We start from the raw sequence: 144,179 nt of genomic DNA, 5'->3' as shown, positions 1-144,179 counted from the left end.
TGAGTTTCCACATTGATGTGTCAAACCATTTTGAGTTTTTGCTCCAGTTCGTTATTAGGAGCAAAGCTTCTTAGGCCCGCACCCTGCCGTGGCCGTTGAAGCTACCCTTCTCGTAAGCATCGCTTTGGGTTGCAGTGGCCGGTGATTTAAGAGGAAATGTCTAGAGGCATTGGTCTCCTGAGTGTTTGCAAGCTCTATATAAGCAAAAATACAACTTTCCATAGTTTTAACTTACAGCACACGAGTACAGCTAGTTGCAGAAATTATGGGACACAGAATTAGTGGAAGAATGTTAGATCTCGAAAAGTTGCTGTTTAAGGTGGTAGTTGTGACCTAGAGTGATCCATTTAGATAGAAGTGCAGTGCTTTTATTGAAGCAGAAAGTTCATTTTTTTTTTATTAAAAAACCATGTCCCATAGATGTTCAGTGTAGAAATGTATGTAATGCAGACTCATTTTCTAGACTTTTTTTTTATCATCTCGGATAAAAAGCGATGTTGTTAGCTTCTGCTGCATTGCATTTTATTGTGTCAAATGGAGAACATGCTGTTAATCTAACCCAACCTAACATAATCTGTCTGCTCAGTATGTGACTCATTGAATTTGGGGGGGTGGTCATGAAAAACTGAGCCTTATAAAGCACCTCTTTGCAGCGCTCTGCAAAGTTCTAATGTGCAAGTTCTTTTCTCTGCATTGCACATTTTCCCACACGTGATTGCTCGACGAGTCATTGTGCAACTGAATATAAGAACGCTGGCTTCGCACACTTCCTTTAAGCGATCAACATGAGTGTTTTTCGTGTGGTATGAAAAGCAAGATGCCCTCATTTATGCCGACTGCACAAGTTGCTACACTGGCATTAGCTTGGCAAACTCTCACAGGAATGCTATTTAGAGGGTGTGTTACAGTGACGTTTAGTACTGTACAATCTGAATCACACTTGTACAACCTGAATCACACTTACCTAGAGCGGCTGGCCCATTAGCCACTTCAGCCATGATTTCTTTTTGCAGAAATATGCAGAGACTGGTGCCGTAATGATACAAATAATAGTCATACCACTCGCTAGGTCTTTGCGCTATAATTCAAGCATGTAGCTAAAGCGAGTTATCTGTTGTGGAGGGCACCAGCGTCCACAGCCACACTGTCGGTCGCTCTAGACAAGTGTGTTACAGACTGTACTAATATTAGATTGCCATTTCCAAATGTGGAAGTTAAATCTTTTCCTTTCTTCTCACTTCGCTTTTCAGACTGCCATCTCCGAAAACTACCAGGCAATGTCGGACACGACGTTCAAGGCGCTACGCCGACAACTGCCGCTGACGCGAACCAAAATCGACTGGACCAAGATCCTCAACTACAAAATTGCCTCCGAGCTGAAACACCACTGACTGTCTCCTCCTCTCTGTGCCGCCCGTGCTAGCACTTTTTTTTTTTCTAGGACTCCTCAAGCCCGACTTTTTCTATCCATGCTTCTGAACTGCTGTAGTTGATGATTTGTGTTGTTCTCGGTTTCTCCGTTAATTTTCTGTGGAGCCACCATGTTGTAGCTTGTCTCTTTGCCTTGTTGAAAATGAACTTCATACCATGTGCGGACGGCCCTCCTGTGTTTGGACTTGTGTGGCTATCCTGCCTATTCAAATGCGAATTAGTCCTAAATGCTTTTTCTTTTTTTTTGTAAAGGGATCAACTGAGTGGGTTTAAACTGAGAGTCTTATTCGTAACACGGTACTGCCGATTGTCATGCAGTTGGAGGTGGCTGACTATTGTCAACTTTAAAGGTTTTTTTTTTTTTTTTTCGTGCAATTTGTGAACAAGGTCTAAAGGCTCATTTGCAACAGCAACTTGGAGGAGTTGCATGACCGTACGCAACTGGGGATCGCGGAGTAACCGAGGACTGCCGATGTTCACACTGGCATGTGCAACAAGCCAGTCACCGCACTGAAATGCCTCGCGATCGGTGCCATTCACATCTGCTCACATATACTCTTAATGTAAGTAGATGTCCCGTTCTTGCACATCTGATTGGCTCACAAGCTTTGTGGCTGCAGTCACATGACCGAGAAATCGAGCAGTAAGCGACTTGACTCGAAACAGTCATTTTTCAACCAAAGTCCAAAGTCACAGTTCGAAATCGGTCAGTTTGCGAACAACTTCACCCAGAACGGTCACTTTTCGACCGTTTGCGACTGCACTGTTCGTGCAATTTCTGCGTGTCGCTAGTGCGAATGAGCCTTAAAAGACTGGAACAGCCCGTTTGAAGGCTCTCGTTTAAGTATCTTTTTTCCACAGTCACTTTCTTGAACAAGAATTTTCTAAACTATGTGAAACTGATCGTTTACTCTGGTTATTACAATTCTGCAACCATTTTCTCTTTTGGCAACTATTGTGAAAACGTAGTTAACGCAGAGCTTGCTAAATTTGCACTCACTTAAGATGCGAATGGGCACAGCTTAGCTGCTCTTCATTGTTTTTTCCCCCTTTTACACAAATTAATCGTCCATTTCTAATCGAGCACTGGACATGTGCCACCCTTGACTGAGCAGGATCAGTCTTGAGAAAGCTGCATTGTTGCCAGCCTTTTATGCTTTCAAGTCCATGCCCATCGGGGGCATGCCAGCATTGTTCTTTTTAAGACACATGTTTGGACTGTATTTACTTTGCACTTTCCTCTGCAGTGGAAGACTTGTTGGTCCAGTAAATTTTAGCAGAGCTAGGTCGCTGCAGTAGGAGGCGGTAACCGTGGAAGTTCGAAATGTGAAAGACACTTTGAAGAGCTCTTTATGCCGACCCACATCTTGCTTCCCGGTAGACATTTCACTACCAAGCTTTTCTTTCGAACCGATGGACAATTGCACGATGTTAGAATTCAGTACAGAAGAGTCGAAAAACTAGCAGTGCCTAAGCTGTGAAAGTATGGTCTGTGAAGACAAGTTAGGATGCATTTCATTTCATAGTAGTTTTTTTTGCTTGCACCTGTTCTTTCGTGCAAATTAGCACTGTTTTCGAGTTCCGACTGCAAGAACATTGGGTCTGTAGGCTTTCTAGTGAAAGAGGGTTTAGCTTCTTGCGTGATATTGTTTCGCTCGGGGCATCTTATGATGTGTTCATAAGAGTGCTTTTAATGTTACTCGATCGACGAGACTTTGGAACATTGAAATTTGAACATTGAAATGGAACATTTAAATCTTGCGGAGCATTCTTACATCACAGAGCATCTCTTCTCCAGAAAAATTGGTGTTCCTCGTTAGCAAACAAAACCAGAGACAGTCCAGAATTTGTGTTAACATGGGTTGCAACAACACTCTCCAGTATTAGCAAAGCTATGCATTAAGTGTGCCACTTAATTGGATTGTGAGGACCTCATGTTTTTTTTAACAACTCGTGAAAGACGTTGAAACGCTGTTAGCTTTCATAATGTAATGGGATTTCCGTTCCACACTTTGCACTCCCTTTTTTTTACGTCGGGACCTCTTTTGTTGCAAAGACTTCGTCGCCTCAGTTGGCCCGCACCGAGCCCCAAAGGCCACTGCTAGGTGCTCTACAGTGCCTCATTTGGAAGACCCTCTCACACTCGCTGCACTGATGCAGTGAGTGTAAGCACGGCACACGATTAGATTGCATTGCACCCCCTTCTGTGATCAGGGCTTGTGCTTTCGCTCTATAAATTATTATTCTATGAAGCGCAGAGGCTGTGTGACAATCCTTTTGTGTTGCAGATTGTTCCTGCTCATTCTCTATTTTTTCTATTTGTCGAGAAATGTAAGTGGGCTGAGAACCCCCTTTTTTTTTTTCGTTTAAGGGTTGTGTATTCACATGCCGCTTGTATTGTCTATAAGCAAGCTTGGAAGGAGGACGCCGTTTATTTATCTGCTGATCTTGTTTCACTGTGTTATTTTTTTTTTTTTGGCTGCGTGTTTGTTAGCCCCCCCCCCCCTCCCCCGAAACTAATCATCCCTGCGTTTATTAGGTGGTTGGTGAAGCGATGAGCCAGAGATTGTTCTGTGAATCAAAGGGCAGGGAAAAAAAGTGTGCGTGCGTGTGTGTGTTACCATTTCTTCTGGCACATTCGCTTCTCTTCACGAAGACAGTGTAGAAATGTTTCTTTTTCGGCACAGAGAGCGAAGAGAGTCTAAAGTTGTGACGCAAGTCGAGACAAATGCATGAATTAACTTTTTTTTTTTGTTTTCCTGCCACGCGTGTGCGATATTTCTCGAGCTGTGGTTGTAACTTTTTTTTTTTCCTAGATGAACAATGCTGTTGTTCTGCCCTCCTGTGGCTGGGTTGGCGCTTGTTTTTGAACTAGCGCCAGGCCTAAGAGATGGGTTTTTTTTCTTGTTGACCCTTTGGGGATAAGAAATGTTGAATAAAAGGGGGTTGCGAGAAATTATGCTGTGCTTTTTCTTTTTTCTTTTTTCAGATAAGGCATCGTGCTGGCCTCTGCACGAGGCTTTTACAGTTCTGCCGGCGTGAGTTCCCTATATATAAAAGCATATGCTACATAGCCACACACTGTATATACAGTGTATGGCTACGTAGCATGTGGTTCTGTACATGCTGTATATGCTTTTTTTTTGCGTTTGCAGATAAAGCATCGTGCTAGCCTCTGCATTAGGCCTTTGCAGTTCTGCTGGTGTAAGTTCTGCATATACAAAGCCATATGCTTCATAGCCATACACTGCATATGGTTACATAGCATGTGGTTCTGTATATGCAACAGAACATATGTAACATATGGCATATGTAGCACATGGCATAGAGATACTGGACATGGCTCCTAAAGGAGCCATATTCCATTCCGGCATCGCAGCGCTGTTGTGCCAAGCCTGTTAAGCATACTTAAAACAAGTAATGGACTCTTAAAAACGTTTATCTAGGGACCTTGGAACCTGTCGATGGAACGATTGGCATTGGGGGTGTGTGGAAAAACCACAGATGAGGCAGTGCATGGTGCGGTGTATGTGGGTCATGCTTCGTTTGAAATGAGAGAAGTGTAGAGCGAAATTGGCTCTGAAGATGCGGATAAAAAGAAGTGGATGGCTAGGGTGCACAAATTCCTGCATCTGAAAGCGTGTAAGCATGGATTCAAGGAAAATATCAATAAAATTAAGTACAGGGTAAATAGATAACCAGGTTCCAGAGTGCCACATAAAAGTTAAGTTTAAGAGGAAATCTGATTTGAAATTTGAAACAAGGACCACGTATATCTGCAAATGTGCGGCAAAAAGGAAGAAATAGATCAGAATGGAAAATCTACAAGATTCAGCAGTGTCTGGGAACTACACGGCGCATTGTAGTAGATTGCCAGAATATATTTGCCCTGGAAAGCTTATGGAAGGGGTACACGTCAGAAGTTTTTGCTTTCAAAGTGGGTAGAAATATTCGCTGGTCAGCAGATGTTAGAAAGAGACAAGTATTGATGGGAAAAGAGCAGGGAAGACATTGATTGAATCCGGAGTCGTTGCAGGCAAATGCAAGAGCAATGGAAACGAAAAACGAATCGAATGCATGGTTAGGATGCTGGGCTGCAATAGACAAAATAAAGGAAAAAATCGCAGGGTTCAAAGCAAACTCGTCTGACGTGGCTATTTTATCTTCGTCACAGCTTCAGAGGTCACGTGAGTAGCTGCACACTTTGCTGATGCTGTGGCTGTTAGTATGTAGTCAGACCCACATATAACGAATTATTGTGTATATCGAACAGTTGTAATATCCCCTCAGGCTCCCTGAGAAGCCAGCTTACGAAGACCAAGCTAACACCTATCCCCTAAAGTTGGCTTCACTTCTGAACACAAATGCATTGCAGTGATGACATTTTTCCAGGGGTAATATAAGCCGTCTAATATCAAAATGTGGCGGCCCTAGGTCACTTTTTCATTTTATCGTTGCCTCGAGGCGTGCGCGCGTCCTGGCAGAGCGCGGACACCGTAAGTGCCGATATGAAGGAAGAATAAACTTTATTGATGTCAGAGTGTGAATGGGGGAGACCCCAGATGGCGGTAGCCATCCACGCTGGGTGTCATTACACCCGCTCGGGGAGCCTGAGGAAACTAGACTTTTTGCTCACGGACGTCACCAAATCCCCGGATACGCATCCCGGATCTTAGCCATATAGGGCTTCGCTGTGAAAGCCAGGACACAGGCCCAGAAAAGTTGAACATATTGAGCCCCCTGGTATCCCCTAGTTCAATATGTTTAGCCAACTAGCCGTCAAATTCACCTTACTAGCTAGACCCTATGTCAGCTTTACATGTCCTAGAGATGGCTTTTATTTCACCGTTACGAAATATTTCAACAACGCCTACTTTCTATCAGCGAAGTTGTAAACGGATCCAGGAGATCGCGCGACTGCGTCGACAAACAATTTTCCCCGTGGCGTGCACCCGCCACCAGGCAAAAATGATTGACCGAGATCGGGCCAACGAGAGCACATTTTCTGCTTCACGACATTGAGGATCCTGGCGGGCAATACGCTTGCGCTTAGCACCGTTGGCCCGATGCTAAGTTGACGCAGTCGCACGATCTCCTGGACACTAGCTACAAACCAGACCAGAAGAGCACTTCCTGAGATCTTGAGAACCTTTTAGCGCAAACTAATATAGGGACACAGAGGGAGGGTGCAGAGCGCTGGTGTTGTTCCCTCTCTCTGTGTCCTTGTCTTAGTTTGCGCTAAAAGCGTCTCAAGATGAATATGTACCAACTAGCTCGACTTTCGGTCTCACTTCCTGAGAGCCTCGGCAAGATTTCATTGGGCGAGTTGGTGACGAGTTGGTGGCGAGTTGGGAGGCAAAACAGCGCAAAAGAACCAATTGGGTACTCTTCCTTGGTCCCTCTTCTTTTGCGCTGTTTTGCCTCTACCGGCTATGAATGATTATTGATTCATAATCCGTTTCGGTGCCCGTGCGGAGCCTGTGATGATCTGTAGTTCGCCGGACACTTTTCCACCATCTCCGGCGTGCGTGACAAACTTCGGCGTGACTGTACGGCGGCTAAAAGATCCGGCAGCGTGCGTCATCGGAGTGCCCCGAGCAAGTGCCGATGGGCGGTACGTAAGGGAGTTGTGCCCCTGTTCGCCATCACGTCAACGGCGTGGTACCCCTCCGCACCAGCTAGAGCAGCTCCGAGAAATAAAATGTTGTCGAGGAAAGGCTGGTGTCGCCACGCCTTCCGTTTATGTGCATAAGTCGTTTGATCCACGGCAGTGGCCACTGTCGTATCAAAGGGCAACTGATGACGTTGCTACGGGAATGGCTGTGCACAAACAAACAAAAAACACCTTTGTCTGTCTTCCATTTCCACAGTGTAAGGGCTCTGAATTTCTTTTTGTATCGTTGCGCATTACTAGGGAATCCAGATATATTTCCTGTTTGCAAGAGTGGGCTTGTAGCCAATTCGTTAAGACACTTGCATTCATAGCGCGGGGGCGTGGGTTCGAAACCCAAAGCCGCCGAAACGTGTGACCTTTTCTTGCATATTTTCTTTAAACGATTTGTCTTGCATGACAGAGCGACGGACAGACACGTAGTTTTTTCGTTACACGAAATGATCTATGCCGGCTTGACACGTATCGGCTTTAATCCACTATCACGAAATATTTCAACAAAGCCTTCACAGACGGTGTTCTCTTCACATATTTTTTTTTAATCGCTGGTACAACGCATTCATATATAGTTCAGATACATTCGCTACTGCACGCTTCCATGTATAGCATAGTGCATAGGACAGTCTCTTTCGGAGCGGAAGGCCATAGGTTCGAAACCCAACGCTGTCAATAAAGCTTTTTTTTTTTAAGTTTCCAACAGCAACTCGTATATTATTACGTGACAGTGGGATGGACGGACACACGGTATTGGCCGCGAGGAGTTACGAAGTCGCCCTCTATCGGACGCGCCTCGATTGCGTGCTAGGTAGGATACCGCCGGCGCGCTCCCCATAGGTTTGGCTGTCGGCGCTGTACAAAAACACCTCGCGGAAGCCCTCCAGGGCATCTCTGTAAGTACTTTCGAAAGGAACTGTGTTCTTTACTGTCAAAATAATCTTTTTCGACGAACTGAAAGCACAAGATAGTCTACAGTCGCTGTCTCTTTGCAGAAAACCGAGCACCCGCTTCACGCGGTCACCGCGTTGGAGATCCCTGAACCGGCCTCTTGCGCGAAAGGTAGTCACTCGCTGAGTGCAAACTATGTGAAATATCTCGTTAGAGCAGACTGCCTGTATAACCAAACGGAGCATAACAGAAAGAAGCCTCAAGCCAGCGATCGCACGGGTTCGCGACGACTGACGGTGCCTCTGCATGTATGAGCGTCTGCATGTATGTTCGTACTGATGGTTTCGCTTTTGCTACGAGCGCGTTTTGGCACACGGCTGTGAACTTTAGGCCGCAAAATATGAGAATTTGTGAGTACACAAACAACTACTGTTGCGCGGACGCTATCAGAGCAGTTCAAAAACAATTTCGTTACAACTACGGCTTCGGTGCGCATGGCAACTTTGTGATGTGCCGTCCCGACGATTCAGTGTTTTTTTCTTTCGGTCTAAATTCGTGTACGTTTCAATGTCATTTGACAAGTTGTCTCGCACTGTGTATTGATCGGTGTTCTCAGCGGGCAAATGCCGCTGCTTCTGTTTCTTTATTCAGTGCATGCGTTTCGTTTGGTGCTCACACAAAACGTGAGCAAATGCGACGCCTTTTTTAATGCTCCTTAATTATCGATCCCTTTGCATTCCAGTGAACTTCACGCTCTCTGTCATCAACAAATTCATAGACCAAAGCTTCACCACTTCGAGATTGCTGGTGGAGGGAGAAGCAGTCTACGAGACCCAGCATGTAGTAGCATGCAACGCCAATGAAAAGAGAGAAAATACAGTAACGTTTGCCGGACTTGTTCTGAAAACGTCGCTGTGAGCTAGGACTCACATGAACTTGAAATAGCGGTGGACAAAATAGAAGTTATTATAGCAACCACCAGCCGCAAAACAGGATAGTGATTATTTCGTGAGTACCCCAGCAATTTTGGCAGCATTGTCGTGTCTAACGCCAACAGGGTGGCATCTTTCTCACGTAAATAAATGAGGCTCCAAGAAAATACATGGGGTTGGAGAGGCCCAACGTCAGTTTGAGAGTGGCACAAATAAATTTGGGCTTTTTAGCACATTGCGTTTGCGTCAGCGGAACGCAAGCTCGACTGAAAAGATGTTATTGCCAACATAAATGCAGCAGACAGCCGCCGCATTTGACTCTCGCTAGTCCACCAGCAAACGTCGCGTAGCTTATGAAGGCGAAAGCCGTGATGCCTCTTCAAACGGGAAGATTGACCGTCGGCGGCGTCAAGACGAACGACGCCGCCGTGATGACGTCATCACGACGTCACAGATCTCCTAAATTTGTAACTTCATTATTATGTCACCATGACGGGCCACAGCATGATGTCACATGATGACGTATTCACACGGCTTGGTCCCTTTGCATTGCCTCCGTGATTGGTGGGCCGATCACGGAGGCAATGCAAAACTTATGCAGCTTATGAAGCAATGCAAAACTTGTGTAGCCTATGAAGGCGAAAGCCCTAGATGCCTCATCAAATGGGAAGATTGCCCGTCGGCGTCCCGCGTCGGCGGCGTCAACACGAGTGATGCAACAACAATCGTCACGTGATGGTGTCGCCATATGACGTCATCGTAACGTCACAGATCGCCAAAATATGTAGCGTCATTATGACGTCACATGATGACGTATTCACACGTCATGGTCGCTTTGCATTGCCTCCGTGATCGGTCACGGAGGCGGTGCAAAACGGTGTTAGGTGCACAACGCTTTTGGAGGGGGGCACGGGAGAATCAGTACAGCTACTGAAAAGAAGAAGAAGATGGCTTTCGCCTTCTAGTCATCTTTAGCGAATGCATAAGGGACCCTGTGTGTTTTTTAATTCAACGTCTCTAAGCAATTTTGTGGACGCTGAGCACGGGGCCGACGATCAAGAGGTCGCACGGGAGGGTTCTGAGATGGTATCGCACGTGGTAAACGGTAGCGATTTTACCATCCTGTGCCAGATAAGCATCATTTGCCGGCGGGAAGCGCGCGCGAGCCATCGTCTCAGTGCGAGCTGTCTGCTACTCACCGAACATCGCAGGCCCGACGCAGTAACGAAAGTCTTCGTCGCGGAACTGCTTGTTGCACACAAGACTCGTAGCCGGTGGGTACTTGCCGGTTCTTAGCTTTAGAACCCATGCTTCATGCAGTTCCTTGTCCCGCGGTTACCGATGAAGGCTGACACTGGGCTCCGTTGCGTAAGCGCGGCACTGCGGCACCGAGTGGTAGAGCCCCATGTTCGTCGCCATCGGAGGCAACCACTTTATTACAATGGTTTCAATTGAGTAGAAAATGAGAGAAAACTTTCGAATTAGGACAGACCGCAGCGCATGTGGGACTTGAAACTCGATTTCGAAGCACGCGGCAGTGCTCCACAAGCAGCCGGCGCGGCCGCTGAGATCACGTGATCCTGCCAAGCACGTCACGCCGACGGTGGCGCTGGCGTTTCCAGTGGTGGGCCTCGAGGCCAATATTCTCGTGGAGTCGGACTTGGAAATGTAAGGTCTCCAACCCCATAGTACTCGATTCTGTTTCTATGTGGCCGCATAGAAACTACTTACCTACTTGGTGTGCTAGTTACTCACGCTATAAACATAACTGCGCAGTAAAACGACAAACTTCACCTTAATGTACGCGATAATGAGCACAATTCCTTTAATCAAGTAAGCCTCTCGATACCGCCTTTCCTGATATTTTTGGTTTGGTGCGCCAGCTTCCCTGATGCATTTGCTCCACCGCAATGAACGAAAAGCAGTCGGGAAAAGCCCATCGCTGCAAGGTGTGACGTCAGACAAAAGTTGAGCCTTATCATAGGTGATAAGGGCCTCAACTTTTTCGACTGGTTTTCGACATCTATTGCGGTGAAACAGACGTCTCAGGCAAGCTTGAGCTCGGAAGGCACTTTTATGTCGATCGCTGCAAGGTGTGACGTCAGACAAAAGTTGAGCCTTATCATGGGTGATAAGGGCCTCAACTTTTTCGACTGGTTTTCGACATCTATTGCGGTGAAACAGACGTCTCAGTGAAGCTTGAGCTCGGAAGGCACTTAGTTATGTCGATCGCTGCAAGGTGTGACGTCAGACAAAAGTTGAGCCTTATCATGGGTGATAAGGGCCTCAACTTTTTCGACTGGTTTTCGACATCTATTGCGGTGAAACAGACGTCTCAGTGAAGCTTGAGCTCGGAAGGCACTTAGTTACGTCGATCGCTGCAAGGTGTGACGTCAGACAAAAGTTGAGCCTTATCATGGGTGATAAGGGCCTCAACTTTTTCGACTGGTTTTCGACGTCTATTGCGGTGAAACAGACGTTTCAGGCAAGCTTGAGCTCCGAAGACATTTAGTTATGTCGATCGCTGCAAGGTGTGACGTATCAGACAAAAGTTGAGCCTTATCATAGGTGATAAGGGCCTCAACTTTTTCGACTGCTTTTCGGCACCTATTGCCCTTTGGAATCTTCAGTTTTTTTCGGTTTTCAAAAGCTTCGTCGGATTTCGATAAAACTCATATCTTGGGCGTTTTTTTAACGTGAAAATCACCGCAGAGATGGTGAAATGCATGAGTGTCTGCTTCCTGATCGGCAGGTCCCAGGTTCGATTCCTAGGGCCGGCCGGAAGCTCACCGGTTTTCTTTAATGAGTGAAGCCTTTTTTTTTTGAATTGCTTTTATCTAAAAAAAAATATCTGATGGCCTGGGTGGTCATGTAAATTCTTTGCCACGCTAGTTTTAGGCAGGTGGCAGCTTTTCAAAAAGTGCGTCACACAGTAGCGCCGCCGAATGGCAACCATTTCATCCCCCAGAGGCCCTCCAAGATTCTTAGGGGGCAACCTTTCGGGATTAGTACACACAAACGACCGACCAGAAGGCCTGTCCGCCCCTCAGAAAAACCAGGAGTGTCACCGGACACCGCTGGGATTCGAACCCGGTACTTTCAGCACTGGGGGCTGATGCTCAACCATTGCGCCACTGCCGCGGATGCTCCTTCATACACTTATTTTTTAGGAGCTTGCTCGCCAAGCTTCTTATGCTCGCGCTTTGTCCATCGCGCCGAAGCCGCTAATTCTCATTGCTCCCGCTAGAGGCGCAGCTGTGCTCTCTCCGGTGATTCAAACGCGCTCACTAGATGGCGCGCCGCCGCTCAGGCGGCGCACTCCGCTGCACACTCGGCGCGTGCTCTCGTTAGATAGGTGACCGCTAGAGGGCCGCGCCCATATCAGTCCATATACAGCGCTTGCTCTCGGCGCGCTTCCTTTCTCTTCGCCAGGAGCTCACTCAGTGATTCGCGGGTTACCCGATCATCTCCGAGCAAGTTCCTCTATTATCATTCACTTCGTGGATATGACATGACTTTTTTTTTTCTATCGAAAGCTCCATCGTATTTCGACAGAACTGATATTGGGTGCATTTCTGACTATTTCTGACATTTCTGACTATATATCTTTTTTTCGAAGCTACGTCGCATTCCGACAGAATTGATATTGTGTGCATTTCTGATTAAAACGGTAAATCTAAAGCCTTTGGAAATCTCGAATTTTTCTATTTTTCGAAGCTCCGTCGAATTTCGACAGAACTGATTTTGGGTGCATTTCTGACTAAAACAGTAAGCCTTTGGAAATCCCGAATGTTTCTATTTTTCGAAGCTCCGTCGCATTTCGACAGAATTGATTTTGGGTGCATTTCTGACAAAAACTGTAAGTCTATATATAGCCTTTGGAAATCTCGAATTTTTCTATTTTTCGAAGCTCCGTCGCATTTCGACACAATTGATTTTTGGTGCATTTCTGACAAAAACGGTAAGCCTTTGGAAATCTCGAATTTTTCTATTTTTCGAAGGTCAAACACATTTCGACAGAACTGATTTTGTGTGCATTTCTGACTAAAACGGTAAGTATAGCCTTTGGAAATCTCGAATTTTTCTATTTTTCGAAGCTCAATCGCATTTCGACAGAACTGATTTTGGGTGCCTTTCTGACTAAAGCGGTAAGCCTTTGGAAATCTCGAATTTTTCGATTTTTCGAAGCTCCGTCGCATTTCGACAGAATTGATTTTGTGTGCAGCTCTGATTAAAACGGTAAGTCCAAAGCCTTTGGAAATCTCGAATTTTTCTATTTTTCGAAGCTCGATCGCATTTCGACAGAACTGTTTTTGGGTGCATTTTTGACTAAAACGGTAAGCCTTTGGAAATCTCGAATTTTTCGATTTTTCGAAGCTCCGTCGCATTTCGACAGAATTGATTTTGTGTGCAGTTCTGACTAAAGCGGTAAGTCTAAAGCCTTTGGAAACCTCGAATTTTTCTATTTTTCGAAGCTCGTCGCATTTCGACAGAATTGATTTTGTGTGCAGTTCTGACTAAAGCGGTAAGCCTTTGGAAATCTCGAATTCTTCTATTTTTCGAAGCTCAATCGCATTTCGACAGAATTGATATTGGGTGAATTTCTTACCAAAACGGAAATCTCGAATTTTTCTATTTTTCGAAGCTCCGTCGCATTTCGACAGAATTGATGTTGGGTGCATTTCTGACTAAAACGCTGAGCCTATAGCCTTTGAAAATCTTGCATTTTTCTTTTTTTTTTTTCGATGTTTTGTCGCATCTCGACAAATTGATTTTGGGCGAATTTCTGGCAAAAAAAGAAGGTGCTAATAAACCTTTGTAAAACTCGTATGTTAGGGGCGAAGCACCTTAGGGTCTCGGCCAGTCGGCGGGCATCGTCGTCTGCTGTCGCGGCGTGGATCGTCGACTCCTGTTCATTTGCTTGAGCGCAACAAAGGGCGCCACCGCCTCAGCGCTCGCCATGTGGCGAGAGAGAGCGAACGGCGCGCGTTCACTATGGAAACGCTCTTTCTGCTATGAACGCTGAACTACCAGCTCGCAAGGAATGAGTACGCGCCCTCGCCTGCGAGGCAACGCCGACGCAGGCAGCGTCTGCTAGCGAGTTTTCTGATTGAAAAAAAAAAAAAAAAAACGACTGCTCGCGTTGCACAACCATTCACCGGCCACCGCGTATATATATATACGCTTATATATAAGCACTGGATCTTGACGTGCAATGTAGTGCCGCTGGCAGATTTCTCTTGTGCGTAGTTGAACAAAAAAGATTTGCAGCGTGCACGTTAACTGAAAGCGGACTGCGGGTCTCTGTGTCTAATCTTTATCTTGTCTCTAATTGCCCATTAGTAGGGGTGTGCGAATAGTGAATTTTAGAACCGAATCGAATGCAAATCGAGTAGTGATGACGCCGAATCGAATAGGAATACAAATCGAATACTGTTCGAATAGTTTTCGAATAGTAAGGCAACCATTTTCAAAGCAGCTCTAGTCTGGTATGGTAGCAATTTTCACAACAGCCCAAGAATTCCACATTTATTTGAAAAAAATATGTACATGCTTCAAGAAAGGAACATTACGATTAAATATTACCGACCAAAAATACCGCAATTATTTAAGCCAGTGTACAGCAGCAACAAGAGCCTTCGAAATATTTTGTAACTGCGGGCTTAAATATATATCAGCAACTACAGCATTCAATGTGGTACATTGAAAAAAGCGTTTAAATACAAAAATATTAAGCAATTTTCATGAGTTAACATCATCGTGAACGTCATGGCGAAGATAGTGGATTGATGAGACTATCGCTTCGGCAACACTAGAGTTTTAAGCAAAAACGCCTTCATCCTGTGGTCAATATTGCGTCGATAGTACCGTATGTACATGGGCTGCATGCACCTGGGCAATTATATGACGAAAAGAAGAAAAGTTACGCCTCACTGATCCAGCGTCTCATTCTTTCGAGCCTTTTTCGCCGTTGTTTATTATTAAAAAAAAATATTTGAAAAATATTCGGTACTTCGAATATGCACTACTCGATTCGAGTACCGAATCGAATAGAACGCTATTCGTTTCGTTATTCGAAATTTTCGAATATGCACAAACCGTTACCCATTAACAGGGATTTTGCTGTAGGAAACATCGGCGCACACTGCATGCTTCGCCCCTCCACAGGTTTCACGTTAGTGGAGCTGAAATACCCTTCCCTACATGCTTCGCCCCTCCCCAGATTTTTCGATTTCGGAGTATTTGGTAAAATTTTTATAAATTGGTTCTGGGTGAATTTCTGTCAGAAAGGTAAGCATATGCGAATCTCGTAATTTTCGATTTTGGAATGTTGTTGCATTGTAATAAAATTGGTTCTGAGTAAATTTCTGGCCAGAAAAGGTAAGCCCATAACTTTTCCAAATCTTGGATGTTTTGATTTCGGTACGTTTCATCGTATTTTAACAAAAGTTGGTTCTGGGTGAATTTCTTGCCAGAAGGTAAGCGTATAGCCTTTGTAAATCTTGCATTTTTCGATTTCGAGATGCTTCGTCGTGTTTCAATGTGTTGTTGTTTGTATGTGCCGTTATTTGTATAACGCGAAAGTTAGTGTACCATTAGCTAACTACCTGCCAATTAGCATGATTCTAAGATTTATTTGCTAAAGATTAACAGGAACCACATACGTATCATGCGTACGTGCGTCCGTGACAACGCGTTGCGCCAACGGCTCCACGTGCTTTGTAAAGACGGCGGCACCATGTTAGGAGCCAGAGGTCTTTAATCATACGAGTTGCGACACTCCCCATAGGCCCCATGTATCCACAGGCGCGCACAGGGTTCCTCTTCAGGATGGGTGGGGGGAGGCAATGGCCGTGAACTTTGGATTTATGGCGCGGTAATTTTGGTTCATGGCATCATTTGTCCAGAGAAGAGGGAGCGATTTTTAGCTGACTGAGAACTAACGGTAAATTCCAGGCCACGTACTACGCTATAATATTTGGCTTGCGTGTAAGGAGCCTCGACTACCGATCGGCAGTGTTTTCTGAGCGCACTGAAAAAGTGTCGCAGGGCCCCTTTAACATAGTTACTGCACCATACAAACTGTGACCATGCGCTGGAGGGGAGGGCGGTGTTATAACGTAGGAACACCTTGCGCACCAGCTCGTAGTTGCGCAGTGCTTCGTTGCTAGTGTCCATGTCCTCTATGAAGCCTCGCGCTTCGTTGTTGCTGGAGGTGTTGGTCTCTTTATTTGGGTAAGGCGTGAGCAGGTGAGGCCGAGGAATGGAACGGAAAAACTTTATTCAGGCCTGTCGGGGCGTGAATTAGCACATAGCGGTATGCTAGCTCTGTAGGGACCCCCCGTCTCACAAGAAAGGGGGTCCCTACAGAGCGGTCGCATATTTTTCGGGACGAGAACTGCCATAAAAGACATGGTTATGACTTGGTCTTGGAACCAAAAGTGATTGGTTACCAGTAATCAATTACAAGAAAATGTAATTGATTACAAGTAAGCGATTACTTGTAACGCGTTACGTACAACTCTGATTTGAACGCATGTAACCCCCCCTGAAGAGGTGGTCTCACTGCAGCGCGGGGTTGCTATGCAGTGAAACTACCCATTCAGAAAAAAATCCGCACCGTCGTGAACCCACACTTCGGCTTTGAAATGTAGATATTACCTGCATCTCGATTAATTATTTTTGTTTGAAATTGATTAATTAGTTTGTAAGCGTGTTATGAGAGCTTACATGAACTATTATAGCAAATTTTAAAACGTAACATATTTCACCGCTTATAAAGTTTGTTCTATTACTATTCAAATCCTGCCACTGTTCGAATTTGCTCCCACGTCACTTCGAACCAAAAAAGTGACATTCGCACACACCTAGTTCCAATACTTGAAAATATTGCGCAAATTAGTTGGGTCATGACAAACGTGCTCATTTAAGGGGCGAAGCACCTTAGGGTCTCGGCTTGTCAGCGTGCCATGTCGTCGTCACGGTAAATCAAGTTGCCACACCATGGTCAAAAACAAGTGTATAATTAGTCGAAATCGGTTCAGTATAAACTAACATGATTTAAGCCAATTTAAAATAGAGGAATAATAAGGATTTAATTGCATTAATTAACAGAAGTTTGCCAAGTTCCGTCTCAAAATCGGTTTCAAATTCCGAGTTTTCTCCTGTAAAGCATACTTCGTAGCATGTTGCGGTGTGTAACATGAAGACAACTTACGGCAAGTCTGCCTCTCATTCAAATGATTAAAACCGGTTCAACGTAAGAGAGGGCGCCACAACCTCAGCAAAGGCGCCATTGCTGCTCCCACCGGCGCTTCTCCGGCGTCCAATCAGCGCGCGCCGTGTGGCGAGATAGAGCGAACGGCGCGCGTTGGTTCTGGATACGCCCATTTGCAGATGCTGCGCCGTGCTCCCAATTAGGTTGATGATGATGATTGCCTTTATGAATGGCTCACACCCACTCTGAGGGATTGGCCAAGAAACGAATAAAAATGGGTTGCCGGAATAAGCGTCTTTTTATTCCGACAGTCACTACCACCTCCACCATTCGCAGCGATTTTTCTGTGGGAATTCACACCGGCGCACACTGCATGCTTCGCCCCTCCCCAGGTTTCACGTTAGTGGAGCTGTATGCTGTGCTCTTGGCTAGACCACATTTTACTGTTTCTTAATAACATGTCATATAGACTGTTCTAACCATTCGATTCGAAATTGATGAATGAAATCACCATTCGCTTCGAATTCACTTCGAACCTCAAATTCACTGTTCACCCATTCCTATTATTTTTGTATATCGCGACGTGAACTGATAAGGTCCGGAAACATCGAATGCAGCAACCCAACCGTTTTCATGTGTCCCAATATGACGGCACCGTGATGTGATCCAGGGTCTGCCCAGATGACCGGAGCCAGCCAGAGTCCCGGGGAGATGTCGAGGAGAGGAGCCCGGAGCTGTTAACAGTAACGTTTATTTACAGGTAGCGTGTTGCTACATGATGGGGTTAGCATCATGGAAGCTCTCGGAGCTCGTGAGAGCTTGAGAGAACTTGTGAGAGCTCGACGGGAGCGCATCGGCGCTCGCATTTTATGTCCTGGCCTTCCCAGGGTTCCCTGTAGAAAAAAACAATGGAGGCCAAGACAGTCCAATGAAAATTTCCATCTTCACCTCCGCCCCCAAAAGGGGAAGGTGAAACGCCGCCTCCTTCCCAACCCACGAAAGGAGAAAGAGGCACATCCAGTTCGTCCCATGGCGAGGGAAAAACACTGCCCACCGCGCACACACGGCACAGCACGAAGACGTTGAGTCTTACGTGGAAGTCTGTTGCAATGATGGTTATGCGCGAGGCAGACCACGAATTGTGGAAACAGCGGCAACAAGGCGCCACGGAGAACGTGGGAAATGCATCCGCAGACGGTTCCCAGACGCTGGGTCCTTTGTCCGGGGCACCTTGACGACAAAGCAAGCCGCCTCGACGGCCAACAACTCTTCCTAAACTGTCAGTCGGTCAGGCGTGCCCAAAGGGTTTTACGAGGGGCGCAGACAACCTGAGAATATTAGACGAACGACCTTCGTGTTGTCGCCGCTCTTGGGGAATCTCTGGAACCGCTGACCCGGAAGAAATCAGGGTAGTCTTAGCCGCAACGTCTCATGCGTCAAAGCGGCGCCAAGCCAGGCAGGCCGATCATAACAGCCCGTCCACCGTCACAGGAGGTCTCGAAGGGGTTGCAGCACCAAAGCACTCCGCAGAGACCGTAGATCTGCTCCCTTGTAGACGTTGACGCAGGCTGCACCAATCTCTGGACCTGAGCCATGGCCAGCAAAAGCCAGAAACGAACCACGCAAGACCCGAGGCACAACAAACATAGAGCACTCAACTGACCTCGAGAAATGCCAGGTTACAGATTTGGTAAAACTCCCTAGAAATTTACAATTGGTGCGCTCACTCGTGAAAATCAAGAATCAGATAACGAAGCCATAGCAAACTCAGACCTACTACGTGCGAAGCAAATCAACAGCCTAAAGTTTTGTATCATTTCCCAGAGAAATTCACAGCGTTCAAGGCACGCAGGTGCTAAGGGCGAAACAAAACGAAAGGAGGTAGTTAATGAATTACGCCTCTCACAGTATAAGTAAAACTCAAAATCAAACTTGCGCGTATGAAAATAAAACAAACGGAGAAACAAAAAACCTACACTACACTGATGCGCATACTAACAAGTGTGCTGCAATTTACACAAGGTTTATACAGAGGCTTTTACCCTCAGCCTACTTCTCTGTTAAAATCAACTTGCGCAAAACCCTCTACTCGGGTGTTAGGTTTCGCTAAATGTAAGCAAACACTCAGTTCAATAAGTATCTTAATGGCTGCAGTTATCATGAGGAAGAAAATAAAAGTTACAAAAATCGACATATTCCTTGCTCATCTGCAGACACGCGAACATTAAAAGCAAAAGAATTCAAAACTGGATACAAGAGAAATTCTTGGTAGCCTTACACTGTCCGAACATTATGCGGATAAAATAAAATCAACAAAAGCAAAAACCTACACTACACTGCAAAAACATAAGGTTTAAACAGAGGCTTTTTACCTTCAGCCTACTTCTCTGTTAAAATCAGCGCAAAACCCTCTACTCGGGTGCTAGCTTTTGCAAAATGTAAGCAAACAAGCAGTTTAGCAAATATCTCAATGTCTGCAGTTAAGATGAGGAGGAAAATAAAACTCAAAAATCGACACAGTCCTTGCTCATCGGCAGACATGCAAACGTTAGACAGCTAAACAAAACAATAATAAAACTGGATACAAGACAAATTCTTAGTATCCTTCGTGACACCGCGTAATTTAATGCGGCACCCTTTCAGACGTGCTCTGGGGGGACGCGCATACCACAGTTGTCGATGGGCCAGATCGCGACGGAGGGACAAAAAGCCAACCTGTCCGAAGCACACAGTGGCGGTGACCTTTGTTCCGCGGGCCCCGAACTCCGACAAAGAAGCACCCGGACGCTTAAGCTTCCTCATTGTGGGCCTCCCAGAGCAGCGGTCACCTTCTCGCAAACTTGGGGGAGGACCTCTGTCGTTACAGTCGCGTACGCACCACATCGCTTTGCTCCACCGTTTAGCCTTCACAAAAGAAACCAGCCGACCACTTCGGCGTCTCTTTTTCCTGGCCCTCGCGACACGCTTCATGCATAATCTCGATTTGTGCGAGACCCGCAACTTTTGGCTTTTAGAGAACTTATTAGGGGTTTCCAGCCTCCGCTCAAGGCAACTTGGACCTTTCCCCTTTTTCCGAAGTTTTCGCTGGCGCCTTTTTCTTTCAGGGCGGCACGGAACGCTCCCCGACTCGGCAATAATACTCGGAAGTACATTGCTCAAAACTCCAGGCGGCTCAACTGGCTTATCCTCGGCGTTATTTCTAGCTGTCTGCTCTTCAGAAACAACGCTACAATCGACACTTGCTAAACCAGCCGGCTCGCCATCAGATGTCTCTCCTTGATGAGAGTCATCACCTCGCGCTAATCTAAGCGCTTCATCACCTCGCGCTATGTTGAGCGCCTCTCCCTCTCGTGGTAAGCTAAGCGCCTCATCATCTGAACTTTTAAAGTCTGCTTCATTAGCGCTTTCTGCTTTCGGAACCTCATGAGCAGACTCACAGGCCATCGGATCCGTCATAGCTGCCGCCGATTCGTCACCAAAACAAAGGCCTTTCGAAAGCATATCCACATCATTCTGAGAGGGATAATGCTCGGGCAGGTTTTGGGACACCAAAGTTTCCGGGGCGAGCAGTCTGAACGGTCCCTCACTTTCAACGCGGGCTAATGGCAAACACACACTTTCATTTTCAACTACTTGCCATGCACACGGGCGTTCCCCTGTGGTCACCTCATTTGTCAAAGAGTACGGATGTACACTATCAAACGTTGCGGCAGAGTACCGCGGTACGTTTTCCTCAACTAATTCCTGAATGGGGGGTTTCAATGGTTCCAGATCATTGTCGCTGCTGTCCCGAAAACAGAGAGCATTCCTAGGCTTGCGGCAGCCGATTGCGATGTGACCTAGCTCTTGGCAGCGGTGGCATACAACCGGCTTCCTAGCCTTAAACGCCTTTTCTTTCTTTCGATCTTTTGAGTGGCTCACTGTAGACGTGGACTTAGCAGGACTGCCTTTCTTTTTCTTATCTGAGGGTGCTATCCCGTTATTCGGGTTACTTGATGCCTGATAAAGTGCTAAAGCCAATCGCCTTTTCTCATTTATCCTGTCTTCTTCAGCCCATCTTTTGTTCTTCTCAACTTCCTCCCAGCACTCCTCAATTTCATCATCCTCCGCCCCGCATTCCTGAATAGCCTTAATCAGCTGTGACTCTCTCTCTTCTCTCCCAACCTTAATTCCCAGCTCTTCACACAGTAGTAAGAGGTCTGGTCTCTCTAGCTTCTTTACCAACTCCATGGTCTTCACGAGTGAGGACTTTCTACCCGCCGTGACGTTAGGTAGCGAACAAGCGAAGCCTAGACGCACGGTAAAACACTGCCAGTTTTAGAACATGAAAGCTAAAATGGTGAATAGCTGTGACGTATGGTAGCGGTACAACGAAGCCTATACGCACAGAAGATTACACACAGATTTAGAAAACTTCAAAAGCTAAAACCTGGCAAAACTCAAAGAAAGTCAAGCACTCACCATATCGTTGAGGCCCGAGTCAAGCATGGGTCATCCCGTTGCTGCTAACCAGTCGATGTGTTCCAGTTGTCAGCAGCATCCCACCGCTGCCATCCAGTTGATGTAAACAGGGGTCCTGCCCAGAGGACCGGAGCCAGCCAGAGTCTTGGGGAGATGTCGAGGAGAGGAGTCCGGAGCTGTTAACAGTAACGTTTATTTACAGGTAGCGTGTTGCTACATGATGGGGTTAGCATCATGGAAGCTCTCGGAGCTCGTGAGAGCTTGAGAGAACTTGTCGGGAGCTCGACGGGAGCGCATCGGCGCTCGCATTTTATGTCCTGGCCTTCCCAGGGTTCCCTGTAGAAAAAAACAATGGAGGCCAAGACAGTCCAATGAAAATTTCCATCTTCACCTCCGCCCCCAAAAGGGGAAGGTGAAACGCCGCCTCCTTCCCAACCCACGAAAGGAGAAAGAGGCACATCCAGTTCGTCCCATGGCGAGGGAAAAACACTGCCCACCGCGCACACACGGCACAGCACGAAGACGTTGAGTCTTACGTGGAAGTCTGTTGCAATGATGGTTATGCGCGAGGCAGACCACGAATTGTGGAAACAGCGGCAACAAGGCGCCACGGAGAACGTGGGAAATGCATCCGCAGACGGTTCCCAGACGCTGGGTCCTTTGTCCGGGGCACCTTGACGACAAAGCAAGCCGCCTCGACGGCCAACAACTCTTCCTAAACTGTCAGTCGGTCAGGCGTGCCCAAAGGGTTTTACGAGGGGCGCAGACAACCTGAGAATATTAGACGAACGACCTTCGTGTTGTCGCCGCTCTTGGGGAATCTCTGGAACCGCTGACCCGGAAGAAATCAGGGTAGTCTTAGCCGCAACGTCTCATGCGTCAAAGCGGCGCCAAGCCAGGCAGGCCGATCATAACAACCGAAACCCAGCGATTTATGTAATGCATAATGAAACCACCTACTAACTCTGTTACAAATAGGTGAAAATATAGAAAAGCTATTCGGACGGCTACATTTCAACTTGGGGATTGCATTATATAGATTCTCGATGCTTTAAACATTACACCACAGGGGCACTCTTTTTATTTAATGCTCCGCCTCGGGAGCATGTCGTAATCAATGCGCCACTGGCAAATACAGTAAAAGCTCGTTAATTAAGGTTTCACGAGACCGGAAAAAAATGTCCGAATTAACCGAATGCCGAATTATCGAAGGTATCAAGAAAACAATAAACAAGTGTCTATTACATCAATGCATGTTCGTTTTCTTGGTGAATTCGTAAATCTTGTACTCATTTTGCATACTGAAGAATAGTGTAAACGCCGCAATGTTCGTCATTCGCGAATTCGTTCATAGTGTGACCGCGGCTCAAGACCCCTTATCTCAAGCCATAACGTGCTCCGAACAATCTCTTATTACGTATGCCGCCATGGACCGCCAACACCGCCACGCGCACGAGACAATAATTTTTTGCCGAAAAAAAAAAAAAAAGGGTCGGCAAATGATCGTTCGTCCACACTTCGCTCGTCACAATGTATACCAAGCGAGTTTTTAGGCCAGCATGCGGACCGCGGCTGAAGCTCTTCATCTTCAACAGCCTCCAACATGAATGCGTTTTGTAACATTGCACGCGCATTGCCCGAAGTCAAAACGAAGGTATACTGGCCCGCTGCCGTTTCGGTTGTTCGCGAACGCCGTTTTCGCTTCTTTGAGTCGCACATTTTCGGCGTTTCGTGCATGCCGCGCTCCGAGGATCGTCCGAATTAACCTGGTTGCGGCCAAATATGACCGTATTAACGAGAGTTTGATGCCATTAAACAACACATATATGCTTGCCGGGAGTATAGAGAACACGTCCGAATTATCCGATTTTCCGAGTTAACGCGTTGATAAGCTTCGCATAAACACATAGGCGTGCGCAGGGTTCCCCATCAGGGGGTGGGGGGTGGGGCAAAGGTTTATCGCAGCGCCCCCCACCATACTAAGTCAATGTATGGGACAGATTGCGCGCCTCCCCCCTCTTAGGTGACTAGAAGGGTCAATGTACGGGGCAGATATTGCGTCCCCCCTATTAGGTGATTAGGGGGCGGCCGCCCCCCCCCCCCCTGTGCGCACGCCTATGCATACACATATCTGTATTTACAACTCGCACATGAGACAGCGCATATAATGAGTCTACCCTGTGATGTCGACGTCGTAGTAGTATAGTAGAGGCGTCACGCAGATCACATGACCAGAGTGCGGAGTGAATAACTAAAACGAAATAAATTTCCTTGGGCGGGATTCGAACCAGGGCCCACGCGGTCCCAAGGCAGCGTTTGCAGAATCACGTGTATGTAATCTAGCGGCGTACTTGACACCACACAGTCTTGCAAGACAGTCACACACACGCTCACCCGCTTACAGCTTCTCTCTACGACGGTTTTCACGGCGTGGAACCGGCTGAATTGACTCGTAGGTAGACATTCCATATGTATACGTAGTGATGTGCGGCGACGGATGCGAGCACGGTGCTTATACGCATTATTGGAGAATTACCGCTCGGAGTTTACGTACAGTTTTAAAGGAGCCCTGCAACACGTTTTGAGAATGATCAGAAAACGCTGCCGATAGGGCTGACGCGCTGGAGTTTTGAGTACTGTGGCGGAGCCTGGTGGCGTGCGCCGAAGTTGCTTGGGTAGTCAAAAATGGACGCCGACCGGCGAGTTACGCAGTTCTCAGTTGCTTTGAGCGTTTTACTTAATTTTGCGCCTAGTTTTCAGGCTCAAAAAGTGCTTAAAACGTACGCAGGAACTTGTCCGCTATGCCTGCAGAGTCTGACATGTTTGACGAGCGATCCCTGCTTCAACAAACCGTGCCGAAAGCAGGTGGTCCGGGCGACGGCTCTGAGCAGCGCGCGGTCCCGAAGCGCGGTCGCCGCCGTTATTGTTGCGTGGTTAATTGCCTCGAAAGTGGGGGTAAGGATCCTAATGTGCGGTTTTACTGGTTCCCCTGAAAGCCGTACGAAGTGGAGCGACGGAACCGCTGAATACGTGCCGTCCGACGCGTGAAGTGAGTACGCGAGCAAAACGTGGTTTGCAACGCAACGTGCTGGTTACTTTTCGTACGCGCGTGCACGCGTTTATATATGTATATATTCCCTGTGTGCAGTCCAGACGGCACGCCGTGGCTGCCGACGACGATCACGAGGATATGCAGCCGGCATTTCGTGGGAAACGAGAAAAACTATGCCATGAGTCACCCTGTGTATGTGCGTACGATTTTTCCGGCAGCTTACAGCCGGCTGCTTCCAGCGGCCGGATCTAAACATTGCGCGCCGTCGCTTCTCGACCGCCGCCGCACGCTGACAGAATTTGACGAATTCCCTAAAAGCAAATGTTGAAAATTACGACCGTGCATGGGGAAAAAGTGTTTGCGACTGAATGCGGCAGAAAACGGCACACGGCGCGAATGCGCTCATTCGGGCCGCCGACGGCTAGCCTTCGTCACTGGACCTTTCTTGATTACGTTTCGTCGTGTAATGCAAATCATTTCAGCTTTCTTAACAGCAATCTTTTCGTTTATGCAGTGTCGTTAATCGCGCGAGCATGCCTCGTAAAACTTAACTCGAGTTCAACGTCGTATGCGATTCGCTGCACTTGCGAGTTGCAGCGCGCCGAAATGGTTCCTTCAATCTCCTGCACGTCGTAAACATACTTGACGTTGACGAGCTTCTTGCGTTTACGCAGATTGCTTGGCCTGAAGAACTCAGCCACGCCAGAAATTGGCCGAGATCCAAAGCGCAGCACAACTACAGTAGCACAACCGACAGCGGCGGCTCCATTGCTCATCTGAGCTTAGTGCTGCATGCGGCCGCCAGTCTGACTACTCGAAACCGAAGAACTTGTCGTAGGGGGCGCTTTTTAGCACCGTTTTCGCAGCGCCGCCTGGGCAGCCAGTCAGGCCTATCGGTAGTCGAGACTCCTGAGAATATGTGAGCCAGACATTATATGCGCAGCACGCGGCCCGGAATTTTCAATTGATTCTCAAAGTCAGCTGGAAATCGCTCCCTCTTCTTTCGACAAATGATGCCATAAACCCAAAATGGTCGCGCCATAAACCCAAAGTACAAGGCCATTGGCTGATTTGAGCATCGTGAGCTGCATAGTTACAGCGGCCGCCGCGAGATGCCACCACATGCCAGCGAGCGCGCCGCATGCTCAAAGTCGCATGCTCAAAGAAGAAAAGAAAAAGTGCTCAAGGTCATGGCGCTCGGCGCGTAGCACTTTAACGGCCCGGCTTGTCGTCCAGTGTCTCATGTCGCATGGTCACGCTCAATATTAAGGGGTCAATACAGGCCTAAAACAAGGTTAACAATGTTCAAAACCGGGTTAAAATAAACGAACAAGGTATAAAATAATATAATTAAAAGAAATAACCACGAAGTAATCGCAATAATTAACTTAAAATTGCTAAAAACACTTCGGAAACATTCGGCTGACACCCGCGCCGCTCAAGAGAGGGTGCCACCGCCTCGCCGAGCGCGCGATTGCTCCTCCCACCGGCGCTTCGCCGTCGCCTTCGTCGCTACATCGGAAGGGAGAAACAATCAGACCGAACTCGCTGCAGACGACACGTATCTCAACTGCCGTGACAAGCAGGCAGTCGATAAAGCGCAGCAAAAAGTAGCGCGCATGTCGCACACACAGTTTGCGAATTTCCCTAACAAGATTCTACTCGTGCCGGGGAAACCCTAGATCCTTACCTCAAACATTGGCCTCATCGCGCGGTCTGGTAAAACAGAGCAGTGGGAGCTCTACGAACGGGAATCGCTGGGTGCCCGTGCTTGGTGTGTATGGTCACAGCATCATGCGATGACGTACGGTAGATTCACCATGAAGGAAAACGAAATAGGAGGAAGCGTGCCTAGTGGCCAATCCCCCGTAGTGGGTAAGAGCCAAGAATTAAGGGTCAAGCAAGCAAGCAAGCAAGCAAGCATCCCTGAACTAAGGGCTCCACCCAACGAGGACAATCCTTGAGGCCTGCATAAATAAAAGTTTTTTCTCTCTTTCCACAAGCCAACCTCCTCCGAAGCCGCTCCTCCTCGTGCTCGATGCTTCTTTTTCGGTAGCTCATGGTAGAATTCTGTCTCGTGTCGCACGGTCACGCAGCGGCCAATACAGGCCTAAAACAAGGCTAACAGTAATGCTCAAAACATCTGCAGAATAAATTAACAAGGTTTTAAAATAATATAAACTACAGAAATAACCAAGAGTTAATTGCGATAATTAGCCTGAAATCACTTCTGTAAGATCCGGCTAATACCCGCACCACGCAAGAGAGGGCGCCACCGCCTCGGCAAGCACGCGATTGCTGAGGGAATCGCTGGGTTGCCTGTGCTACGCACTTCCTCAGGTTTCACGGTAGTTGAGCTGGATTTAGAACTACACCAAGACCAACACAAGAACGACATTAGCGCTACATTAACCGCAGAATTTTTTTGGCTGGACTTCAAGATTGGCACATGACGCTTCCCCCTACATTTTTTTCCCCTCCACGTGCAACACGTTAATTGCGTTATCGCGTTAACAGCAAACGTGACGGCCAAAAAATTGAGCGCTTAGCAGACTCCCGCAGTTACACGGCGCGAAGACAGCCCATGATTTATAAAGTTTGTAAATGTGAACTCAACCATAGGGGCTCAACCATACTTTATGCGTGTTCGTGTGTGCGTATGTATGTGAGCATGAATATATACACATGCAAAAGTAAAAAAATTCCGGGGGGGGGTTCAACCCCCCCCCCCCAGGGGGGACCCAGTGGGGAGAGCCAAGTTGCTCTGCTCTATCAGGCCTCCACAGGGCACAGGCCAGTGGGGGCCTGTGCCCTGTGGGGCTCTGAACTAAGGGACCTACCCATCCGCACGGCGCTTTTGCCGATGAAGGTCGACGTGCGGACGCCCGCTCCGCAAGGTGTTTCAAAGCCTTCTGTACCTCCTCTCACCCTTCTATACCTCCTTTTTCCTTGTACACACACACACTCTCTCTCTTCCAGTAATTTTTTAAGGAGGTACCGCTTCCCCAACGCACGTTATGTCCCATTAAACACATTAGTTTCCCCAAAAGGGATACAGCCACAAACAATGGCGTAAATCCAAAAATATCGCAAGGGGTGGGGGGGGGGGGGTGCGTGGCGGCGATTTCGTTTTTAAAAAACATGGGTTTTATTTTTATTTATATAAAAATTAAAATCATGCTTTGAGTAAAATAAAAAAAAAACTAGCAAGGGGGCCCAGCTCTCGTAATTGGAACCGGTCGAGTGGAAGTCGCGATTTCAATAGTCTCACACGGCTGTCGGGTATTGAACACCGGTACACCCAACAAAATAAACACCCATTAAAAAAAAAAGCTGGATGCGCTATACTTTTCTGCCAAGCAATTAAGATATATATGATGTTTGAAAGACAAATCTCAAGGGGGGACACTTGCAAGGGGTGTCCCCCCCAGCCTGAACACAAGGCGGGTTAGCCCCCCCCCCCACCCCAAGATTTACGCCAATGGCCACAAATTTTGAAGGGCATGCTTTTGTTTTATCTTGGCAGCCCTGGCGTATAGACATGGGGAAAGAGGTTAGGGGGGGGGGGTTCAAACCCTCGCCCCCCCCTGAAGTTTTTCAAGTTTACATCTGTACACACAGGCGTGCACAGGGTGTCCTTATCAGGGGGGGGGGGCGAAGGTTCATCAGCCCCCCCCCCCCCTTCGCTACTAAGTCAATGTATGGGGCATACTTTGTCCCCTCCCCTCTTAGGTGACTAGGGGGGGGGGCTGCCCCCCCTTTCGCACGCTTATGTATATACACGCGCACATACAAACGCACGCATGAACATACATAAAGTATGGTTGAACCCCCCCCCCCCCCCCCCAAAAAAAAAAAAAAAAAACTGGCTACGCTACTGCTGCTAGGCAGCCATGTTGGCCATGTTGGCAGCCAAGAAGTACGTCATGGCCACCATGATTCTCGTATATTTTTTATTTGAAAACTGGCAACTGTGTATTTTTTTGTTATTTCTTGTTATTCTTATTTTTCGTTATCGCTATGTGTATTTATTTTTATATATTTGTTTATCAATTTATCAATATATTATTTACAATTTCATATGTTACGCCAAAAGCGTAATGACCTACTCTCTTTCTGCGCCAACTGCATGCTGCAGTGAAATTCTGGCAACCGCAGTGCTGTCCTGCTTTCGTTTTGCACTGGCTGAACGATATACTTACTGAACAATATATGTGCGCTTCACTGCTGCCGCAGTAAAAGAAAAGACAATTGCGCGCAGTGGGCTCGTCGACCTAGCCTCCGAAATTCGCGCACACTTTGTTTAGATTACTGCGCATGCGCATCGCGCCCTACACGCTGCCTGAATCCCCGCTGCTTCGAACGTTTGGAGAACTGGATACCATAGCTTTGCGAAAGACTTCAACGCTTCAACGCTGTGTAAGCCTACGAAACGCTGCATTGATCCTTCCAGAAAGGTAACGTCAACATCAAGCAGGGGATCCGATCCACAAATAGTATCGTCGCTCTTCTAGACATGCACTTTCAGTGATCGGTGTGTTACGGTGAGCAGCTCACGTGGAAGAGGTACTACCTTGCACGAAACGGTGTAACAGTCTCAAGCCAAGCGCAGTCTCCTGCTGTTAAAACCGCGTCCGCTAATAGACATAGACCAATGAGTCAGTGCTGAGCAGTACAAGTAGACCTTCCAGAGGAGACTCAAGCAGTCACAGTACTGAGAACATGCAAGTGAATGCATACAGCTGATGGCACCTTGTGATCTCGGCGAGAAGACAGCAGTGGTACGAGGATTTGAGTGCATATGAGCCAGGCCGCCGTGGAGTTGCGTGAAGACAGCCCAGAAATGCCCGTAAAGGAGACTCTGAACTTGCCTGACGTTAGGCCTAGCGAAGAAGCAATGGAACATCTAGAGGAAGTGGAGAGTGAAGAGGAGGAAGGGGTTGATGGGGAAGACACCGTGCAACCCGGCCTTCCCAAGTTCCTTCGTCGTTATGTAAAGATTGGCAAGTTTGAGCCAGTGTCCTTGCCCAAGAGTGGCGACGTTCGCATGGGAGAATCTGAAGCTTTGCTAGAAGCTCCTTCGCTGGTGACACCCTTGCTCATCAAGAAACCGGACCAGTTCTACACCGAAAATGGTGGTGCAGCTCGGGAGCCAAAGCCAGAAAAGAAGACTCTTTCGGGGAAAGGGGGCAAGTTTTTGAGCGAATTTTTCCAGAGCACAGCCGGGGAGTTCTTAATTGGCATTGGCCTGAGCCGGGCCCTCGAAGTATTCAACCGAGATTTAATACGAGTTAAGGAACGCGAGATGAAGAAGCCAGGTGTCAAAACAGAAGACATGGTGCAGGAGCACCGTAAGCTGGCTCAAGCACACCAGCAGGCAAAAATGGCCAATGAACCGTACACTTTCAAGACGAAATCTTGCAGAGTGTGCGACTTCAAGACTGAATCGAGTCTTGTCCTGGAAGGTCACCTGCTGAAGCCCCACCTTACGTCACGGCGGGAACTTCAGTGCAGTTTCTGCAAGTACGCAACACGCGATGCCAAGGCCATGGTGTTCCACATGGAAGCTGTCCACCACAAACTGCCAACCATGGATCCCCCACCGCAGTTCTACGAATGCCCCTTTTGTACCTTTGAGACCAATCTTAAAGCTAAAGCGAATGCTCACGTCAACCGTTGCCAGAAATACTTCAACAGCCACATGAATCAGCTGCCATCTAGTGACTTTCAGCCTCCAGGAGTGACAGCCAAGCCGATTACTATAGAAGACATTAAAGCGTACGAAACATTATACATGACATTGGGCACCAGCGCTCCTGCTAAAGGTGCCCCAAACCGCACTCACCCTTCAGTGCTCCGGAACGGATCACCTGTGGGCCCTAGAGGAGCAGGCCCATCGCTTTACCAGAAGCTACTCTTGTCTGCATCGCAGAATCAGAACCACGGACGAGGACGTCCCAGGCTAACTTCGATTCAGCCGACTCCTGCACCGAACAAAGTCTACCAAGTTGTCGGTAGCGGTACAGAAGCGATTCCACTGCTCGACGGAAGGCCACAGCTGACTGTGGCCCTCACCCAGCCAATAAAGCCCGCCACCGATGCCAGTGGAAGACCAGGTCTCCGTGCCGCTGCTTCTCAGCAAGCCCTATCAGGCCAGCGACCGCGGATGCCTGCAATCCTTGACTCCAGCAACTCGGGTGCCAGAGCCTTCGTGATCTGCGAGATCTGCGACGGCTACATCAGGGACCTGGAGCAGCTGCGCACACACATGCTGTGGATACACAAGGTCAAAGTCCATGCCAAGCTTCTCACCTCCCGGCCGCCGCTCAACTGTCAGAAGTGCCAGTGGCGCTTCTTCACGGATCAAGGGCTGGAGCGGCACCTGCTTGGTGCTCACGGACTGGTCACGTCCAACATGCAGGAACTGGCCAGCTCCGGCAAAGACAGTGGCCGGTGCACCGTGTGTGGCCGCGTCTACGCCGCCAAGCTGGTCGCCCACATGGGTCAGGTGAGAAGGTGTCTTCACTCTTGCAGTTCTTGTTATAGAAGGTATCCACTGAGTTCGGGCGCTGCCAGCGAGTGCCTATATATGGCCAACATAGCCATGGTCATTCAGCGATCCGCCATATGACAGTCTGATGTCATGAGAAAAGATATCAAAACAATGTGTGCGTCCAAGCACACGTCGCGTGCACGGTAGTCCATCGATGACGACCGTGCACGCGACCCTGACTATGGTGACTGCTGTGCTAGCACCCCTTGCTGATTACGTCACGTGAATACCTCCTATAAATTTACGACAGTTGTGAATGTGTTGTGTTGATGCACCAACCACTTTGCTGTATGTGCAGGTGCACCGTGTGGTATTGAAGCCGGCACATCTCTCCTACAAGTGCACAGTGTGCACGGAGACGTTCAACCTTTACAGGCTCTTTGAAACTCATGTGTACACAGTGCATGGTGGGGGTTTAAAGCGTCCTTCTGCTGCTGCTTCGTCGGACGACAAGCCCACAAAGCGACCCGTTACTGCAAAACGGGCCTCTGATCGTGCAACAACCAAAACAAAGCAAGAGTCGGAGGGAAGCAACGGCATTTCGGCAAAATCTGCTCCTAAGTCCCCCACGTCTGGGAGTAGCGAGACAGAGGAGGAATACGTCACAAAGATGGCTGTTGCACCAGCGGAGCCAGCTGATCCTCAAATGGGTACCCGATGTGCAACTTGTGAGGAGGACGTGGAAGATCTGAGGGAACACATGAAAGAAAAACATGTGAAGGACTGCTATGTTCGTGTGTGTCACATCGAAAAGTGTGACCACTGCCTGCGTTCTTTTGACGGCATGATCGTGCTGCATACATCGGACTCTGGTGACGAGGACAGCTCGGAGGAGGAAGAGGATGATACCGGGCAGGAGCTCACAGATGCAGATGGGCCTCCTTGTGCAAAGGATGCCGGTGGACTAGATGCGAAAAACCCAGAAGTGGATGACCAGCAGGCTGAAACAATGTGATGTATCCCGTAGTTCTTACAAGGAGAGTGCAATAAAACCGTGGAACAGTTTGGTCCGTGTCTGTTGAGCTGTTTACCTTCTGGTGCAGCCGTAGAGTGCGCTATGGTGAACTGCTCAAAGGTTTCGCGATAATGTTCCTTTGCTTTATTGTCGACACTTTCGAGGCGGCGATGTGCGGAATCTTCTACACGTTTTGTCTTCGTTCGGTTTTGGTTCGTGCAATTGGTTGGAAGCCAGCTGTTGTGACCCTTTTCATGTTAGCAAAATATTTTGCCCAACTATAGATGGCGTAGTCATTTCTGCAAACTGCATGCACAGGCGCAGTTTGCTTGTGCTTTGACATTGTAAATGGGGACTTGTTCTCATAACATAAAAATTCCAGAAGATCCCGCGTATTGTGGGAATCGTACAAAGCAGTCAGCGAGTAGCTGGTTATGCCGCGTTTTCTGGCTTTGAGCCAAGTCTTGCGAGATGGATTGACGTCTGCGTAATTTTAGTAGTTGTGTGCATGGTGTGGGATTAGCAAGCACATCTACACTGGCATGTAAAGAGTAGCTCACTGTCCCACGAAACGTTGGCACTCTTATTGCACAACAGACGTCGCTTTCATCAAAACAAAATGTTAGGAGCGATCGTTGGGGCATCTATGCAAGGATGACCAATGCTAGACTATGGCTTGCTGCGTCATAGGACTATGCATGTGAGGTTTATTACATAGGCAACACCACAACCACAGTTCTCGTTAGACAGACACCACCACAACTGATAGGCAACTGTTGATGTAATACATTTTGATTCTCAATCTGTGCCGTGTCGTTGCTGGCTAGGGTTTCAACATGTTTTTCAATGTTTGAGCTACAATAAGATCTCCAACCGTAACAAAGTCTTTGTCTTTCTCTTCTTTAACCCACAAAAATTCTAATGTTTCCAATGTCTGTTTTCACTGTACCTGGGTTGACATAGACTGCAAGTCGCCTGTGGCACATACCATAGGCACGCCTGCATACCATGTGGGTATGTGTCACATGCGACTGAGAGAAAGGGTTTCATGATGTACAGCGGTGCTCAGTATGAGTTGCAACACGGTGGCCATGCTTGAAGGGGCCTCACGCCTGCACTGTGACACGGGCAAATGTGAAACTTGTTTTGCAAATACCAGCAGTTTAAACAGTGCTTACGTCTCTGATTGTTTTTTATGCCGCCGCCACTGTGCAGTGTTGGGGTTGCTTTCAGCATGGGCAGCATGTTGCAGCCCATATTGGGCGCAACTCTACGTGGCAGGCACGTCACATCCGCGTCATCACCTGTGAATTGTGTTCATCCTACACTCGTACCCTCCCATGCCAATTTTGGTGTATACCAAGTTAAGGTGACGTCCTCCAAAGCACCCAGACGTAGGCGGCTAGATAGATAAAAGCGGTAAAAATGTCTCTGGCTCCCAAAGAAATGCTTTACATTTAAAAACAAGCTAGAACTTTGAGCAGCTAGAAATTTATCGTGTTCTAGCTGCCATTAGTAGAGCAAACATGTGCTTGAATTATGAAAAGGAGCTTATTGCATCGGAGGAAACTGAACAAAGACCAAACACATGCAACCTCAGGTGTGCTTAGTTTTACCACAACGAAGTTATCATCCAAAGCATAGCCCATGATAAGAGAACAGCCCTCCCATCCTGCTACTTGATGTGTCAAATGTAATGTTGCAACTCGTGGTAAAATACTTAAGACTTTAACTCTACAAAGAGGTGGTCTTCACAGCCACGCATGTCTTCTTCCACCTCCTCTTCTATCCCTGTTTTTCTCCTCTTGATAGCTGTCCTCTTCTTTTTTTTTAGTACACTGTGTGTGTGTGTGTGCTTGCGTGTGCGTGCGTGAATATGAGATTTACGAACTTGCCCAGAGTTCAGCGTGCTAGGATTACTGGCATATGATCTCAACATTCTGAAACTCTAAGACATATTTCTTGCTTGTAAAAAGACACTTGGCAAATGTAAAGATTGGAGAAACACGTTTTGTAAAAGTTTTCCCAAAATATAACACCTAATGTTGCTGACTTATCGTATGTGATGTCATGACACGCGGAATCTGCTGATGGCATATAGTGAGTCTTCGGTATGGCAGTGCCACGCAAAACGAAGGGTGCTATGCTTGTGTGGACAGCACGGGTAGCAACCGTGAAGAACAAAGCAAACCAGTGTTCACAAAATCGTAATGCATCCATCAACGAAACTGGCTCGTACAACAAACTCATCACCATGCATCATTTTCAGCCTATTATATGTACAGTGCAGAATTAAAGGCCTCTCCCAATCATCTCCAATTTGCCCTACCTTGTGCAAGCTGCATGGTTCAATTTTATGCCCATCAAAATTTTGGCACTCCATCTAACCCTCTGCCATCTTTCGCTATGTTTCCCAACTCTTGGTACCCATTCCATTTCTGTAACTGACCATCCGTTATCTGTCATTCGCATTGCTTGACCGTGCTAGGTCCACTTGTTCTTGATGTCAGCTAGAATGCCAGTCACCCCTCTTTATTCTCTAATCCCGCTCTCTTCCAATCTCTTGCAGAACGAACTATCCTCCCATCTCTTGCAATAAACTATCGCTACATTATTTATGAAGCTCTGATTCACTCCAGGTATGTTCCCTTGGGTTTACAGACTTCGGACCTTAAGTTACGCAAAAAAATTTGCATAGCTTGCTCTAAGTCGCGCAAGGCTAGGTCACCGCGGAGCTGGTGGGCACGTTTCAGTTTCACTTGTTAACCATCTGTACAGAATGCTTGGGCAGTGATTGAGCGCGTGCCGGTTCATGATGATAATTTTCTATCTACAACACATGGCAGACCTTGACCATAACAGCTCTGCCGTAAAAAATAAATTGTACACCTTCAATCTTACGTTAAAACCTTGCTGTGGGATTTCACTGGTATACACATTAACGCCTCAAGATTAGTGGTGAACTTGTGCAGTCGTGTGGTATAGGCAGCCATGGGCGTCGGCAGCGGGGTGCAAAAGGGGCACTTGCCCCCCTCAAGCCACACCAGCACTTGCCCCCACCCAAGCTACACCAGTACTCTCTCCCTTCCCTAACCGCCATGCAACATTGCTTTGCACCCCGCAAGACAAAATCCTGCCGACGCTCCTGTAGGCAGCTACCAAAGCTTCACACGCACCTGTGGCAACGCTGACGCACTTAACTCATAGAAATTTCCGTGAGCCATGTGACCAGAGAATAGCCTTCCATAAAGTACAGTTGCATAAACCAACCCTCAAAATCTTGACATCAGTTAAGCCACGCTCTAACACATTTTTATCTTTTTTCCCTTTTCTTTTTTTTGTTTTGTTGTCGATGAGCAGTGCATTATAGTACGTCTCCTAGCTCATTTTGCATAATGAACCTTGTTCTCTAGGTTCCATAATAAAAGAAGTTGGCATGCAGACAAGAACACAGGGGAAGAGATCAGAACAACACAAAGTTGTATTGTTCTTATCTCATGTTCATGTTTGGTATCTTGTAGCTACATGTGCATACGTTGTTCATGTATCGCTGATGTGCCTTATAACTTGTGTGCTTGGTTTCAGTTATCGCTTACATATGTGTTATTGTATCTTATGTAATGTCCTTACTTTTATTGGTTTAAGTTATATTAAGCCCCCACACTCAGTATTCCACATAGCCCCGTAAGGTACATTAAAGGGGTCATGAACCACTTTTCCAAGTAATGATCTAATGGCCTCAGTATCGGAGTGTACTGCCTCCCGAATCGATTGCCGCAAAAATTTCTCGAATCCGTCAAGAATCAGCGGAGTTACGGGGGTTTGGCGCACGCTCCGAGCGCTTTCTCTCTTTTCTCGTGCCGACGAGCGCACTGGAAGCTAGACAGGGAGGGATGGCATGGGGGAAAGAAGTTACGCCAGCGCGCGTCATGAAACGCGATCGCTCTCCCGCTGTGATTCGCTTGCGCGAGTGCGGCTACCGTGTACTGAGGAGTGCGGCGCCGGCAAGTCGGCACCCCGCGGCAAGAAGCGCATCTGATCCGAACGCCGCTCTCGATTTACGTCGGCTATCGACCAATAAGCATGCTATGTCTCTTGCTACGTACAGCGGACAGACGCCCCGCCCACCGACGAGAGTGAGAACCGGCCTCTGTTTGAAAAGAGGGTGCCTGGGAAACGGCAACTTCGCGCTCCGCTTGTGGCCATTACGCGGCGCGCACGACTGTAATATTTGGCAGAGCAGTTCATAGCCGTGTCAGCTTTCCGCAGGATGTGTTTTTTCAATCAGCCCAAGGGGTGCTTCATGACCCCTTTAAAATATGTAAATTTGCCAATGCCTGCCCTGCTTTTTTTTTAAAGCAGTTTCTCCACCACTGGGCCGCGCATTACAGCACACACCCAAAGTATCAGCACTGGGCCCATCTTCTAAGATGATCACTGTCAGTCACAGAGTCACTTTGTGTGGCGTAGAATCTCGCATGTCCTTTGACTAAGGAGGCTACCTGCTGGCTCTTTCTCAACCAGCCAATGAGGGTGCATCGAACGCAACATTTTGGCGATATCTCCAAAAGTGGTTCTCTCGCAGTACAGCCTAACAGGATTTTGCTTGGCACGGCTAGATAATATTTGCTTGCAAGCACTCTCTGGCAGCTGGGATATAATACAATTTCATGGTCACCAAAGGCTGCAATGACTGCAAAGCCTGTCGTCATGCACATAAGCTTGCTTTCGATCATGTTAGTAGAGAGACAACTTAAATTTCTGGGTGTGCCAAGATGAATCACTAGCATTTATGTTGCTGAGGCCTGTGCAAGAAAAAAAAATATTTTCTTCAGTTCTGTGCATCAGATTTTGCTCAGATTTTGTTGACGTCGGTTTTCTACAAAGTTTTCTACAAAAATAAAATTGTTGAAAGCAATCCCCTCTGCATGTTTGTTGTGTATTTTCGTCTGTTTTGCACTTTCTAAGCATACTTATGCAATGCCAACCAAGAGCACTATTTCAGTCCTGCATTTTGCGCCAGAATAAAGACACTAGTATGTACTTACCCATGGTGCCCTCCCGTGATCAGATAATGTGAAAACTTTTTTTTTATGCTGTCATCTGGTTAACTTGCATGACAATGACTTTGCACATCTCTCTTTTGGAATGTCTCCTGCCCATTAGCTGACAATACTGTGGGTTGCCAAAGCATTACACAACAATATGGCCACTGCTAAAAGACTCCATTAGTGCATGGGGGGTGGATACGTTGCTTGTGTGATTCCCCCCCCCCCCCCCCCCATCCAGCTAAGGCAGGCTGCTTGTATGTGTGTATTACTGATCACTGGGAGAAAGGCTGCCCCCCACCACCTACCAAAGTTATCAGACCCTCATTATGACTCTAACCGATCAAAACCTAGTCGTAATTTAATAGTTAACAGGCAGCACTGCCTGTTAATCGTGCTATTTTTAGCAGTGGAGCTGTTTAAGCTTTTCGTTATGCCGCGTGGCATGAACAGAAACTCAGCCCAGCTTGCCTTTGCCACGTTGAGCCTAGTTAAAACTTTGTGAGTCTATTTAAGCCAAGGTAAGTATAGCCAAACCTAATTAAGCCTAGATAAGCTTAATGTCACCTAATTAAGACGACCTAAATTAAGCTCAAGTAAGACGAGCCTAAATAAGCCTAGCTCAGCTTGCCTTTGTCATGTTAAGCTTAGATGGGCCCAGTTGAGCCAGAGTAAGTTAAGCAAAACTAATTAAGCATAGTTGAGCATGGTATCACATAATGAAGCCGAGTGTAACTGACTAATTAGTCCAAGACCTATTTCATCCCAATCAATACAAGTCAAATCCCAATTAGATTACTGAAGCCAAATTTAAGGTGATACTAATTACTAATGTCCAAGTTGCGTCCATATAGTTCTAATTAAGCTTAATTACTGTTGAGTAAGACTATGACTAATTGAGTTGTGTATGATTTAGCCAAGCCCAACTGAGATACATGTGAACCAATTATGGTAATTAGGCTTAATTAAGCCTAACTAATTATGTACATGCACAAGGTATGATTGCCAAGGTATACAAGTTTTAGCCTTGGTAAACTGTCAAGTCAAACTGGCTTTTACGTTTTGGTTGGTTCCCCACACTGACCTCCCATTCATTCCAAGGCCATTTATCAAGTGCCACCAGTAGCTAGGAGTTACCAGTGAGAGCCGGGACTAGTTGGGAAACCACCAACTCCGCTGTGATTTAGCCTTGCGCCACTCGGTGCAAGCTGCCCACGTTTTTTTTTTGTCTTACAGGTTAAAAGTAATCGTAATGTTCCTTTGTTAAAGCTTGTGCATATTTGTTTCAAGTAAAGTGTTGCGGAAATCTTGGGCTGTTTCGAAAATGGTTACATTACCATTCGAGGGCTGCATTGAAAATGGTTGCCTTACGATTCAATTTGTATTCGATTTGGTGTCATCGCTATTCAATTCGTATGCGATTCGGTTCTAAAATTCACTATTCACACACACCTACTCAATCTGTACACGTTGCAGTTCAGTTAATTTGATAATGCAGTGGCTGCCTTAAAGGGACTGTCTACTGGTGAGAAAATTTGTTTGATTGTGGTGAAAATGACAAGATTTTTGTCACATTGGTAGCAATGGGCATGCTTTTATCCAATAAATACAGAATTTTATTTTTAATTTGGCTCTGAAAGTCGTGAAAGTGTGACAGCTAGTGTCACCCAACAGCGATGTGATTCAATCTATTGGTAGGAGCAAAAAACTCGCATATAGACTTAGTTTGCTTGAAAACAATTAAGTATACCTCAAAATTGTATTTTATGAACCTTTGGCAGCTTTCATTTCCATCACAGAGCAAAACAGCAGGGACCTTCTCTTCTTCTGTCAAGCACGTCTCGTGTTTGTTTTAGTTGTAAGCTTGGCATGAGCGAAACCACTACAGTTTGTTTTACAACACTGGCCTGTCACTTTTGCTGGAACAGACCAAGTTTTCTGCTCGACTGCGATGGTTTTTCAGGCTATTTAAACAAAGGTGGGGAGATTGTGGTAATAATACTTTATTTGACATTTTGCGAGCTCTAAACGACCATTACGTTAATCATTTTATTATTAAACAAAACCTAATGAAGCCTGCACAAAGTGCATGTGGTTCCAGTTTTCGACTTTCACCGGCACGATTGTGATCGCGTGCAGTAACCAGTGTTGTGGGCGTCCCTACACCAATTGAAGATTACCGAACGTAGATTGAAAAATTGTTTTAAAAATTTCTACTCGCTTGCCAGAGAAACCGCTGCAAGATTGGACACTTCAGGCGGTATGCTTTCTATTGCGACACAAAACAGAAAGGCGATGAAGGACAGTAGACAGTCCCTTCAACGTGAGTCAAAGATCTTGTGTGGCGCATAACCTCTGGCAATTTCACTCCTTTTTTTTTTTCAAAGACTATGCATATATAAATGTGTATGCCTTGCAATAAACCAATCGAAAGTAGCGACTACCTTGTGTAATTGTTTTGTCTTCCATTCCACATGTCATTTTGAGTTATAATCTGAAGTTATGGATCCTTTCCAACCCGCCTGATCACGGTGCTCACTAATGATGGATCACACCACCACATGGAGGTCCAACAGCTGCCCTACTTATGTGGGAATCAGCGTGGACTCTCCAACTATGGCAGAATGCACTTAAGCATTCGTCACCACATTCAATAATCACGTCGAAGCGTCGTTTCCTCTGTTAACCGTTTATTCACCACCAAATCTTTGCTGATGGTACTTTTCCTGAGTGAACAAGCTGCATTTGGGCTGAAAGAAAAACAAAGTTGCTGACAAGGAATGCTATTTTGGGCTGTACCACTTTCAACGACGGTCTTCAGGTTTCGGTCGAGCTAGATGCTTTGGCATTACTGGGTAGGAAAGAAAAAAACACTGGTCACAACTTTGAATGGCATCAGATGCACCAATTTCTTGCCAAGATTCTCATCAGAGCACCCCCGAACCGAAGGGAACTGCTGGTAATGTACAGTTAATAAAATGAAAGTCTTCCCGTAAGTAGGAGTGCAGCAATAAATATTTAAGGAAGACAAAACGCGAGAAATTGCTGCCCCACATTGTACAAGCAACTTTCAGCCTTTGCTAGACGCGAGGAAAACTGCTACAAAACACAAGTTTCACAATAGCGATATAACGCAGAAAAAAAAGCTATCAGCGCGAAAGAGGACTTTAATGCCGTAAATACGGCAAAGCATGGGAATATATTAGCAAAACTAAGTATAACGCGTCATCAGTAAAAATGATGAACCAAACACTCCACACATCATCACCGTCGCAACAACTCAGTAATATCATGTGTGATGAAGTTTCATCCAAAACGACACCGGAAAATGGTCAAATCGGGGACGCCATCAAGGTCCTCTTTGAAGACGGAGAAGCCACCTCAAAAGTGCCCAAACTTAGAACAGGCAAGACAGAAGTTTAGGAAAAGGCTTGAACATCTAGATGAGCAGTCGTCGAAGGAATGTCACTGGAGCCACCATTTTGATGAAGGGTCTTGCCTTTGTCTTAGAAACTGTACAGCGCACACAGATGGGTACAAATGAAGAAAACACCAGACACAATGCTGTGTATTGTGTCTTCTTCGTTTTTCCCCATCAGTGTGCGCTTTAAAGTTTCTAAGATGCAATACCAACTGGTCCACCACGCTAGCTTTCATCTGAGCAGCAACTACTGTAGCGGCAATTTATGTACGCCAAGGTCACTCTCCTCCACCCTCAATTGAGGGGAGGAGGAAACAATCTTGTGTGGGATTTGAGAGAGCGAAGACCACATGGGAACGTTGCCAAGAAAAGCACTTGCTGCCCCTGAGAAAGACAAGCCCTTTCATCAATATGTGGCTCCGGTGACGTCCCCCGTTAGAAGACGTCTCATCGCAGTTAGAGCAGGTTTCTTTAGCAGCAGGACTGAAATACGTTAATGAGTGAACCGACCTATAATGCTGGACTTTTATTACTGCCAACAACAGTAATCGGTGAAGTTTAAAGTTCCCTCCGTGTCACATGTTGGGAAAACACGTTACTAAACATGCAGTCATGACCACGAGAAAAACAGGTTACAAGCGCATCACCCACTTTGACCCCCGCCCGACAATCACGACTCGATGCAGCTCGTCCTGCACAGTTTTGCTTTGGTTCGACAGAAGTTCCGATGAGCGAAACTGTGGCCTAATTCTCTCAGTCGGACAAAAACATTGCATACGCACCCACGCACGGAGCACCAACAGCACACGATGTGACCCGCACACAACAGTCCCGCTACAACTTGGGTAGGTGCTAAACAAACAGCACAGCGGTCTAGCTGGGTCTCCAAAGTCACACCGACGCTTGGCGTAACACATTTTATTTTTTTTTTGCCAAGGTTTGTAAAAGCTTTCCAGTTTGCATGGCAAACTGGATGGAGTTAAGCTAGACCAACGTTGACCTCGTCAGTCAATAAGTATGACGCCCTAAGTTATCCACGCTCTGTCTGACCGGAAGGGAACTGGCCCGAGTGCAAAGCCAATAGTGCATCAGCAACGTGCGCACTGCTTTGCAGTCAGCAATACCAAAGCCATGTCTCCTCGATGCAACCTGAACCCTTCAAGGGTGGCTAAACCAACCCGGAACCACGCAAACGGCACACACATGTCAATATCAACACTGCTGAATTAAAATATGAAATTCGTCCATTCGCGACGTGCTGCTGACGCTTCGCAATCGTGTGCGCAGTTCTGTACGCCCACGTCGTAGGCGCCTTTTCGGAAGCAGACGCACACAGACACACGCGGGTTTCGGTAGGCTTTCCTCAATCAGCACAACTATGTCGACGGCTCAAAGTGAGTTCTTGCGACTGTCCCATCGTGTCCGAGTCGGCAGGCTGTCGCGGTTGACTTGTTCCGTTTCACTTGAACGTCGCAGCACGCGAGTCTCATGAGGAACTGGCTGGCTTTCTTCTTTACTAGCAACCTCTATATCCTAGGTTGGTGTGTTCAGTACAAAATCTAATCTCGGTACGAAAATCTTCTATCCGAGGCATTTGGACGTGACGGGAAGTGTCGTGAGCAAAACGTGTTTCACCTGTGCTAAAGCTGAATTGAAGACTACCTTGGTAGTCGGTGTTTTCTATTCAACCGTTTCTTTTGTTGTTGTTGGTGGTGGTGGTGAACACAACTACCTTGGAAGTCAGTGTTCTCTATTCAACTGTTTCTTTTGTTGTTGTTGTTCACCGGGGATCTCTTTCCGGCGTTCTTAGTTGACGATCTCGGAGGCTTCCTGAGAGGACGGACGCTTGCGTCATGGGCGTCGTGCTAGTCCGAGAGGTTCTCGGTGGCGAATTCCGACGGCGGCCGCTTGGCGGCCGACGTGTTTTCGAGGATGAGCGACTCCTCGCCGAGCACGGAGCAGAGCTCCCGCAGGCGGGTCTCCATCTGCGGAACGCCCGCCAACTGTGCCTCCAGGTTCTCCTTCTCCTCGCGGAGCGACAGGCGCGTCGACGTGTCCAGCAACTCGAGCCTCCAGCCACCCTCACCGTCAAACTGGAGCAGGTGCGAGTGGAACTTCCTGCGTTGAGAGCAGAACCAAAGAACCATGTACGCATGCAGACAAACCAGCGTAGATGTGTACATGTAGACAAGACGTTGTGTACCTGTCCTTGTCATTACAATCCTACCTTGACTAAGACCCCTGACGGACGGGCGCTCTAAAATCCTTTACGTAAGGGGGACATCTTCCGGAAAGGCATTCATGCGCAATGATACGCAACAAAAAAGTATCTCCATCCCAGCAATGTTCCTTTTCGTTTTCAGGAAGGCAGGTCCCGCATATACTTTTCAAACGTAAAGGGTGTTCGTGCGCACACAGCATGCACAACTCAACAATATAGCCTTTCAGCGGAGGCTTCCCGGGTACTGCCTTGTCCCCTCTGTGTGTTATAAATATGCATGACACCCCCAAAAATGCACTGCCGAGGCAGCGACGTCACCCTTTGTACGGCCGCCTTGCTAGCGCCGCCATCTTGAATTCCGGCAATGTCATTTGCTTTGACGATAGCGTGGTGCATTGTAGCCGCCAACAAAAGCCCCAACTAACGGTGTGGTCTTTTAAAATGTTTTCTCTCCTGCTCGTTTAACGAGCAACGGTTGTTTTTTTCTTTTCTCTCTCTTTCTCTCTTTTCTTCTTTACTTTGTTTTTGCGGCATTCATCTGAGAAAATGGAGCTAATTGCGGAGTCAACGAAGCACCTAAAGCACCCGTCATCGGTGCAACTTCTTTCTTGAGAGGGTTCTTCAGAGAAACATAAGGGGGTTGACTGCAAAGTACTTAACTTTTGCCTTTGTGTCAGGGGTACGACTATTTTGCGAACATTTAGTATGGATCTAATAGGGAGTGTCGATGAGGACAAAGAATACCATGAAATAGCACTTGGGGTTGTCAGGTTATGTACCAAATAACCACGCAACCACGAGTGGTAGCTTATGGACCACATAATAATAATAATAAATAATAATATCTGGGGTTTAACGTCCCAAAACCACGATATGATTAGCAGACAACACATCCTACGAATCCCTCCTGCAATGCCTGCAGAAATCGGGCCTTCCCGATGAACATGTACACTCAAACCTCATTATAACAACGTCGCATCCGACAAGAAAATAAGTTTATGATGAATGAAAATAGCGCGAAAAAACATAAAACGAGACGCAATATTCGCAATGCGCTTGTGCTGTAGCCTTCTTCATCTCGTCCTACAGTTTTTTCGCGCTATTTTCATTCATCATGAATTACCAACTCGCCCAACAGTCTATTCTTCTAAAATAAGTTTGTTATATCCAAAAATTCGTTATAAACGTATATATGTGACCCTGTATCTATGACAAGACTACTCTTCATTTACTTCGTTATAACCGATAATTCGTTATATCCGTGTTCGCTATATCGAGGTTTGAGGTAGTTTCCTTTATTTGTTATCCCAGGCAGAAACTCGCGTGGGAAAAATGTGTGGGACTCACCATAGCGATGGCCTGTGGGTGATGGTGAGCAGAGAGATGCCGTAGTCCTTGGCAGCCTGGTAGATCTGACTCTCGACGTCTATCGAGACTGCGCTCGTGCATTCGTCGAGCAGCGCAAACTGGGGCCTGCACGAAACAACACCACTTGATGTCACCACACCATTCGTGCTAAAGATCGTCTGCGCCAACTACTAACAGAGGAAGTTCACTTTTAACTAGGTTGGTTATAATTAAGCAGTTTTTTTTTTCACGAGCCAGGACGTAGGCCTAGTCAGGAAAAAGTTTCGTCTGTTTCCTTTTGCCTTATCTCGGTGGCATGTAACTGTCTTGTACACATGCCAGAATAAAGTATTATTATTATTATTATTATTATTATTATTATTATTATTATTATTATTACGCACTATTCAAGCAATACTGGCAAGGCTGTAGAACTCCTAGTATGATTGAGTAATTTTTTAAAATCTTTGAACATCGCATGAAACATGTACTACAGCTTTGACCACTTTAAAGGGACACTAAAGTGGAACAATGAATTGGTTTCGAGTGATAAACTGTACTCCGAGAACTCTAATGTCGTCAAATGAAACGCGAACAGCGGCAAGCATTCACAATGGTATAGTGCGAGTCGTCCTGTCATCACCATGGACAGGTGCATATCCCGTTTGGCAGCACTGTGCATATGCTTGCCTGTCCATGCTGGACAGTGCGCGCTATACCACTGCAAATGCTTGCCGCTGTTATTTAAAGGCTGATCATCATTAAGATACTACTAGGTTACCTGTGGTAGAAAAGGCGAGCCATGCCCATTCGCTGCTTCTCGCCCCCCGAGAGGATGTCCTTCCAGTCTCCAACTGCATCCCATCCTGCAAGAACAGTGGGAAAGAAAAGATAAAGATAATTTACAACGATAAGTACCAACATATTTTCACAAGTAAAACAAAGTGCAAAAAAAAAATACGACAGTTTCCACAGCTCCTCACTGCCACAACAAGGTTGTGAGATGGGTAAGCATGCTGGTTGTTTTTCATCATTTGTGTGTGGCCTCCGCGATTAGCTCCGGCTGTGCTTTGTTGCACAGGCCGTTCCATTCACGCGGGGACAGCGTAATCAGAAAAAGCAGTGTGACAGCCAGAAGAGCATCGCTGATTGGTCACTGACCATAGGCTAAGGTCGCCATCCCAAGGCATGTTAAAGGGACACTAAAGAGCAAAACGATTTTTCTCGCATTAGTAAAGTAGTCTTCCACGATGCCAAAAACACCACGCTTGCTGCGAGAAGACGCTTAATAAGCGAGAAAACGCGCAAGAAGAAAATACAGGTGGCGACGCCACCTTGGAATTCCCGCACCATTTGCCGTGACGTCACGTATTTTTGACGGCGCCAACTTGGGCCTACATAGCTCCTAACCGGTTAAATCGATGTACATTGTCCTCTGAGGGGGCCAGAGACTTGACATAACGAGTTTGTGGAAATTTCGTCGGGCCAGTGGCGCCAAAATACGTTAAATGCTCTTTGAAATGTTTTACGTCACGAATTACAAAGTTTGGCGCGAAATTTAAAAACGAAACTTTGAACTTGGTTTTCTCCTTTATTAATAAACTTATGGTGGTGAAATAATCTGCACAAGAGTTCTCCGAGCACACTTTATCAATCTAAACCAATTCATTGTTTCTCTTTAGTGTCCCTTTATGGAGCTAACAAAAAGATCACATCACGGCTGGGCTAGAGGGGAGACGCGACACGCGTCGTGTTTCCTCTCTAACCCAGCCATGATTACTCATTACTCGTGGGGATAGCGTAAGTGGAGAATGTGGTGCAACAGTCAAGCAAGCATTGCAGAGCCATTTTTAAGATGAACGGATGCCATGAGTGAGCCATGGGCTAAGGTTGTTACTGCGCGGTACGTTAAGGCGTTAAGAAAATCGCACTTTTTCGCTTTTCAACGCACCGAATGGGACAGCCGGAGCAACGGCATGCTGCCAGAGCTAATCGTAGAGGTCACGATTTAGGTAACCCGGTAGGGAGTAGATACCAATAGCACCATAAAGTAACTTCACATCGAAGTCTCGTCACCGAACCCTTGAAGCTAAAGCCAACTGAGCTTTCGTCCAACCATGGTGCTTTATGTACAACAGCTATGCAGCAACAGCACTCTGAAATTTTTCCGCCTGCACTAAAGTAACTTGCAGCTTCTGGTGATGTCTTAAAGGGGTCCTGCAACACTGTTCAATGTAATCATCGAATGGCTACATTAAAGGAGTTTATCGCCTCATGAATTGACTGCTGCAACAATTTTTAGAATCCGACAAGTACAAGAGGTGTTACAGGGATTTGCAGCACGCTTCAAGCGCGTTTGCTCTCCTTTCGTACCAGTGAGTGCGCTGAAAGCTACACAGGGGGGGAGGGGGAATGACAAGGGGGTAAGAAGCTACGTTCATTTGCCAGCACGCGTCATGACCTTGAGCACTTCCTTTTCTCTTCTTCGAACGCGTGGCTTACTTTCAGTGTGATCGGGAGTGCGCGCGCAGGCATGTGGCGGAATCCTGCGGCAGCCGCGGTAACTATGGAGCTCACAGTGCTCAAATCAGCCAATGGCCATGGACTTCGTGTTTATGGCGCAGTCATTTGGGTTGATGGCATCACTTGTGAAGAGAAGAGCGAGCGATTGCTAGCTGATTTTGAGAATTAATTGTAAATTACAGGCCACGTGCTGCGCTATAATATTTGGCTCGCATGCACTCGGGAACCACGGCTGCCGATCGGCAGAGTTTTGCTCACCATGCTGAAAAATTGTTGTTGGGCCCCTTTAAGCCAAGCAGCACTGTCGATGAAACCAACAGCTTCACTACGAAACACTGCAAGCAACTGATGCTGTGAGATAGTTCAGGCGTATGTGTGAGGCAGAATCCTTGCACATACGCCTGAACTATGGCTTGTGTGCGACCCCCTAACTACACAAAACCTTGATGCCCATGTACAGAGGCAAGGGTTTTGGAACATGCGGACAGGGGCAACAGGGAACATGCGGACCGGGGCGTTTTTGACAATCAGTTCAACGATATGTGTTACATTCAGAGCCAACTTCCGAAGCAATTGCAGCCTTGAGCAGTCTTTGAGTCCCTAGAATATACCGTTAGACAAAATGCAGTCAGTTGCCGAAGTGAAAGCGTCGTACAGTACCTCCTTCCCTGATAATGATGTGCTGCAGGTGCACAATCTTGAGAATGCCCTCAAGGTCACCGTCGTTGAAGCCGCGGTTCCTCATGTCCTCCAGGGTGTCTGGGTAGATCACCTGGTCCCGTAGCGTACCCAGCGCCATGTACGGCCTGCAGGAAGTCACACAAGCATGATGGGAAGTACTACCGCAAAATCGTGAGCAAGCACCCCCCCCCCCTTTCAGCAAGTCAAAATTAAGGGCAAAGTGGAGGAGGGGGTGCTTCCCCAGAAAGTCACCGAAATTCAAGATGGCGGCAGCAAAGCTTCTCCCCAGAACAAGACGGAGCGCATGTGGACTTCCTCGGAAGTCTTCTCGCTTTCGTTCATGACAATGCGCATTACAACAACGACTCACAAACACAAGAAACGTAGTCACAAGTTCGATAAAAGTTTTTCTGGTCAGGCATTGGATGAGATGAAACATGGTCCAGTCCACAGTCCAGCTCAGTGAATGAGGAACCCGTATGCGGTTCCAAAACGCCAGATAATCTCATCAGACTTGGTCACTGATAGTGTTTCATCTCAGACACAAGAAATGCAATGGCAGTGCGATCAGACCGTAGGAAGCATGGCATGGAAGAACCTCTGATGATGAGCAAATGCAACAGCTGTAAGTGACAAACACAGATCTTGGAGGCCTCACTTTTGCCAACTACATTGTCATAGGTACCACCTTGAAATACAGATCTCGAAGGCCATGCTTTTGCTATGGGACCCTGATAATCGTCATGGGTGTTTTGCGCGAAGTTCAGGGTGCGATAATTATGCGGTGAGAAAAAAAAAAGGAGGAACTTTGACGCCAAATTTCTGGTGCAGGTGCTTAGAGGTCGGGCTGCTAAGCGGGATTGGATGACATTCAAGCAGGCCAGTGCTGCATGGACGCGGTGCATAATCAGGATGTGGAGGGGGAGAGGGGGGTGCGTGGAGGGGGGCACTTTCCCGGAATGGCGTGGAAATTTGAAATTAGCAGTGAAATTGGAGGGGGCGCTAGCTTGGAATTTTACGATAGTAATGAAGCTATCTGATTAGTGAAAATCCTGAGACTGGCTCACAGATGATGATAACGTTTCAATAATAATTCTTTTGCATTGTTAATGACTTGCATAATATGGTGTCTTTTGCATTTGCATACACGTGCTTGTATTTACATGTTATACTCAATTCTAATCGGAGGTCCCCTGTATAGTCTGCAGACTATGGGACCTCCTTCCAAGTTTGTATAACCACTTCTGATACCTTGTCACGCACAGTAAGCTGAAAACTGAAACTGAACAGGAAAAAAAACAAAGAAGAATGAGCTATAAAATACAATAAATCACTTTCTTTTCTGAAATTATGGGCACATGGTATAACCATTTATACTTCACATACCCAGTATTACAATGAATCCTTTGCGTAAGTGTTAATTAAGCGATACTACCCTAATGAAGCTATACAACTTTTACATGATAACACACACACACCTCTGGGGTATGTAGAACATCTGCTTGTTTGGTGGCCTCTGCAGCTGGCCATTGTAGAGAGGCCACAGACCGCTGAGGATGCGGAAGAGAGAACTCTTGCCGCAACCGTTGGGACCCGTAATGAGAAGGTGCATGTCTTGCGTCATCTGCAGACGGGAAGCGAATGAGAACAAATCACTCCAGACCGGGTACCACAAGCACAACATGCTGAATACTGGGCTTCCCGAATAAACTATACACTAGTATACTCAAGTAAGGGCTGTGTCCACATAAAATCCGTGATCCCAAATCGGCAGCCCAGAAGCTGGATTACAAAGAACACTGAAGGGAGTGTTAATGCAACCTGTTCTTCGATTATGAGCACCCGGCATGTAACACATGCAGGCGTCATAGTGAGCAGCTTTAAAGTCACAGGCGTATGTCACAGGCTTCAAAGTCACAGACATATAGTCACAGTCACAGGCATATCGAACACCACGGATGTCATGGACTACGTCAATGAACGTGTGGCAAACTAAGCATGAGTAGCAGTGACAGTGAAAGGGGAGACAAAATGAACAAATGCGTGCTGCAAGAATGCACGAACGAATAAGTGCATCATAAAAATACAAAATATAGTTCGCTCTTTTGGTATAAGTTGACCAAGGGCGTCGCACACAGCTGGAAACTGGACCACAGTGGGCCACTGCCATGTAAGAACCAGACCTCATTGAAAGTGCAAAAAAACGCAGTGTGGCCCTCATGCAAGTGTGCGCCATTTGTAGCGGTTTCTTTCTTCAGCCAGTTTATTCATTTTGCATAATTGCACGTTCATCATGTATCAAGGTCCAGAAGTACTAGAATCAGAGAACAGGTGGCAGTGAAGTAAAGCGCGAGTGTAAGAGAACAGAAAAATGCAACTTCAATAGTGCATAACAGTGCAAGTACTGACAGTTTACTTACTTATTCATTTAGCAGTAGCTAATTCATTGGTACTTTGAAAATTCAAACTCAATTTTCCGCCAAGAAACAACTGAAACCATTTCTAAAATAACAAAATGCAATCAAGTTTTCAACTCAAAGAAGGGAGTTATGCAACCACTCTTTGTGGTTGCAGTACAAATGGGTAGTATGTAAACAAAATATTTTCACACTACAAATTAAACGACAAAACTTTTAATATCGGAAACAAGATTGCAAGCGAGAGGTGACAGTAGCGCGAGCGAAGCTTTGGAGCAAAGAGCTTACTGTGAATGTGAGACTGGGTACGACGACATCACAGTTGGGTGTGACTATGGGCACGTTCTCGAGGACGATGATGCCATTCCTCTCAATCACAGTGCCTGCACAATTTTGAGGACACAATATTCAGAAATCTAGCGGGCTACGACTGCATGAGAAAACTCTGATATCCTTCGAAAGGTACACTAATTAAAGTGAAACACTGAATCAGTTTAAGACTGATAAATTATTCTTTGGCAAGTCCATCTTAGTTAATTTCGCGACCATAGATTCCTTATAGAAGAGAAAATAAAAGTCAGTTTCATTATAAGCTTTGCGTTATAACCACAAGACCTGAATGTCTTCATGACATGACGGATTTCAAACAAGACAGTTCAATAAATCATCACATTAATTTATTTATTATTTTATTTATTTACTTAACTATTTATACAGCAGTCCTGTTTAGGGCTATTGCAGGAGTACGAACGTTTATATGTCAATATGACAACAAATAAAAATGCAACAAAATAATACTAATGATAAAGCACACTCACAAAAGAACAATGATAAACATGAAGTAGTTTTAAGATGCCCTTCAATTGCAACTAAAAAAATCCTTTAGATTTTGTCTTGTACTTTGGTCGCACCGGCTCAATAAAATTTACTGTAACTTGCTACGTTAAGTCCGTGGCTGCCTTAGTACGCAATGTAATTCATTTTTTGCAATAAACCATTATGAAGGCCTTAGCACACGCTGCCGAAATCTGTGAAGTCATGGCAAGTTGGCACTGCAAGCTGCATGAAGGTGGTGTCTCTACCCGTATTTTCTCTAGCGACATTTCTCGCTTACCAAGTGCCTTCTTCTTTCCAGAATAGACGCATGGTAAGTATACTTTTCAGAGTCATAAACCGCTACAAAATTCAGCTGGCATTTCTTTAGATATCATGCCCCAAAATGTTTTGACAGGGACTGTAGTTGCAACAGCTTGTCATGCAGGTGCATTAATGGTGACCTAACATAGTTCATGATTAGCAGTAATCAAGGGCAACACATTCGTACTGATAACTTCACTGAAATCACACAGTTTTACAAGCGAGAGACTGGTTAAGTTTGCTAAACATGTCATTCCTGGCGCAATGCTTGAAACATAAAGAAAGGACAGAGAAGAGACAGTGAGTCTCCTTTGTCTCTTCTCTGTCCTCTCTTAATGTTTCAAGCATTGCACCAGAAATAACATGTTTAGCAAACGTAGGCATCAAATTGCTTAGGAACAAGTTCTTATAGACTAGTTAAGCACTTATTTATTGAGATTTGAATGCGAGGCCCTCACAAAAGTATGCCTTGACATACAGCTGACTAGGGTTCACCCCAGAAATGTTTGGGGGATCGAAATTTTCGAAAGCAGGGGAGGTGGGGTATTAAATTTAGGAATTTCATGTTTTAAGACTTCCCGTTTTCGACACACGTCCACATTTCATTTCTGGTCACCCAGTTCTGGCATCTACGATGCACATAGAAAATGGAAGCAAGGGCGCTTGTGCTCTAGCACTGGCACTGGAGTTGGCGATCCTTGAACCACGAGGCCACCTATTCATACTCCTTTTTTCGTAACCAGGAGGCAGGAGGCACGGCTCGCTGGCGTTGCATGCAGACAGTATCTATTTATTGGTTCCTCAGGCGCGCATTTCAGAGGGGTCAATCGGAACAGTGGGTGGTCTATCGAAAGCGGTGGGCGGTGAACCAGAGTGGTGGGCGGTGAAGCGAAGTGGTGGGCGGTGAAGCGAAGTGGTGGGCGGCATTTCCACCGCCGCCCACAGTGGAGAGAATCCCGCAGCTGACATGTACTCCAGAAAGTCTAACGAATGTAACAATTCTCCTTGTGCGAACTTACAAACTTGCTAAAAGTAAAGGTCAGGCCACTAGAAACCAAGAATGTCTGTGTGCGACACTGACCCTTGATCTCGGGCATGCCATCTTTGAAGGTGAGGGCCTTGAGGCCAAAGGTCTTCTTGGAGCAACCATCGTTGGAGATGGCCAGGGTCCGCTTGTAGCGGCACTCGCTCACGTCCTCGAAGACCGAGAGCATCTTGGACACTCGCCCGGTGTAGCCGGCCAGCTCGGTGATCTGCAAAAATGCCGTAATTGAATGCAGTTAAACCAAGTTTGTCGAGCGAGAGCGCTCGGTTGTGCTTGCTTTGGGAAAGGACGAGACCATTCGTTTGTAGAGACTTGACTTCATTGCATTTGTTGGTTTAGGCAAGGACGACAAGATGTCTACACGCTTCGACTACACGTCGCAACAAGGGAGCCAAAGTGTTGCAATACAAGACAACACATACAGACGCTGCTCGGCATGAACGAGCAGTGAACATGAATGCAGCCAGCACCTCTGACAATGGCGGCAAGAGAGATTGACCCTGAGCCGCTGTTCGTCTGCGCGATCACGCGGCACAAGCATTTCGCTAAAACTATTTGGCCGGCATTGACCTTGGCTTAGCTTGAAGGTCAGATTCGCGGAACCAGACGTTTTGCTGGTTTGTAGTTGGATAAGTAGAGCTAATGCTAGAATAAACCACACGATGAAACACCGGGGTAATTTTTTTTTAAAAGGAAAAAAAATGAAAACAGACATTTGCGGAATTTTGTCACAGCCACTTACATGAAATGGCATGACAAGTGCACCTCAATAATTCATTAATGAATGACCCTGATAATTTTCTTAGTATTGAAGGACCTTGGTATAACACTGTCAAAGACAACTGACAAATGTCATAATGTCATTAAATATAATTTAGAAATACAGCATATTTATGACGAATTATTGGTGCTTATTGAGAATACTGGCGCAGTTTCAATTTGGGGGTGGGGTTCGGCCTAAATAATTAGGTGGTCAGTGTCACTAATCGCGCACAGATTTCGCCTTGAAATCACACTTCACAGCAACGCGATCCGCACTGCAGTGAAGCCGCTCCACACTTCACCCAGAGCAAAGGAGCATGCGGTTAAAGCTCAGCATGCGATACAATAATGTTGCTAGCGCTCCAGTTTATGCGCCAACGACTGTGCCTGAACCCTTTCACATATTTTGACGCTGCTAAACGCGATTAAACGCCCAGGCTGTGCCTGTATTTTTTATTTATTTTTTAGGGGGGGGGGGGGATTCTGCAAGTGCTCTTTGCCGCAGCACTCGTTTAAGCGATAGCTAACATGGCCGACAACTCAATGGAAGTTTAAGTTAGGCACAGGCACCCTATTTGGTGTCCTTATGCTATTTTCCATCCTCTCCCCATCAGCTCATTATCACCATTTGCACGTGAATATGGGCTTCAATATAACTAAATATAACTATACCATGCGTTATACACGAGGTCCGCCATATTGTGCAAGGCAAATAAAACTGTGGGAATGAGCATCCCGTATCACCACACCGGCGCGCAGTCGTGGTCACAAACGGGAAGCGTACAAAACACGGACACGAGTGGAATGAAAACGACATGTTAGCTAGGTCAACCTCGTCTCAGTCACAAGTTTACTAATACAGCATTTCCTACTTACCGCGTGGTTCTGACTCCATTCGTTAACTTTAATGGTGTTTTCGGAGGCACACACCACTACCAAAAACATTGACCTCTCATATCGAACTTTGCGGATCGCCAGATCTCGGAGTCCATGCTGCAACTCCCGTTGACTACCTAACCATTGAAGAGATGGCGCCACTTGTCAATAAACTAATGATGAGTCCAGGCTGGCGGAATGGACGGCGACAGCCGCGGCCCCTTGGGCCCCGACCTAGCATCCCCCCATGTCCTGGCTCCCTTTCCCCCTTCCCTACTACTCAATAAAGTTGTTTCCTCCTCCTCGTTACATTACAAAAGGCGCCGCGACGCCGCGACGCTTCTCTAAGTGATGATCACGGCAATGATGATGTTTCGCAGAAATGCGCGGCAACACAGAGAAGAGAAACACGTAGGAAAGAAGTGCACCAAACGCCATAAAATGTACAGGGCGTTCCCGCATTGCCAAAGAACATAGCCCCTAATTAAAAGGTGCTGCGTGTCGTTTGTTTTTTGCAACCTGCAGTTTTATCGTTTAAGTTACAACCGAAACTCATTAACCGAGCAGAAATTAATTAGCCGTGAGGCACGGGGAGGGAGGGGGTAATATCCCTGACCAGTGATCAACAGTTGCAGCTCTCACCTCCTTGTAGGACGACATAAGCCTCTCCGTGGCATCTCCCCCGGCAATCAGAATGTTCTTAGCCGTTGTGATGAACTGCGTCCTCGTGCTCACGCCGTCATCGTTCTGGAACGTCTCCTCTGCAAAATATAAACAAAACAACAGCGAAACTAGGTCAGCTGAGTTGCACTGCCATGGCCGATTTGCAAGACGGTGCTTTACGGACGGATTCAACAGCAAAAGATAATAGGCAGTTTCAGAATAGCGTACGCAAAGCTTTGCGTTAGCGTTTGTCGCCACTGCGCATGCGCTAACCTCTTGCGGGGCCCCGTTAAGTGACGGAAATAGCGGGCGACCGCAAGGACCGCTGACTTGGCGTACGCTATTCTAAAACTGCCTAATAATAAAAATCACAAGGTCCCTTTTGCATTCAGCTAAGTCGACTCGAAGGCGAAAGCCATCTTCTTTTTCTTTTCAATCGATGTATTTAGGGCGCCTACATGAACGGATGAGGATCCCTGCGCACGCCTATGCCTATATTACATATTTGATGATTTTTGCAAAACGTGTACTGTTTTATCTTCTGTGCGTGGGCTATTTGCTAAGAGAGAAGCAGCTGCCATAGTCGGCTATATGCGGACAGGGCTACCCAAGAATGCTTTGCGCTTTCAAATGTAGCAAGAAATGGCGCCGCGAAAGGAACACTGGACTGCCAAGCAAAGTGAACACAGCTGGGGGGTGATGGGCGTCCTTCCATATGCTCTGCAGCAATTGCCCAATGACAAACTTTCCCTGTTTGATCAGCTCAGGCCTTAGAGAAGGGATAAAGCTGGCGCTGTCATGTGCGCAAGCTCTCGTGACGTGACAGTGGTTCGCATGACAGAGTGTCTGTGACAACAGAGGGCCCGTGGCACTGAGTCAGCTCTCTGCCGCAACGTATGCTGCTAGTCGTAAAAATACGCTGTAAGGAAAAAGTCGGGCCAACCGTTACAGCTTAGTGGTGCGTGCAACTGTCGCTACACTGCTGACTCACCCGCCGGTACATATAGTATGGAACATTGTCATTGCAACTGTAGCTATGTACATACATCACATGACGTCAGCGTAACTAGATAGCGTCACAATGAGTGTGGCGTCTGCCGATCTGACCGGCATTTTTACTGACAGGAAAGTTCTATGGAAAATTCCGTAGGCAGGCTTTCCCACGCAACTCCGATAACCTGCCCTAAGTAAGATGGCTGCCGTTCCCCATGGTACCACGTGCTACTAGCGGGCAAGTCGTGTGCGAATGTTATTATTTATTTATTCAGTAATACTGCAGGCCAATCAATACAATGGCCCAAGCAGGAGGGGGCATTACAGCCCCCCCCCCTGCATAAACAATGCTGCATAAAACTAACACAACGCATAAAAAGAAGCAGGACTCACACTTCGACGTTGCTAAAAGTCGTAAAGAGTTTTGTAGATTACCTTTTACCCATTGAAACTATCCGCAAATACTTTAAACTATCGGCTTGTATATGCGTCTCGCGATTCTGCATTTGCCAGGCCCACAGTATAAGCAATGTATTGTATAGAAAATAACGCGCATAGCCTCACGTTTCCCCCATTAGTTCCTTGCGTGATCCACCCATTTCCGTCACAGCAGGATGTCGAGTTGGGCTACTTAGTTAATGTTCATTACGACTTCTAGTTTATCTCCGCCATGCCAAAATTAAGGCCTTCAGGATAAATACACAAAACAAAAGCAAATCGAGTCGTTAAAGAAACACTTTAGCAAGCTAAAAAAATCACCACCCAACCAACAAAGCCCCGGTGTTTATCACTGGGTTAATCCCGACGGTTCATTTAAGTCTTTCTCAATTATTGCTCACGTATGTTCAGAAGTCTTAACTGGTCATCGCCGCCCGTGTGCTCTCTTCGTTTTTAGTGGACCGGTGCCGAGTAGCGGTGCTTGCCCAATTTCTGTAGAACATACGCGCTAAAACTTTTCGCGTATACATAGGACAGACGAATTTTGCTTTCGCCTGGCCGTATAAAGCTTCGCTATAATTAGCGCTATATACTCTTTATAGTGTTGAATTTCCCGCGTTCAGCCTTCAAGAAGACGAAGACGAGTTTTGGGCTAGCGAGCTCGTGAGCGCGTTCTACCAGGAACGAAGGGGCCATCTTTACGTTCTGGGCTCATGCGGACGCTAATAAACGTCTGTTTGAGCTTGTAAGTCCGCGTCGGCTGTTATTTGTGCCACATATTTTACATTTGGTGCCGTTAAACCCGGGAGGCGACAGCCGGGAGCTACCGTCAAGGGACATCGCTGGTGGCTACCGACTGGAACAACAGCCGCGAACTACGGAGGCCAACAGATCAGCTGATCGCTATGGACAGGCTCAAGACGAAGAGGACCACGCGAAGGGCCCAGAACACCAAGCTCATTCAAGAGGCAAGTGCCTTACTTGAGCGAGATGACGCGACATTACAACAAATCGACTCGATTTATGAGAGGCTGACGAGCAATAACGAGGAGCTGAAGAAGATCAATGATGAGATGGAGAGCCACATAAGTGACGAGGCATTCGAGGCGGAGTACACTACTGTAATTGAATATGAGGACAACGCGACCCGCATCTTAGCCGAGCTCCAGAGCAAACGCCGCCAGCATAGCGAAACATCTCCAGTGTCACCGCACATCGAAGTTCGCGACGTGCCAGCGGCTATGGGACCTTCTGAAAGGCCAGGAGCCAAGTTACCGAAGCTGACGATTAACCCTTTCGCTGGTGACTTGTGCAAGTGGAACGAGTTCTGGGAGCAATTCGATCAGGTCATCAACCAGAACGGCAATCTTTCAACTAGCGACAAATTTAACTACCTGAGGCTGTTCTTGAAAGGAGACGCAGCGGCAGCTATAGCGGGGCTTCCTACCACCGAAGCATGCTACGAAGACGCGTTAGACATCCTGAAAACACATAGCTCCCCATTAAGTAGCCGCTAATTAAAGAGTCTAAATGGCAATGCGTGCCCAGAGTCGCCAGACGCGATTTCTAGATAATGACGTACCATGCAGCCGATCGCACGCATTACACAGTGTAGATACGGTTCTTTTTAAGTTCGTTTTATCCGAGGTCAGACCGGGAATGACCACCACCGCTGCTGTTACAGTGCAGTAAATTACCTTCGAGGACGCCAACCCGCACAGCCCGATGGTGACCGACTTCGTCGACGTCTCGTCGGCCCTCTATACATTGACCGAACGTGTATACACTAAACGATCCAAATGATCGGATAATGTGAATGACACGCGATTTAAGACTTTATAGGCGTCGAAAGCATGCGGAGGAGAGGTACGTTAATGGATCAATCGCTTTTATCACGCGTGTGATATATTACGGCGGCCGGCTTCCAAGTCTCTCCAGCGGCGTACGCAAGCGCACACAGCAGCGCATAATTGCATGCATATAGTTGCGCGAATATGAAAACGCGCAAAGATAGCGTTATAACACGAGCGCGAAAGAGATAACGATCGATCTTTATCTGCGTGCAATATAGGAGCACATATGTGTATACCTCAAAGAGAAAGTTTTGTGCCAAGAACGCGGGCACTGCATGCACTAGCACGGAGCAAAAGCGGGATAGCCCCCGCGATATCTTTATTGGTAATTATCGACTAAGATGCGATTCGAACTGAGAGTCTTTTTGCTGCCACATAAGTGTAGTACGAATAGCCGCAGCGGTTTTATGCAGTGGTGTTGTGGTTATCTGCGCTGTTGGTTCGGCATCAGTAACAATTGTATCGGGGTTACTATATATCGCGGGTCACTTACCCGCCAAATAATAGAAGCAAACAAGACACCAATACTGGAATTTGGGTGCGTCAGCATTCCATCAGTACAGCTGTGTGATAAAGTGTCATCCTTTCTAAGAAAGTGATGCGAACATGTTTGATGGTGATTTAGGTGCGCGTTAAAGAACGCCAGATGGTCGAAATTTCCGGGCCCTCCACTATATATACGGCGTTCCTCATAATCATATCTTGGTTTCGGGACGTTGAACCCCGACAGTTACTATTATTTACGTACTTGATGGTGACGGGCAGCAGTCTAAACGCGTACGGCGGAAAAAAAAAAAAAAAAAAAAAAACCTTTGTTGGTAGTTAGCACTCGTTTGTCATGTCGCATCTTCTTTTGTGTCCGTGTTCTGTGCGCCACAAATTGTTACTGGTATACAGTGGTTATGTATAGGGTGCTCGGCTGCTGACCCGAAAGACACGGGTTCAATCGCGGCCGCGCCGGTTGCATTTTGATGGATGCGAAATGATATAGAGCCACTATATGGCGTGTCTCACAGCCTGGATAGCTTTCGTAGGTGAAACCCCACAAATCAACAAGCAGTGCGAAGCTTCGTATGTTCAATAGTATACTGTACGATCACCTAAAGTCACGAGATACGTATTTTTCACCGGCTTTAAGTAACCCATGGATAAGGCTCACTAATAAGCCCAACATTCGGCAGCAATCACTGAGATTCCAACAATTAGCTCCGTGTATGTGTAATTACTTTATAGATGTAGGTTACAGTACTTCACAGGTGGTCAAAATTCCTCGCTATCAGAGTGACTCATAACCTTATCGTGACAGTTTTAGCACGTGACAAGAAGTGAGCAGAGTGGGCCAGGAAACAAACGGGTGTCATCTTAATCGAAATCAAGAAGAAGAAATCGGCATGGGCATGTAGCGCATAGGCAAGATAACCGTATGTCATTAAGAGTAACTGACTGAATTCCAAGAGAAGGCCTACGCGCGAGCGGGAGACAGAAAGTTAGGTGGGCAGATGCGATTAAAAAGTTTGCGGGTATAACGTGCCCGCAGAAAGCACAAGACCTGGTTGATATGCGAAACATGAGAGAGGCTTTGCCCTGCAGTGGGCGTATAGTCAGGCTGATGATGATGAACACATAACATCTGAAGAAAGACCCCTATATAGTCTTCGTTCTGAAGTGTCAGTGGACTCTCACAATTTCGAATTCCAGACAGCGTCGGCTGTCGCCAACCATCCTTCCCGTCAACAACGCATACACACACGTGAAAGCTGAACCCACGAGGAGACGACACATGCAACGGTAGGGGCTCGACGGCGAAGTCTGACGTGCGAAAGGTAAATCAATCTCGTCGTGTATGCGCACCGTCCGGTGCGAACAGCCGAAACAAAAGCAGTGAAAGAAGAGCACGAGATGTGCACCGCGTGACACTGGCGAAGACGACCGACAACGGAATACGCGGGGTGGGCGGGAAAGTAAAAAGAAAAAAAAATGTAAAGACAGTGCGCGGATGTAAAGCACGTGATGGAATATCTCGTGTTTATGAGCCACGGCGGGGCGGCCATGAGAACGACGAAAGTCTATAGACCTTTCCAAGGGAGAAAAGGATCGCCTTTTTTTTTTTATTGAAATGATGAAATAGGAGAGGTTGGTGCCATTATAGTGGCACCGACTACTCCTTCTCGCTTAGAAGACAAAATATGTAGTAAGAAAAATAAGGGCACAAGATGCGATACAGCCCTTACAAAAACGTATTTAGACAATCTATAGCCTGTCTAAACCCAGTTCTAGACAGTCTATAGATTGTCTACATACATTTTTGTACGGGAGTAGAACACGCGATATGAAAATACGCACAGCCGAACATCACATGGCAGTTCATACACGCCTAATAGGTTCATATGTACACAAGTGCTGTATCAGGGGCGTAGCCAGGGGGGGGGGGTTGGGGGGGTTCAAACCCCCCCGAAATTTTTCAGTTTTGCTTGCGTATATAGGCACGCACACATACAAACGCACGCACGAGCATACATAAAATATGGTTGAACCCCCCCCCCCCCCGAAAAAAATTTCTGGCTACGCCCCTGTGCTGTATGACAAGTTCAAATGGGAAAAGTCAGTTCACATGTAGACGTTAAAACTCAAATATTCTGTATTGCTTGACACACACAGGAAAACACACTGACACAAATGATTACATATAAAATCAAACGCACTATCCTTACGTTGCTTTCTTCCAATATTCTTCTCTTTTTTTTTTTGCAAATACAGCGGTTAATTGTTCATGTCCGCACTTTCCTATTGATCTGTTCTTAGTATCTTTAAGTTTTGTTTATTTTCATTTAAACATCTTGTTATAATTGACGAATTATAACATGATATATTTTAAGGATTTCCTCAAAACTACCCGGTTTTTGGCCAATCCCCCCGGTGTAGGTGTGTCACAATTTCAATGTTCAATATATATATATATATATATGTATATGCAGTGGCATTCTAGTCCACGCAGTGGTATATGCAAAGGGCGTCGTGCATACGCAGTGGCGGTCTGAAGCACAGTGCTGGTATGTATAGAGTGCGGGAGGTCACGCGACTGAGGTCACGTGCTCCGGTCGTCGGCGGCGGGCGCGAGGCCGAACACGTGCCGTACTCGCGCGCGTGCGACCGCAAAAAAATCGGCCAGTTGGGGCCACACGCCCGTCGGCAACGTGGTTTAAAAAAAAAAGGTTGAGAGGAAAACGCAGAATCTCTAACATCACCTTCCCACTAACCGTCTCAGCCCACGCATATCCATGAGAAAATTATACTATAGTTGTATACTACCTCGGAAACAATGTCTTCCATGGGCCATACTTTCACACACGTTCTGTAACGCTTCTGGCCGAACTGAACTACCGTAATATCACTCGTATGCTACCAGAATTGGCTAATTTTGGCTAAATGATGGCTGGTACTGGTTCGATTATCGTGTTTCAGGTCAGCAGTCCAGCACCGTCTCAGCCACTGCGGCGGCTAGGTTCGCTAAGGTTAGTATTTCCGAGCTAGAAGTCATGCGTGTCGCAGTGTGACGCGCACGGCCTAAAACCTGTACGCGTTAAAGAAGCTGGTTTCTGCTTTGAGATTGATGACTCGGGGCTCGTTAAATGATTGCTAATGTTACCTATAGTATTGGCTAACTATTTGTGCCCATACAGTGTTAGCAAAATTTTCTCATTTCAACATTATCTGCCCTTGAGAACTAATCTTCGACGCTATCTTGGCTCCGAAACTTACAACTACTTACCTTCAGAGAGCGCAATACTAACTCGCTCAAGAATCCTAACGCTTCTCATCTCGCATTCGCATTGCAACAAGTGTGGCTGCTCACTTTTTTTTTTTTTTTTTTTTGCCGATGCAGAGATACCGTCAAGACATAGTTCCCAGACAACTAGAGAGGTGATAGAGAGATTCCACATTAACCGATTAGGTGACGCATGCGCAAGTCAGGCACCGCTCTCTCTTACGGACAAGGAGTTTGCCCATCTGCTCGGCACGTTGCACGTTAGGTGATACGCACTGTCACTTTCCCATTCATTTTTAACACTTCTGCGCAATGTTGATACTTTTTTTTTGCTTTTACCTTCATGTGTTCTTCAGTTGCGAGTCAGCGCTCCTCCGTGTCCCTTCTTTTTTACTGCGTCTTCGTCGTATTTAGGCCCCATTATTGGCCATAAGATTTTTGACACATCGGTTCAACGTTCAAGCATTTTGGCCCACATTGGTTCAACGAAATTTCCTGAAGCTTGGCATGCTAAGTGTCGGGCTCCCTCAGAAGACAACATACTTCATTTTCACCGATTAGGAACTGCGCATGTCCAAGTAGACGCCGTCAGAATCTGTGACGTCATGACAACTGGCGCGGCAACTTCAAGGTGACAACCGCGTTTTCTTTTTGCGCGTTTTTCTCGCTAATTACCAGGCCTCTTCTCGCGGTAAGGGCGGTGTTCTTTTTTTTTTTTTTTTTTGGTATTGCGAGAGAGCGATTCACTAATACGAAAAAAAAAAACCGTTTTTTCTCTTTAGTAGGGTGGAAGTTTGGGCAATAGTTGGTGTAGCATTATTACCGAGGGGGCTGAAGCGCTAAACGGACGACGTGGACAAAGGCGGACAAACGAAAGTGTCTCTTTAAGAATCGTCCCAGAACGTTTTCTTCTTCTTCTTCTTCTTCTTCTTCTCCTCCTCCTCCTCCTCCTCCTCCTCCTCCTCCTCCTCCTCCTCCTCCTGAACCGCTTTAACTCAGAAATACGGCGTCATTTATGAGGGCAACCCCAGCGAATGAGGGGCAAATTCCGCGACTGAGCGACGCGCAACGCATGCAAGAGGGACATGGATAACCCGCTAACGAAAAAAAAAAAGGAAAAAAGAAGGAAGCAAGGAAATGAATAAACTGCTCGGCAATCAGAGCGAGGCGTATAGAAGGTACCGCCAGACGGCATTCGCATACACACGTTTACGGTAAGCCGACCGCGAAAAGGTTACTGGAATACCCCGCCCTTCGAAGTTTCATTCCAAATTGAGAAGCGTGTCTGCGGAGTTGGGCTTGCTTTGGCAATCCGTCCCGAACAGGAAAACGACGCAGGAGAAGTGAAGACAGACGAAGATAGGTGTACACGATGTAGACACACACACACACCCACGAAGCGCTGCATACTTTTCAACGAAACGTTTATCGCGGCGACATACCCTTAGGAGCCTCATCAAACGCTAAAAGTGAACGTCGACGTGGACACAAGATGGTGCAAGAAAAAACATCATCACGTGATGACGTCACCCTATGACGTCACAGGTCGGCAAAAGCGGTGATGGCATCGCGGCGTCGCTATGACATCGTCGACATCGTCGCTTGGTCAAAGATTGTCGCTTGGTCAAAGAGCACTGCAAAACAAAGTGAGGTGCGAAAAACAGTGGGGGGGTCCCTACAGAGAGCGGTCGCATATGTTGCGGAACGAGAACTGCCGCAGAAGACTGATCATAACTTGATTTTGGAAAAAAAAAAACTAATTCATCACCAGTAATCAGTTGCAAGAATATGTAATTGAATTACCCAGAACGTTACAGTTTCTAAAGAGTAATCGATCACATTACAAAATTACAAGAAAATGTAATTTATTACAAGTAATCGATTACTTGTAACGCGTTACGTACAACTCTGTTCGTGATATCGACAGACTCCGCGTTCGCTCTATCGGTTACGCCGCCGACACCAACGGCGACGCCGCTCAACGTAGGAACGGGCCTCTAAGAGCTGCGCTTTAAAACACAACACACACACACACACACACACACACACACACACACACACACACACACAAGAGCAAAGGGACAACAGGGAGGGGTCGGTAGTACTCGGTACACTTCAGCGACCCCAGCTCCGCCTCTGAACTCAATTACCGCTATATACAGCAGAGCAAGTAGACAACGTGATTTGTTTGACTTTGTTACTTCTGAAACGGTCAATAAACCATTTCGAGCCCGTCAGAGTCAGTAAAGCGGAAAATTAGTCGTCTATCACGTGTTTCCGGCTTTCTTTCATTTTTTTTTTAATTGCTTCCGGCACACGCAGTCAGCAGAGCTTATAGCGTACGCGATCTGTTCGCGTTTATTTGTGCTGATCGCTTGTTTGCTTGCCTGTTTGTTTGTTTGTTTCTTTTTTGAGCATAGTGCACAATATACGCCTCATGATGTGACACAAGCCGGTTGCGCGCGATATGCAAATGAGAACGACGCGATGAAGAAAAAGAGTGGACGCACGCGGCGACTCAGCGGCAAAGGCGGGAGCGGGCCGACACGAACTGATAAGAAGCACTTCGACTACAGATAGATGGACCAAAAGACCGGTTTCTTTCTTTTCTTTTTTTTTTTTTTTGGGGGGGGGGGGCTTTCACGGTGATCTCACCGTATTACACAAACGTTTATAGAATTTGTTTCTATGAACGTTGTTTCTATAGTGGTTGTCTCAGTAGTGGTTCTAGAAACGTTGGTACGACCCTGCGGCGGCTGACGTCACGATGCGTGAAGGAACCGAAATGACCCGAAAGGAGCACACAATTGTTTCTTTCGCTCTTTCTGTTCTTTGTTTATTGCGAGGCATCCTATGGGAACAGTTGTCGGGTCATCATTAAAAGAAAAAAAGATACCAGTAAAAAACTTTTGAGCAAAATATCAGCTACCCTTGCCATTTGGAACAAAGCCTTTTCCATATCTGCCATATATATGGGTCAGTTTTGAAGAGGATTCAGCGCCAGGTTCCGAGAAACGTGCCGATATCGATCTCCGGAATGAGTGAAATCTGGAATGACATTCTGAAATACATACAGAGTTCTTGTTCTACGGTCATGTTTTAAGACATGGTGACCGGACGGGATTCCCCACGGAAAGGATGCTTGTAACCAATCACGTCCGTGTATATCTCAGGAACGCACTTATTAAGAAAAACAATCTCACAAGGTCTCTTATGCACTGGCCTAATACGACTGGAAGGCGAAAGCCATTTTCTTTATTTTCTCAGTCGATGTATCTATTGTTCCTGCCCCGCCAACCTCCGAAAGCTTTCTGCATCTAACGTGATTTTCCACTGCCTCCGGGATCGGAGGCATGCAACTCCCCTGGTTTTGCACTGCCTCCGCGACCGGCCCACCGTTGACCAAGCTGCGATGTCATGCAATGACGTCATCACGCGACGTCACTGTGACGTCACGTGGTGATGTGATCGCGTGATGGCGATTTCTTGCATCACTCGTGTTGGCGCCGCCGACGCGGGACGCCGGTCAATTTTCGCGTTTGATGAGGCGTCTAAGGCTTTCGCCTTAAAAAAAAAATGGGACGAAGACAGTCACGTGCGGGTCAGGCCGCTAGCGAAAGGTCCGCGGGCTGCGTGTTTGAGAACCCTGGTCTAAGGAATGCAGGCCCAGCACAAAAGAGACGAGAACTATAGGGACTTGCGTCTGCTCGCCTTATACCGACCTTCACGATGTCGAAGGATTGTTGTTTTTCTGCCCGTGCGCTTTCATTGTCTGGCAATCGACCTCGCCTTAAACTGGAACAACAGGTGTGATCGAACAAAACGCGAGCCGAACGCAAAGCCGCCAAGTCCAGCCGGCCGGGTATACGCGATCGAAGCCATAACAGCGTCCGATCAACAAAAACACAGACGCCTCGCAAAACAGGCAGGCACACAGGCAGACAGGGGCCCCCCGGAGCAACAAAACGCGAACACCTTGTCTCCGTCAAGACCTACACAGCCAAGCCGTGTCAAGGTCTTCAACGAGCCGCTCGCACCCTATTTTAATGGCACGGTAGCAACCACTCACCAGCGGTGAAATCGACAGCAGCGAAGCATGTAGCAAGTAGTATACGCGTCGCTTCACTGTTACCAGGGTCCCGATCGGCGTGCAAGGTCGCGCATTCAAATCGCGTGACTCGCCCTTGTAATACGTATACGAGCGACAACGCAACCGTTTGGCGCGCACTCGATGTTCTTGTTAGTCACCGTTCGTATAGGCCGATGACTTGCACAGAGCGTCAGCAGGTGACGCGTATACGGCTTCATTAGGCAGATCAAGCGCAGCCGTTGCGCCGCCTATATATTCCTGTATGACGCGCAGCTACAAGAGACGCATCACAAAGCATGAGGCGAAAGAAAAGCGGGCGCGCACTTCAAGCGCAAACCCAGAATAAGGACATGCATAGAAACGCGCATGCGCAATATGCATAAACGCAGAGGGACAACTTCAAAGGACATTTTGAGGGCCTATAGTTGGTGAATAGTGACAAAAAAAAAAATTCTGAGCGCAAGAAAAGACGCAACACACAAGGAAGATACACAAGGGACGATCGCTGAAGGGACGAGATACACAAGAGACGAGCAAAAGCGCTCGTCCCTTTTGTATCTTCCTGGCGTGTTGCGTCTTTTTTTTTTTTTTGCGCTCAGTAATTTTTTATAAAAGGGACAACTATTATTTCGACCACACTTGCCTACAGAGTGGTCGAGATGCACACCTATACGTAAGTTCGTAGGCCAAAAAGTTACATCTAATAAGAAAGCACGTGCTTTCGGGATAAGATTCTTCTTTTTAATAAAAACAAAATAACACGCGAAATAACCGAGGCTTTCCATATCAAGAAAGGCACAGATATGTGCGTAAATGAAGGCACATGCTGTCATCACATTCATTCGTCCGACGGATGGAGACCGAGTGCGTAGCCATGGTCTTCATAGGCACTGGGTGTATACATATCAAATATTGTATATCAGTAGTCTCTCGTACACGCGAAATAAACGCACTACTTATGTCAATGAATTTTTCGAACAAGTACACCAACAGTATAGACAGCAACGTCGAACAGCAGACGAACACGTGAGAGCCACGAATACACAATCTAGACCAAGGGTGTCAAACACGCGGCCCGCGGAACTTTCGCTGGCGGCCCGGCCCACACATGACTGCCTTCGTCCCACGTTTTTTTTTTTTCTTTTTCTTAACGAGTACGCTCATGAGCTACTCAGACATGACTGCTCTGAAGCATTTTTGTTTCGTGAGGCACCCCGTCCGGTCACCATGTGTTAAAACATAACCGCTAAACAAAAACTGCACGCTTCAGAATTGGTGTTTAGATTTCCAGATTTCAGTCACTCCGGAGATCAGTATCGGTATTATGTTTCTCGAAACCTGACGCCAAATCCCCTTCCCCCTCAGGAATGACGCACATATAAGATATTTCAAAGAGGTGAACATCTTTGAAATGGCAACGTTAGCTGAGATTTTCTTCAAGCCCCCCCCCCCCCCCCCCCCCCCCCCGCCCGCTCCCCCGTACCCTCATCTCCAGCCTTCTTCAACGTTCTCGGCCCATCGGGTGACTCAATTTCGTGACTGCGGCCCGCTATAGCTGGGGCGAGCGAGGACCCTGATCTATAGACAGTCTGGAACGCGACGACAACGCGCTCTGTTGCAAATGCCCTTCTATAACGACCATCAAGTGTAATTTTCCTTCTTTTTTTTTTTCCGGATCCTTTAACTGTGTTTCTTGGAAGCGTGCTCTCTTCAGGGTCGCTGCAGTATTGTATAGACCCGTTGATTGATCTGGTCGCCACTCCTAGTCTGGACACGCCACCACCATTAACACACAGGCAATGCCTCAGTCGATGCGAGCTTGCCGATGCGTCCTCAGGGCAAAGCATGCATGACTGTATACCGTAACCATTGAGCCGGGAGCAGCCGCAGTCACCGCGCGCTCACTGACTCCCGACCTTCGAATGTCTTTTTTTTTTTGTTCTTGTTTCTTTTTTTTTTTTTTTGCAGTGAAGCTTTTCTCTTCTCCAAAATTTCCTTTTCTGTTTCTATTTTCCATATGTATAAGGTCGGCAGGAATAATAACGCGCACGGACGCGCAACTCGTACGCGCACGCACGCTTACATACAGACACACACCTACACATACACGCACATACAGACAGAGACAGCTCCACCACACGCGCACACACTTACACTTACACACACACACTTACACTTACACACACTTACACTTACACACACACACACACACACACACACACACACACACACACACACACACACACACACACACACACACACACACACACAGGTGTGCAAGCACACGTGCAAGCGCAAGTAAAAAAAAATGAGCATTCGTGCCGTTCCTCAATCACGTCGCCTTGAACGCGAGCGACGGTGGCATGCGCGCAGTATAGCGTATAGCGGCGCTAATTGCACCCACGAGCAGCTGAGCTTCGATTGAGACGGAGTACGCAAACGCTAAATAAAGTTCTGACAAGCGCACGAACGGCCATATTTCTTCTCTTCTCTTCTTTCTTCGTCTTAATATTTTTTTTTCTTTTTGCGTACTGCCACGGCCGCTCAACTTTCAAAAGATAGTGTAAAGAAGTCAGCCATCGTCAACTAAGCACACAATAGGGAGCATTAAAATTTGGTTCGTAGGGTTCGCTTTGATTGGGTATGTACTCAATTTTCGAAATATAAAGTGCGCACCCAAGCGGTTAGCGTACGGCGCATGCGTAGTGCCGACAAACGATAACGCAACGCTTGTCTCGGAACACGGCTCGGCTTTATAACGTAGCCACATTACCGAACAAATGACGATTTCTGAGAATAAAGATATACTTGTTGGACAACTGAAGAACTATTCGGTGTCCGCGTACGCTTAAAAAAAAAGAAAGAAAAACATATATTTTCGGAGAAACGTGCGCGGACGTGATGAGGCGTATACCATCGCAACAACTGAGGAAAGTTGCACGCGTTCGCTTACCCCTTGCACGGAAAAATAAATTGCCGCCGCACGAACTCACGGCACCGGAGCGCGCGGCGGACATGCAGCGGATGTAAGCTGACAAGACAAAGTAGCGAAAAAAAAAGAACGAAAAAAAAAACAATAGATTAAAAATACGATGCAGTGAAAAGGTCTACAGACGGAAAGAATGGGCGTTGCGCAACGAATGACCAACAGGGGGCCACGCAAAAAAAAAAAAAAAAAGAAAGAAAGAAACCACCGAGGGTTCAGGGTCCCGCTCGACTGAAATGACTGTTGCGCAATCATAAGTTCAAGAATTCGATACACGGTCCCAGCCGGTCCAGCCGTTACGACGTGTACCGCAGCGTATATTCAATTTCTTTTTTCTCGAAAAGAGCTCTGCGACGGGGTTTTACAATATCTGTGCAACGGAGCCACACCGCAAGACTTACAGCTACAGACGAAACAGATACCGAAATTATGAATCGAGTTGTGATTCGCATCCTTATGAACCTTTTGTACAGCTAGTTATTGGGCCGCTCGCTGCATCAATTACGGGGGCGGTTGTAGCCTGCATTGTGTTTCCTAAGTACAGCCCGTCTATAAGAACCGTTGTAATGGTTCGTTCATATATTTATGTTAAACTCAACGCATTACACATTCTGAGTAAGTATATATCGTATGGATACTTGCAACTTCAGGAGCCGCAGATAAACTATATACCTCTGCAGTGCATTTTTTTTTCGAGGGAGGGGAGGGGGGGGTAAGAGATAGTGTGTGTGTGTGTGTGTTTGTGTTCTGTATTTCATTCATGTCGTTATGTTAAGTGTTTTTCTGGATCTACACATCTCGCATCTTGTCAGTCTATTTCGAACATCTCTTAATATATTTCTTTTTTATTAGTTGCGCTGTATTAAGCGACACTGAACTGAAACAGTAAATCAGTTCATACTGATAAATTACACTCTGAAATCTCTATTATCGTTAATTTCATCATCGCAGGCTCATTAATAGAAGCGAAAATAAGGGTCAAAGTAGCACTTTTAAATTTCGCGCTGAAATCCCCGCACGTGACGTCATTATTTTCAAAATGTTTTATCCGTATTTCGGCCACACTGGCTCAACGGAATTTTCTATAACTTGGTACGCAAAGTCTCTGGCCCCCTCAGAGGACAATGTACTTCCGCATATTTACCGATTAGGAACTACGTATAGCCCTCGTAGGCGCCGTCAAAATCTGTGACGTCACGACGACTGGTGCGGGAACGTCAATGTGCATGGCGTCGCTACCAACATTTTCTTCTTTCGCGTTTTCTCGCTTACAAAGCGTCTTCTCGCGGCAAGAGTGGCGTGGTGAGTTTGTTATTGTGGAAAGAGTAATTTACTAATACGAGAAAAATCTTTTTTCTCTTTAGCGTCCCTTTAAGGTACGCTGTTCGAAATTGCCTATTCGGAACAATGCACGAGCCCACGTGGAGGCACTGACGGCTTCCCTGATATATATATATATATATATATATATATATATATATATATATATATATATATATATATATATATATATATATATCGTAACAGGCGTATTCTTCTGAACAGCCTCGCCCCGGCGCCTGGTAAGTGGCCACGCAGACAAGGCAGCCTAAGCACAAGAAACAGACCATGCGCGCAACACACGAATGTCCTAAGGTCATCGTCTTCACTCTCGCTGGCACAGAGCTAGCGCCGACGTGCTCGGGTACAATATATATGAGAAGACAAAAGTAATGCAGATCTGTCGCGCACGGCCGAAATACCAGAGCGTGCGGGGTCAAGCACCACGCAGCTTATACAACACCGTATATTGTCGCTTCTTTTCGACGCCATCCTTAATTCACGCGAGTTGTGACGCAGCTGTCGCCTAAAGAGAACAACGTGGCACGGGGAAACAACAAACAAGAAAAAGAACGCGACTCTTATTAGACTCCTAAATTGGCTCACGCGTATAATGTCGCGCCACCAGTGAACAAACGCGTGAACTAATCCGGCACAAAGCGTGACGAGCACTGAGGCATCGGTCCAGTATATACCTCGCACGTGGGCGGCTTCAAAAGGGTCTGCGCCGGTGCTTCCTCTTATAAAACTCGTTCTTTTTTCTTTTGTGCGTGTGTTTGCGTGCGAAACGACGTCAGCTGCGACACAGAACAAACAGGTCACGACGCTGCGGCACTCGCGGTCATTCAAGCACACGACGAGGCGCGGGTTGTTTAATAAAACAGAACACGCGCTTGCGCCTATTAGCTGTCGGAAATTTCGACGTCTCTTGCATTGTTACGTCACCTGCACAGACTGCATACGCAGCGAATGAGCTGACCGGTGCACTGACCCGCTGGTGACGTCAGAGACGACACTAGCGTGTGCAGACGTTACAGACCAACGAAGGAGGAGGGGAAGGGCGAAATACTCGGTGCGAATGGCCGGCTAGCAGAGTATTAATAAACAACAAACAGACAAGAAAGTCAAGAAATTCTTTTCTTGGTTTTCTTGTCTATTAGTCACAATTATTGTTCTCTGTCTAGCAAAGAAAAAAACGACCCCTTAAAAGTCATCTTCTTTCCTTCATTCAGCGAGGGTCTCGCTCTGGCAGACTGGACACCTTCAGGTAGTATGCGAGGGATTATTGGTCAGCTGCCAGCTTGTAAAAAAGATCACGTGCTTCGCGACGCCAGCAGGCCGAGAAAGAGTGTTCCACACTCGCCGCCATGGCTGCGATCGGCGCTTACTAACACTCCTAGGTTTAAATGCACATGTATACCCCATAAAGTGGACGGGAGGATGACCGCCGCCATAGCTCAGTGGTAGAGCATCGGACGAGTTATTCGAAGGTCGCAGGTTCGGTCCCTGCCGGCGGCACGTTATCTTTTCGTCCACTTTATTTTCTTCACATTTACATCGTAATTACAAGATAACATCCCCTATACTTTCCTTGGCTTTTCTGTCTGTTAGTTCTAGTTAATTCTGTGTCTAGCAAAGAAAAACGAGCCCTTAAGATTCCTTTTTTTTTTTTGTTCGGCTAACAGAGTTGGGCGAGTTGGTGCATAGGTTAACGAAATAATTGAGGCGCAGACTGAGAGCGAGGAAAAACGAGCGAAGACAGGATAAGCTATCTAGAGGAGCAGTGACGGGTATGTGTACCGATCCGTAAACCTCAAAGTATTTCTAACCAAAGTGACGTCACAGCTTTGTGCTGAAACCTTACCCTCAACTCTCGCACTGTTATCGTTTCTGTGTCCTTAACGTGCTTTGTAAACAAACTGGGGCCAGTATTCACAAACCAACCTATGTATAGGCTACAGTAAGAATAAATATAAGCTCCGCCCTCAGCCACAAACCACGGCCGCTCGATGAAAAACACGCGGTGTGTTTTTCATCGAGCGGCCGTGCACGAACATAACGAGAAAAGTATTCGCATAGATGCTCCGGCCAATCGCGTTCGCTCATTTCGGTGACGTTAAGCTATTGGGCGTGTTCAAGACTGTCGAATTTTTCCATAGACACGTTTGTGTCGTTCAGTGGCGTAGCCAGAAATTTATTTCGATGGGGTTTAAACCTTCGGTTATGTATGTTCGTGCGTGTGTATGTAAATGTGCGTCTCACATACACATGCAAAATTGAAAACTTTCAGATGTGTTAACGCAACCCCCCCCCCCTGGCTACGCCAGTAATGTTGTTGATATTGCATGGAAAGCTTAATAATAATATCCGGGGTTTTACGGCCCAGAACCACGATACGATTACGAGAGACGCCGTAAGTGAGGGCTCCGGAAAATTTTGACCATCTGATGTTCTTTAACGTGCACTGACATCGTTGCATGGAAAACTTAGTCGTCTCGACAAATTTTTACCGTAGATTGCGCGACATTAGTGCTCAGCCGAAGACAATACAGTGTCTTATTTTTCAATGTGCCTAGTATTTATATCAGCAGAGATAAAGTCAGCACTGTGTCCTGTGTGTCTCCCTGGGTGTTCTATCTTTTTGCGCCGCAAAAATCTTTCTTAAATATGAATCAACTCACCCAAGCATTCGTTTTAGCTATAGTGAACTAGAATATACCAGTGAACTAGAATATTCTAGTTCACTATAGTTCTAGCTAAGAGATAAAGTGATTGCGCTTCGAACGAACACCAGCTTGCACGACGCTCTTGCACAGGCGCATCGCTGTCACGCGAGTGGAGCTCTATCTATTTTTTGGTTAATTTCAACCGGTTTCGTATAGTTATCTACTGCCTTGACTGCGGTTTTTGTGCTCGTGGCGCGCGTTAAGAGCATGAAACCAGTTAGGAAAACAACAGATAAGCATAAGGTTGGTTTCTGAGAGCTTATTATAACCCAGCGTGTTCTGAACACCTTTTTTTTTGTGTGTGTGTGTGCGTGTGTGTGTGTGCGTGTGTGTGTGTGTGTGTGTGTGTGTGTGCGCGCGTGTGTTCCGATGAGCGCACACGCAATCGCTGCACAAAGCGATATAGAAAAATCTTGGCAACGATCCCGCGTAAGCTTGCGGATGATTACACAACGCTTTTGCACACAACCCAACACTCTCCTTTGTCGCGTGCCAACACGGACGCCGGCGCAAGAGTTGGATAAATAAACGCCTCGGGGTTGATAAAACAAAAAGAAAGAGAGAGAGAAAAAAAAAGATTCATGGCCACGGTCGCGACTCGGGCACTTTATCACTAGACGATATAGGCCTCGCACCTGCTGCCAGCCACTTCTTAAGCCTGACCTATTATTACACGAAATCGGCGCTCGCATCTATATGAAAGCACTGGCAGCTAAAGCTTTCCGAGAGCCCTCAAGCCATATGTGTACGCAGTTTCGTGCGTCGGGACACCATGACTCAGCGGGTCAGCGATGAGCAAGCAGTTTGGGCTTGCGTGAACGCTTACGCATGTCGTGGCATAAATGCTGGAGGATCACGTGTTTAGAGTTTCTTTTGTTGTTATTTATTTTTTTGTCCTTCCTGTTCGTCTATGTTATATCAACAAGAAGCATCTTCTATTGCTAGCGTCACCGGCACGACGAAAAACAAGTTGCACGAAACGCGAAATCGTATAAACCGATAGTAGATTTGCCTTGCGCACGCTAATTGCGGATGATGGAGCTATCTTCACTCTTAATTTCTTGATCTTTGCTTACTTCGGGTGTCCTTCATGCTTTGTATTTATACGTGTTCCTTAAGTGTCCCGTAGTACCATCTGCCAGCGTTGCAAACAAATCTTGTCCGGCATGCACGCAGCAAACTGTACCACGAAATTGCCCGTATGTATACGCAATGAGATGTACCGTCCGGTCAACTGTTAAAGGCAACACTCGAATGAGCACCTTTCCTAAAGGCAAGTGGGCATGGTAACACTGTTCGTGCACGGCAGTAGTCTGCCAAAAGGAGTCAGAACTACCAACCACCAGCAGTCTTATGCAAATCTAAGCCACTGTGCTTTTGCGAGAGAGCGAAATCCAGACATGCCCTGCACGAAGTGTTCCCATTAACACTGGACCCGTCTGTACATGTGCGTATCACAGCTACTGGTCACTACATAATGACATGCGCATGTCCATCACATGCGAATAAGTGATACAATATACTAGAACAACAGAATGCGTCGCAGGCCGCGCAATTCATTCATTCACAAAACTTTATTAATGAATTGACCATGCACTTACAATGAACGTACCATGCACTTTCAATGAGTGAACGTGTTCGCTATAGCCTACAGATGACGTCACGTCACGTGCCATCACGCTCACGGGAGGTTCGACGCGCCCGGATACAGCGTTAACAAATTAAGGAGGTCGCACGCGGGGTATCGCCCGGAACGGGGTGCCCGTTCCGAATGACGTCGCTGCAGTGACTCACGGCCACGTGGTCCTTTCCGCCGTCGGCGACGCATCGGTGCAAGGCGGTGCATTCACTTCGAAGGCGAGCAGGTAGAAGGGGGTGTAAGATTCACGGAAAGCTATATATAGAGTGCATAGCTGGATAGCAAAGCAAAGGCTGGACGCGTGACGTAACGTTGCAGGCTTTCTGCACTCTAACGGGAAAGGGGAAATCCCCTTTCCTTTTAATTTGGAAATTGGAAATCCCTATATTTCCAATTTGTGTTCATGTGACGTCCTCGTACGCCTTTTGCATAGTCCTGTCTGCCACTTGCCACGGTATTCATGTGACGTAACCGTACGTCATTATGTATTGTTCTATTTGCAACTTGTACTCACGTGACGTCATCGTACGCCATTTTGTATAGTCCTGTTAGCACCTTGTATTCACATGACGCAAACGCAAGACTTTTTGTATAGTCCTTATGCAATTTGTCGTACTCACGTGACGTCTCCGTACGCCATTTTGTATCGTCCTGCTTGTAACTTGGTATTTACATGACGTCGCCGTACGCCATTGTGTACAGCCCTGTTTGCAACTCGCTGTCGTATTCATGTGACGTCTCCGTACGCCATTTTGTGTATTCCTATATTTCCAACTTATATTCACGCGAAGTCACCGTACACCAGTTTGTATAGACCCATTTGCAACTTGTCGCGTACAGCCAGAAATCAAATGATCGCGATAAAGTGTAGTTTCTTTCACCGTTCGACAGCTTTGCAACAATGTGGCGGCCTCGATGACGTCATCGGGCTTTTCTTTACGAAAAGGGGCGACGGCGGTTCACGATAGTGATCTGTGCGTGATAACAACCTTATCTCCGCAGCGTCAAAGAAGATGGAAAGATATATTTTGTAAGTGCGCGTCCCTCGTGCCCAGTTTGCTGTATATATAGTAAGACTGCGTGCAAGTGATATCTCGATACAGTGAAAGTAATGCATGGCGCGCTTCCAGAATCAGTTTATATACGTAAGGCCGCGTTAATTAAGTATCACGGGGCGATATGATCAGGCGCGCTCTTACCGGAAAAGCGCACAGAGCCTGACGTCATGCTTGCACTGCAGCGACTGACGCAATCGTCTTGCTGTTTAAGCAGCAGCAAGAACGGGGTCGTCGCGCGGAAGTGAAAAGAGCGATCCCGCGCGCGTGAAATGCGCGCCGAGATGCGAGGCAGAGACAAAAAACACCGCGCCGCACCACCATGCATGCATATCCTGGAGCGTCGCTACAACTCCCCCCCCCCCCCCTTTTTTTTTTCACTTCCCTCGAGGCGAATCGGACGTACGAGAACTAAGTGCACTTCATCGCTGGCAGCGCATGCTCGCAACTGGGTCGTTCTAGTCAATGCGACCTCGAGCACTCCTGGAAATGGCTTACTGTGGTTGGGTCTGCTTCTTTGTTTGTTTGTTTGTTTGTTTGTAAGAAACCAAGCCTTCAGTCCTGCTCCAAGTTGTTTCTATGTTTGTTCGTTCGAAACTTAATGTGTACCGTGGATCAATACGTCATGCGCGCCCAACTTGCCCTCGTTTATCTCTGCGCCGTAGAATCGCCCATTAGTGTTATTTTGTTCGGCTTATCTGCTGTCGTGGGTGCTCCGTTTTCAACGTTGCGTGTCTGCATTGCGATTTCTCTTTGAGAAAGCCAGATATTAGAGAAACAAACAATAAGATAAACAACAATGATACAACAGACCAACGAACGAACCGGAAGCTAAAGGAGAAAGCAACGCACTGCGCAGTGGCCAGAGGGCGCTTCGGAGTTCGATAGGCCGATAGGGGTACGTCGGCCGATAGGCGCATGAGGATAGGGACAAGGGTACGTCGGCCGATAGGGGTACAAGGAAAGCGGGCCGCCATAAAGAAGACACACAAACACCTTTCGAGGTTCATCTTTCATCGCACGCAGCGCGTGCCAACTCGGGTGACATCCATATTACCGGTACTCTTGCTTCCTGATAAGTAAGTCGGCGTCAATGCGAGTGTTCACCAAGACTGTCCAATTTTGCTCCTTGCGCTCGCTAGGTTATGCATTGCGGCGCTGCGGTCGCAGGGTGCGAGGGCTGGAAGCTCCAGTGCCGAAGAAACGCGCATCAGACAAAGGCTTAACAAATATGCATACACACACATGCTATCGCCAGAGCTTGCGTCCTCCCGTGCGGATGTGTACCAAAAAAAAAAAAGAAGAAGAAGAAGAAGAAGAAACTCTAAATCAAGCGCTTCACGTAGCGCTAATTCTGCGGTTAATTTAGCGCTAACGTAGTGCTTGTGCAGTTCTTGGTGTAGTTCGAGATCCTGCGTATAGTGCAGATGCACTGCCGCGAAGCCTGAGTATTCGAAGTGCGTAGCACAGGCAACCCGGCGATTCCCTTGGCAATCGCGCGCTTGCCGAGCCGGTGGCGCCCTCTCTTGCGCGGCGCGGATATCAGCCGAATGTTTCAGATACGCTTTTCGCTATTTTAGGTAAATTATTGCGATTAATTACTGGCTATTTTTGTAGTTTATATAATTTTTGACCTCGTTAGCTTATTTAGCACTGGTTTTGAGCATTGGTAGCCTTGTTTTAGGACTGTACTGACCACTCTGTCACCATGCGACAATGAGACATTGGATGGACAACAAGCCGGGCCCCTAAAGTGCTACGCACCTATAGTCGGATAAAACCTAACGAGTCCGGAGAGGGCCCGCCCAAATGACCGAAGCGCAGCAGACGATCGCCTCCACACTAAAGAAATATAGTATACCGCTCATGCACTCGGAAATGTTTTCGGAGGCGGGGTCACCGGCCGTCCGGCTCATGACGTCAGTCCGGAGTGCGCGGCCACTGGTGCAGGCTAGTTGCGTGAATCCACCTTTGAGGAGGAAATGCCGCGGACTTCTCTAAAGTTGTATCCGACAATAAGAAAAGTGTCCCAAAACGAACGATAAAAAATAGACATGATATACATATACACCGCCAGAAGTGCGTCCACTTGTGCAGGTAATACAGAAAAATGATGTAACTTCGGCATGCGCACACCACAAAAAACCGCAGCACGTCACTTGTGAGCGAAATCGACGGGGCGCTATAGACGCAATGAAATCATACCTTTTCACATGCTAGCCTGAACCTTTTCGCCTTTTGTATCCCTCATCTCTTTCTCTCTCTGTATTGTATAGGTGAGTAATATTTCACTGTCTCGTTAAAGCAACGCCCTGTAGGATATAACAGCCCGAAGAAGGACGTGCGTACATCTAAATAACATTAAGGTCGCACAACGCGAACATGACGCGCGCGCCCGCCAGTGTCTTGTGGTGCACGCACGACAGACGCGTTTGCATTCGTCCAACAGCGCGAGACAGCGGCCTTACAAGGCCCATACCGAGGGAACCGAAATCGTGTGACGTCAGCTACAGTTAGCGCCACGTGACGAGGTGCGCGAAGGTAAACGGACTCACTGACAGAGACAGACAGGAGGAAGGACGACGCGTCGTAAAACGGACCGCCAACCTTCAAAGTGCCTCTCATAGGCAGAGAGCGCCTTTACCATATATAATCTCGCCCGGAAATGGCAGTAGTACGCTATTAAAAAAAAAAAGGGGGGGGGCGTACTTGAGGTGTTTTTCTGTTCCACAACAACAATCTTCATCTATCTTACGTGTCATTCTTTGCATTTATCGCCGCGCACACGGTACTTCGAGGTCAGGAATGGTGTACACGCTTTCGGCGTCACATAGCATTCTTGACGGAAACGTGGCTAGCGCGGAGTTTTGAAGGAAGGAAAAGCAAGCAAGCCAGATGACGGTTATCCTTGTGGTACACAAAACACACCCTAAATACGCCCCCCCCCCTCTCTCTCTTTTAAGGAGTAATGGTAGCAGTTTAATCGCTGGGGTTTTACGTGCCAGACCCACGATATGATTATTAGGCATGCCGTAGTGGAGGGCATAGGCGTGCGCACAGGGGAGGCAGGGAGGGGCGGCCGCCCCCCCCCCCCCCTGTTCACCTAAGAGGGGGGGGGGGGAGGCACAAAGTCAGCCCCACACATTGACATAATAGGGAGGGGGGCGCTGCGACACGGGTGGGGGCGCAATGTCAGCGCCATACATTGACATAATCGGGAGGGGGGGGGGCGCTGCCACGAACCTTCGCCCCCCTGAAGGGGAACCCTGCGCACGCCTTATATGGTGGAGGGTTCTGGACATTTAGACCATCTGATGTTCTTTAACGTGCACTGACATCGCACAATACACGGGCCTCCAGCATTACACCGCCATCGAAATTTGAATGTCGCGCTCGGGATCGAACCCGCGTCTTTCGGGTGCCATTATAACCACTGAGCCACCGCGGCGGCAGTTGTAGTATAACAGTAGTAGTAGTAGTAGTAGTAGTAGTAGTAGTAGTAGTAGTAGTAGTAGTAGTAGTAGTAGTAGTAGTATTTTCTTTTCTGAAAGCTAAGCATACACACTCAAAAGAGTTTGCACTCTTTGGGGCGTCCTTTCGGTCCCACAAGAGTAACCGTCAATTGTCTAGCTTGCGTGTCCTTTCTTGAAAACTCTGCGCTAGCCACTTTCTCATCAAGAATGATATTGTCATGCTGACAGCGCGCACTCCCTTCCTGAGCTGGGAGTATCGGGCGCGCAGCGATAACGCAAGAAAAGGTACGCAAGATAGATGACGATCATCGCTGGGTGCCAAAAAGACGCCCCAAATATTCCCTTCATTTTATCGCGACCGCAATTATATGGGCACTCGAGGCGCATCTGTGCCGTCGCCGTGATGTTCCGTATAAACTCCAAGGGCGATAATATTAACCCACGCGTCTTATATATGTTCTGTGTTGTGGAGATAGGTTTGCACTAGGCTTACCTACGAGCGCGACCGTGCAGGGACGCGACGTTCTCCACTGCCGCTGCGTGCGACGACGCTGCGGCCGGGTTCGTCGTTTTCTCCGACACGGCGCAGAAACCACGCACGAGGCAGGGTAACAGCAACAACGGGTTTATTAACCCAAGATGCAGCACAGTACTACACTCACAGGCTTGCAGGCCGTAAGGGGAACTCCGCAAGACCGAACGAGTACGCTTGCCAGCGGCGCTAGGACTACCACACAAAGGGCAGCGGTCGAGCACACGAACGAGAAGCCGCCTGCTAGAGCAGCGCGTCAACCTCTCGTGCTAGCCTGAGAGCATCTGACGCGGGCGAGCCCGCGCCAGACAGAAGCGAGCTCAAGGGGAAAGGGGGTTGTCACTGGCGGCCAATGAGGAACGGCGTTGCTCAGTGACGTAAGCTAGCTTGGAGGCGTGAGCATGTGAGCATGTCGAGGCATGCCCGGACGCGTGCCCGCGCGGGGCCAGCACACGCGCTAGCTGGGGAACGAGGCGCCAAAGGGAAGGGCGCGCTCGATTCCCACATTCCCCCCTCCTAAAGACCGAGGCCAGCCTGTGAAAGAGGCTGTCCGAGGCCAAGTGGCAAGGTCAGCTCAGCCGCAAGGGGGCTGGCCAACGGGGCAAAGTCCAACAGGGGGGGTGTTGTCTTCCCAAAGGTACAAGTCCATAGGTCGGCCATGGCCACACGAAACGTCCCACCAAAAGTTCCACCACAAGGGAGAGCCCACTGCCGGGAGAAGGTCCGCAGCCCAGGAGGAACGGGGAATACTGCACAAGGGCGGGCAGCCATCCCGCTTGAAGTTCACCGGTCTGGAGAGGTTGGCAGTCGGGAACGTACGAGGCGTGGCTGCCAGTTGCGTGCGGCAGCCAACCGCCGAAAGTCGCTGGGACGGGGGCCTCACAGGAACGGCAAGCCGAGACAGCAGGCAGCCAGGAACGGAGGCCGGAGCGACCACGCTCGGGCCTGGGCCAAAGCTTGAGTGGGCGGAATGGCCGCCGAGGGTGGCTACCGAAGCTGCCAGGTGGGTAAGGCAGGGTGGAGGTGACTGCAGGGCAGAAGGTGGGTACCAGGTCACAGCTGGAGGGACCAGAGAACAGCAGGCCACAGGCTCAGCGACAGGCTGGGCGGCCCAGTAGAGCCAGGCGCAGGGAGACGACAGGGCGACGCAGGAGTGGACAGAAATGTCCCCGGCATAGCCGGCTTGCCAAAAAGGGTGCCTGCCTGACAGTGCTGCCCAACAAAGGGGGCGCTTGCCAGGTTATGGCTTGGACAACACGTCAGAGGGTATTTTCGGCCAAGAGGGCCTTCTACCACTTCTCGACGTGTGCCGCCGCACCTTAGCGGTTATTCTCCATTCACTGTCATGGTATGGAATAAAGTCCAGCTACCTGTCAGTGGGAGAAAGGTTGCTTAAGTGCGTTTCCGCAGATTGTACCGATGGCGTGGCTTGGAGCCAGCCTTCTCACGGTTTTCCTGCGGTTCGGTGACCGCCTCCCCCCCTCCCAAGTCGTTGCTGCGGGCAACGAAAGGTTTGAGGTCGAAGACGTTAACTGGACCGCCGACTTGCCTCCCTTGGGAGTCAGCCAGCTTGTACACCAGAGGCGACACTTTGGTCTGCACTCGGTATGGGCCCAACCACTTGGCCGACAGGGAGGCAGAGATGCCTTTGGCGGCGTCACTCAAGACGTGATTACGCCTGAGGACGAGGTCGCCGACATCGTAGTGCACTTCCCGATGCGACCGGTCGTACTGAGCCTTCTGTCCAGCTCGCGCTTTTGCCAGGTTGGAACGCGCCAGGTCGAGGGCTGCGTCCATCCGTGAGCGCAGTTCCGCCGCGTAGCCAGACGGGCCGGCATTCGTGGCGGACGCCCCGCTGCCGCCCCGCAGAACGCGATCCATGGGGTTAGGCAACTCTCTCCCAAAGTTGAGGAAAGCGGGCGTGTACCCGGTTGAACGGTTCACCGTGGACCGCAAGGAGAAGCCTATCTCGTTAAGACAGGCATCCCAATCCATGTGTTGCTGCGCAAAGGCTGTCAGCAAGGGCTTGAGGTTTCGGTTTATCCGCTCAGTCGGGTTGGCCTGTGGGTGATACGTGGTTGTTTTGCGGTGCTTAATGCCAAAGGCAGCACACGCATCCACAAACACCTTGGCCGTGAAGTAGGACGCATTGTCCGTGATCAACTCCGCCGGAAAGCCAAAGCGGGTAAAGACCTCGATCAACTTGTCCCAGATTGCGCGTGCCGTTAGCTTCCGAAGGGGAAACAGCTCGACCCACTTCGTGAAGTGATCTGTGACAGCCAGGAGAAAAACATGGCCTCTCCGGCTTCTTGGGAAAGGTCCCATAATGTCACAGGCCGCGACTTGCCAGGGTTGTTGGCTGTCGATCGGCTGCATGAGCCCGGGGGGCTTGCCACCACGAGGCTTCACACATTGGCACACGCGGCATGAGCGGGCGTAGTGAAGGGCATCACGCTTCATGCCAGGCCAGGTAGCAGAGCGGCACAACTTTTGAAAAGTCTTAAGGCCACTCGCATGTCCGGCCAACCGCGAGTCGTGGAAATAGCCGAGGGTGGCTTTCCTTAGACTGCGGGGTATCACCACCTTGAAAGACTCCTGGGGAGCTTCTTCAGATGGGACATAGCGCAGGAGAACGCCATCAGCATCAAGCAGATACGAATCCAACGTGCCCGCAGCAATACCAGTCTGCGTCCGGCACTCGGCGCCGACAGCAATACCAGCTGTCCGTTTGCGCCCGGCGGCTTGACCGCCACGCTCCTCTTGGGAGCTCAGCTCTTTGAGCCCGTCAGCAATTTGCTGACAAAACGGATCGTCCTGCTGTGCCTTGAGTAGGTCCTCTCTGCTGAAGACGATACCGGCGGACGTGACCGGGTCTACCAGGTATGCGTCCTCACCCGAGGCGGTCGACTCGAAAGTCACTTCGCCGTTGGGGTTCGCGCCGTTCGACCCATTGGAGCCAGGAGCCCCTGAGTCTACTCGGTGCGAGTGCTCTTGGGAGTGGCGGACACAAGTGTCAGACGCCAGAACGGGGGCACGCGACAAGGCGTCGGCCACGACGTTCGAACTCCCTTTCCGGTAGCGCACAACAAAGTTGTACCGCTGCAAGGTCAACGCCCAGCGCGCGAGGCGGCCCGAGGGCTCGCGCAAGCGCTTAAGCCAGGTGAGTGCCATGTGGTCCGTCTCCACCACGAATGGCACGCCGTCGACGTAGCAGTCGAACTTCCGGAGAGCAAAGACTATAGCGAGACATTCCCGTTCAGTCACGCTGTAGTTGCGCTCGGCGGCGTTAAGTGACCGGCTCGCAAAGGCGACTGGCCGGAGGACGCCGTCGTGCTCCTGAAGCAGTACCGCTCCGAGACCCAGGTCGCTCGCGTCCGCTTGGACAACGAACTCCCTGTTGAGGTCGGGCAGCTTCAGATCGGCTGTGGCCACTAGAGCTTGAGATAGAGCCTTGAAGGCTCGCTCTTGCTCTGGCCCCCAGCTCCATCGTGCCGACTTTTTCAACAGTGCGGTCAAGGGCGCTTGGAGGTCCGCGCAATTTGGGATGAACTGTCGGTAGTAGTTCACCATGCCCAAAAAGCGCCTCAGGCCCTGAATGTTCGCCGGCGTCGGGTACTCCACAATGGCTCGTACCTTCTCCTCGCACGGCAGAACGCGACCGCTCTCGATGGTAAAGCCCAATAGCGAAATGCGAGTCTCAGCTATTTGAGCCTTCTTCGGGTTCAAGGTCAACCCGGCGGCACGCAACCTCTCGAGGACGTCCTCCAAGTGGCGGAGGTGCTCCTCGAACGTTCGAGAGAAGATGACGATGTCGTCGAGGTACGCCATGGCGTGTTGCCATTTAGCGTCCCCGAGAACGCGGTCTATCAGTCTCTGGAACGTAGCTGCAGCTCCAGAACAGCCAAACGGCATGCGGGTAAACTCGTACAAACCTCTGTGGGAGGTGAACGCAGTTTTCTCCGCGTCAGCCGGCTCCATCTGAACCTGCAGGTAACCGCGGCTAGCATCCAAGGTGCTGAAGTAGCAAGCACCGCCTAGCGCAGCCACGATCGAGTCAACGTTAGGCATAGGATAAGCATCCTTCCTCGTGACCTCGTTCAGCCGGCGGTAGTCCACACAGAGCCGGTGAGAGCCGTCTCTTTTGGGGACCATTACCACCGGTGAACCCCAGGGACTGTTTGAGCGTTGGACAACTCCGGTCTCAATCAACTCATCCAATGCCTGGTCAATTGCTTTCCTCTTTGCCGCACTGACGGGGCGAGGATTGCATTTCCACGGTTGTGCGTCGCCTGTGTCAATCCGGTGCCTCACCAGAGAGGTGCAACCCGGACGTTCCGTGAACATGTCACTGAAACGTGTCAACAGCGACGACAGGCGTGCCTTCTCATGTGTCGACAAGCTGTCCGGCAAAGGCGGCAGCGAGCGATCCGAGCTGCTGCTTACCGGGGTGGTCACCGGCGCAGCCGAGACCTCGTCAACCACGGTAGCGCTATGCTCGAGAGAAAGCGGTAGGCACGGACCGTTTGCCGCCGCGCCGACCAAAGGGCCAGTCTTGGCGCCGGAATGAGAGACACGGGCCGAGGGGGCCACGCTTTGTCTCCTCTCCTCCTGCTCTCTCGTGGCGTCCGGCGACTTACGGGCAGCCGAGACCACGGGAGGTGTAGCGAATGGCCGTAGGGCGCCGGAAGGGCCGTCCCTGTAGCCTCCGCTCGCGACGTCTATCACGATACCCGTGTGCGCGAGAAAGTCGCGACCAAGAATCACGGGCACGGAAAGACCCGGGAGATGCACGAAGCGCTGTCGGCGCGCGCGATTCTCCCAGCGCACGACCAACCGCGCAGCGCCGCACGAGGTGGCGGTACCGCTGGCGAGATGGAAGGCAGTGTCGCAAGCTCGAATGCGGACAGAGCGGTCGCGCAAATGAGCCATAACCTCTTCGCCGAACAGCGAGATCGAAGCCCCGCTATCCAGCAACGCCGCAAACTCTCGACCAGCGATCGTAAGGGCGATGAACGGCGCCGGCGTGGCTGGAAAGTCATGTCCAGCGCGACACGCCATCGGTGCCAGAGGTTGGGTTACACCCCCATGCTCTCGTACTGCTGTAGCCGCCGGCGAGGGGGAGCTCACCGACGGCTCACCCCGTTTCCCGACGGGCGAGCAGGCCCTTGCGTCGGGTGGGGCGCGTTGCATGATCGCGCGGTGTGGCCACGCTCATGACAACGGTAGCAGACGACGCCTTTTCCCCCATCAGTGAGGGATTTTGGCGACCCTTGAGAGCTAGGAGGCCTCGTTCCCCAGCTAGCGCGCGTGTTGGCCCCGCGCGGCTCGGGCGCCGGGAACCGCCGTTAATCGGCGGTATGGCGACCGCGGCGGCAGCGCCAGGCCTCTTTGTCTGGTGCAAGCCATGCGTCAGCCTCCCGGCGCGCGGGCACGCGTCCGGGCATGCCTCGACATGCTCACGCCACCAAGCTAGCTTACGTCACTGTGCAACGCCGTTCCTCATTGGCCGCCAGTGACAACCCCCTTCCCCCTTGAGCTCGCTTCTGTCTGGCGCGGGCTTGCCCGCGTCAGATGCTCTCAGGCTAGCACGAGAGGTTGACGCGCTGCTCTAGCAGGCGGCTTCTCGTTCGTGTGCTCGACCGCTGCCCTTTGTGTGGTAGTCCTAGCGCCGCTGGCAAGCGTACTCGTTCGGTCTTGCGGAGTTCCCCTTACGGCCTGCAAGCCTGTGAGTGTAGTACTGTGCTGCATCTTGGGTTAATAAACCCGTTGTTGCTGTTACCCTGCCTCGTGCGTGGTTTCTGCGCCGTGTCGGAGAAAACGACGAACCCGGCCGCAGCGTCGTCGCACGCAGCGGCAGTGGAGAACGTCGCGTCCCTGCACGGTCGCGAAAGCGTGCGAGGCGAGCTGGTGATCGCGGCTTAAAAGCGGAGAGGAAACGCACCGGCAGCCTTCCGTCTAGCGAAAAGCGAGACGGAAGGCATGCGTCTCGCCCTTCCGTCTCGCGAAAAGCGAGACAGAAGGGAAGGGGGTCGGGCACCGGCAGCAACTGCGTAATGAAAAAGCCACAGAAAGTATGGCTCTCTTGCGCGAAGAAATTACGAGGGAAGGCGTCAAGGTGAGCGCAATACAGCCATATTTTCGGTGGCTTATTCACTGAACATGAACCACTAGCCCAGCAACGTGTTCTTCTGATTACCTTTCTTCTAAAGTGGGCCCCCGTTCAAGAACTTCGACAATTCAGCTTTCAGTTTGAGCTCCCCTCGATCCCTTCCCTCGTTATTTCTTTGCGCTAAACAGCGGTACCTTTTCTGGCTTATTCACTGAACATGAACAGACTATCCCAGCAACGTGTACTTCAAGCAGCTGCGTACGTTGATCGGCCAGGCGCGTTTGAGATTGGAAGAACATGGAGGACGAACACTGGCTGTGAGATGGAGAGAAGCTATGGGAAAGTACGAAGTTGTCGCTACTATATGGCAAAGAAAGGTAAGCATGCATACCTATAGGCACTGAGCCACGCTCTAGCAAGGCTTGAAGAGGATAGTGCCTTCCTTCTTTTCACGCGACCACCAGTCATGCATATATATACTATATCCGGGGACTCCAGTTGGTGTACGTGACTTGGAAACAAACAGGGATGAAAACTGGACTCTAGGCATCATGAAGACAGGACGAGGCGCTTACTGCCAAATGAAAGGTTCAGTTCACCCAAGGTGGCTGCGCGCATAGTGAACTGAAAGAAAGAAAGAAAGAAATGGGGGACGCCGCCAGGCTATGCGAGACCCTGCACACACCTACGAGAATACTATGCTAACAAAAATGCAAAAATTAACTTAAATATCATAAAGGAAAAAAGAAAGGAAAATTCTTGCTGCTACTAGCCGCACTGTCAAGTGTGGAAGCCGGCAATGCGCAATACTAACAGGTGGTACGCCACTATAATGCACAGGTTAAGGGAAATAAATAATAGCAAGGAAGTTAGGAGCACGAGTGCAGAGTCTAGTATACAATTATACGAGGAAACTATTTGCACGGTAGCCGGGCAAATTAAGAGCGGCATGTTGCAACAGCGGCATATACGTAGAACCACAAGGCACCGACGATTACACAGGTGCACAGTTCTCCGAGCGCAGCGTTTGTTGAGAGAGGAGAAAAATGGCCACTTACGACGCAGTCCTTGCCATTACGGTGTCTTGCGTTAGCGTGGCCAAGTTAGGGGCAAGCAAAACCGCCGGCCTCACGAAACAACGAAAAAGTGGCTAGGAGTCGAGATTGCGAAAAAAAAAAAAAATCTGCGGTTAATATGTAGCGCTAATGCGGTTATTGTGCTGGGCCCTGGTGTAGTTCTAAATTCATTCTGCGCTTATTGCAGCTCCATACCGTGAAACGCGAGGAAGTACCCATGCAGCGATTCCCTCGACAATCGCGCGCTTGCCGACGCGGTGGCGCCCTCTATCGCGCGTCGCGGGTATCAGCCGGATGCGTTTTTCGCGAGCTTAGGTTAATCACTTCTACTAATTATTGGTTACTTCTGTAGTTCATATTATTTTATACCTTGTTAGTTTATTTTCCACTGCATGGTTTCGAACATTGCTAGCCTTGTTTAAGGCCTGTATTGACTGTATTGACCACTGCGTGACCATGCGACGTGAGACGGTGGACGACAAGCCGGGCCCCTAAAGTGCTCCGCACTTAAATAAAGGCGGCGCCATGAACTTTTTTGGTTCTAAGGGTGAAGGGGGGGAGGGGGCAAAGGGAGGGCAGGCGCTTTTTTTTGGGGGGGGGGGGGGGGGGGGGGGGTGTTCTGCCACCTTCCCGTACCCCCTCTGGCGTCGCCCTAGCTCCTCTGGCGCCAAATCGTCACTATATATCCTCACCCCAATCATCATCATCCTCATTATCATCCCCCTCTCTTCTATCCTCTATTTTCCTCAAGCCCCTTTCCCGACCGAAGGCCCTGAGCCGTGCCACATCAAGGGTTGCAGAAAATTGCGCCGCTTTGTTTCCGAATAAACCAATTCTTTCTCTCTCTCTCTTTCTTATCCTCAAACCACTACTATTAAAGAAAGATAATCGCTTAAGCCCGCAATAAAGGAAGCGAGTGAACTTTCTTTTTTTAAATAAGTAAATACAAGAATAGTCACGCGCATTCAAGGTCTCCGGAGGCAACAAAAGCGACGAAGCTCGCGGTTTTTATATATAACGCCCCTGGTGATGAACAAAAAAAAAGGAAAAGCGAAACTGGCGTACGTAAACGGCGGCGAGCCATGGCCGAGAACCGTCTTGGCTGCTGTTGCCTCCGCGCTGCGGTTATTTTGCATGCCGGACGGACGGCGCGCGCGTGCTCGATAATAAACATCGGAGGCGCGAGGCGTTGCGTAAGCCGCGAGACTCGCGCCAACGCACCCACTTTCTCCGAAGTGCGGCAGCTGCAGGAATGCAGGTCGGATAGCTGGAACACTGCCCAGTGCATGCGGCGCGCCGGTTATACAATCTATGCACTGCGGTTGCCAAATCGACATTTCTTCCACAGCATGCAGACGTTCGTGCATTTGTCGCTGCAGTGCCCACGAGAGGGTGCTTTCATTGGTTGTGTCTAACAAGGAAAACGAGCCCCTGGAAACAATTGCCCTTCTAGCTTCCTTACCTCATAACGAGGGCCTCGTCCCGGCAGACTTGACGACTTAGGTAGCATGCGTGGGTTTTTAGAGGGCTACTGACACCGTTTTTTTTTTTTTTCGAAGGCGAGTTTACTGTGCCATACAAGTATACCCTGTGTGCAGAGACGGCAGTGTGAAGCTCAGCAAATGCCGATAAAATATTTTATTTTGATATTAAAGTCAAATTTTCCATGGTGCACCTACCGACATCGACACTGGCTTGACGTCAGGCTACAGTACTAATTCTGGTGACTTCACGCAGCAGTCTGGCAAGTTGTGATGACGTCGGGTGCCAAAACTTCCAAGTTGGCCACTTGTGCGTCACCAAAACATTCAAAATGGCCGCTTGTGCGTCACCAACAAAGCCACGGTGCGAGGCGGCCGCGGAAACGTCACTACATATTGTGCGAGCACGTGACGAGAAGCTCATACCGTGTTGTGACGTCTGGGTACAGTATGAACCGAAACTAGCTTTTAAAAACTTACTGTAATTACTTTTTCAGGGTGCACTCGCGCTTAGCACTATCTTTTCTAGGCTCTTGAGGGCTGGGCCTTTCAATCGACGCAAAAAAAAAAAAACTGAAAATTTTCGCGTCAGTACCTATTTAAAGCGAAAGCCTTGATGGCTCATGAAACGGGAAAATTGACAGCTGGTGTCAACACGAGTGAAACAAAACATCACCATCACGCGATGACGTCATCGTGACGTCACACATCGAAAACATTTGTGACATCATCATGACGCCAATACGACGTCACACGATGACATCATCACACGACATCGTCACTTGGTCAAAGGTGGGCCGATCACGGAGGCAGTGGGAAAACAAGACGAGGTGCGGAAAGCTTGCAATGCCTCCGATCTTGGAGGCAGTGCAAAACAACATTAGGTGTACTTCGGAAGGTGGCGGAGGAGGATCAATACATCAACTGAGAATAAAAAGACGACGTCTTTCACCTTCTAGTCATCTCAGGCGAATTCATAGGGGAACTATGTGAGGGTGTTTTTTTTTGTTTTTTTTTTTTTGTTTTTCCTGCATGCCGGACCGAGTCGGCGCAGTGGTGCGCTTGCTCGATAAGAAACACCGGAGGCGAGCGTTGTGTAAAAGAAAAAAAAAAAAAAAAGGCGCGACGCACGATCGCCTCGCGCCAACGCACCACTTTCTCCGAACTGCAGCAGCTGCAGGAATGGAGGGCGCACAGCTGGAACACTGCCGGGCCGGTGCATGCGAGACGTCGATTATGCAATCTATGCCAGTGGCGCGGTGGCCAAGTCGACGTTTTCTTCCATTTCCACAGCTCGTACGCATCTGTCGCTGTGCCGCGAGTGCGTGCTTTCCCTGGCTTAATTGCGCCTGTTGGTTTCGTCGGTTGCGTCTAACAAAAAAAAGGAGCCGCTCGAACAATTTCCTTTCTTTCGTACTTTCACAGCGAGGGCTTCGTCCCGTGGGACTTGATGCCTTATAGGTAGCATGCGTCGGTTTATTGGTCAGCCGCCACCTCGTGCAAAAGATGCCATAACTTTTACCTTTACAACGCGATTCCGCCTGCCTCACACTTTGATTCGGCGCACTACACGCGTTTAAAGCGTAACCGCACACATCGGCACAATTAAGAGTCGATACCGCGAAATCCATACGGATATCGAAGGAAGGAAGCTTCCAGTCTCCTATAGACGGATTTCCTTCGTTCGCGTGGATGACAATTTTTAACCCTTTCACAATAGGCACCGTGCGCTCGAACTTCCTTCTGCGACAGCAGCGCCAGATAGCATAGCGTAGTGAGAGAAAGTTGCAAAGCTGGGCGGACGCGATCGCATTATCCGTGGCGTTGTATTTCGTATCAGGATGCAAGAGTGTCCGTTATCTGGAAGTTTCCAAGTGCGCATGCGCTTCATGCGATCAGCAATGAACCATATAAGGCGCATTTTCGTGCCTTTCTCAGTCTCGTGACACCTTTTCTTGCGGCCCTATCGGCCGATGTCGGCGAAACTGGGCTGATAAGTGAGAGCTAGATGGCGCCCTCTGACCACTGCACGGTGCCCATACGTCACTATATACGTCTCATGGGCTATCGTGGAACTAATTTGTCATAGTGAGTTGTCCGCGTGCTTCGAGTTGTCAACTAATTGGCCGCTGTTTCGCAGGCGCCACTGAACCACATGGAGCGCTTTTCCGACGTATTTGGAGCGTCGCGGTGCGGGCCTGCTTTGAAGGGACATTAAAGTGAAACAATAAATTAGTTCAGACTGATAAATTACACTCTGAAAACTCTATTGTCGTTAATTTCACCACCATACGCTTAATAATAGACCAGAAAATCAATGTGAAAGGTCTCGCTCTTAAGCTTTTCCCCCGAAATCCCCGACGGTGACTTCACGGATTTCAAAGTGTCTTTTTTTTTTTTTTCGCATTTTGGCCACACTGGCTCAACAAAATTTCCTGAAACTTTGTATGGCAGGTATCTGGCTCCCTCAAAAGACACTGTACTCCAGTTTTTACCGATTAGGAACTGTGTGTAGCCCCTAGTAGACGCCGTCAAAATTTATGACGTCACGGCGACTGGTGCGGGGAATTCAACGTGGCGTCGCCACCCGCATTTTCTTTTTGCGCGTTTTCTCGCTTACCAAGCGTCTTCTCGCAGCAAGCGCGGTGGTTTTGGTATCGTAAAAGATTAATTTACTAATATCAGAAAGACCGTCTTTTTTTTTCTTCACTGTCTCTTTTAAGAGTATTGAAAGTTGGGCCACACAAACTCTTTTAAGAGCCTGCAAGAAATGGTAGCGCATGCCTCCACGTCACATGCATCAACGCGTGATTCGAAGTCATATTATAAGCGCCTATTAAAACCTCTCTAAACCGTATAATCGCGCCCGTCGGCAAAACAGGAGTGACGAAAAACTCGAGAAACCGACGTCCGGCTTACCGCGTGGTACTGACGCAATACGCAGCAGCGTATATAAACTAAAAGCCACCAATCGCGCAATTACGCAAAGCGCCTGACCACCGCACGCTGTTTCTTAACAGCATTGCGCGACGTGCTCTCACGCGCCTCCGGGGACAGTTGCTCAATGCTGCACCTTTCCATTTGTGCCGATACGCTATTGGCATAGCCTAACTTGGTAATACTGTGCAGCGCAGCTGATGCTACAGGAGTAAGCTGCACGGCTGAGAACTTGATACAGTTGGTTGGCATATGTGGTTTAACGTCACAAAGCGAATCAAGCTAGGAGAGACGCCGTAGTGGAGGCCTCCGGTTAATTTCGACCACCTGGGGTTCTTCGACGCGCACATTACCGTGCCTCAGCCCCCCCCCCCCCCCCCCTATCACCAATAATCATCTGAGGGGGGCGCCAATACTGCCCCATACCGTTACCCAGTCGGAACTTTCACGTCATTTTTTAATGCGCAGGGTTATGGCTACGCATATTTTTCAAACTGTTTACACCCCCGGAAAGCCGGGAACCAATGGCAGGCCTTTGTGAGAAGCACGTAATCGCTTCATTTTCAGTTTTGCATCCATTGCAGAGCTTGTTTCTTTTTTTTTTTTTTCTGACTCGACCAACGGAAGGTGGGGAGGGGCGGGGTCTGCGATAAAACTTGACCCCCTACCCCAAACAGTGGCATAGCCAGAAATTTTTTTCGGGGAAAGGGGAGGGGGTGTTCGACCGCCCATTGTGTATGGTCGTGCATGTATGTATATGTACAGACGGGTCCACTGTTAAAGGGAACACTTGCGTGCAGGGCATGTTTGGATTTCGCTCTCTTGCAAAAAACAGTGGCTTATATATGCATAAAACTGCTGGTGGCTGACTAGTTCTCCCTCTTTTTGACAGACTCGCACAGTGCGTGAAGAATTGAAAATTGAAAAATTCCGGGGGGCGCGGTGTTGACACCCCCCCGCCTCCCCCCCCCGGCTACGCGAGTGCCCTCTAACGGAGAACCCTGCGCAAGCCTATGCCTGGACTAGCGCTTGTCATATGCTGCGCGTGTTCTTCTATGTCCCGTACCTAATCTGCGCACTGCGGCTTACTATTACGATCCGGTTCTGATCTCCCGCGCGTTCTGCACGCAATTAGCGAGTCGCCGCGCGTAGCAGCAAACGCGCCGGCATCAATTCCTCTCACTGCCCGCGTGCCGCGCAAAACGTGACGCAATCCGGCCGCGAGACTCCTCTTGGCACGCCGAGAACTGCGAGAATATTTAACTGCGCCGCCCATCCACAGTCACGTGATCCAGTCCCTCTTTTGTCTCGAGGCGATACGCCGTGCTTCATATACGGACACATAAATCAAGTAATGTGGCGTATACGATATTGAGCACCGGTCCATTAGGTATAGGCATGGCCACAGAGCAGCCGCGGAACCGGCATTTCATACATCCGTGACTCAACCGTCCCGCGGGCGGCGGTGGTCACGTGACGGTTCACGTGCAACCTCGCTTGCTTCGCAAGGTTGTAATACGTGGCTGATTGCCAAGCCTACCTGCCCGCACTACAGTGTGTCTATAGACTACCTGTCTCTACGCTCAGTCTCGCTCGAGGAAAGGGACAAGGTCTTACTCAGGGCAGCAACTGCCTTCCTTAGAAGTTAGCGGCGTTTTAACTGAAGGGATTGCGCCCTGTCGTCGTCTCGTGCCTGGCGTTGGCGTCATGCAGGCCCCACGTTTGATACCCATAAGCCAAGCAGGCGTTTGGAAATTGGAACGCCAGCGTCGCCCAAGGGCTAATCAGTCTCTCCAAGCCAGCGAAACGCCAGCGTCGGGAGTTAGGCGCACCGCGCTGGGTGATGCAAATAGAAAAACGGCAGAAAGAAGACCACACAACAGGAAATAGATGATGGCTAAAACACATCAAATAATCACAAGGAAAGAACAGAAGATGATATACAGTATCACATAATGACACGAAACGAACAGGAAAGAGCAGGTAAATAGAAGAAAGGCACGAATGAAACAGGCGAATCAATGCTCCGCAGTTCGTGCAACTTTCACTCTGGGTGGAACCGGCTTAGATTCTCTTTTTTTTTTTTTTTTGTTCTTGTCTCGAGGCGATACGCCGCATGTTATACGGACATATAAAGCGGGCAATCTATAGTCTGTACAATATTGAGCAGCACCAGTCCATTAAGTACAATCATGGCCGCGGAACCGGAATTTACATATATACGTATACGTGACTCAGGCGACCGCGCTGGTGGTCACGTGACGGTGATCGCGTAACCTTGCTCGCTTCGCAAGGTTGTAATACGTGGCTGACTGCCAAGCCCATACCTTCCCGCTCTACTGTGCGTCTATACATTATGCAACTGTCTCTATACATTCAGTTCCGCTCGAAGAGTAGGGATAAGGTCTTCCCCGGGGCAGAAGCTGCTTTCCTTAGAAGTTAGCAGCGTCTTCATTTAGGCAGAAGCCTTATCTCTGATGCGTACGTGACCTTGAACGATAAAACCGCGTGAGCGAAATTAAGCAAAAAAAAAAAAAAAGGACGAAGTGACCGCGTAAGCTGCGTGTTCACTTCGTCTTTGCGGCCTTCGCGTGGTTAAAATAGTATAAAAGAGCGGCATTCCTCTCAAGCGTGGCATGAGGTGCGAGATCACTCCATCTGTTCGGCGTCCGCGTAAAAAAAAAAAAATTAAACAAGCTCCGTTAGCGTGATATAAGATGAATGGTAATATGGCCACACCAGATAGCTTTCGCCTTCGAGTGAAGTCATCCTCGAGTACCGTCACCCTCCCCGGCGCTTCAATCTCCGAGCACTGCGCAGGGTGGCCTGAATGTAAACACAGCTAGCTGGCCACGTGAAGTACACCACACAGAACTGCATCACAACTGTGACGCCAACGTGTGCACGTGACCGTCGCGTTGGTAGCTCGTCTGCATAGCTAGCGCGTGTTTGTCAATGTCCTCGCCTTCATCGTCCAGAGACCTCAAACACGAAGGCCGAAAACTACGTCACGAGCGAGGAGGCTTAAAAAGAAACGCTGGAGTGCGAAGTTATCGCAACTATTTAGCTGCAAATGTGAAGCAAGCATTCGCCCATGCTTATGGGGACACTAAAGAGAATGAGGACTTTTCTTCTCGTATTAGTAAATCACGATTTCCCAATGTCGAAAGCACCACTCTTACTGCGAGAAGTCGCGCAAAAAAAAAGAGGACGCAGATGGACGCCATCTTGAAGTTCTCGCAGCGCCAGTTCACCGTGACGTCACAGATTTTGACGGAACTGTTTCCAACGCGCTCCTCAGGACGAAAGATGAGAGAATGCGCTTAAAGCGTGCGATGTACCCTTTTAAAGGCCCGAACACACGTACGCGTTACAGCGCGTCAACGCGTGATTGACGCGGCGCCCTCTCCCTGTGGAGAGGGAGGGCGCGCAGCTTCGCGTAGCCGCGCGCCCTCTCCCCATAGGGACAGGGCGCGACGCCGCGTCAAAAAGTCACGCGTTGACGCGCTGCAACGCGTATACGTGTGTTCGGGCCTTAACACCGCTCGGAGTTCAGGGATTCAAAACATTTCGCAGCAACCGATTCGCGATGCAAAAAGTCAACATCCTGCGTCCGCCCAAGATGACTCGAAGGCGAAAGCCCTCTTCTTCTTCTTCTTCTGTCGATTCTATCGATCCCCCCGCGCCCGAAAGCTTTCTGCGCGTAGCGTGGTTTTGCACTGACGTCAGTGTGACATAATTATGAAGTCAGATTTTGACGATCTGTGACGTCATGAGGACATCATGTAGGGACGTCATCACATGAAGACTTTTTGCATCACTTCTATTGGCGGCCTTTATTGTCCTTTAATGTCCTACAAACAATGTCCTAGCTTTCCTTTGGCTTCATTGCCAGCTGGCCTAATTAGATACGAACTTTATTGTCATCCCGTTTGAAATAAATCGTCGACAAAATAGTCACCATGTAGCACACAGACCGTTTGAGTTATGCGGGTTCATATACGTATAACGGCTTTTCTGGGAATCGCTCGAAGCGTACTCTACAGGCGGAAGCAACAACCGCGACTCATCTGTAATGCGGCGGCGGACGGTCGGCGCGTGCCGCTTGCCGGATAAATATATATTAGCTCCAGTTGGCAGCTACCGTGAGAAAATAAAAGCGTTTAAACGAGCGTGCGCGCGACCTGCCGGCACGCGCTACCAGACACGCAGGCTGCACATATTAATCCGCTATCAGCGCGCGCGAGTGTTTTTTTTTTTTTTTTGCCCACAATCCCAGCGCACGGAGGAAAGTGCTCGGAAACGTCGTGCAGTTTCTGTTCTAATTCTGCGTGGCTGGCTTTGATAACCCTGTACTCCGGTGCGGGGCAACGAAGCGTATTATATTATTCAAAAAGTGACTTCGAGTGGAGAGCGGCTATATTCGTAGCCCCAGAATCTGCTGACTGTGCCGGACAACACTGCTCAATTATACTCCGTTTCATACATCCGAGGTGCAACCAAGGGTGCAACGCTGCCGAACCTACGCAAGAAGTTCGGTCAGCGAAACGTGCAAGTCCGCGCGTCTCGCGCTTGCATTTCGTCGTCGTAAACGTGGCCTCCGCGATTAGCTCCGGCTGCGCACTACCGGAACTGATCGCGGAGGTCACGATACGAAAACAAAGAGACGCTACGCGATCCCATAAAACCTTCTGACAATCGTATAAATAACAAATTTGCTTATTTGTAAGACACAAAGCATCTTTGTTTGTTATTCAGTATAAAAACGAAGAAAAGAAATCCCATTACGGGTGGTAAAATCACTGAACTATTTCTTGGCAGGAACACATCTACTGCAAGAAGTCTCGCCAGCATCCATAGCGTTGCCCCTGACCTACGAAACGGAGTATAAACATAGATGACTATAGATGACTATACGATATCCAGTGTCACGGCAGCATCTTCGGGGACAGTCTATTCGCAGCTAGGGGTCACGTGACCTCAGCAGAAACGTCACCGTATGACGTCATACCCCCACCGAACAACTTGAATGAAAGGCAAAGTTCATCCTGACGTTGCATGATAAGTACGATATATATTGTCAGTGTCTGTGGTTGGCACGTGTCACTGGAGGGACCAGTGACACGTGCCCTGCCTACGTCGTGTTACTTCGCGGTTCTCACTATTCTGCCAACAACACTACTGACAAAGCCAGGGTCGAAGGCGATGTGCCGCTTTAGCAATGACGTCATCATCTTAAAAAACTTCGAGCGCAACTAAAACAGGGACAAGGGTGAGGGAACGCTGGTGTCCTTCCCTCACTCTTGTCCCTGTCTTAGTTCACGCTCGAAGTTTCTTACGATGTATATGTACCAACTAGCTCGTCTTTCGGTCTGACGTCATCATGCATGACGTTTCTGCTCAGGTCACGGGACCCCGGGCCGTTTGAGGTGCAAACAGACTTTTCGCTCAGCGCTAGTGCTGACGTGAAGTGGATTTTGGCGTTTAACCAGTTTAATCACCATGTTTCGTCGGAGGCGAAAAGCTGTTTGCTGCTGATCTCCTATTATTCGGACTGAACCATTCCAGTGACGAAACAGCGGAAGTTACTTCCGTGACGGAAATGACGTCTGCAATTTCAAAACGCGCGGAGACCGGCATAGAACACTTTCGCGATAAAGAAATAGTGATGAAATCGTAGCGAAATGCTTTAGGCTTTTAGCGAGACAAACGGCGCAAGTCTATGCACGGTTGTGCCAAGAAAAAAAAAATCCAGGAGCCCTTCCTCAACCGGAAAAACGGAGGCAAGCGAAAGCTCGGCGTGTATGTGCCCGAGTTACTACTTTTATTTTTATCGCATTACGCAATGCCCCTCCCTCTAACTTTTTTCCTTCCTCCATGCCAGGAATTGGACATTCCTCCACGTGTTTTAGAAGTGCAGCACTTCAGTTGCTACCGGCAACAACGACGGTCATGCTTTCATATCCAGGCAACAAGGAAGTGTGGCAACGTGACATGACAAGTGACATCGATAAACGATCAGACTGCCGTATCAGAAACAGCTGATCAACGACAAGTCCGCGACCGAGAGAGCACCAATTCTTGGAAAACGGCGAATACGAACACGCATGTGACCAGCTCACGTTCGAGGGCCGCATTTCTGAGCGCTCGCCGTCGCCGGGGTTTTTTTTTTTTTTTTTTAGCGTGCGCCGCCGCCATCGAAATCTGCGAGTTACAAAAGCTTCGCTTATGAAATGCAAGAGTACACTGTGAGCCTGTGGTCGAGGACGACGAGCTCGAGAGCTAAGTGATGACCATTGAAACGATCGAGCCATTCGCCTCGCCAGCTACACTCCACTGCATGCACGCGGAACTGCTGTACCGGCTCTTTCGCATCACCACGCAATCCGTGGCCTTGGCTCGAAGACGCAATACAAGAGGGAAACAAGGCGACTTAATGCTTTAAACATGCTCTCGAAGAATGCAAGTTTGATGACGAAAAATAGATGCGAGTCAGGAAACAAAGGCCTGAGGAAACACAGCAACACCATAACGAGTTATAAATGCTGACAATTGCGTCTAAAAAACAATAATCGTTAAGAAAGGCCTTTGTAAGATAAAGGAAACTTTTTCAGCCCATCAACGTTTTCCTTGGCTTCCTTGAACGCCGTTTTCGTGTCGTTGTGTAACAAACAAATTTTTAAAAGAAGACGCCAGGCCCACGCGGCGAACGCAGCATCGTCAAAGCGAAAGCTGGAAGAGCAGCACTACAAGTATAGTTGCAAGGTACCCACCATTATTCATCATTCTGCAGGGGAACCCGCTAAACACATCTGTAAGACAATGTAAAAAAAGAGCGCATGCACTGACCATCGTCGTCCTGCTTAATTATTGCGGAAGACGTGCTGCTTTGTATCTATTTTGTTCCCATTGAATTTGTACATGACCGTACTTAGTTTCACGCTGTATAGTGCATATACTCATAAATGTGAGAGGGCATATGCACTAACCATCGTCGTCCTGCTTACTTATTGCGGGAAATGTACTGCTTTGTAACTATTTGTTCCCGTTTAATTTTTTACAGGCCTGTACCCAGCTTCACGCTCCATGGCGTGTATACGCTCCTATAACGTGAGAGGGAAAAATGGCATGCACTGACCGTCGTCGTCCTCGACCCGCGGCGTGATGCCCGTCATGATGGGCAGGGAGATCATGACCATGCCGGTGGCGCTCCACATGTACTTCATGAGGAACTGCTCCAGCATGATGTACCACAGCCGCTGGTTGAAGATCAGGTTCATCTGGCGGGCCAGCGCCCGGTAGCTCTTTTGCAGCAGGCCCAGCTCGACCTGAGAAGAGAAAGTATACATGAGTTGTGGAAAGTTATAAAGGCACATTTAAACATTTTGTCGATTTACCCCCCAAGGACCTCAGTGAAGAATAGGTTACATGGGGAAGAGAAGCGGGGTGTGGAGGGAAGGGATATCGTCAGAATTCGAAAGAAAAAAAAAAAAAACACGCAATTGCTGAAGCACGAATGTAAAAAGCCACAGACCCTTTAAGCAACGCTAAGGGGATGACAGGCGAAAGGCTATGTTCTCACGACACACTCAGTAAATTACTCTGACGTAATAGGTCAACTGTAACGTTCACAAATTCTTTTTTCAAGAGTGGAGGTTGGGGGGGGGGGCGGTTCCAACAGGCTTGATGAATGCTCGTGCGTGTTTTTGCAACATACAATCTTTAAATATTTCAGAGGTGGAAAGTTCGACCCCCCCCTCCTTCCCACCCCGCCCCCGAAATGTTTACTATATATATGCGTACGCCTTAATGACGTGGCACGTGTCGACGCAACCAGACTCTCCCCTCCAATCGCTCGATAGACATTTGCTTGAGTAGTAGTAGCAGTAGTGGTGCTTATACATACTTTCACGTCCCGCCCATGCAAGGCGCACGCACAATTGCGCGGAGCTTCCGTAAATTGATTATGGCGGCGGCGGTAAACGCAGACGACGTCCAGATGACCGTGACGATTTCTCGATCTATACTGAAGCTCCTCGACGATGATAAGCGCCGGCCATGCCTCTCTCTTTGTACTCAAGTTATTTCATTTCTCGGTTTTACATGTTTGCCCTTTGTTGGCCGAGAAGAAACTGCGCTGCAAATGTCCTTTTTCTCGACGGACAGCAGATGACCACGATCGCAAGCAGACGACGGCAATTTGGGGGCAGACGATAGAATCGTCTGCATGCGTTCAGCGGACCGTTAACGTTTCATACGCATTTCGTGGCTCACACAGGCACACGCAATCAAGTACCAACTATCGTTCCTAGAAGCTCACCGTAATGGGCACTTGGCGTTCTTTTTCCTTTCTTTTATTTGACGGTCTGCTTATTATTGTCTAAGCATGCGCCGCGGCCTGTACGAATATATATGAGACAGATACGAGACTACGCCTGCCGTCTCGTCGGCTCGCGGTTCTTTATCGACGTTCAGCGAGCCAGACGCGCTCATTCATTATGCGCACGCGGGCCCACTCGGCGTTGTTCGTATCGCACGCACGCACGCACGCACGCACGCACGCACGCGCACGCACGCACACACACACACACACACACGCACGCACACACACACACACACACACACACACACACACACACACACACACACACACACACAGTGGCTGATTCAGCGCCACAAGCACCTCCCCCTACCTAAGCCTATAAGGTGACTTTCATTACGCATAATGGCGTCTCCGACAATGAATTCAGTATTTTCTTTATATGGCATAGCGCAGCGGCTGTTTCATTTCACAGCGCCTGGTGACTTCAATTTGCCCACACATACAAAAAAATGCAGAAGCAATTATCAATAGGCAAAAGGAAAAATCATTAAAGTACTCTTAATACCATTTGTACTTGGTAAAAAAAAACACATACAGTAGAAAACAGACACTGCTGTGAAAACTTCACCGAAATCTTACAGTCGTGCGCGGCAAGGATAGTTTATAAGCGGAGCGCCCAGTTGTCACTTTCTCAAGAGCCCTCTCTTCACACAGAGGCCCGCCCTCATTCTCTTCGGAGCTGATAGCGGCTGCTGTATGACGTCATACAGCAGATTCCTGCTATTAGCCGAAATCTTACATAAACCAAGAGCGGAGTTTAGATCAGATGCGGTTCTTGGGGTGCCGGCGCCGCGCTATACAGCGTGCTAAAATTACACAGTAGTACACTACCGCGCACCGGAATCACACGCTGGTGGTGGGGGGGGGGGGGGGGGAGCGATCACGTTTTATGACACGCGCTCAAGGTCATGAAGCGCGCTGACATGGATTCTTTCGCCCCGTGTCATCCCTCCATATGTGTATAGCTTCCAGCGCTCTCGTCGGGACGAGAGGAGAGAAAAAGTGTTTAAAGCGTGCAACAAATCCCTGTAACTCCGCTCGTCGTGGACGGATTCTAAATATTTTTGCGGCAATCGATTCGTGAGGCAACGTTCTGATACTGAGGTCATCCGATGATTACTTGGAAAAACGGTTCAGGAACCCTTTAAAGATCGTCACCGAAGATGTTCTTTTCCTTAAAAAAAATCCAGATTAGGGGTGTGCGAATATCAAATTTTTCGAATACGTATCGAATACGAATATCCACCTTCGAATATCGAATCGAATATCGAATATCAAAGGAAAAATGCCTCCACAGTAACAATATTTTATTTAACATGTAGCTATTTGAAAAAAAAAAAAACATTAACAGCCTTGGCATGGCAGCACAACATACAGTGCTATAAAAACATGGCAGCACAACATACACTGCTATCTCCCGAACACAATGACTAGGCTAGCACAATGCACATCACAACACAAGCAAATATCACGGCACAATGAAAGTAATAAATGCATGTTATCATGAAGAAATATGAGTTGCTCCACATGATCAGGCAGCAGGCGCTCCCTTGTAACAGAGAACCTCCCTCCCCTGCCACTGAAAAGGCACGCTCGCTTGGAACAGAAGTGGCTGGTATAGGGAGTTACATGGGGCAAAGCTTTCCCAGACTGGGGTATCTGAACAGTCCGCCACCCGTCACGTGGGTCACTGTCTTTCTCCAGAAGTGGTCCCGCATGGTGAACGAGTGGTAGTGCAGCACGTTACGGCCGCATAATATTCAAAATGTACGGTTACATGATCGCCAACAGCGCTGCACGTCGGAGATGCACCAGCAATAAATCATACGTATTGGGGCGCTCGTCGCAGGCAGATATCGTGCCTCCGTGTACTTAGGATGTTTATCGCTCCTCTCGGCAACGTTTTTAGCGATACGAACGCAGCAGAAATGTGGAAGACGAGTTATTTTATGCATGATAATCGAATCGCGTATTCGAATTTTTCGAATATTCGAAGTTATCGAATATTCGAAACTTTTCGAATACACGATTTTCGAATCGAATACGAATATTTCGAATGTAATATTCGACGAATATTCGAAACTTTCGAATATTCGCACACCCCTAATCCAGATCTATACCATCACATCGCGTGTTCACGCTAACATTAGCCAAGATGTTGTTTGTTTTATTTCGCAGTTATTTTTTGGTCTAATGAGCCAAGTGACTGCTTTCTAAGCGAAAGCGGACACAAATAATAATAATAATAATAATAATAATAATAATAATAATAATAATAATAATAATAATAATAATAATAATAATAATATACCTGGGGTTTCACGTACCAAAACCACGATATGATTATGAGGGACGCCGTAGTGGAGGGCTCCGGCAATTTCGGCCACCTGGGGTTCTTTAACGTGCACCTAAATCTAAGTACACGCGCCTCTATAGCCTTTCGCCACCATCGAAACGCGACCGCCGAGGACGGGATCGAACCCGCGACCTTCGGGTCAGCACCCGAGCGCCGTAACTACTGTAAACCACCGAGGCGGACGGCGAAAGCGTACAGATGAACAGGGAGCGTAAAAGTCTAATAAGGGTATTCCGTATAGTCTAATAACCGGATCAATACGAGGTATTGTTTGTATTTTAAGCTACCCTTATAGCCGGTATATTGTTAAAAGGACACCAGCACTTATTCAACGAAGAAAGAAAAACAAGATGACGTTCATCCAAAGGGTATGCTACCATGGAAACGGGTCGACCACGAGAGGCAGGTAAACAATCCATAAGCGCACCGCGTGCCGGAGGCCCAAACGGCTTCCGTACTTCATCGTGCGCTGCGGGGAAGCCACAACAGCCCACCGCGAGCGCCCTTATTATAAGATCCACGGGGGACCGAGCGGAGGAAAAAACAAGCTTGTTTCCTCGGCGCAATCGATTCACGAGTACGGGCGCCAGCTCACTCTATATAGATTGCATGCGCGCACGCTGGCACGAAAGCCGAACACTTGACTAATGGATATTTGTGGTTTATTGTTAGGAAGAGAAAGGGAGGCGCTCCATTCTGCAGCCCGTGTGGAACCACATGACTCGGCGCCACGGGGAATGGAGTGGAGGCATCCGAGAGAAAGATACGCAGGAGATACAGGAGAAGAAACACGCGGAGCGGACGTCCGCACATCTACACCATTCCTATCGACCAAGCGACGAAGCCCCGCTGACTAATGAGCTACAGTTAATTATACGCCTCCTCCTTTGCCACCTAACAGGGAAGCCAAACTTCCTCACGCAGACCCGCCACGGAGGTCTATAGTGGTCATGGTGCTCGAATGCTGACCACAAGGGTGCGGTATCGAATCCCGGCCGTGGAAGCCGCATTTTCGATGGAGACGAAAATGCCAGTGGCCCACGTGCTTAGATTTAGGTGCACGCTAAAGAACCCCAGAAGGTCGACATTTCCGGAGGCCTCCACTACTGCGTGCTTCATAATCATATGGCGGTTTTGGGACGTTACACCCCAACTAAAAGCTTTAGATGCCTCATCAAACGCGAAAACTGACCGGCGTCCCGTGTCGGCGGCGTCAACGCCAGTGCACGGTGCAAAAAATGACCATTACGTGAAGACGTCACCAGGAGCCCCCCCCCCCCCCCCCCCCCCACCCCCCACAGTTGATTAGCGGGGGCAGCCGCCTCCCACCTCCCTGTGCGTACGCATACAGCCCTCTTGCCTCAGAGTGAAGGAAGTAGTGCGCTGATGGTTACGTGCGAGCAGGAAGCGAACGAAACGCGAGAAGGAAGCGCCAGCTACGAGCGTCCTGCCTGACCACACGTCGGTGCGCCTGCAGCAACGCACGGTGCGCCTCGGTCACCCTCCCTCTCTCCCTCTCGCCACCGTAAGCGACCAGGAAGTGCACGCGCACCGTTAAGCATGCAGTAGCCGCGGCGACCTTCAAAAGCTGAAGCCGAGGGAGAGGGCGTCTAATGATGATAAGGGCGACCGCGACGCCAGAAGCTGCTTTCTTCCTTTCCTTCTTTCTTTCTTTCTTCTTTCTTTCTTCTTTCTTTCTTTCTTTCTTTCTTTCTTTCTTTCTTTCTCTTCTCACGGGAAACATGACCATTGTTTCCCCGCCTAAACGGCATTTGGGCGAGAGAGCTGAGGCCAGGGGCGCACTCTACCAGGACGGAGAACTTCACACCACCGGTCAGTGTGTACGGCGCATGCGTACACAGACCCTGCAGGCATCGCGTGGACCCGTGAAGGAAGGAAATAGACAGCAGAGCGCAGCCGCATTACGTCACGCAGCCGGCATTGCTCGGCGAGCTCGTCTCTCCGTGAACAAGCCATTTCCTTAGATGTATGGATGGATGCAAAACTTCACTGAAAAATCTTGAAGTGCACGACACGGCGCGCAGCGGGCTGCTCCCACGTTAGGACAGTCAGGCTAGAGTCACTGTATACAGTGACTCTAGCTTGGCCTGACTTATAAGTCAGGCCAAGCCCGACCGCCGCATCGTGGGCTCTCTGGACAACCCATACAGTTGAGCCCCAGCATCGATCGGGGCTCTTGATAGCAGATATCCACTTGTCCTGGTTTATTTGGTCCGTGCCTCGTAAAGGGGGGGGGGGGGGGGGGGGGGGGGGGCAACGCCAGAACAAGAGCTACTGGGACAAGCGTCGGGATAAATCTTGTGTAATTTATTTTATTTATTTATTTATTTATTTTTTTACAAATGCTGCTGTCTCAGTTATTGAGACACAGCAGGAGTGGATACAGATGTTCAACACAATGAATAAAAAAAAATACAATTTAACAAAATACATGATTTCGCAACTCTTTTTCAAATTGCTGAGCATCGAGTCTGCGCAGAGACCCATCAAGCTCATTCCATAGATCCACGGTCCGCGGAAAAAAGGAAAACTTAAAACAATCAAGACTAGCTCTAAACGGCATAATATTTAGGGAATTGAATCGTCGCGTACGGCGTGCAGAAGCTGCAACAAAAGAAATGGGTGCTAGTACACTCAAGCCGGTGTGAACTATCTTATGCAGGAGGATGATTCGATCGCAAGTGCGCCGATGTTCGAGAGGCTGCAGCGATAAAACATGCGCATGCGCACTAGGCGAGAACCGCCGGTCATAGCGACGCAAAATAAACCTTATTGCTTTTTTTTTGAACAGATTCTAGCATAGCTATGTCATGTTTGTGGTGAGGTGACCAAACAACCGACGCATATTCGAGTATAGGCCTGACCAAGGTCTTGTACGCTGTCAATTTGCATTCTTTTGTCGAGTTGCTTAACGTACGTCGGAGATACCAAAGTTTTCGAAGAGCCTTGTTGCAGATTGTCTCGACATGCGTGTGCCATTTTAAATTTGTTGTCAAAGTTACACCAAGGTATTTAAACTCCGTGACACGAGCTAGACTGACACCATCATTAGTATATATAAAATTAAGAGGCTGTTTCTTATTTGAAAAGGTCATGGCTACAGTCTTTTTGAAATTAATAGACATTTGCCAGGTTTCACTCCAGTTACAAAACAATGAAAAAACTCTGTTAAGCGCTTCCTGATCTTCAACATTTGAGATGGTGTTATAGATAACGCAGTCATCTGCATACATATAATAAAGCCGGGCTGGGATACGAGCCCGTCTGCAATAATCTGAGAGTCAATGCCTGCGCTCTAACTTCTTGTGAGGAAGGGGAAAGTCTCTCCTGCCGAGACAGAAGTGCTGAGTAATTTCCTTACACGTGGTCGGTTTACCCCTGTTCACCACTGCGGGCCGGCGGGGGAGTTCTCCATGGTCGCGGAAAGCGAGACCTTATAGCTTCTCTCTCTCTCTCTCTCTCTCTCTCTCTCTCTCTCTCTCTCGCATTATCGGTCCAACAGCACCTGACCCGCCATCTTGGGAGCTTACGCGAATGATTTCTCCGTTTTGTAAACGCCGTGACGTCAAATTAACGACGCCCCGGAATGCGAAATGCATTGCCACACCCGTTTTCATATGAGGCTATTGAAGTGCCGTTCAGCCCCGCCACGGTGGTCTAGTAGTTATGGCGTTCGACTGCTGACCCGTAGGTCGCGGGATCAAATCCCGGCCGCGGCGGCTGTATTTTCGATGGAGGGGTTCTTCAACGTTCTTCAACGTGCACCTAAATCTAAGTACACGGGCCTCGATCAAACATTTTCGCCTCCATCGAAAATGCAGCCGCCGCGGCCGGGATCCGATCCCGCGACCTTCGGGTCAGCAGTCGAGCGCCATAACCACTATAGACTATCGTGGCGGGGCATGGGTATAGAAGAAGTTATACTGCAAAAAAACAATGACATGACATTTTGCGATGACATTGCAAAAAACAATGAACGTCACGACCGAATGAAAACGAGGAAAGATCCTTGAAACGGTTGCCGCGCGCCGCCGTGATCAGGGATGTTGTTTTGAGCGCTATCTGATGCCACATATACCTATACACTGCTGAATCGCCGATTAGCGTGACGGGCTTCCGTGTTATACAAATGTAACCTGCACACTGATCACGTCGTTGCGTGCCTTTAAGTGCACACGGAAAACAAAAGCGCGCGCTTCTTTATAGCTTGCGTATATATATACGTACTCGTCCGAATGAGCAGTCAATCAACCGCGAACACCGTGCTACTACATCATACAAAATATACCATGGATGTCACACGCAATTTAAGCGTGTTCATGGCCAAGGGTAAATCCAAAACTGTCCTCACGCCTCGACGCGCAATTTCACCGATCACTCGAACGGTCGTGCGCTCTTTAGAGAAAGGTAGTTGTTAGCATAGTGATTACTCACTTTTAGGCACAACACTAACCATTTACCTATAAATAGGTGGTAAAATGCAGATGGTAACGGTATATGGTGGTAGTAACCTGTTAAAGGCAATAAAAGTTACTGTGGAACTCGGAGGCCGTCAACTTTCGTCCGTCTCCTATATATTAAAATACACGCGGGGTACCATTTTATATTATTATTATTGTTATTATTATTATTATTATTATTATTATTATTATTATTATTATTATTATTATTTATTTCAATACTTTGCCAATTCTGTGCCGTTATGCAAGGTTTATGAAATCAGTGATCTTGGTGTTGTTGTTGACAGCGCGTTAAACTGCTATGCGGGGCCTTCGTTCTCTCGGATTTGTTTGTAGAATATCTCGAGAATTCAGGTCTCCCATGGCCCTACACAAATTGTACACGGCAATATGTCTTCCGCAACTTGAGTATGCGTCCGTGATATGGAATGGCATTGCTCAATCCAGCGGTAACACCATTGAACGAGTCCAGAAAAAATTCCTCAGCATATATAACCATCGCTTTGCTAAAAATGACTCTGGATCTCGTTCAAATACTGCTGAATTATTATCACTGCCATCACTTCACTGCCGACGAAATCGCTCTGATCTCTTATTTCTTTACAAGCTAGTCCACGGTATCATATCCTGCCCTGTACTTCTCAATTGTGTAAATTTTCGAATTCCGCGTAAGTTAACCAGAGAGAACAGACCGTTTCATGTACCCGCCTGCTTCTTCCAACACTCTACCGTTCACAGAATACAAAGTCTCTATAATGTTAATTTTCTTGATCTTGACATTTTTCATAGCCCACAATCATTGTTTTTATCCGAGCTTTGCACTGTTTTGACATAGTATGGCAAAATGTACAAAGTCTTCCCTTCTCCGTCTTTCGGCATAGTTGTATATGTGCAATCTAATTTTTTATTCCCCTTCAATATTTCTCATATTGTCTTATTTTACTCCTCCCCTTTTGTGTTCATTTCTCTTTGTCTACGTGTTTTTGCTCTTTTTATTTCTGAAGACTGTCTGTATTGTATTGTTTATTTTTATTGATTTTTTTTGCGTGCGCCTGCACAAAGACCTCACGGTTGTTCCTGGGCACGTTAAATAATTGACTGACTGACTGACTGATTGATTGATTGATTGATTGATTGATTGATTGATTGATTGATTGATTGATTATTAAAAGTAGTAGTAGTAGTAGTAGTAGTAGTAGTAGTAGTAGTAGTAGTAGTAGTAGTAGTAGTAGTAGTAGTAGTAGTAGTAGTAGTAGTAGTATTGATTGTAGCGGTAGTCTACTCATGTACTTCCAGGAAAAAGAAATGGGTTCATCAAGGTCATATAGTACAAGTGCTCTTCATGTTGCTGGAAGTGAGTTTCACCCTTCTGAAGGTCAAAACGTCGCAATTGAAAAAAAAAATGCCTCGAAGCACTCAACGCGCGGAGACTACGTGCTTATAAGCGCCCCATTAAGTTAGCGATAGCATAGTGACACCATGATCTGTAAGCCCATTTCTTTCCTCTTTTTTTTTTTATGTCCTAGTACGGACAACAGACTTCCATTAGTGCACACTTAAGTTTTGAAGAACTGTCCTCGCTTCTGTTTTCACCAACAGGAAGGTACAGGGTTTTTCCACGAAGATCGCGATCATGGTGCATTGTTCAAGTCTGCGGCACCACGCGTAAGACACAATTGTACACATTAGCTGATGCCCACACAACACATAGGCGTGAGCACGGAAAGGGGAGGGAGGCGGGGGGGGGGGGGGTGTTGAGGGGGCGCTTTCCCTTTAAATCTAATTCTTTGCATATTTTTTTTTAATTTAAAATTTTAAATTCCTTGCAAGGCTTGTCTTTTGGACACGACCAATATGGGGAGGGGGGCCAGCTGCTATGAAACATTGCCCCCCCCCCCCCCACCCCTAGTGCAAAACGCTGCGCCCGCATATCAGTATACCGTAATTTTAACAATTTTAGCGGCGAAGCTGTTTAGCAAATCGTTCCTTGTGAGTCGATCGCAGAAAACTATCATCATCGTAAACGGGCATGTGCCACAGAAATTGGGTTACATCCCACTACTCACCACATGGTCCCCTACAAATGAAGAAGGCAGCAGTTAGCACAACAAATGGCTGAGAAGCGACGGCAGCGAGCCGAAGACCCCGAGTACGTACAACGAGACAATACTAGGAACTGGAAAGGCAACGGCGGCTGCGAGAAGACCCCCGAAGCGATGGAAGGCCTACGCCAACGACGACGTGATCGTAGATATATAAGAGGCGCAAACGCTTGCTTTCAGCGCGAGTTTCTGTCTATGGAGTCGCACGCAGGTGTGAACATCGGTCGCTTTGAGTCGCGTTTTGACTGAGTCGCAAATGGTTGCGCGACCGGTGCAAGTCGCAGGGGCATGTGAATGCCCCTGCGATGTGAATGAGCCTTAATTAAGGCCTTGAAACAACCTAAAATCAACCAAATTAGTCTTCAGAATCATCCAGTTTCGCCGTTTCAAGCCTCGCGCGGAGAGTGCAAGCTTCGCCTGATTTTTTTCACTCTACAGACCTTTGGGAGCTTTTCGCACGCCGCAGCTTGTAGTGCTCGAAATTTCAGCCTGCATTTTTTACCAACGGAATTCCACATACTTCTGACAAAGAAACAAAAGATGGACGTTCTATTATGTGGCTTAAATCTTTTAAACATGTCTCATGCTTTTTTTTTCCAGGTAGTGACATCTCTAACGAGTGAAAGAGGAATACCAACGCACCGCGACATGCGTCAAGCCCTAAAATACGTCTTGCGTGAGTTCTTGGAGGACAGTTTCGAACAAACGGGGGGACATTTCTCGAATTTAATAACGACAACAAGGTTATACACGTATACATATATAGCAAGGCTGCAGGTCAGGACATACGCAAAAGCCACAACAGGAAACAGGAGCTCACAGATTTGAAAATGTCCGGCTCGCCGCCGAGAATGTCACGCGCACCAAGGACAACACCGCTGACAAAGAGAGAGAAACAAAAATTAAATTATGGGGTTTTACGCTTCAGAATCACCAACCGCATGATCATGAAGCACGCCGAAGTGGGAGACACACCGGACCAATCACGAACCAGCTGGAGATTCTTGAACGCATGCAACTAAATCTAAGTATACACGGGAAGTGTTAATTGTGCGCCTTTCGGTCCCGTCGAAATGTGGCCCGCCCCAAGCGGGAGTCGAGCCCACTTCTGAGTTATCACGGTTCTTTTTATTGGTCCTTGCGCCACTTACAGGTGATCCAGCGAGGTAATGATCATCGAACACGGGCCTTCTGAGCGGCAAGCGTGTGTTCTACCGCGGAGCCACGCCAGTGCTTGAAACTGCTTGGGAAAAAACGTGTTTTATCGGGTGTTTTAAAAGGCCCACCCATTACAAAGCGCACAGGCGTTATCAGTCATCATTATCAGCAACAGCGTGTGCGTGTATAGTTGCCGTGCATACTGCATGGGCCCTTCGCCCATAGGCGAAAGGAAGAATTATGGCGTAGTGGGCACTTCGCAAACTGTACGCTTGCAGTAGGCATTCTAGGATAGTTTGAAAAACTCCAAGTGTGTACGCGCACAGACGTTCCTTTTATTGCGGTACGCGGTTAAGGCTTCCACCAAGAATCGAAGCCAGGCTACAGCAATTGAGAAGGCGATGCGCACGGTGCCCGATTACGCTGTCGCGTTCCACTCTTACAGGCGAAGCTCAAGCGTCCTTCAAGTTTTTTTTTTTTTTTTCCCTTTTTCTACCTGATACCTCGCGACTGACGAAGCATATAGCCTCCGTCACTTTTTGCTCCATAAAACCCGATTTAACTAACGAAGTAACCAACCAGTACGAACACGGGGCAAACCCGCACACTTAACGACCATTCTTTTGGCCGTGTACACCTTAACGATGGAAGCGCCGTGCAGTCTCCCTCTGGTAATAGCACCTAATCCAAAACACCCCGAAAGAGAGTGACCGTAGTGGACCACGAGGAAGGAAACAAAGTGGCGACGCACGAAAAAGAATAACGCAAGGTTGTCGCTTTCTTTTCTGTCCGTTCTTTCTTGCTTCAAAACAAACAAGAACTGGGCTACTAGGAGTGAGTGTCACGAAACTCGCGGAGATGTCACGGAGGAAAGAAAAAGGCGATGATGCTAGGGGCACAATAGAAAGCGCCTTTGTTTTGTCTTGTTTCTTAGCTTTTTTTTTTCGGCATCAAAATTGCGAACAACAGAGAAGTGATGCGAAGGCGAGTTCCCTTTTGAGGAAGTGTCCTTGAGGCGTATGTGGTGCAGACGACAATTTAGCAGACGACCACTACGACCGCGAGGCGGTTTATATAAAGAGGGACGCTGCGTGCTATACCATTCGGCCATGCGCGTAGGCAGTTAAGAAAAAGAAAGAATGTTTGCGCATGCTCACTGCAACCTTATCGCAAACAAGCCTGCCCGGCACGAGGAAGGCGCAAAGAGAAACGTTTTAAAGTTGCCATGACGTATACAGAAAGGAAAGTGCGGTATGGAATGAGCACAAAAGAACTGCATGGTTTCTGCAAATTTTCATCTCGACACAACCAAGTACACATAGACAAAAAATCGGTGTCAACGTCAGGCCGACGTTCTCTAATGCAGGTTGTTCTTTTTTTTCTTTTTTTTTTAAAGGCGAAAGCATTAGATGCCACATCAAAAGCGATAAGTGATTGTCGGCGTCAACACGAGTGATGCCAAAAAATCATCACGCGACGACTTCACCATATGACGTCGTCATGACGTCACAGGCCCCCCCGTGATATGTGACGTCATCACAACGTCACATAGCGTGACACCACGCGATGTCTTCATCACGTGACACCTTCGCTCGCTCAAAAAGTGGGCCGATCCCGGAGGCGCCGCAAAACTACGTTGGGTACGGAAAGCTTCCGGGGGGAGGATCAATGCATCGACTAAGAAGAAAAAGATGACTTTCGTCTTCGTGTCGTTTTAAGCAAACGCATAATGGACTATGCAACTACTTTTGCCCGCTTCAATTTACTCTTCTCCTCTCCCCCTCCCCCTGTCAGTTCCCGCTACCCCTTTCATACAACAGGAAGGCAACATCGTTGGAAGCTAAATCATAAACAAGCTATACGCGCCGCCGTGGTCATTGCGATTGCTGGTTCCCCGCAGCGATATCGCCATGGTTTCGCGGCCGAATTAATTTAACGTATTCACGGAAGCGCGTTCGCCCGCAAACGCCTGCCTTCCGCGCCAACAAAGGCGTATAATGAGACGGAATTAAGCCCTAATAAGAAGGAGCGGACGCGTAATCACAGGCTCGTTATATCTCTTCCTGCTGCGGTAAGTGCAGCGATTGCGAGTAATATAAGGCAGGGGGGCTTATTGTGTGAAAAACACGGTATTTATCGCCCGCCTCTCGTTTTGCGCACAGCAGGTGAGATGAGTCCAACGGCGAGAATGGTAAAAAAAAAAATTGAAGAAGCTTTTGGGGAATTTCTTTTCTAAAGTGTAATACTGTCGTATAGTGAGTGCGCGAACCGTTTTGCGGAACCAGGCAGATCCTTAGTAGTACAAACGTATTTTATCGCGTGGTTATTACAGCGCGTAGCCAAACTAGACCATAGTAGCAAAGATTAGCCGATCCAAACGAGCCAATAGAGGCACAATAGCCAATACCAGTCAACAGTGCCAGTATAACTCACGTTTGCGTATTTGTTACGTGTTTTTGTTTAAAATTCGAAAAGTCGTGGGTTCGGATCCCACAGACGGAAAGGGTGTTTTTTAGTCCACCTTAATTCCTTTCAATTCAGGTTACAATCATAACACTGCAGTTATAATACAACAGATAATGTCCGCTGTGCTTTCCTTGGCTTAACTGTCTGATAGTGTCATTGGCTGTGCCCAACAAAGATACGAGCCCTTGTAAAAATCAGCCTTCTCTCTGCTTTTTTTTTCTTTTTTTTTCGTGCGAGCTCTCGCTCTTCAATTCAAGCATATGAGACAGCTTCGCAATGGAGTTCTATTTTTATTTTAAAAAAAAACAACTATCCTAAAGCGCACTTCGTCTTCATTACAGTTTCACGTGATAGCTTGGCGGCCCGCCACGGCGGTGTAGTGGTTATGGAGCTCGACTGCTGACCCGAAGGTCGCGGGATCGAATCCTGGCCGCGGCGGCCCCATTGCGATGGAGGCGAAATGCTAGAGGCCCGTGTACCTAGATTCAGTGCACGCTAAAGAACCCCGGGGGTCGAAATTTCCGGAGCCCTCCACTACGGCGTCCCCCATAATCATATCGTGGTTGAGTCATAAAACCCCAACAATTATTACTTGTCGTGGGAACTCGCACTCTTCAACTGAAGCCTGAAACCGATTCGCAAGGGAGTTCTCTATTTAAAATGTTAACTAAGGATTACTGACACGAATTTCAAAAATTTTCGGATTGTTGCTCTCAATAAGTATACTGGTGTCGAGAAACCTAAAACGAGTATTGTGGTGCCTGGGAATGCATCGAATATATTTTAATTACCGCTACCCTAAAAAGACGCTTTCGGTTTCGATATCGAGGGGGCTGCTTCTCGGTGACGTTTCATAGCAGTGTGGCGTCACGGGGACACAGAAACTCGCGACGTACTAGCGACAAATCAGTCATCTGCTCGTGGTGCACATAAAAATCGATGAGTGAATTGGGGTCCAGTGACCCTGACAGTGATTTCTGCGATTTAGGCTGCATGCAGGACGCAGAACTCGCAAACTCGGGGTATTGGCCTCGAGGCCCACCACTGGAAACGCCGGCGCCACCGTCGGCGTGACGTGCTTGGCAGGATCACGTGGTCTCAGCGGCCGCGTCGGCTGCTTGTGGCGCACTGCCGCGTGCTTTGAAAACGAGTTTCAAGTCCCACATGCGCTGCGGTCTGTTCAAATTCGGAAGTTTTCTCTCATTTTCTACTCAATTGAAACGATTGTAATAGAGTGGCTGCCTCCGAAGGCGACGAACATGAGGCTCTACCGCTGGGTGCCGCAGTGCCGCGCTTACGCAGAGGAGCCCAGTGTCAGCCTGCACTGGTAACCGCGGGACAAGAAACAGTGTGAAGCACGGTTTGTAAAGCTAAGAACTGGCAAGTAGCCATCCGCTACGAGTCTTGTGTGCAACAAGCACATCCGCGACGAAGACTTTCGTTACTGCGTCGGGCCTGCGATGTTCGGTGAGTAGCAGACAGCGCGCACTGAGACGATGGCTCGCGCGCGCTTCCCGCCGGCAAATGATGCTTATCTGCCACAGGATGGTAAAAGCGCTACCTTTTACCACGTGCGATGCCATCTCAGAACCCTCCAATGCGACCTCTTGATCGTCGGCCCCGTTCTCAGCGTCCACAAAATTGGCTGCAGATGCGCAATTCATTGTTTAGATCCGTTGAATTAAAAAACGCACAGGGTCCCTTATACATTCGTTAAAGGTGACTAGAAGGCGAAAGCCATCATCTTCTTGTCAGTCGATGTACTGATTCTCCCGCGCCTCCCTCCAAAAGCGTTATGCACCTAACGCGGTTTTGCACGGCCTCCGTGATCGGTCACGGAGGCAATGCAAAGCGACCATGACGTGTGCATACGTAATCATGTGAAGTCACATTTTGTGACGTCATAATGATGCTACATATTTTGGCGATCTGTGACGTCATGATGACGTCATATGGTGACACCATCACGTGACGATTATTTTTTGCATCACTCGTGTTGACGCCGCCGACGCGGGACGCCGACGAGCAACCTTCCCATTTGATGAGGCATGCGTTGCTTCATAAGATACATAAATTTTGCATTGCCTCCGTGATCGGCCCACCGATGATCGGCCCACCGGCCAACCCCATGTATTTTCTTGGAGCCTCATTTATTTACGTGGGAAAGATGCCACCCTGTTGGCGTTAGACACGACACCGCTGCCAAAATTGCTGGGATACACGCCAAATAATTACTATCCTGTTTTGCGGCTGCTGGTTGCTGCAATAACTTCTATTTTATTCACCGCTATTTCAAGTTCATGTGGGTCCTAGTTCACAGCTGAGCCCCGCCACGGTGGTCTAGTGGTTATGGCGCTCGACTGCTGACCCGAAGGTCGCGGGATCGAATCCCGGCCGCGGCGGCTGCATTTTCGATGGAGGCGAAAATGTTTGAGGCCCGTGTACTTAGCTTTAGGTGCACGTTCAAGAACCCCAGGTGGTCGAAATTTCAGGAGCCCTCCACTACGGCGTCTCTCATAACCATATCGTGGTTTTGGGACGTTAAACCCCAGATATTATTATTATTATAGTTCACAGCCGACGTTTGCAGAACAAGTCCGGCAAACGTTGCTGTATTTTCTTTTGTTTTCCTAGCTAAGCGTCGCATGCTACTACATGCTCGGTCTCGTAGACTGGTTCTCCTTCCACCAGCAATCTCGAAGTGGTGAAGCTTTGGTCTATGCGTATGTTGATGACAGAGAGCGGCAAGTTCACTGGAACGCAAACGGAACGATAATTAAGGAGCATTAAAAAAATGCGTCGCATTTGCTCACGTTTTGTGTGAGCACCAAACGAAACGAATGCGCTGAATAAAGAAACAGAAGCAGCGGCATTTGCCCGCTGAGAAGACCGATCAATACGCAGTTTGAGACAACTTGTCAAATGACATTGAAACGTACCCGAATTTAGACCGAAAAAGAAAAAAAAAATACACTGAATCGTCGGGACGGCAGATCACAAAGTTGCCATGCGCACCGAAGCCGCAGTTGTAAGGAAATTGATTTTGAACTGCTCTGATAGCGTCCGCGCAACAGTAGTTGTTTGTTTACTCACAAATTCTCATATTTTGCGGCCTAAAGTTCACAGCGCGGTGCCAAAACGCGCTCGTAGAAAAAGCGAAACCATCAGTACGAACATACATGCAGACGCTCTTACATGCAGAGGCACCGTCAGTCGTCGCGAACGCGTGCGATCGCTGGCTTGAGGCTTCTTTCTGTTATGCTCCGTTTGGTTATACAGGCAGTCTACTCTAACGAGATATTTCACATAGTTTGCACTCAGCGAGTGACTACCTTTCACGCAAGAGGCCGGTTCAGGGGTCTCCAACGCGGTGACCGCGTGAAGCGGGAGCTCGGTTTTCTGCAATGAGACAGCGACTGTAGACTATCTTGTGCTTTCAGTTCGTCGAAAATGATTATTTTGACAGTAAAGAACACAGTTCATTTCGAAAGTACTTACGGAAATGCCCTGGAGGGCTTCCGCGAGGTATTTTTGTAGAGCGCCGACAGCAAAACCTATGGGGAGCGCGCCGGCGGTATCCTGCCTAGCACGCAATCGAGGCGCGTCCGATAGAGGGCGACTCCGTAACTCCTCGAGGCCAATACTCGGGGGAACTGTGTTGACTCGTCGGGATAATGTCCATTGCAGTGGGGCTGGCTTGCAGATGTTCAGCGACGAAAACTTCAAAGTCAAATTAAAATATTTTATACGGTTTCTCCGACTCCGGTGTGTGGAGAGCGCTGACACTGCGTACCAAGGAAAAGAAAAATGTCCTTTTTGCGATGTCTCGAAATGGTGTGCAGTACACCTTTAACTATTCTTCTAACGGTGCGCTCCGTTTTCGTTACAGCTTCTTGGGTTCCACTTTATAAATCACTAGGAACGAACACGTCGGTTGATCTCAAGGGCGTCTCCGGACATGTGTAGCTAGGAAAGATCGCAGGGATCACACCGAGCTCGCACGAGAAACGCTGGCTTGTCAAAAACGACTCGCAGGGATAACGAGTGTAGGGTCCCGCCCATGTATAACCCTTTTAACCTCGCCCCGCCCATTGTCGGCAGTGTACGGGAAAGAAAGAAAGAAAGAAAGAAAGAAAGAAAGAAAGAAAGAAAGAAAGAAAGAAAAGAAAGAAAGAAAGAAAGAAAGAAAGAAAGAAAGAAAGAAAGAAAGAAAGAAAAGAAAGAAAGAAAGAAAGAAAGAAAGAAAGAAAGAAGAAAGAAAGAAAGAAAGAAAGAAAGAAAGAAAGAAAGAAAGAAAGAAAGAAAGAAAGAAAGAAAGAAAGAAAGAAATGGCCAAACGAAAAGAGGACACACGCGAATAGTCATTTATTAAAGCAACCCACAGACGGCCGCGGCTGGACCTAGCCCGGCAGGTAAGGACGAACGTACGGGAGAGGCAGGTGAAGCATCCATTGTTCAACACGTAGCCTTTTTATTTCTATATATCGATCGCAACAGCGAGCGCCGTTTTTTTTCTCAGCGCCTGTAGCTCGCTGTCCAGGGTCTCGCTCGTGGATGGATGGATGGATGCTATGAGCGTCCCCTTTACAACGGGGCGGTGACATGTCTGCCACCAGGCTCGAAGAGAGAGAAAAAAAAAACCTTCCTTGTTTCATGTTGGCCTAATACCTTATCTACATTGATTAAATCTATGTTATTATACCAAAAACAATATAAATTCAAGGCAGAATGACCTTATTTTTCCCCATTATTTATTTTTGTACTTCATCTCTACTTTTCCGCCACCAATACTCTTACCGCCTCTTACTTATTTCTACCGCGGACGTGTTCAGCTTTCCATTGTTGTCCGAGAAGAAAAACGCCCTCTGCTGGACATTTCGTGTGTGTTTGTGTCGGTCTGTAGGTGCGTCCGTGTACGCCTGCTTGTCTGTCTGTGTGTCTGTAAGCACGCCTGTGTCTGTCTATAAGTGTGTGTGTGTGTGTGTGTGTGTGTGTGTGTGTGTGTGTGTGTGTGTGTGTGTGTGTGTGTGTGTGTGTGTGTGTGTGTGTGTGTGTGTGTGTGTGTGTGTGTGTGTGTGTGTGTGTGTGTGTGTGTGTGTGTGTGTCTATAAGTGAGTGAGTGAGTGAGTGAGTGAGTGAGTGAGTGAGTGAGTGAGTGAGTGAGTGAGTGAGTGAGTGAGTGAGTGAGTGAGTGAGTGAGTGAGTGAGTGAGTGAGTGAGTGAGTGAGTGAGTGAGTGAGTGAGTGAGTGAGTGAGTGGCGACGGAAGGTGACCTTTCACGGCTCAACTTTTTTAACCTTTCGGCACCTGGCACTTAAACGGTCGCGACCTAACAATCGCGAACAGCCGACGCCACAAGAGGAAGCCGCGACGCCGCAGACATTATGAAAGGTCATCAAGGGACGACGATTATTAAGGTCGCCTTCTCTGTTCGACAGCAGCAGCTGGCGTCGCCTCGTCAGGCACGCACCTGTCGTGTACAGCGTACGTACGACCCGCGGACGCGTCAATCACGTGATACGCGGGGCGCTTCGTGCGCGATAATGCAAGGACCGAGCCGCGCGCCGAGCCAGCCGTCGTGAACGGATGGGCTGAAAGGCATATTTAGTACACGTCGGCTGCACACGCGGCACGTTGACTGCCGTCGTGTCAATGACCGCGCAGCTCAGCGCAAAGTGGCAGCTCATTTATATACTAAGGCGACAGCGTTAGATGCCTCATCAAACGAGAAAATTGACTGTCGGCGGCGTCGGCGTCCCGCGTCGGTGGCGTCAACACGAGTGATGCAAAAAAAAAAAAATAATCAAGTGATGACGTCGTCCTATTGCGTCGTCAAGTCACGATATGTGCCGTCATCATGACGTCACCACGACGTCACATATCGTGACTTCACATGACAACATCCTCAGATGACATTGTAGCTGGTCATGGGTAGACCGATCAAGGGGCAAGACCAGGGGAAGGTGAAGAAAGCCTGCAATGCCTCCGATCCCGGAGGCGGTGCAAAAGCACTTTAGGTGCAGAAAGGTTTCGGAGGGGAGGGGGGGGGGTGCGTGGGAGGATCAATAAATCGACTAAGAAGAAAAAGAAGAACAAGCGATGGCATTAGAGAACCCGTGTCGCAGAAAATGCGGTGTCGGCGTCGTCAGTTGCGAGCTAGAAATCGGCGTTGTCAATCATCGAAAAATCCCGGATGATGTACAGAAAAAACGTTAGCCCTTCCCCTATCGGGAAAATCAAGACCAAGCCAAGCGAAGCTAGGCGTACGTGTGCGTGCCTGAACTATTTTAGATGCGAAGTATCTTAAGGCCGAGCTCAATCCGGTGGTGTGCGGCGTGACCACCCTTACTGCGCATGCGCGTACCCTCTCCACACACCTCCTCTTCACTCACCCTCTCCACTTCCGCTCTCCATTTTCCCTCTCCACTTTCCCTCTCCCCTCCCCCTTTCCACTCTTCCTCTGAAACGCGGGCTAGACATGCCGAAATTATCTCCTGCGCAACGCCGTGATGAGCTCGAGCGCATGCGCGTCCCCTCCCCTTCTCTCTCCTCTCCTACGCTGCCCCCCTCTCGCCCGCCTGTCGACCGCGTTCCCCGCTCGCCCTGTGAGAATTAACGGCCAGGCTAGATGGAAGATACGACGCGCGTAGCGTCCCTCTTCGCGTTCCACGACGCGAGGTCGGTAGCATGCCCAACGAACGCCAACGGAACGCGATCGTGCAAGTGCTCCAGCTTCGCATCGCCTCATGGTCCCCTTTAGCGGGAGATGGTGTAATTTTTCTTTTCTGTCGCAATGCGCGCAATGCTCTCTCCCAACTTTTTTTTCTGCTGCGTACCGGGAATGGAACCTTCACCCACGAGCTTAGCAGCAGGGGCGTAGCCAAGGGGGACGGAGGGGGGGGTTCACCCTCACCCCTCGGAAATTTTTAATTTTCCTTGCGTATATATGCACGCACACATACAAACGCAATTTCTGGCTACGCCCCTGCTTAGCAGCGCAACAATTCCGTCGCTACAGGCAACAACGACGGTCACGCGTGAAACAATTAAATGAGACGGTGATGGGCAACAATGAAATGCGGCAACGCGAAGTGACAAGCGACCTCGATAAAAGATAAGATTGCCGTATCAGAAACGACTGATCGCCAACAAGCGCACGACCTATAGCGCGTCAATTAAATACTGGAAAGTGGCGCAAATTCCCATGTGACCGCCGCACCTGAGAGGGCCACATTTCTGGGAGTAGATATGAGCGCGAAAAGACGGGACACAAGAAGAAGACGACTAAGCCAGCACTCACTGCCAACTATAGTTTTATTCGAAAACATAAAAAAGAAGAAAAAACACGTAAATATAAAGCTCCGTACACAACAGGTGCGCCTGCGCACACATCAAGAAGTTGTAAGACACGGCAAAAGTTTGTCAAAAATTGCGTTCAATCAAATGATGATACACACTCCCTCGAAAACACACTGACGTTTATATTTCCGTGTTCGTTTGTTTTTCGTTTTGTCTTTCCTTTTTTTCGAATAAAACCAGTTGGTAGTAAGCTCTCGTTTAGTCGTCTTGTCTTCTTGTGTGCCGTCTTTTCGCGCTCAAGTCTATTCCAGACTATGAACCAGCAAGCCCGGCAATTTTATTAGGCCGCACTTCTGTACGCTCGCAGGCGCCATGGTTTGTCGCGTAGATGCCGCCGCCACCGAAATCTGTAACTCATAGAAGCTTCGCTGAATAATAATAATAATAATAATAATAATAATAATAATAATAATAATAATAATAATAATAATGCGGTCTTACGTGCAGAAACCGAGATACGACTATGAGGCATCATGACAGCACAGTGGGGGCTGCGGAATAATTTTGATTGCCTCAGTTTACTTGAATGCGCACCCAAACCTACAGGCAAACGGCTGTTTCTGCATTTCGACCCCATCGATGTGCGTCCTCCGGCAATCGAACTCGCGTCCTCGTACTAGGCAGTGCAACACTTCGGGTATGAAACGCGATGTACTTACTCACTTCGTGATATACAGAACGCACTCGATGGTCGTTCTCATCGTTTCCACACGCCGAAGATAACAATAACAATAACACAATAACAAAAACAAAAACAAATTCTACGGTTCACCGCGCGCTGCAGCGATGCCACTATACACATACGACTCCATTGTGCCTTCCCCTCCTCCTCCTCTCCCTCTTACACGTGGCGCAATGTCAAGGTCAGGGCAGAACGGGCGCCCGACCTCGAACGAACGGGGCGACACAAAAAAAAAAAAAAAAAGCGGCGGCAAACGAAAGAACGAGAATGCGCTGACGTCACTGAAAGCGCCGTATTTGGAGTACCAGCATGTGGGGACGCGACGTTTCCGGTGTCACATTCATGTTATCAATACATAACATTCAGGTTCATTCATTACTCACGCACAGAGACGTTCCTGCCGCGTCGTTTTCACATTTACGCAACTTGTTTTGTCGTCAAAGCCGCCATCGTGGAGTCCCAGTTCCTTTCAGAAGCTGCGTCCATGACGTCACGTGCAAGCCATGTATACGACAACGGTCCTTCACCATCTTCCCAAAACCGTGCCGCTGCCTGTGCCGTTCCTAGTAATAATAATTGTTGGGGTTTAACGTCCCGAAACCACGACATGATTATGAGGGACGCCGTATAGGGCAATGGAGGGCTCCGGATAGTTTCGACCACCTGGGAGTTCCTAAATCTAAGCACATGGACCTCCAACATTCTGCCTCCGTCGAAACGCGCCCGGGACGTGTCGCTGCTCGAGCTTTATAGATTTTGCGCAATACCGAAGTACACCAGATCGTGCGCCGACATTTTCTTGCGTAACCGACGAGGCCTTTTCCTGCTATTGAATGGCGTTCCAACGCCGTTCTTACACAATCGCCGTGTCTGAACTGTGTGTGTGTGTGTGTGTGTGTGTGTTTTTCTTGTCTTTCATTCTCGCAGGTGACCGCCGCCCTCCCCTCCGCTAGTCACGTGATGAGGCGCCTAGTTAGCAACATACTTTTATCCAGTCGGACCTATCCCGTCAATCCTTAATGTGCATGCAGGATCACGACAACGCAGGTTTCTGAAGATAGTGACGGCCAATGAACCTCGATGTTTCATTTCAAGAACTTTCTTGCTTGCCAACTTTACGCAGGCCGTTGTGAGAAAGCACGTCATCGGTTAGTCTTCATTTTTTGCATCTTTGCAAATCTTGTTTTTCTTTCGGACTCTATCGTTCGAAGGAGAAAGGGGCGCGGGGGGGGGGGGGGGGGGTACGGTGCATCTTTGCTACCCCGAATGTAGAACTCTGCAAAAGGACAGAGTGATAAGCTAGTTGTACAGCGCATAATTCAAAAAGTAGCGCAAAGAAAAGAACTCTGCGCGTACGCCTACGACACCAAGGAACTGTATAACTTGGACTCGTTGACTACTACAGACAGCAGGCTCTAGTCGTGGCTAGTGGAAATCATTCGTGCAGAAAGCGACGGTCCACGCTTTGCGACGACGACCACCAGCTGCCATGCTCGGCCTCCTCCTCCTCCTCCGCGAGCAACCAAACCCGGCTCGTGTTTGGCCCCACTCCCCGCGACTCTCCGAGCGTTTTCCTCCTACTTGGAAAGTCGCTCGCCCCGCGACTCCAGCCGGCCGCGCAGCCGCATTTGGTACAACGTTCCGCACAGGAGAACACCGTAGACACACCGTCGCGAACTCTCCCAAGCATGAAGAGCGAAGCGAGTCAGCGCGAAGTCATCGTTCCAGGGTGGCCGAGACGCCAGACGGAGACAACCAGTATACGCACGGCAGAATAAATAAGCGACGGTAAAATAGACAACGAAACGAGAAGAGAGGGGGGCAACTGCGTAAGCAAATAATGGAAATTGAGAAAACATCCTAATCAGTGGACATGCAATATATATATATATATATATATATATATATATATATATATATATATATATATATATATATATATATATATATATGCATGCATGCGTGCGTGCGTGCGCGCGCGTGTGTGTGTGTGTGTGTGTGTGTGTGTGTGCGTGCGTGCGTGCGTGCGTGCGCGCGCGCGGGGGGTGTAAGGTGGCAGGTGGCAACCAGACTGGAACAGTAATAAAATACTGCATAGGGAGAACAGAAAAGAAAGACAGATTGAAGCCGCCTAACATCCATTAGTGCTCCACCTCTTCGCCCGACACGCTAGCAGAATATTCGCACACGAACGAACAGCGATATGGGACCCGAACGAAAAAAACCATCCCGAACGCAAATGTAAACAGAGAGTGCTCGAACACGATGCGAGCAGACCGTAGCAAACAGAGGAATAATAAAGAAGCCAGTGGAATAAAACAAAAAGGGAGGAGGGAGGGGGGAGAAGAAAGAGAGAGAGAGAGAACGGGTAGTACTACAACTCTCTCGCATTTCCCCCTCACCTTTTTATTATATATATATTTTTCAGCCGTCGCAAGAGGGACATGCTCCACTCCAAGTTTCGAGGATGTGCACCGTCGAAGATCGGTGCGCAGCCAACCCAACACCAGTGCGAGCAACGCCCCGCAAGTGCAGGCAGACTTCCTTTCCCAATACTGGGCCATTTCGTCACCACGCAAGACGAGTCACAGACGCGGATGCAGCATGAACGGCTGACACGCCCACTTCCACGCATGCGTCAAAAATAGAGCGACGTGCGGGAAGAGGAGAGGCGATGGTCGAAGACACACACACACACACACACACACACACACACACACACACACACACACACACACACACACACACACACACACACACCACGGAACGAAAAGACAATGTTTCAAGCCGAGCCAACGCTGGCTTGTTGTGTACCTACCTATACATGTATATACAGAACAAAAGAGCATCGTTTAACGGCACGGGGTTATACCGTCGTTACACGGTCACTTTTGATCGCGCTCGGAACTGATCAGGGTCTCTTTTCTCGATCATGACTGGCTCGATCCTTTACCGCACAGAGCTTCCTACAATATTTACTGCAGAAAAATCTGGCGCTGAGATCGTTCCGTCACCGTGGGAATGATGGGTAGCACATGCATTTGCCTATAATAATCTTCGCGAATGCGGCTTTGTTTATTGGTTTCTTTTGGCGTTTCCTTCGGATTAAAACGGCTCGTTGTGAACCAGGTGAGCCTTATTTGAATTGGTGAGCCTAAAAGGGTCAAGGTGGTGAATTGAAAACAGCCGAACTTTTGCTGAACGCGGTCTTGCGTCAGAGCGGATTCAGGCCACCATTAGCCACACGGAGACGAAATAACGAAATTTAGGCAAATCCACGAACCATCATTCCCATGCTGGTGGAGCGCGTCATGCGTTGCAGCTCCCATAGACACTATCGACAGATTTCCCTCTAGCGTACTACACCTCCCCCCCCCCCTCCCCGCACGACTATGCCAACAACACTAGCTAGTGGTGGTTTGTGCGCGCGCGTAAATAGAGGCTTCTCTCACACATTGTACACGTTTCTGAAAACAAGTTATTGTTACACTTCGTGTTTCGTCTTTGTTTAGGTTCACGTGAGAGTCTGCATGCCCTCCTCTCCTTCACCAGAGGTTTCCTTTCCCAATTTCAGCTCAAAAGGTGGTTTTCTTATTATGCTTATATCCAAAAAGTTGTCCTGGGAACCCAGTACGTTTTTTCCCATATATAGAATGTTTTGCGCTAAAAAGTTTTAATACATTCCGACGGAGAATGACACATATCACAACTCTCTCTCTCTCTCTCCGACGCCACTGCTGAAGGGGCACGCCCCTTCCCTTCTGGGCGCAGATGTTCGTGCACTCTCCAGGGGTCGTGTGACGGGAGGAAAAGTGCTACACCAACTTACCAGGCGTAAGCGGGCGTACTGTTGCAAGGCTCAAGGCGAAGGTTCCGAGTGGTTAGCGACACACCACCCTCCGGTACTTTGGTACTTTTCCGTAGTACTTCTCAGTGCCGTCGGTGCGAAGACTATTTGCGAATGTCTGGTTTCCTAAAGCGATCGAGTGCACCATCATCGTTGCTTCGATTGGTGCGCAAGACAGCTAACGACTGCGTCGTGCTCCTAATAAATATATGCAGATGCCTCACCCACACAATCTTCTAATAAATGCCCTTCACATTGCGAAACTGCTCGCGCCAACGTTGGCGCAGGTGCTATCGCTTCATAGCCGTGAGCTACAGACCACACAAGGAAATGAGACGGCGAGCTTGGCGTTATCTGATCGGCAGTTACAAGGGAAACCGACTCTCTACTACCTGCTGGGAACGTTCGGGAGAATAGTTACATAACCAGCTGTGTGGTAAATTACAGGAAGGCGTATTGTAGATTGTATGAGCGGAGAACAGCAGGAATGGAAGGAAAGAATTTGACAGGACAGACGCTCAACTTACCAACTGCAGTTTATTGGAAACTTTCCTCAACACGAGAGCACAGAATCGCGCATGCATGCAACCACCTTATCACCAGAAAGACAAGGCCAACGCAGGAAGGAATAGAGGGAAATAACTTGACACAACAGGTACATATCAGTTCGGATAAGTAACCTTCCTGTTGGCCTTTTTTGTCTTTCTGGTGATAAGGTGGTTGCACATGCGCGATTCTGTGCTCTCGTGTGAGGAACGTTTCCAATAAACTGCAGGTTCTAAGTTGAGCGTCTGTCCTGTCGAGTTCTTTCCTTCCATTCCTGCTGCTTTCCGCTCACACAATCTACAATATGTTGCACCAACTGGCCCAGCACACCACCTCAAGGCCTGAACACAAGCACGCGTTGCAGCGTGTCAGCGCGTGACCTTCTGACGCGGCGCCGCGCCCTCTCCCTATGGGGAGGGAGGGCGCGCGGATACGCGAAGCTGCGCGCCCCCTCCCTCTCCATAGGGAGAGGGCAACGTTAGTAACGTTGGGAGAGGGCGCGGCGCCGCGCTGACACGCTGCAATGCGTACGTGTGTTCAGGCCATGGTGTAAGAATATACTATGGTGATGACACTCTTCCCCCAACGCATGGGAAACCGCAATCCACGCGCGTCCAGATAATGTTCGGGTTCTTATCAGATGACTGGCAGAGGGCGCTACGAAAAGCGGGGCAGTCGTCTCCATAGCAACGCGCATGCTGCTGATAACGTGCATTTTTTTGTGCCATTTTGCTGGATAATGTGCAACCGCCAAGCGGCGTCAAGGGGCGAAATCGAGAGAGCAACAGGAGAGGGAACGGCGAGAGCGGCGGCGATGACGCAGCACTACCGTGATTCGGCTACTCGCGGGCGCTCTCCGCCTCAAGCCATTAGATGGCGCGCCGCTCAACGGACCGACGACCGAACATTTTCTGGCCGCTTAGGCGCGCGCAGTGTCAACACCTGAATATTCTTACACCGTGGTTCAGGCCTTTATTGTACAGGAAGGCGTTTCTTTTTAATATTATTATTCTTTTTTTTTTTTACCGGCTACGTCTGTGCGCTTTCTTCACGCAAGTTACACAGCTCGTTTGACCTTGAACCTTCTCCTGGTCTTGTGAAGTAACGCGTGTCGAGTCCACGAGCGCGCTGTTGCGAAGAAGATGAGAACAAGATGTGGCGCAGACGTCAAATCACCTCCGTAATAATAATTCAAAAAAAAAAAAAAGAAATTGAAGTTACAGGAAAGTTACGCGGTCGCTTGTGCATTTGCCCAAGATGACTAGACGACGAAAGCCATCTGCTTCTTAGTCGACTGCATAGATCCCCCCCCCTTTCCTCTAAAAACTTTCTGCACTCAACGTGATTTTGCACTGCCTCCGAGATCGGCCCACTTTTGACCAAGCAACGACGACGTCGTCTGATGACATCACTCATGTGGCGTCATGTTATATAGTGTTATATAGTTATATGTTATACAGGGTGCATTTTTCTTTGAGGCAATACAGATTTTTGATAAAAATTCTACGACAGTCAGGCGGAAATATTTTTCCGCAGGTAAAATGACATTGACGTGACCAATTAACAAAAACACGTTAATTAACTTAATTATTGGCTTGAGCTAGGGCAGTTGTTTATATGAGAAAATTGTAGTGCCGCCGGTGCCAATTCCGGAGTCCTCTCTCCGGTGTGACGGAGAGAGGACTAGATGTTGCTGACTGGGCAGGGTAATACAAAGGGGTAAGATAAGCAAATCGCAACACTATAATTCACGCACTGCCAAAAGCTGCAAATATGCGGACGTCCTCAAGTTGCCAGCTGGCGGGACAATTTTACAAAACGCGACATGAGAACCGTTCTTCAGCAAAGATAAGAGCACAATGGCGCAGTGTTCATCGCGCCTCTGTAGATAACAGGTGTTTCGATATATTTATTACCCATACCTGTTCTCTTTTCTTTTTATTTAACAACGAGATTACCCGTATCGGTCAAAGTACAGAATGCACTTACACACGAGTGCACGTGATGAGACAACTGACCCTGATTATGTCCACCCTTAGACGGTATCGCATGTTCGCGTGAACTATCATTAATAAAGCGGTTCGTTTGACCTTGATAAGTAAGCGCTGTCACTCGATGTATGAGTTTTGGAAGTAATTTTCCCAGTGTGCATATCCGTGCAAGACTGACATCACGTGACCTATGCCCGCTATCTAATATAGTAATAACGACTGCCGGAGTTTTACGTGCCAAAACCACGAAATGATTATGAGACAGACCGTATAGTGTGGGAGCCTCTGGGCTCATTTGACCCACCTGGGGTTCTCTCAGTGCACCAAAATCAAAGAGTGTTCGTGCAATTCACCCGCGTCGGTGGTATAATACTTATGGCGCTTGACTGGTGCACCCGAAGGTCGCGGGATTGAATCCCGGCCGCGGCGACCGCATTTCGATGGAGGTAAAATCCTAGAGGCCTCGTGTGCTTATAGTATATTGGTGCACGTTAAAGAACCCTAGATGGTCAAAATCTCCGGAGTCATCCACTACGGCGTCTCTCATCCTCATATCGTGGTTTTAGGACGTGAAACCCCAGCAATTTATTATTATTATGTTCTGCACTTCGTCCCAAGCGAAATGCGGACGCAAGCGTGGCCGGGAATCGAGCCCGCGACCTCGAGATTGTCAAAACACGTTTTCGGGCTAGTTTGGTTCATTCTTGGGCAAATGTGATTACTGCGCAACTCAAGGCGAAGAGTTCAGAACGCTCTTCATTTACTGTTCTGAACTCCTTGGATTGCGTCGTAACCACTTTTCTCCTTGAGGTAGTTCGCAGCACGACACCTTATTACGCGCCAAGCTACACAGGCCAGCTAGGCTATCCGTTATCTCTTTCCCGCTATTCATCTCAAGCAGCGCGGATTAATTGCCGAATCAAACTGTCCCTATCTGGCAACGAAGAAAACACCGAACGCGTGAAGCATGACATCGCCAAAGTTCATCGCTGCACGCCTTATCGCGACCTCGCAGCGGTGATAATACGACGCCCGGCCAACGGTCGCGTAGATAAGATAAACTCGCCAGCTGCCAAGAGGAGGTGCGTAGTACCCTATGTGGGTTAAACTGGTGTTCCAGAAGCAGCCTTCCGTCAGTTTTGTTTCGGTGTGCATAAAAAAAGCAAACATTTCCAGATGCAAAATTCGAAAGCAAAAAAAAAGCACGGGTCTAGTGAAGCGAAGTATAAACATACAACCTATATAATACAAAGCTATTACCAAGACGAAAATCAACACACACACACACACACAGTGTGTGTGTGTGTGTGTGTGTGTGTGTGTGTGTGTGTGTGTGTGTGTGTGTGTGTGTGTGTGTGTGTGTGTGTGTGTGTGTGTGTGTGTGTGTGTGTGTGTGTGTGTGTGTGTGTGTGTGTGTGTGTGTGTGTGTGTGTGTGTGTGTGTGTGTGTGTGTGTGTGTGTGTGTGTGTGTGTGTGTGTGTGTGTGTGTGTGTGTGTGTGTGTGTGTGTGTGTGTGTGTGTGTGTGTGTGGTGTGTGTGTGTGTGTGTGTGTGTGTGTGTGTGTGTGTGTGTGTGTGTGTGTGTGTTTCCAATTTTCACTGTTGCTGACACGTCTTTTTCGATTTCGTGCGTTCACAGTTTTTCGCCACCGCATCTTCCAGCCTCCACTTACCGGTCTCTACCGAAGATTCATTTATGCTGCCAAAACTGTCTTTGACACCCAATACCGAATATGTCGGGCAGATTTATTCATGATGACAGCACAGCGCAACATACGGGGCAGTGAAACACACATGGCACAACGATGTAGTTGATAGTCCGCGTTGAGAGTTGATAGTTGGTAGTCAGCGTTGTGTCCTGTGTGTTTCACTGTGAGGTATTCTGCGCTGTTCTGCCACAATGTTCATGAACCTACCCCTAAGAACCCTTGTGCAGATTTATTCATTACGCTAGACGGCGCTACTAGTTACTTTATACGGTTCGTTTAAAGGTAGCATATAAAGTGACTCTAGGCTAGATCAAGTTGCTTTAGGCGCTACTAGGGTTACTACGATAGGATACTACTAGGTACTACTACATGATACCCAAGCCACGTTCTCGTGTCAGTTGCGGAAGGACTGCTTAAAAAAGCACAGGGATGGCGTTCCACACAGTAAACCACTTTACACCCTTAAGGGGTTTTGCCGTGTGTATAACTAACACTCTTACACCGTAGGAAAAGGGTGTTTTCACGTATCAAAACACCCATACGTATAGGGTGTTGCCACTGGCCTAACACCCTTATCACGTGTGTTTCCAATGGCCTCAACACCCTTATCACTGAAAAATGTGAAAAATAAAATCTACCAGTCGGGAAACATGCAATTACCGATGACATCAGCATGGAAGGTGCACGCACGCGCCAAACCGCACGCCCAACAGAGCGTATGGTAAAACACGACATGGACGGAGCGCTCGTGCTACATAGCTTTACAGTGACCATCCGGTATATATAGCCATAGTATCTTAAGCCGCCGTTCAGTGCCGGTGGAGATATTTCTGTTCCGTATAAATGAACATTAAACATTAAGAGAATACGCGTAAATTTCTGGTACGCTTGTAAATAGCCCTAAAAGAGACATATCTTTTAAAGGGGTACTGACACAAAATTTCGCGGCCGAGATAGCCTGCTGGATCGATTTCCGTGTACGTGCGTGTACCATCTGCGAAATATCGACAGCGAATAAAGCTTGGAAGGTATTTTATATGAATATTGAAGTTCGCGTGCGCGATCCAGCATTATAGGCCGCACCTATTGCATTGACACCCTCGGAGGTGACCCGAGGTGACCCCCCTACTTCCCCTACGTAACCGTTGTAGCCGGTACAACAAGTTGTGATGACGTCGTAGCGGCCATTTTTGTTTTGACGCGCTTGCCGCTGCGCTGTAGGTGTCTCAAGGAAATCGTCGCCAACATCGTGCAGCACGTGCGGCAAGCGTGCGAATGCGAGGAGACGACGCGAACAGCGCGGAAGTGCGTCACACTTCTGTGTGCTGACGTGATCGAGCGCTGCAGCCGCTAGGTGGTGATAGTTGCACCCGGAGGCTTGTAGTTTTTGAAACCGAAACTGACACTGGTCGGTAATGAGGAGCCTGTAATTAATTATCTGTCGCGCGCTGCAGCAAACGATGTGCCGTGTTACGACTAACAGGCCTCCAGCAACACATTGCAGCAAAAAAACGCGAGACCAAAATTTTTGTGTCAGTACCCCTTTAATCTAAACTCGCCTAAGATCCAACGACATTTTAATCAGCGAGTCCCAGTTATCATCTGGCACGCTGTGGTGTGGGCCATGGGTGTTTCGATAACCCATAACACCCTTAACTCCTAAAGGGTGTTTAGTTAGAGCATTACCCCTTAAAGGTTAACACCCTTACACCCTAATTTTTGCAAATTTTGGTTAGGCAAAAGGGTGTTTTGCGGATGACGCGTGTCGCAGTGAAAATAAGAAGTATGCCGTCATACCCGATATTCATGGTGTTTCCCATAGAATAAAAAAGGCTGCTCAAGAGAGCAACATTCACGTTGTTTTTTCTGCGCCTAACAAGCTTGTGAACCTCTGCAGGAAGACGAGGCCAGAAGGGATCAGCCCTCCCCCCCCCCCCCCCCCCCCCCCCCGCAACACTATGTAAAAAAAAGCACAGAAACAAGTACATCAAATGTGCCACGTGTGTGGTTTACCGCATTCCCATCACACGTGGAAAAAGCTACATAGGGCAAACCGGGAGATGCGTGAATGATAGGTTGCGTGAGCACTGTAACGAAGTTATAAAAATGTGGCGGCTGACGGCTTCTTGGCCCTGCATTGTTTGGAATGCAGGTGCAAACCAAAATTCAATGAAACACTTATCTTGAATAGCAATAGGTGCGAGATGACGCGGCTAATAACAGAAGCACGTAACATATGTGTCACGTGACGCATGTGCCAGCAACCTATCGATTTCGTTATGCGAGAGAGAGTTGCAATATTTGTTTACAGTGTGAATTCCCTAGCATGCTTAAGTGATTAGGTCGATTCGAAAACAAAAGTGCCCTGTGATTTAATGGTTTGGAACAATGAAATGCACACGCGTCACGTGATGGTGAGCGGTACAAACACTGCTGGAAAAGGAAGTAGACGTTTGTTGCAAGTTAGCGCTGGTGTGTCGTCGTACGTTTCTTTCTGGTGTCCACGTCCTTTGATGCGCCGCAAAGAAGCTTAGGAAATGACTAGAGTAATTACTGTATATGACACCTAGTAGCATATACAGTAACTCTATTCGCTACAAAACACGAGCGCCACCTAGCGGCGAAAGAACGCTCCATTTTTCACACGCGCGCGCGCGCGCAACCACAAGAGCGCCACGGCAATATCCTTAGGGGGGGCGTGTGATCGAAGCGGGGCGCACTGCAGCCCCAAGGGTAGTAGGTGCGCGATTATACGCGAACCACTGCCGGCCCGGGCGACCCACAAACACCGTAACGCCCGCCACGGATCGAGTGCCACCCCCCCCCCCCTTACCCCCCGGAGGTCGACCGTTTCCCCATTCGCGCTCGAGGCGTTGGTGCACGATGCAATCGCTACCACCACCCCGTCGTCTTCGAGAAAGAGACCGATCACGCCACAACATCCGACCGTTCGGCAGCGCGACCGCTTTCCTCTTTACGATGATCACGATGACGATGACCACAATATATCGCAACAAGACGGCGAGTTGGGCCAGCCGGTAGACGTTCATGTTTTAAGTTTACTCTGCGATACATATCTCCCACATGCAGAGACGGCCCTGAGCAAGTCTGAAGCTCAGTAAGTGCTAGTCAGATTTCATTTTGATATTAAAGTCAATTTTCGGATGGCGCACTTACTGACATCGATACTAGCGTGACGTCAGGGTGCAGTGTCAATAGGTGGATAGCAAAACGGCGCGTCGTCTGCTACAGCACTTCCGGTTCCCTGAACCTTCAAGGCTCAGCTCTTCGCTGCTTCAAGTTGTGTGCGGTTCAGTGTAATCGGGGAGGAGGCAAGATAACTGGTAACAGCCGCGTCGCAGAGAGTACGTGTTTTCTCCCCGAATACACTGAACGGCACACACCTTGAAACAGCGAAGAGCTAGGCATCGAACCGGAAGACGTCATTTTGCTATCCACCTATTTTGGTGACGTCACGCACCAGTAAGACCCGTTGTGATGACGCGCCAGGTTATACCAAACAAAACATACAACATGGCTGCTTGCGCGCCACCAAAACTTTCAAAATGGCCGCTTGAGCGTCACCAAAACACCGAATGTGGCCGCTTCTGCGTCACCAACAGAGCACGTGACGAGAACCTCACACCTTATTATCATGACGTCAGGGTACAGTAGGAACCGAAACTAGCTCTTAGAAACATGCCGTAATTAATTTTTCAGAGTGTGCACTCACTCCATTAAATTTTCTAGGTCCTTGAGGATTTCGTCTTCCATTTGACGCAAAAACAAAAAAATACTATAACTGAAAATTTTTGTGTCAATACCCCTTTAAAAAGTAAGTTCGAAGCGCACTGAAGACGCGGACAGAACGAAGTGGACAGGACAGCGCTTACCTGTCCACTTCCGTAATCGCTAACCAGCGTCTCTAACTTACTTACATTGCTTAATTAAGCGCATTTCACAAAGACTTTTGCTTATCATAAATCATGATATGTACTGGAATGCAGTGCTGTTAAATTCTGCCACTGACATGTCTGTTTTATTCTCGCCACTGGACCGGAAACTAGTCTTCCATGGATATCTGCCTAGATATCTGTATATCTATGATCATGTAAAGAAAAAAACATAAAGCACTTTCATTCATTCATTTAATCCCCTAGTCTTCAGTGAGCTTCAAACTATTTTTTAACCATGATGACCATAGGCATAGGTCTCTATTAGGGGGGGGGGGGTAAGAGTTGGAGGGCACGTTTTACCACAGCGCTTCCTCCCCCACCCATAGGCGTGAGCACGGGGGGGGGGGGGGGGGGAGCAAAATCTTTCCCATACACTGACTTAATCGGGGGGGGGGGGGGGGGGGGGGGGTACGTGGGCAATGCAAACACAACTAACAACAATGTATCCCGAGATGGGTTCAGAGACGTAATAAAATCACTTAATAGAATGGTTCTGCTGGGTGTGTTGGTTCATAGTCTGGAATAGATTTGAGCGCGAAAGAAAGACGGGACAGGAGAAGACAGGCGCTCGTTCAGTCGTCTCGTGTCCCTGCGCTCGAATCCATTCCAGATGTTAAAATCACGTCTATGCGTGCGTTGCAAAGTGGAACGTTCTTGAGACACAGCCAGCGATTTCTCCGGGAAGGGTTAAGACGTCACAATGACGTACATTGAAGATCATGCCGCCTCCGTGCGCACAGAGTAATATATGGATGACAAATGACTAACACTGTTTGATCGCTTCGAGGAAGAAGAAACCAAGCCGTGTACCTTTTTTTATATGTGTTTTTTTTTTTTGCTTCGTGCGAGTGACACGTGACTCCACGCGTGCTCCGTGGAGTCGGCTTCGCGACGCCGTCAGCTGCCTCAGCGTTTGCGAAGCGCAAACACTCAGTCAACGTCCTCCGCCGAGTGCAAGCGAACGGCCAAGGGCATACCGCCGAAGAGACGACCAACGAACAAAAAATGACAATAATAAAAAAAATGTAATAAAATCGACCGCCGCTACCAGCAGGCAGGAGCCGACGGCTACACGTAACGGTTCAACCCAGTCGTGTCTGGCGAGAAGGATTCCGATTTCGAATGCCGTAGGCGCAATCGCCTCGGGGGCCCAAAGGAGGCGGGTGGGGTGGAGAGGAGGGTGCTGGTACAACGGGAAAGAGGAGGAGGAGGGCATGTACGTATACAGTTGAGAAGTGGGGGAGGGAAGAAAGAGTGTGATATATAGAGAGATAACACGATCGACAGAAGCAGGAAGCCGAGCGAGTGGGCATTGCACTCGACGACCCGCGTGCGTGATGAGAAGAAAAAACCGCTACGTCGACCCATTCCATACAGTCCTGTTATCGTACAGCCCATAGACGGCGTGCGCAGTCATCCCTTTAGCGGTCACGTGACGCGCCATGGAGGGCACTGCACCGTGTCATAGACGACAAAAGCACAGAGTGCCACTATGCACGCTGTGCTTATATGATATTACTGTGGACAGTCAGGACGACAAAAGCACAGCGTGTCACTATGCGCCCCGCCGTGCACTGAGTGTTTCAAGTGAACGAAAGAAGGGGAATTTTTTTACGAGGGGCTCGCTTATACGTTAGACACAACGAAGGACTCTGGACCTAGCCAAGTGAATCCAACGAAAAATTATGCCAGGGAAAGCATAGAGGACGTTAATTGTTGTCTTTAAATGCAGTCTACTAATTGTGACGCAACTTGAAATGAATTGAAGGGGACGAAAAACCACCTTTTCAGTCGGTCGGATCTGAACCCACAACCTTCGAACTACGCGTGCGATGATCTACCCAATTGATCTACGACGGAAGGCGCCTCCCCGTCCACTTACTTCGTTGGGCATTCCTATACATGTAAATCCCGCATAATTCCAAGGTTGTGGGTTCAGATCCCACCGACGGAAAGGGTGATTTTTCGTTCAATTCATTTCAATTTACGTCACAATTAGTACACTAGAGTTAAAGACAACAATTAACGCACTCTGTGCTTTCCCTGGCCTAAATACCTGTTCGATTCGTTTTATTGCTAGATGGAACTCGGCAGACGGCAGTGCTGAGTTTCATCAGTGCACGAGACAGCAGCCGCGGGAGACCAGGAACGCAAGACCGCAGTGACATTCAGCATGAACGTGATTTACTGCGAATGACGTTACATGTGACCCGTGACAGGGCGTCGCGCTGTTGAGCTGGAGGCAACGGGTTCGACGATCCTCGCAGGAGGGAGGAATTCACAAGCGCTCGTGAATACAGTGAACTGGGTCCAAAATTGATAGTGGGCAACACCCCCCCCCCCCTTTCCAATACAAGCAAGGTTCCAGAGCCATGTTGAAAATAAATACTAACCCATAACAGCCAGTGACAAAGAAACGGGCCCTCAAAATTCCATTCCTTCATTCATTCATTCATTCATAGCGAGGGTGTCGTCCCGGCAGACTTGATGCCATCAGGCATTGTGCGAGCGCTTATTGGTCAGCTGTCCGTTAAAGGTTCACGTTCTACGTGACGCCATCTGGCAAAATGAAAGAGTGTTACACACTCGCCGCCATGGCTACGAGTGGCGTTAAGACTCCCGGGTTTCATGCACATAAATACCCGATAATGTGGACGAGGGGCGACCGCCGCCGTAGCTCAATTGGTAAGAGCATCGGGCGCGTAATCCGAAGGTCGCAGGTCCGGTTCCCTGCAGGCGGCAAGTTGTCTTTTCGTCCACTTTACTTTCTTCACATCTATATCACAATTACTGCGATACACTTAAAACAGCTAGTACAATTAACGTCCGCTATACTTTCCTTTTCTTCATTATCTGCTGGTTTTCATTAAGGTAGTAAAACATTTGCTATATATATAACGACAATGTCAAGCCTGAGAGATGACTGAACACAAGGCGCAATCAGTGCTCGCTTGATGTATCCGGTTATATCGATGCAGGCGCTGAAAACACCCAGAGAAAATGCAAAAGTTCGATATAGAGACTATTCTCTGTATCCGAGTTCGTTATAACCGAACTTTCGCTGCAGTCCCGACTCTAGAGAGAAACGACGAGTCTTGCGTGGCCCCTACTCATGTAAACACGACCATATACACACACTCGCTGTAACATGCGCATCTCTCATTTAAAAGGAGCACTATAAATATGGATAACGGGGTCTTAATCCTCATTTGTAAATCACGCTACTGCGACAGCGTAGCGACCACTCTCTAGGAAGGAAATAGCGCGCACTTTCTCGAGTTTATTGCCCTGAGCATACAACTTTTTAGCGGAACTCAGAAGCACAATTGTTATTGATAGTTTCAGTTTTCACTCAACAAACATCCAACAGCACAAACACCAATTAAGATCACTGCGGCTTGTTCGGTGACGATGTGTTTTACCGATCTCGCCTGCCTCAGAAACAATTACTAGCAGGAAACGTTGCACACGCACGCACACGCACGCACGCACGCACGCGCACACACACACACACACACACACACACACACACACACACACACACACACACACACACACACACACACACACACACACACACACACACACACACACACACACACTTGTATATATGCGGTTGTCTAGAGCACTTCAGCGTGTTTCGGTGTGCTGTCCCCGAGCTAAAAGCTTCCCTGCCCCCTTAACCAGGCCAAGGCATGCGTGTTTCCGTATGTAAACAAACCCGGCTGTTGCATTTTTCATATCCACTCAGCGAGGTCTTTCTCTCTTTCCAGCGCGTATCGTAAATGCGCCCTCCGCTATCACGCCCAACTATAATCCTTTCCTGAATTCTCGTGAACAAGTCGAAATCGCACGTCTCGCCAATGCCTCAGTCGCTTCTTCGGTTGAAACGAGTTCAATTTTTAGTTTTAAGTCCAGTTGCCTCGAGTTCTTGGACGTTTGGAAGCGAGGAGAATTTGGTTTAATTCTTGAACGTACAAACGAACTGACTGAGTTAATACAGCTGTAACAGCTCGCACGGGAAGTCACTTCCGAATTAAGTCGATCTGTGTTAAACCTAGCTGACATGCGCGCGGTCTGTGCTCGGAGTGTGTAGACCGATGGCGGCGTTCGATGAGCATTACCGCCGATTACGTACGAATTGACTCAAGCCGTATTTCTTAGGTATGTCTGATGGTCCAGCGGTCGTTCACCTAAATCCATATCAGCACCGTTTGACACAGGCTTTGACACCGGTTATGCAACTACTGCCTGTAATGACGCGTTCCCTGCCGCAATCGAACGTGCTTTACAGTGAAACATGAGAAGCCTGCGCAATATGCATACCACGTGCGAAACACTAAACATTGGCAGTATATTAACGCTTTCACTTTGACATTGGATCCAACCTAATGTGTGTGAGTGCGGTCTGCGTTAATTGATTGATGTTCTGCTTGGGCGGCCGTGCAGTTAGTTCATGTTGAGCTTTTCATTCTCCTTCAATCAAGACCGGCGTTACACGGGTCACTTTCGGTTCCTATCGGGTTCGATCTGATATCTTGATCGCCATTTTGGCCCTTCTGCGCAAGCTCAAAGATTAGCCAATCACGGTCGCGAAATATTCGATTTCAATCGAAAGTGCGTCGTGACACCGGTACAAATTTTAGTTATTGCTTGTCGTGTCTACAACACTGGTGCACTTTCAATCGAGCCCCGATCGGCAGCAAATTTGTCGACCGCGACTGATTCCATACATTCCACATCTTGCGCGAATAAGCCAATCAAGATGCTGATCGGTCACAATCGCGATTGAAATTGTACTGTAGGACAACTCTATAACTCGCTGTATGTCTGCTGCTTCGAGCTACCTTCATCGTGGTGACGCACTGCTAACTAGACCCGAATGTCAACTCTGCTGCAATAAAAGGCTTCTTTACCTTGTGATCATTTCGCCATGGTGACGTACAGCTTCAAATGTTAATCAACCCTGCTGCAACAAAAGGCTTCTAATTTACCATGTGTTCATTTCACCATGGTGACGCGCACTACCAAGTACCTTCAGATGTCAATCAAACATGCCGCAATAAAAGGCTTCCTTACCTTGTGGCCGCCGTAGAAGGCGATCTCCTCGGCGTTCGCGATGAGCCTGGAGTGTACGAATCGCAGGTATCCCTTGCGACGAGCCTCCTCGGCGACCATCTTGCCGAAGCGGGGCGTCATCTTTCGAAGTATCAGGGCCGTCACGCCGACGGCGCAGAAGGCGACGGCCGGCGCCGGCACTCCGTACGCTCCCATCTCGTGCGCCATGTGAAACAACGTGAACGTGATGACGACGACGTCGAGCAGGGGCTTCGTGATGTGAGAGTAGAGGTGGGCCACGGACTGGCTGAACGTCGTGATGTCCTCGGTGAGGCAGTGATCGGCATTCTCAAGTCGACCGTCCAGGTTGCTGACGCGGTAATAGGTCTGGTTCTTGAAGTACAGTCCGTACGCGTATCGCACCAGCCTTGTGCGGAACGCGAGCGCTAACTGACTCTCCAAGAATCTGATCAGGCTGTTGACGAAAGTTGCGGGAATCGCGACTAGCAGCCACTTGGAGAGCTGCAGCGCGAAGCGGGTCATGTCCTTGCGCACGATGAACTTGACCACCTGACCCTCGAGTCGAGCGACGTAGATGGAGAGGAAGGTGCGCGAAACGAGCGAAAGCGTGTGTAGCAAGAGGAGCGCACCTTCGATTGTTCGCACACCGGGGATCATGATGCGGAGGAGCTTGAAGAGCTGCAGGAGAAACGTCTTGTTGAAGGCCGGGAACGCGCGCAGAGCGGCTAGCGTACTCGCCGCTCCCCTGACGTTGTTGTTGTCCGGTTTGACAGCGTCGGCAGGCGTGACGGCGGCTAGAGCGAGGTCCGTCACGCTGTCCAAACCCGCGACTTCAAGTCGGGAGGTCGTCTTCTCCGGGCTCGTTGTGGAGATGCGATCCTGTGCGGCCCGGGCTTTCTTTTTAAGAGACTCGGCGACGTTCGAGAGGAGCGGGTAGCCCACACGAATGACGTACGCGGCGAAAATGCCGGCCGCGATGCCCCGAGTGATGCGCTCCCGAGGCACGCCATGAGACTCGGAGAACTTCTCGATCAGCTTTGACAGGGTGTTGGTCATAGTTGCGTGGTGCGCGGCTAACGTTAGCCGCTGCTCCGCTATTACTCACTTTCGGGGGTGGTGTTAGGGCACAGCGACTTCACGAAAGACGGCTCGCCGTCGTGCCCTCTTTGGAAACGGAGACGACGACGGGAAACGCCATTTCCTCGAAGAGCAGCGTCGTCTTCGTCGTCTTGCGATCACTCCGGGTCAGGTCTTGTGCCGCCGCTCCCGCAGTAACGCGGCCGCGGCTCTCCTTCCTTTCACGGTCACACACTCACACACGCACACGGCCAGCGCACACGCAGAGCACACGACAGCTACGGCGCACCGACTGGAATGCGGAGAGCAATGGAGCAACGCGATAGATCCCTCACCTAACCAACCTGACAACTTTGCGGGAGCGCCGTTTCACTCACCGACTGCAGCGCCCAGCGCCATAGCGTACGCGCTTGTAAACAATCTTCCTGCGAGACAAAAAATAGTCTCAAGTATCTTCACCCGGCTGAAAAAAAAGCGCATGCGTTCTCTTATGTTTAACACACCAAACAACACTAATATCTACTACTAATAAAGAGAGGTTATTATATTTGCAAAGCTTAAGCTTGTAGGTTAAAAATAAATGTCACCGCTATTCGCACTGTGTGTTAAGGCGCGCCCAAATGCGTCACTAGTGGTGGCGCTCTCGCGCGTAGCAGACGACGCATGTTTTCGCTATGAATTGGACCGGTGGCGCGAGATCAAGGGTGCAGAAAAAGCTAAAGCAGAAGGCACAACAGGTCAGGCCAACGTTAACATTACGTTAAGGACGCTTTTTGGCATTGTCACGTTACGTGAACAGCAGAACTTGTCATCGTGCAGGAGTTCTTCAAGAAGCAGCGCTTGCAGAGCACGCTAGAGGCGCGCAACAACCCGCAGTGGCCCGAAGTTAGGGGAAGCAAAGACCTGCAAAGACTGGACATGTATTCCAGGCACATCGCACCGACGCCGACTGGTCTGCCGTTCACTGTTCATTACGGTCTTCGTTGAACAGATTAATGTTTTCTCATCTGACACAATGTCCATTTATATCTGCAGCGCTGGACAACAAAGTTTCTAACCTGGCGTGCTCGGAGTATTCGCAAGACGGGTACGTTATATTTAAATAAACAATGACTTCATCTCAATGATTATCACGTATCTTTTCAATTAAAAGAGGACAAGGATAGTAGTGGATAGTACATTAATGACATCTTCCATGCCTTTCAAATCGTGCTTCTTAATTAATTTTCTCGTCATACCTGCAACATGCAGTTTAGCGTTTCATGCAATGTTTTTTATTATTTTTTGCCATGCGGAAACATTGAAAGTGAAATGTTATTTCAATTATAATTTTAAGATATATTCACTCGTTTCTTGTTAATTTGCCACATCGTGGTTGTAAACTAGCTCATTAAACAATAACAATGCAGGTGGCTATAATTATTAAGCTGTTATGTCATATACCTTTCTATCAACACCAAGATTTCTCATTAGCTGTACAGTTCACACCTGACTAATTATCTTAATTGGCCATTCTCCTGTAGTGGGTGTGAACCACAGAGCAAATCAACAAAAACATTTTTGTTTACAATGGGGCAGGAACAGTGAGGATCCCTGCCCAACCATGGAAGAGGCCAATCAAGAACCCAGGAGCCAAGGCAGCTACTACAAGTATAAAATTCCCATTCCTGCTTAACATATATAAATGTTAATGCCAATTTAACCCAGGTGAAAATGAGTAGCTGGGAATCTAACTGGTTTCAACTGGTTCCAGCTGCAAATCAACTGGTCCCAGTTGCAGGTCAATTAGCCCCAGCAATGGAAGCAACTGGTTCCAGTTGCAAAGCAACTGGCATCGTGACCAGTTGCAGTGGAAGTAACTGGACCCACTTGAGATCCAACTGAAACCTTAAGCAGCTGCATGAATATTATATACACTCTGCACGTAACAGTGGTACTGGCTTTGTTATCTGATGTTTATGTCTTTTCAGTCCAGAGTGGCTTCAAGTGAGCTGTGAAGAGAGCCAAGGCACCATAACCATTCCACAGTACGGCAGCGACGACGACGGACTGATCGCCGGCGTCGACTTTCCCGAGGACAACCCTCCGGAGACACCTCTACTATATCGGCACAACCATGCAAATGTACTGCGGTACGAACAATTGTGGAAGCCTTGTCACCAGATATGTTATGCACCATAGTGAAAACCACACCAAGGAAGAATTTTAATGCGTGCAAAATTTCAGATCGCCCTCACCATTTCAATCACCCAGAAAAGTTTAGATCTTTATTGTCGCATGAAAGACTGGATGATTTCGCTAGCGTTATAGTGATGATAAAGGGCCATGAAGGTAAGCAATACATGTTGTTGGGCTAGTCGTTTCATGGTAACGTAAAAGTTGAAACTGCACGAAGAAGACGGGACGGTAAGAGGAACACATACACAAGAGCCCAGGAAGCAGGGCAGCTCTACGCTCGTCTGTGTGTGTATGTGTTCCTCTTACCATCCCGTCTTCTTCGCGCAGTTTGAACTTTTGCATTACCATGAAGGTAGTAATTGGGTTAGGTTAAAAATTTCATTGTGGCATTTTACAGGCGAAAACCACAATAAGGTTATGCGACGTGCCGCAATGGGGGACTCCGAACTAGTTTCGACCACCTGGGGTGCTTCGACACGTACCTAAATCTGGAGTACATAGGCATTTCTGCATTTTGCTCCCATCTAAATCTGCTGTGGCTGGGAATCAAACCCACACCCTCATACTACCGTATGTATGAGCACAGTGCAATAGCTGCTGACCCAAACATGGCATGAAGTAGTTGGGCAATGCAATTATATGGAAACACAAAAGTTTGCATATCTCTGAATTCACGTAATTAGGTAACATCTCTCTATAGTTAACATTTTGATTTGTGAAGTTCACAGCGCACCATTCCTCAATGTCTTAATTGTACATTTCGGATGCTGCTTGTACAGTGCGGTCCACTGTTAAAGGGAACACTCAAATGAGCATCCTTCATATTGCTGGCCCCCTAACGGCAACTGCATGGGGAAACTTTGTTCGTGCATGGCACTTCTCTGTCAAAAGGAGTCGCAACTGTCCACCTCCAGTAGTCTTATGCAAATCTAGGGCACTATGCTTTTGAGAGATAGCGAAATCCGAACAAGCCCTGCACGCAAGTGTTCCCTCTAACAGTGGACCCGTCTGTACATGTGGATGAACTCTTCCAAAGCATACCTCAGCCAATCTTAAGAATTCCGCTTCCAGTCAACAGCTGGCCAGCCTTAGTATCTCGTTTCATTTCAGTAATGGCCAGCCCGTCACCATGGATCCCCTGTTCCCTTGGCCAGCGAATGTCGAGCCCAATGAAGAGCCAATGCCCGTTTCTCCAGTGGATGTAAGTGAAGCGCACACCGCGTAAGTCATGCAGTGTACTTCTTAATGCCACCTTTCTTGATACAAAGGAGGGCAAAAGCTTTTGCTTTAACATTTTCATACGCCACCTATGAAGAAGTGTCTGTAATTGTGTCAGACCGACATGACATTATTTCAACGCACTCGATATTCTATTTTAACAAAACTAGTGTCACAACACGTTGATTTATTTGTGCTATAGTAATTAATCCTAATTATATTGTAGTTAAGTATCTCATTATTCCAAAGTCGTTCATCCTCTGTATTTCCATAAACAGAATCAAATCTCAGGCTAGAAATACAGCTAGTGCAAATTCATTTTCATTAATGTTTGACTTGGGCAAAGAAAAATTTTTACTTTTTTTTGTGGCTCTCAGGAAGCGGCACGTCAAACTATTCGTCGAACATGGTAGTGCCTTCAGCGAAGTGACTATATTCAAGAGTACACTGAAAAATGAAGCTAAATGAAGACACATTTATTATGCAGAAGGTTCGATTCACTAGTTGACACATCTACCGAAATCAAGTGATGTACACAATTGCGTACAAAGCGTCTCAAAGGTTTAACACAAAGCCACTTCGAAATATGCAGCTTTACAAATAATGATAGCATTTCTTTTGCGAGAATGACTATGCAGTCTGCAAATCTTCCAGACACTATTGGTACTTCGGAATTAGTTGGCCGATTCTTGCCATCATAAAAGTTGGAAATCTGGCGCAACCCTGAATCAAGACATCAAAAGCAAATGCTGTGCGTGTTGTAATACAAGTGCCACAGTCCATCATATGTCCTTGCAAATATGTGTTGACAATACACAATGTGTTTGAACCTAAATATTGCAGGAGTAACATCTTCACCCCTAAACAGTGCACTGTGTGTCAGTCCCACACACTATTTGCGATTAACCGAGATGTTACAATCTGCCTAAAATGACAAGCATCCATTTTTTTTCAGTAATGCAAAACTAGCACAACATTATATACAACATTTCTGTTATCTATCACGTGACTGCATGTAGCCATTGTAATTTTCTCTTTATTGGGCACGCTCCTTGGACATCTGCCCTAAAATAATCCCTACATAAGAGACGAAGAAAGGAATTAATCGTCAGTTTTAAGACGAACTTGATTTATGGCTATAAAATGCAAGTTTCCTGTACTGTGGCAGTACTTTTAAGAACACTGGCAAGTCCAATGCGAAATCAGATAAATGGCATTTAAATGTGTACATGCCAGTAATAAAAAAAAAGGTAAAAAACAATAAGTTGGTATGACTATATAGACCGACTCCGATTGTACGCTATGTAGTGTTCAAGGAGGTTATTAGCTTTTCCTTGTATTTTCATCATAATCAGATATTTTACTCATACCGAATGCTCGTTGTTAAAATTATTGCCAAATGTTGTACATTACTGAGAATAATAATGCATATATAAATTGAATACTATGCCAGCTTCTTGTATTTTGTTCGTTGACATTTGTATAGTATTTAGTTGATGTTTTTGTCCATATTTTCTTCTACTGTTGTGCCGGTTGCTTTCAGCATCTGGGCATTGTACACACAGGGGAGCCCTTATCGGGCAGTGATCTCTGCCTTTTAGCTCGTTAAGCCCAGACATCAGAGTTCTCGTGCCGTGCTCTGCAGCATGCTGTAAATGAGTGCATTCAGCTCTGCTTTTCACTAAGTCTGGTTGATTTCGAGTTGCAACTGGCATAGCCCGGATTTTGGGGGCTGCTTGGACATCTATTAGGCAATGAAGACCACGATGAGACCTTCTCGAGTCTTGCGCCGTCTTCTGCGGGACTCTAGGCTGTTCTTCCGCACCTTTTGCTACGTCCTGCTGGAAGTTGTGGCCCAATGAGCTTCCTTAAGGCATGCTAGGAACGGCCCTAGATGTTTGATGGCCAGACTGCAAACTTCTGGCATCCAGTGCATCAGATTGTAATGTCTAGGCCGTGTAATGTCTAGAGCATGTAATGTCTAGGTCAACAGCAAATAACTAATATGTTACAGTTACAGTAGCCTCTCATTTTGCCCTTTCGAATTTTCTCCCAGGAACCCAAAACACCATCAGTGAGGTGGGCGTTAAAGCAACAGCCGCAAGCGCAGCGAACGTGGAGCTTACGAAGCAGCGACATCGCCTCTTGTTCGTCACTGACGCCAGCCACGACTGTATCATACAGAGGTATGCAAATCTGCCAGAAGACACAGCAGCAAAGAAAGTGAGCTAAAAGAGGTCACATAGCACATCACTGTCATTTCCTCTTCGTAACAGAACTGCGAATACAGATCCTATGGCCAGATATGCAAAACAACTACACGCCAACCGCTCTAGTTTTGTAAATCACAAGCGAGAAGGTTCATAAACGTTTGAGTGCTCGGTAACATTATATGCCTTGATTAATTTAGATTGCCTCGTTGAAAATTTGCCTAGCTCCTCTGGAACACCTAGTCTTCATTCATACAAAATATACTTGAATTCATAACAACGAAGTGCATAGTACAGAAAATTCATCCGCAGTATATTTTCTATTTCCCAGTTCGAAAATAGAGTTTAAGAAATAACATTCTCTATCATAATATCAAGGTTAATTTGCTAGAAATGTAATTAACTGGCTCCTATTCTAAGGCTATGTTCCAATGCAACATTACTCGTCCTGTCCACCTTATAATTTGAAAAGTATTACATTCAACACCAAGAAGTACTAAAATTTCCTGAAAAATGATAAAAAATTGTTGATTATGCAGTATGTCGACCGCATTCTTAAAATTTTGCAGGCTTCGTTCAGCAGAGATACTGCAGACAGGCTTGTGCTTT

The 144,179-nt window shown here is 48.1% G+C and overlaps 3 protein-coding genes and 1 non-coding gene across 4 annotated transcripts in view; 3 read left to right on the top strand and 1 right to left on the bottom strand.

Annotated features, from left to right (window-relative positions):
- The window catches only part of LOC119407159 (F-actin-capping protein subunit alpha), a 19,367-nt gene extending 14,980 nt beyond the window's left edge, over positions 1-4,387 (top strand). The window contains exon 8 of the mRNA XM_037674023.2: positions 1,251-4,387. Within this exon, the coding sequence (XP_037529951.1) occupies positions 1,251-1,391 (141 nt within the window). The 3' untranslated portion in view covers positions 1,392-4,387. The remainder of the gene's footprint in view (positions 1-1,250) is intronic.
- Positions 4,388-29,005: 24,618 nt separating this feature from the next.
- Positions 29,006-32,529, top strand: LOC119407157 (MOG interacting and ectopic P-granules protein 1). The gene is made up of 2 exons (XM_037674022.2): positions 29,006-31,158; positions 31,502-32,529. The coding sequence occupies exons 1-2, from the start codon at positions 29,452-29,454 to the stop codon at positions 32,156-32,158; spliced, it is 2,364 nt and encodes a 787-aa protein (XP_037529950.1). The 5' UTR covers positions 29,006-29,451; the 3' UTR covers positions 32,159-32,529.
- A 7,350-nt stretch (positions 32,530-39,879) lies between these two features.
- On the bottom strand, positions 39,880-138,267 carry LOC119407156 (ATP-binding cassette sub-family D member 1). Its single transcript, XM_037674021.2, has 10 exons — positions 136,888-138,267; positions 97,912-98,101; positions 54,279-54,397; positions 52,035-52,206; positions 50,105-50,199; positions 48,878-49,023; positions 47,379-47,524; positions 44,977-45,061; positions 44,196-44,321; positions 39,880-42,745 (listed from the first exon to the last, which is right to left on the bottom strand). Exons 1-10 carry the CDS (start codon positions 137,941-137,943, stop codon positions 42,493-42,495), a joined length of 2,388 nt encoding a protein of 795 aa, XP_037529949.1. The 5' UTR covers positions 137,944-138,267; the 3' UTR covers positions 39,880-42,492.
- On the top strand, positions 71,192-71,263 carry Trnat-agu (transfer RNA threonine (anticodon AGU)). The gene has a single exon. It is a non-coding gene; the product is annotated as a tRNA-Thr (tRNA).
- Positions 138,268-144,179: the final 5,912 nt, after the last annotated feature.

The sequence above is a fragment of the Rhipicephalus sanguineus genome, chromosome 10 (genome assembly GCF_013339695.2).
Source record: "Rhipicephalus sanguineus isolate Rsan-2018 chromosome 10, BIME_Rsan_1.4, whole genome shotgun sequence".
Classification (NCBI taxonomy): Eukaryota; Metazoa; Arthropoda; class Arachnida; order Ixodida; family Ixodidae; genus Rhipicephalus; species Rhipicephalus sanguineus.
This window is presented reverse-complemented; position numbering and strand designations above follow the sequence as displayed.

Coding starts and splice junctions, on each gene's coding strand:
- LOC119407157 (XM_037674022.2), top strand. CDS start 29,452: ATGAGCCAGGCCGCCGTGGAGTTGCGTGAAGACAGCCCAGAAATGCCC. Junction 31,159..31,501: donor TGGTCGCCCACATGGGTCAG/GTGAGAAGGTGT, acceptor CTGTATGTGCAG/GTGCACCGTGTGGTATTGAA.
- LOC119407156 (XM_037674021.2), bottom strand. CDS start 137,943: ATGACCAACACCCTGTCAAAGCTGATCGAGAAGTTCTCCGAGTCTCAT. Junction 98,102..136,887: donor CCTTCTACGGCGGCCACAAG/GTAAGGAAGCCT, acceptor TTCTCTTCTCAG/GTCGAGCTGGGCCTGCTGCA. Junction 45,062..47,378: donor CATCATTATCAGGGAAGGAG/GTACTGTACGAC, acceptor CTGTTCTTGCAG/GATGGGATGCAGTTGGAGAC.